The sequence below is a fragment of the Mesoplodon bidens genome (assembly GCF_964165515.1).
Source record: "Mesoplodon bidens genome assembly, chromosome: 14".
Taxonomy (NCBI): domain Eukaryota; kingdom Metazoa; phylum Chordata; class Mammalia; order Artiodactyla; family Ziphiidae; genus Mesoplodon; species Mesoplodon bidens.
The window spans coordinates 86784783-86912006 of NC_138170.1; the positions used below are offsets into that span (position 1 = coordinate 86784783).

General features: G+C 48.8%; 3 protein-coding genes across 4 annotated transcripts; 1 reads left to right on the forward strand and 2 right to left on the reverse strand.

The window, feature by feature from the left end:
• Nucleotides 1-51494: 51494 nt before the first annotated feature.
• COLEC11 (collectin subfamily member 11) lies at nt 51495-83066 on the reverse strand. The gene is made up of 7 exons (XM_081254020.1): nt 82984-83066; nt 78791-78933; nt 71677-71748; nt 57232-57303; nt 54497-54550; nt 52524-52619; nt 51495-52366 (listed from the first exon to the last, which is right to left on the reverse strand). Exons 2-7 carry the CDS (start codon nt 78906-78908, stop codon nt 51975-51977), a joined length of 804 nt encoding a protein of 267 aa, XP_081110146.1. The 5' UTR covers nt 78909-78933; nt 82984-83066; the 3' UTR covers nt 51495-51974.
• Nucleotides 83067-91590: 8524 nt separating this feature from the next.
• On the reverse strand, nt 91591-97656 carry RPS7 (ribosomal protein S7). Its single transcript, XM_081253671.1, has 7 exons — nt 97534-97656; nt 97243-97326; nt 97066-97137; nt 96739-96882; nt 95897-95961; nt 92597-92747; nt 91591-91702 (listed from the first exon to the last, which is right to left on the reverse strand). The coding sequence occupies exons 2-7, from the start codon at nt 97315-97317 to the stop codon at nt 91625-91627; spliced, it is 585 nt and encodes a 194-aa protein (XP_081109797.1). The 5' UTR covers nt 97318-97326; nt 97534-97656; the 3' UTR covers nt 91591-91624.
• A 12539-nt stretch (nt 97657-110195) lies between these two features.
• Nucleotides 110196-120281, forward strand: RNASEH1 (ribonuclease H1). 2 transcript variants are annotated; one of them, XR_014017522.1, is made up of 8 exons: nt 110196-110398; nt 111550-111665; nt 114811-114975; nt 116946-117045; nt 117875-117929; nt 118297-118377; nt 118871-118995; nt 120107-120281. XR_014017522.1 is itself a non-coding variant. In XM_081255095.1 (8 exons), exons 1-8 carry the CDS (start codon nt 110268-110270, stop codon nt 120191-120193), a joined length of 864 nt encoding a protein of 287 aa, XP_081111221.1. In that variant the 5' UTR covers nt 110196-110267; the 3' UTR covers nt 120194-120281. The 2 variants fall into 2 exon arrangements, 1 of the variants encoding a protein (XP_081111221.1); XM_081255095.1 differs by having other exon boundaries at nt 118293-118377.
• The last annotated feature ends 6943 nt before the right edge of the window (nt 120282-127224 follow it).

Below are 127224 nucleotides of genomic sequence, written 5' to 3' on the forward strand. Positions count from 1 at the left end.
TGGGAAAAAAAGCTCTTCAGTCTGTGACTGGAAGTATAGTAAAAGGCGGCAAAGACTAGTGTAGAAGCCATGAAAACTACTCCTGTAATTTCTGGCACACAAGAGACCTGATGTGAGGTAGAGCCTGCAGAAGAGGCACACTCTGGTCCAACCCTACGCTGATTCGTATCCTGGAATGACTTGGCTCTCTGACCCCTTCTCCATCAAACAAGAGCTCCACCCAACATGTTAAAAGGATAAAAAGGCGCCTTAGCCTACAGCCGTCAAGTACAAAATAAAAGTAGAATTAACTCACCTTGTTGCTTTCAAAATTAGGCATGTGACTATGTGTCTCTTCTTTCACTATCTCGGCTGGTTTCTGGGGAGAAAATACGCCATGTGTTAGATTTAGTCGCGGTCAACCTGTGTCAAAGTCCTTTAAAGAAGCAAAGAGCGCATGAAGCCATGTGACTTTCTGACCATTTCTACAGGTAAAGCTGAAAAGTCACCAGTTTTTCCATAGTGGTTACTTCAAGTCCAAGGCTGCGTCTGCTCTGCATTTTTACCTTTGGCTCCTCCAACCAAGGGCCAGCCTGAAACAGAGCGGGACCCTATAGTCTTTCCCCCCCTCCATGTCCTCCAGCTGCCTTCTGTCTGCAGGAAAACTCTAGCCAAAGAATAACTTTAATCAGAGAAGTGAGAAAATGCAAAGCAAAGGAACACAGTCAAACAGGACAAAATAATAGTTTAGTCATGAGCAGAGTCAAGGACCTTTAGTCCCTCCTCAAGGGCTATAGATAATAATCTGAGCCATGTCCTGGGAGCTGTCCTGTAGACACTGAAAACCTCACCATGTGGGAGAGGTGAACTCGATGATGACCAGACTGTAGCCATGACACAAGCTGCCACAATTCCGAGACTTGGCCTCAAAGATATGGGAACAAACCGACCCTGGAACTGAAGACTAACTGTACTTAAAACAGTCAAGATGATGCTGGTCAGAGCACCAATGACCAATTTCAAGATGACCATCAGAGCCGACTGTGCTGTTTCTGCATGAAGCTCCCTCCCTCCATCTATAAAAGTTCTTGCCCCCTGATTGTGAGCAGTGCGGGAATCAGCCTTTAGACACGAGTCCAGCCTCCCACCGCCCACCCCCAATTTCCAGCCTCCAGAATAAAGCAAACTTTCCTTACCACCAACTTTGCCCTCAAGTATTGGCTTTTGAGCAGCGAACAGCCAGACGCCACTTTTGGTAACAAACCCGTTTAATAAAATTGTTGGAGAAAACTTTGAGACACTATAAATCCCTTTTGTGTAAAACAGAGAGAGTGATCACTGCAGACACCTCTGTACTTCACAGCGCACTCTTGGGGACCCTGAGCAGCACCCTCTTCCTCTGGGCCCAAGGGGCACCACCACGGCCTGGCTGGTCCTGTTCCCCACCTGGCCGTGTGTGCACTCCCCTTGTGGATAATCTCCCGGTTGTCATAACTTGCTGGCAAAAGGCAACAAGCTATCATACTTGGTGTCCTGGAACCTCTCTCCACACCGGGGGAAAATCGTGTGGTTCTGGGACCAAAATAAAGGTGCCCATGGGGGCTCCTTCAATTATGTGTCTGTGTCAGTGGGAACAGATGGGCTGGTGAGGGCCTCCCGTTCATCAGTCACCCAGGAGACTCCGAGCCCTGCTGTTTCCTCGACCTCAGAAGCAAAGAAGGCACGTGGCCGAGTCCACGCTGGCTCTTGATGCCTCTGCCTGGAAGTGTCACCCGTCATCGGTGATGGCAGGTCACGTAGCTACACCTGAGCTAAAGTGGGTGGAGAATCCAGCTCTTACCAAGTGACCAGAATTGAGGTTAGTGACAAGCCCCAAGGACCCGACAGCTCCTGCCAGCTGACCCCTGAGTGTGCAGCGCTGAGCTCTGCGGCTGTGTAGACAAGTGTGTTCAATACAGTCGATCCCATTAGCCCAGACCTCAGTCACCCAAACCTTCTGAGAACTCAGACCCTGAGTGCATGAGCGCTCTCTCCCTATGGTCTACACAGAGAAGGAACCATGATGAAGAAAGCTCACTGGGGCTGCTCAAACTGCACTTAAAGAGAAGTTAAAATCACATTCTTTCACAGAATAATTGATGTGATGTGAATCACTGACTCGTTCACTGATTCAGCAATGTGTAGTAAAGACTTTTCTCACTATTTGCAAAAGTCTCAGGGAAGGAAACAGCCTCTCTCCTTCTTGTGGATGTTCACGTGTCTCCATGTACCACCCAGAGCCTAAATAACGTCTTAAGGAAACGAGCCCGAGGCCGAAAGTCAACGTGCTGAGGAAGGCAGTGGAGCCCTGGGAAGACGAGCCCTCAGTGACCTCACAAGCCGCTGGGCTGCAACTGTGGAACGTTTGCAGCTTTTGCCGGGAGCCTCTAGACCTCTAGTACATGCGTGGTGTCTCCTATTTTTAAGCCACTTCTCCTTAGGTTTTCTGTTCCTTACAGCTAAAGGCATCCTAGTAGTGCCAATTACACTTTTTAATTTATTCATTAATGTGGGAACCCCAAGGACAGGTATGAGCTTAGTCTGAGCCACTCTGCAGCTGAAAGTAACAAAGCTTTAAAGCTGCGTTATGTTTTTTCTAATTAAACAATTCAGAGATTACACAAATTTAGACGGACCTTCTCCTAATTAGTCCACATTATTTTGGTTTTACTTCAGTTAGTGTCCTATTCTTAGCTTGTCTCTGGAGTGAAGTGAATTACGGGAAGTGCAGTGGAGGGTGATCGCTCTGGTAGCTGCTGGAGAATCTAAGGAAAGGCCCTCTCTCTTCCTGCCGGACTCTGGGACTCTCTGAAAATAAGTGAATTTCAGCAGAGGTCAGACCTGGACTCAGTCTACTGTGATTTCAGTCAAGCCTTCTCATGCATCAACTGCAAACCTGGGGTTTATACACCTGCTTATTGCCTGCTGCAAAATGATATCGTAAAGCTACTCTGCTAAAATAGAGCTGAGCATGTGTGGAGAGATGCTGAACTATTTCCCCAAAAGGAATCAAAGGTAAGGGTCCCGGCTAAACAGAGACTGCAATTCTAGGCATTTTTCTCTTTTTAAAATACTTATAAAAATAAATATAGGGGGCTTCCCTGGTGGTGCAGTGGTTAAGAATCCGCCTCCCAATGCAGGGGACACGGGTTCGAGCCCTGGTCCAGGAAGATTCCATGTGCTGCGGAGCAACTAAGCCCACACGCCACAACTACTAAAGCCTGCGCGCCTAGAGCCCGTGCTCCGCAACAAGAGAAGCCACCGCAATGAGAAGCCCGCGCACCTCAACGAAGAGCAGCCCCCGCTCGCCGCAACTAGAGAAAGCCCGTGCGCAGCAACGAAGACCCAATGCAGCCAAAAATAAATAAATTAATTAATTAAAAAATATTAAATAAATAAATATAATCTTAAATCTGGCAGAAGACGTTACTTTGTGACAAATGTAGTGCTTAAATCAGACAGAACTTCAACATCAATGTCTTAATATCTGGATGTCACTTTTGTGCATATTACAAGTGCTAAAAATTGTTTCCTTAACATTGAGGTATAATAACCCAGGACTTTAAAATAGAAGCTGGTGTAAAAAGTCAACACTCTGGGAGAATCAAGGCTGATAAAGCAGACAGTTAGCTCAATCACCCTTGTCCTCCACTCAAGCTCGGATAAAGAAAGGTTGGAGGGGGCGGTGGATGGCAAGGGGATACATTAACCGCTACTAAAGCCAATGAGAAACAAGGCACTGAAAGTAAATCATAATTTCTTAAAAGTGAAAACTCAAAAGGAGACAGTGCAGCATAGAAGAGGAAAAAGGTGACTAAAGACCATGGACCACAGTCCCTGTCGCCATGGTTGACCATCAGTAAAACACTTTCTAATGTCATGCCACAGCCAGAGTCTTAATCCCTGGCATTCTCTCCCTTTCACTTTCATTATATTTTCTACAGCTTAGCCTTTTGTCCTGTTCAGGAACCACTTGGTTCAGGACAAACAGGGTTCAGTGGCTTGAGCTTCACCATTCATGATACAGGCACTGAAATCACTCCATTAACTCACAGCACAGCTTCTCTAACCTGGCACCTTGACTTTGATTCTCTCATGAGCCAAAGATGGGTGTCAACAGAAATCTACGAGGGTCTCAATGTCAAGTTTGTTCTCCAGAATAAGCTTTTACAACCAGAGGCCCTGGAATGTGAGCATGCACCTTCCAACATATGCAGGAAAATGAGCGGCTCTTTGAAATCAACTGCAAAGTTGTCAGGTGGTGGAAAATCAAGTGGCTGACGTCGGAGGACAGAAAAAGTGACGCGTCTGGTTGGAAGTATGTATCACTCTGTGGGTAAATTAAAGAGAAAACAATCAGGAGACAGAACCAGGAAAATGGGAGCATCTTAGGAATCAGAGCGCAGGTCAAAAGGCACCATTAACAGCCCTCCTGGCCTGTCAGGAAGACTAACGCTCTAAACAGCCGACGGCTTCTCTTTACCACTGAGCACCTGACACCCCTGCCCCGCGCTCCAACGCAGCTGCCCTGCCCTCTCTGTACAGCTCCAAGGAGTTCTTGACCGACTCTGAAGTCCTGGGAAGGGGGGAAGCTTCTAGGCACTGGAGTGAAGGAAAGGTTAAGGGGCCACAGTCAGCCTCGCTCACCATCACAAAAACAGCGGATGCTACATGGTGGCACCCAGCAGGAACAAGGGACAGCCCACCTTCCACACTCATCCAAACCTCAACTCCAACCTCCACTCAGCCGCGGGAGTGCAGGGTCGCAGGCCGATGCTGCTGCAGGACGGTCTGAGGGGCCTCAACCCTGACCTGTGACCCTGTTATTCACAGGCGTCATCAGCTACCAACAGACTGAATGAACCACACCTGCACCCTTGGGCCCGGAGGGGTCCTCATCCTTGAGGTTCCCTTCGTCCATCTCAGTTTGACTCCAAATTCATAAATTAACCAGTTGGGATGTTATATTTTGTAACATTTTATCTTTCCGGCAACACAAAAGTGGAGAAAGCGCAAGGCTGCAGCCACCAGCCATTCGGGGAATGATGAGACGCCCACAGCTTAAAGCCAGTCACTCAAAAGCATGAGAAAAGCGCTCCAGGTTATGATAAAAGGCGCCACCATAATCAAATAGTTTAATATAAAGGCCAAACCGTTCTTCATTATGAACCAGAAAGTCCTAAGGGCATGAAAACAAGTACCCTCCCCTCCTTCCACAAGGAAACCGGTGGCTCCAAGAGCTTAGCACCAAGAACACAAATGAAGGCCCACACCTCTCATGCAGTCCTCCAGGTGTGCAGCCCCTGTCGTGTGGTGTGGACACCGCTTCCCCCCATCAAACCTCTTCTTCCCTCCCACTACACACCAGTCTGGGGAAATCCATCTCACTCCACAGCCTCGAATACAATGGAACTCAAGTACGCTAGCAATGGAAATTTACGTTTACTGTTCCCAAACAGTTATGGAAACACTATTTGTCACACTAGGACTTTACCTCCATTTAAAACTGTGGCAGACACTCTCAGTGTACAACCCAGAAAACACACAATCATAGATCAATAACAATAATTCATGTTGGAGTTGGAAGTGTGGATGATAAATTCGGTATAGAAAAGTAACTGTCTAAAATGTCTTAATATTATTACTATAAAATTCTTAAGTATGCAATAAAAATATTTAAACTGTTAGTTTGGGTTTTAAGAGAAGACCAAATCTTTGGGTCATTTTTTGTCATGTCGAGGAAAAGAATAATATTACTAGTAATTTAGGAAATACAACAAGGTATCAGAGAAGAGTGCTCAAAATGTCAAGAGGGGGCTTCCCTGGTGGCGCAGTGGTTGAGAGTCTGCCTGCCGATGCAGGGGACATGGGTTCGTGCCCCAGTCTGGGAGGATCCCACATGCCGCGGAGTGGCTGGGCCTGTGAGCCATGGCCGCTGAGCCTGCGCGTCCGGAGCCTGTGCTCCGCAACGGGAGAGGCTGCAACAGTGAGAGGCCTGCGTACCGCAAAAAAAAACAGGAAAGAAACAGGGAGCAAAGAGAAGAAAACCTGAGTCACTCTGTATGTTACTGAGAGCCAAGGGAGAAGACAGCTTAAGAGAAATGACTTGCAAACTCGTCAGATGCTGCGGAGACGTCAAGGGGAAGCCCTCCTTCCTGCCATCTCCCTCTCTTCTCCACAACCAACCAGGGGACTTAAGTCTTGTAAGTAACCATCACACCTACCGATGACACAGTCACAGAAAGCACCCCCTTCAGAGCCTGGCCCCCAGTCAGAGCTAATCATAGTAGGAACAGTAGCACTAACTGTAGTAGTAACAGTAGTACTGATAATGGTAGTAACAGTAATACTACTGGTAGTAGCAATAGTAGTAAGAATAAGAGTAGGACTGAAAGGAGGGTATTTTAAATTATTTCATTTTAAAATCACTTCTGAAGTTTAATCTTTTAAATGTCTCTCATACTCAAAAAGTAAACCCAAACAGTGGGTTCGGATGGCTTTTATGTTCATGTTTCCCTCAAAAGGTTGATATGTTTGTTGGTTGTTTTCAGTGTCATTGGTTCTTAAGGGAAAATATACCCTCCCAGCGGTCCACAGCGATGACAGAATTACTTTTAAATCCTGCGTTTATCTTGGAGGGCTTCCTGCTAGGACAATCCCATTGCCCTCAGCCCTGAAATTTTACTTTTCTACTCCCCCTACCATGGCCCTACATGCTGAACAATTTATTAACAAGTCAGACAGTTACGAGTCGGGTTTTTAAATCAGATCGTTACAAGTCATATCTTTGCAGGATGAAATTGGTCTGGAAAAGCAGATTCCTGACCCGGCAGCATTTCGAATTGCCGACAGCGACACAGAATTTCACATTGCCTGCCCCGCTTTGGATTAAAGGTTCTGCCTTTGGTTTCTTCTTTCCTTCTTTGGTGTAAAAAATAGAATCCAGTGCTTTGGGTGGAATGTTGTCATATTTATGAGTTTGTTCCACCTTGGGATCCTCCTAAGGTACAAATGAAGAATAAAAAGCGTGTTGGGACGGAGGCGTACAGTGAGTCTAATCGGTTATTTTGAGAAAGCCCAGGGAAAGCACACGCTCCTCAAGTGCACGGTGGGATGGGACGCAGGTCGCCTCCATTTCTCTCCTGTAAAGTGGCAAAAATTCTCCCCTCCCTCCTCCCAGGGGGCAGCAGCTCACCAGGAAGGGAAGCTATTCTCTTCCCAAATGAAGGTGGCCGCGTGGTGCCTGGGAAAGGATGGTCTGCATTAGAAGGGGGACAGGCAGGTCTGCAGAGGTCGCTGGGGCTTTAGAGATACTCCTTACAGCCTAATAAAAATCGCTTCCATAACAACGACCAAACTACCACTGCTGGAACCACAGAGCAGGATGGAGCATCTCTGATAAAAAAAAAATTGATGCATGGCAGGTGTGTTTGGGTTACAATTGAGGGGAACTTAGATTTCTAAAGAAATCTATAAACAATAATAACAAAGCATAACTAGATCACAGTGTAAGATGAACTAATTCTTAGCACCATCCCAATTCTATTCCAATTCTGTCCCAGATATATCCCATCTTTATATACAAGCCATCTTTTTTAGTTCTCCTTTTTTCCATCTTTACTGAAGTATTTGGAAAGGAACACAGGCAAAACTATATAAATAGATAATTCTTGTGAGCTCTCTGTGTCACTTAAGAAAATGTCAAACTAAAAACACCTACCTTGTACTATTTATATACGGCATTATATGTGTATTATGCAAACTACTAGGGTTTTTTTCCTTGTGGAAATTAAAATGTGAAAATAGTCCTGCAACCACATATAGGAGCCAAGCAAAATCTTTCTACCTATTTTAGGAGGCTTTCCTACAAGTTGAAATTGTGTTCATGAATATAGGAAACAAGATCTTTGCAGGACTGGTTTTAGAAACAGAAGATGATATATGGTGCTTGTGCCTTAGAGGCAGCTGGGGGCTGGGATTCGGGAAACCTACTAGATTCTTCTCAGTGTTACTCACATCTCCTTGTCACAAGCATTTTCCGTATCTTTGGCCTCTAACATAAAGAGGCCATATATTTATTTTATTATCTCTGAAACAGCACTCAGAGGACAGTGACAAGGAAATATTACCCAGCCTCGTTACGAGGACACAAAAGCAGCGAGGATGCTGAGCAAAGAGCACAGAGCAAACCACACCCATCGCGGTTTGACCACCCGCTCCCATAACCCCAGGAGCTGTGGAAACAAGAACTCCCGGGGGAGCAGGACGGCAGGTGAAGGCGGGCATCACGTCATTAAACCAGTTTTATTGTTTAATCTCCTACTTTGCCTAACAAGTACATGAAGGGAATGCAAGATTCTAAAACACCTCATTCCTGTGAAATCAGGGAAATCAGAGCGGCATGGGTTTGGCCTCTTGTCAAGCGTTGGCTCAAACCTCTCCTTCTCGGCGAGAGCCACCCTGATGGCTCCCTCCCTATTTCTCCCCATTTTAAATTTCTCTGAATTAACAAAGAAGGTGCCATCCTTCAAGAGTTAGACCTGGCAGGATATACTAACTCACTGGTTCCCAGGGACACTTTGCAGCAGTTTTCTCTCCTGCCAGTCTGCTGTCCCCCTTTCACAACGGGGCACTTCCCTACCACTGACCTCAGCAATCCATCAGACAAGAGGAATCGTATGCCGACAGGACAACGGAAAAAATATGGAAGCATAAAATGCCTTGGACTCACCTTCTTAAAAAAAAAAAGTTCCCTTCCTTACCCTTCTCCGTATTTTCCCCAGCACTTAACTCAATCTACAGATAATTTATTTATGACGTTCATTGTTCACCTGTCTCCATGAGGCATTAGACTGTCCATGAGCGCAGGGGTTGTGTGTGTTTGTCTGTTTTTCTCATAACGGATCCCAGAGCCTGGGGCAGAGCCTGGCACATTTCCTTCATCTTTCTTCCTATTAAAAGTATTTTTGGAAAACATACCTGAGGCACACTGGGTCTATTTCTCTGTGGTGCTTTAAGAAATATTATTTTTCTCCAGAGCCCCCGTCAATCAATCTAGCTGTTTTAATGTCATTGTAACAGGTCATCTGGCTCCGGCACATGAAAGGCAGCCTCCCAAGGTAACCTGGGATGAATCAGACAGCGTCTAATTGATGAACATAACAAGCCAGTTCAGAGTCAATCCATCCTCAGGTAGAAAACGACAGGCCTGCTGGCAAAAGGCACTTCCCCGGCTCCCAAGGGAGCGGCCTGGCTCCAAAGCAGGTCAGAGTCTCCCACCAATGAACCAGTCCCTGCTTTGAGAATTATTAACATAGAAGACTTGTTAACACTTGAACCTGATGGTTGCATCTCCAGGCTGCTGGAAGATGACAGCAAACACTGCCTGACTGCTGTGAGATGTGGGGTGGACCTGACATCACCGGCCTGCAAACGTCAGCTCCAAAGTATTTACCTCACGCTGAACTTCACAGTCTCAACCCGGTCATTAAAGCGTGGGTGTGGGCTTCCCTGGTGGCGCAGTGATTGAGGGTCCGCCTGCGGATGCAGGGGACACAGGTTCGTGCCCCGGTCCGGGAAGATCCCACATGCCGCGGAGCGGCTGGGCCCGTGAGCCATGGCTGCTGAACCTGCGCGTCCGGAGCCTGTGCTCTGCAGCGGGAGAGGCCACACAGTGAGAGGCCCGTGTATGGCAAAAAAAAAAAAAAAAAAAAGCGTGGTTGTCAGACCCCACACGCACTCACACTTAAGGTGCCAATGCTTGATCTCAGTTCATTACTGTCTGCCACCAACACTTGGGCTTTATAGCCAATGAGAAGTAGGTAATATTAACATTCTGATTGTATGATATAAATACAATGCTTATTAACTATTTACTGATATTTTACAGAGGCTTGCACCCGAAAATATTCATTTTAATATATGAATGCAATTTTTTTTTTTTTTTTTTTTTTTTTTTTTTTTTTGCTGTATGTGGGCCTCTCACTGTTGTGGCCTCTCCCGTTGCAGAGCACAGGCTCCGGACGCGCAGGCTCAGCGGCCATGGCTCACAGGCCCAGCCGCTCCACGGCATGTGGGATCCTGCCGGACCGGGGCACAAACCCGTGTCCCCTGCATCGGCAGGCAGACTCTCAACCACTGCACCACCAGGGAAGCCCTACGAATGCAATTTTAAGCACTTATTAAATTAACCTTAACTTCTCTGGAAGGTAATAGATACCCTCTTTGGAAGGTAACTGAACCATAAACGCAGTCGCTATAAAACTGAATTTGATGTAACAAATAACAGTAGCTGTGTTCAGTTACTTTCACTGGACTAAAAGAGTCATGGCTCCTGTTAATTGGACCATTTAAGGCATTGGCAGCCTCCTAATGACGTGTTTTCCAACATTCAGATATTTGAATCAACCAATAAGTGAACTGAGCCAATCAAATAAGGCAGACTGCATCCCAAATATGGTTCAAGCATGCTAATCAGTTAAAATGCACCCATATGATTTCTTTGCCATTTTCTCGGAAATGGGCATTTTTAGCAGTGTGATTTAAAGTTCTGCTAAATCAAAATTAAATCTTTCATTCTGTACTCAATGGAAATCTAGATGTAAGAAGCAAACAGCTTCACTCTTCAATTTTTTTAAAACTCTGTTAGGGTGTCTATATTAGCTTAAATTAGACATTCATGCCCACTGAAGCAAGTCTGATGACAGAAATCTTGGGGGGGGGGGAATAGGAAGTAAAAGGGGGGAACCAGGTTTCACTGACAGAGACCCTGAGAGCTTCAGCAGAGGCAGGATTCCAACCGAGGAAGTCAGAGTCCAGAACGCTTACTCTTAAAGCCTGGGCTTTCCCTGGGTGGGATCCACTGGTTTACTAAGAAAAAAAAAATAATCTGTTATCATAATATGTAGATAAGATTCACCCACTTCCTAGGCATCCAGTCAGATCCAGAGAAGGTTCATCTTTTTCCTCATTAAAGAATCCACGGTGATAACCCCACACAAATACAGGAGCAGGTTTGTCTTCTACTACACATTATACGGGATTCTATTTGACATCAACAACACTTTTCTGGGAGTTCTGGGGGTTTTGAGTACAGGCCACCCGTTCTCCTTGCTTGGCCCTGCAGTGAACTTTTCTCTGCTCCAAAAAACCCCAAAAACCTTTCTGCATGAATATCATCTCGCACATCTCCCCTCCCCTCTCATTTGGTGAGTGTGCTAATCTAGCACAAAACACCTCCTCACACACACGGACCAACACCTAAATCCTCCTCCTCCTTCCCCGGGGCCCAGGTCTCTGCTCCTGACGCCACCATCCACCAGTGTTGCCCCGGGGAACCTGGAGTCCTCCCTGACTCTTCCACTTCCTCACACTCCACGGCCATCTAGACGCACCCTGCTCCTTCCCATTGTTTTCCTTCCCATTTCACCGAATCAAGATGCCAAGAATCGTAAGACATGTGGTCATTTCCTGTGTCGCTAATAAAGAAATCAACCTGCCATTCAAACCATGTCTGGGTGCTTCCTTATTACCTAGAAGTTCTTTCTTCTATCTACACTCCCTGAAAAAGGCCTTTTGGAACTACTTAGACATAGATATTTATCAATATCACACCTGTGCAAAAAGGAAGGGGAGACAGTTAATCAATAAATTACTTGCGTCCTCCCAAGATTTTACATCTTGAGTCTGGCTCTTCTGAACCATTTCTGCCTCAAAGCCGCCTGTGCTTTTCCACTGGACAGAAAGAGCACTCCTCCATTATCCCTGGAATTCTCTTCCGAGCTGCTCTGCACATTTTGAGGCTGGTGCTTTCTTGCCTGGAGCATGGGAGGAAACCCTCTGCACCAATCTCAGCAACAAAACGCAAACAAGTGTGGTAGGCTGCCCCTGGCCACAAAGCCCCTCCCCCGATGCACAGGCAGTATGAAAAGTGAATATCCGGCTGCACTTCTCCCCCAAGGGAGAGCCTATTTCTCCACCCCCTGGGACCCTGAGGCCACTTGGAGGAAAACAGAGGTGCCAACAACCAGCACCAGCTTCCAGATGTGGTGATATGGCCTTACACAACCCAGCCCAGTGGATCCTCCAGCTAAATGCAGCTGCATAAGTAACCCAGTGAACTGGCCCAAGCCACCCAGCCAACCCACAGAACCTACAGAAATAATAAATCATTGTTGTTTTACGCCCCTAGGTTTGAGGATGACTCTTTTTTTATTTTATTTTATTTATTTTTGGCTGCGTTTGGTCTTCATTGTTGCACGCAGGCTTTCTCTAGTTGCGGTGATCAGGGGCTTCTCTTGTTGCGGAGCACAGGCTATAGGCACGCAGGCTCAGTAGCTGTGGCTCCCAGGCTCTAGAGCACAGGCTCAGTAGTTGTGGCACACGGGCTTAGTTGCTCCCTGGCATGTGGGATCTTCCCAGACCAGGGCTCGAACCCGTGTCCCCTGCATTGGCAGATGGATTCTTAACCACTGCGCCACCAGGGAAGTCCCCAGGATGGCTCTTTGCACAGTAACAGGTTATTGAAGCTGATAGCTCTGGTACGTGTGGGTAGCTCCCTTTCCTGGGTCCATAAAAGAATTGGCTGTTCTGCAAAAACATATGGAATTGAAGGAGAATATACCCCACTAATAACAAATAACAGCACATCCTGCTGTTTCTATCTTTATGAATTTCCATACATATATAATAACTTTCATTTCAATTCCTAATCACAGCAAAATGCTTTCGAGGACATTTACACAGCAAGTAAACTCACCATGCGCAGTGTCAGCCACGCACCCCCTCAACTGGAGAGACAGTAAAGTGAGCAGCTGTGGCCAAGTTCACCGTGACAACAGACGAACCTGCAGCACGACGTCCAAGATGCCATCAGCCTAAGATGTGCCCCTATTTCAGAGCCTCAAAGATGGGGGAACGCTTGTCACAGAATCAGTGACACACAGCAGCTCTTGAACCCAATTGCGTCCCGCCTGCCACTTGCTGGGAGCATTACAGTGGCCTCAGGAGGGGCCTCTCCTCCGCTATTGCTATTCTTGCTCCATTTTCTGTCCGTACATTTTATTCCATCACTAGCAGTGATTCTCAAGTGCATATCTGTTCACTTCACTCCCTTGCTGAGGTCAGGATTCCTATGAACACACGTGTCTCACCTGCCCATCCAGCCCTCATGACGGGCCCAGCCTGCCTTCCCAGCCTGCCACCTGCATCCCACTTTCCCATCTCAGGTATTGTGGTTTTCCTGACTCTTTGCACAGTGCTGATGGAGAGACACAGGTGCGTCTGAAAGCTGGGCAGTTTAATAGCAGGGGGATAGCTGCCCTACCGGAATTATGCAGGCGGGAGGGGTTAATGCCGGTGGAATCCAGGATGACGTGTGGGCTTGGGCTGAGCCCGGGAACAGATTCCATTTTCCCGGTGAGGACCGTTACAGTCACTGTGTCCTGTTCACTGGCATGTCTGCCTTCGCCACTAGCAGAAACTCACACTCAGCTCATCTCTGTATCTCCAGCACGTGAAGGTTTCCTGGACCACCAGACACATCAACGGATGCCTCCATTCAAGTCTGACAGTCTGCAGGTCAAAAGCTCTGTGTGTATTTGTGTTCAGTTCACAGAAGAGTCAGGAAAGAGTCTCTGCTTTATACTGTCGGTACATTTAAGAAAACACTTGCAGATTTAGACCATATGGTCCTGCAGTCCCACTCCTGGGCATATATCCAGACAAAACTCTAATTCGAAAAGATACATGCGCCCCAATGTTCATAGCAGCACTATTCACAATAGCCAAGACAAGGAAGCAAACTAAGTGTTCATTGATTGACAGGTGAATGGATGAAGAAGATGTGGTACATATATACAATGGAATACTACTCAGCCATAGAAAAGAATGAAATACTGCCATTTGCAGCAACACGGTTGGACCTAGAGATTATCACACTAAGTGAAGTAAGTCAGAAAGAGAAAGACAAATATCGTATGATATTATTTATATGTGGAATCTAAAAAAATGATACAAATGAACGTATTTACAAAACAGAAATAGGCCCACAGACACAGAAAACAAACTTACGGTTACCAAAGTGGGTAGTGAGTGGGCAGCAGAGATAAATTAGGGGGTTGGGATTAACATATACACACTGCTATATACATGATAGGTAAACAACAAGGACCTGCTGTGCAGCACAGGGAATTACACTCAATATCTTGTAATAACCTATAACGGAAAATCATCTGAAAAAGAATATACATGTCTATATATATGTATAACTGAATCACTTTGCTATATACATGAAAGCAACACAACACTGTAAATCAACTATACTTCAATTTTTAAAATGTTTTTAAAAAATACTTATTTTTTAAAAGAAAACTCAGCACTCGATCTTACAGAGAGCTGCTACTCTGCCCACCTAACAGCCTTAGAATGGGAAGATGACCAAGGGTCCACGACAGCCCCTCACGGGATGCAGGGCAATGTCCCCCTCGAGGGGCAGTCCTGGGTTTCCAGGTTGATTTTTAAATTTCCTCCCCCAACTTTCCAAAAGGATATTGGGGTAGTTCACGCAGAAAACAGATGAAAGTCTAATAAGTTAGACATGGAAAACTGGGAACAAGTAAATAAAGGAATAAATATATTTGTCATAATATAGTTGCCATGACTAATCCTAAAACCCAGGCTTCTGCAGCCAAACAAAGGAGCCCGGCCTGTGGAGTAGTTTCCATTCTCAGCAAAGCAACCCACTCCTCAAATGGGGCAAGGATTCCTTCAGTGCTCAGTTCTGAGATCCACGTACCATACAGACCATGACATAAGGGATGGCGGATACCGTAAAGCCCTTGACAGGTATCTGTACACAAACCTTTGTTAAGTCAATGCCCTCTGTTTTCTTCTAGGGCTTTCCGTTTTCTAGAACAAAATGTGTTTGCTATGCCTGCTGTATGCTCTTGTCACACTGACTTCATAGAAGAATTTCAGTGATAGATCTCATCTTTCTAAAATAACACATTTTTACACTGCAGTTTATGCCATGTTTCTGATCATTCTGTTAAAGACTCCAAAGTATTAAATATCATCATCAAAACCCATTAATTTTCCAGTGATAGATTTCCAGAAGAGAAAAGGAAATGCAGACAATATCAGAACAAACATGCTCAAATTTTAGACCAATTTTAAACATATAATGAAAAGAAAATTACACCCCTACCTATAAGGAGCCAAAGTCAAAACAACACCACCATGAAATGAGGACATAACACAAGCGGGTAGTGATAAACCCACAGTACAGGTTCAGCAGACGGATTCAATTATCTGTGTGCTCAGAGGCCTCCAAAGCCATGAAAGTGTGGGATTTCAAGCTTGTACTCTTCACGCTAAATAACAGTCATCATTCAAAATTCAGTGCCCACACCATACGTGAAAACACTGGGGAAGGCAGAAAAGAATAACTCTGAGGGACTAGAATCCTGTGTGTTCATGCAGGTGTTTTCCCTTCCGGGATTGTCTGCCCCCTTCTCTGAATCACACTTCACGACTTGCACCTTTTTGCTGAGCTCCACGTGTGGATCACTCCCCATCCTACAAACCATCATCCTATGCACGTGACTCATTCATACAAAATCTGTGTCATGACGTAAGTCCACGTGTTTGTCCCCGCCAGATGGAGCGCACCCCAAGGGCAGAATCATGTCTATCAGTTTTGTGTTCTCAGTGATTCTCATTCATTCATCCAACAAATACTTAACACTAAATGCAATCCTTAGAGAAAATCGAAAATAAATAAATGATCATCGAGCTCAAGAAGCTACCAAAATAACGATAGAATCAATTCAGAAAAACCTTGACACCGAAAGCCAGACAACAAGAGAAAGAGGTATTCTAAGCTAGTCTCACTTATAAACAGATGTGCAAAAATCCCTAACCACATTTAGCAAAACTTATTCAGAAAAGTATTTTTTTTAGTAGTGAGGCTTTTTAGGTGCAGGCCGGCTGGGTAAGGATTGTGGCCGTGAATTCAGTGTGAAGGGGGTCAGGTCAGCTGTGTTATATCCCCTGCAGGGACTCTGAGCTCCTTCAGGGCAAGTGCACACAGAGCGAGGGGCTGGGCTCCAAGACTAGGCTTTCACCAGGCGAATGCAAGGTGGCCCCAGGGGTAAGGAAGCCAAAGCTCCCTGCAGCAGGGTGATAACTGGTGGGTAAGAAATCTGGGCTGCAACTGGAGGAAAGCAAACCCAAAGCCTGTTTGCCAGATATTGGAAAAGAACAGATCGATACCCTGGAGAGCCTCGAGGCCGGTGAGTTCTAGAAGGACGGGACTAGAAAGCCGGGAAGGAAATGGTAGGCGTTCAACAGCTTTGTTGAATGAGTATTCACGCAGTAGAGCCGCTAAAGTACTGATTCTATAAGCTGGTTTGGGACGCTTTCATCACGTAAACAGGTGATAAGGGCCCTTCGGAGCCGCCAAGGTCTGGTTCCTACCTGTCTTGCTCGGCCTGTGCTCGGTGCTGCAGTGTCGGACTGTGTGTGCAGGTGAGCACAGCACAGCCCTCTGCGCCTTCCTCCAGTTGCCAAATCGGCCTTACGTCTCCTCCCAGCTCCTGCCAGCCACTGCCAGAAGACCTGTGTGTCTTTTTATCCCTACACTCACTGTGTTGCATCACTAACACCTAGGTGTGCCTCCCAGCCCTAGACCCTGAGCTCCAAGGATACACCTGATGCCTTGTTCGGCTCGTCCACAGGAGTAAGCCTGTGCTGAGAAGCTTGTTCTACAACAGCAGGGCCGGTCTGTCCTGTGTCCTTTTTTTTTTTTAATTAATTTTTATTGGAGTATGGTTGCTTTACAATGCTGTGTTAGCCTCTACTGCCCAGCAAAATGAATCAGCCATACAAAAGACACCAGGGTCAACCAGGGCTGTCATCATCCCTTTTTAACAAGTACTCACTTTTTCTTTCTTCGCGAATACTTCTCAATGCCTGTGTACTTTCTGAAAAACAAAAGAGAGTCAAGCTTGAAATGTGTGAAGCCCAGCCAAAAACATCTGAACAAAAATGTCGACTGCTGCGTCCACCTCAGGAGGCACTGACCATGAGGAAGGCACTTTCTGTCCCCAGAGGACACAAGCCCACATCAACAGCAGCTCCCAGGCTCAGGAGAAAGGGCCCCAAGGAAATCTGTTCACTTTCCTTCCCTGAAATCTTTTTTTTTTTTTTTTTTTTTTAGTATTTTAAAGCTTTATTTAAATGATGATGCAGGGAAGGGGCTAAGAGAGGTAGGTGAGACACTTGCCTTGGGTGCAAAACTTAAGGGGACACCAAACAAGCCGGTCATCAAGATAAACACGACTTGAATGCAGCACTTGAAAAATCAAAATGCAAAAAGTAATGCACGATGAACAAAATATAAAAATTTTAAATGAAGGCAGGATGAGTATTATCAATTTTTCCTTTTGGCTCAGGCTCCAGTGTAGCTGACACGTGATTTTGCATTATGAAAACATTTCTCACAGATCAAAGCCACAATAAGGTTTAAAAAGTGCGTTTCTTAACAAAGAAAAGGAGAGGTAATCTGGTGTGTGTGACTGTGGTGTGCAAATGGCAAAGACTGTGACAATGGGAAGGGGTTCAAGTGTAGGTGCTGGAGGGCAGGTCTGGGGCTAGTAGGTGGGGGTGGGCGGTGAAGTGGACCCCAGCTGGCCCTTGAACACACCCCCGATGCCTGGGAAGCCATGCTTGTGCCATGAGCATCCGCCCATTTGGCCAGAGTGGACTGGTCCCCAAGGGCTCTCAACTGGAGCCTCCTGGGTCCTGGCTTTTCCCTGAAACGCTTGAAAATCCAATGGCTCCTCACTTACAGGGGGCGGGAGGCGGGCGGGCGTCTGACCTAAGGCTGTGCATTTACAGGCACCTCTGCCCCAAAGCTTCTATATGATCTTGGGGCGGCGAGGAGGGGAACCCTAACATTTTTAAGTTGTTGATGGTGGATTAATCACGTTTGCAAACATAGTTTCATCACACAACCCTCACGGTGACATGCAGAACAAGCGTTACTGCTCCCTCTGGGCTGCTAAAGAACCCGGGCTCCGGACATGACGGTTTACTCAATGCCCCGCAGCGGATCAGCCGAGGACCTGAGGCCAAAATCCAACCCAAAACCCAGTCCATCCTCTTTCTGCCCCACCGCAGAGCTCTCGGTCTCCTTCTGTGCCTGACGGCCGTGCGGATCCACGTGCTGTTTCTGATTCTTCACCGACTCCAACCTCTGCCGTGCGCGTTTGGAAAGGCCTCCCCAACGTGGGTCTCCAGCAGACCAGCACCTGCTTGGTCTACTTCCCGTGTGGTGGCTGGACCTCAGTCTCTTACCCACTCTGCTCACCCCAAACCCAACCTCTCTGGCGAGGGAGAAAGCTATTTAAGCAACCAGCAGATTCAGGTCAGGGTTCAACACGTGAACAGATGACAGGAAGAAACAAAACACACTGAAAGGCAGAGGGACACATGCGGGGAGCAGCGGACACAGAGTCGAGAGAATCGTTCAACTCAGCCCAGCAGCCCCACCATATCTCCACCCACTATGCCGTCAGGACCGTCAGCAACGGACTAAGATGTCGACAAGGTCAGGAAACATCCACGCTCACCAGGCACATGGGCAGGACCCTAACCTCAGCATCTGCCTGCATATCACACTGCTGGGGGGTCACCACCTGTCAACAGGATGAAAGGAGCCTTAAAGTAGAAAATCTAAGAGCACAGGAGCCAAAATAGGCATAAGGTCCCCCAGACACTGCTGCCCCAGTGGCATCTCAAGTCTCCCAAACGCACCCAGAGCTCCTGCAGGCCACCTCAGGGTGGGGCGAAGGCCTACCACCTGCGAGACTGAAGGCACCTGCCTGACCCACAGCGAGATGAAAACTGACACCACGTTCTCAGCACAGTGACCGTAAGAGCACGACAGAGAAGCCCGACAGGGAGGGTTCCTGCAAGCCCTCAAATAGTCCCGACATTAGTACGGGTCAGACGCACCCCCGGGGGCTAAGCAGCCAAGGGGCCGAAATCCCACAGACTGGCTTGTCTCAGCAAGACCTGGAGATGGGGAGCAGTGCTCGGTGCCCGCCTTAAAAACCGAACGGACCGTCGTGTGAAGGAACACTCGGGCTCGTGTGTACACGCCCCCGAGTGCCCGACACCCCAGCGCTGGAGAAGTGGGGATGGCAGGGTCCCGTGCAGCTCAAGGCCTGGCCCCTGGCAGAGTGCATCTGCTGACCACCGGCCTGTCCTCCCATGCCCCACGCCCGCCTTCTCGGCTGACCCAGAGTCAACAAGCCCAACCACAGTCCTAATCCCGGGGCCTTCATTTGGGACCAAAACTGAGGAGCTGGATCAGTGTGAACCACAGAACTTCAGTCTGGCAGGTCAGCCTTCTTCCCGACCCTCTGCTGAGCCTGGTCCAGCCCTGACACCTGGCATCAGGCACTCAGGAGCTCAGCTGGAGCTGTGGCCCCGAGAGCCCCAGACTCACAAAGAGGCGTCCGTGTCTGGCCAGCACATCAGGAAAGTGAGGAAGGGATTTAGACTCTACAGACCTACAGATATTTGGAGTTGGGAATACTGAGGTTTTTCATACAATTACACCGTGAAAAGCAAGGTGGGTGTGACACGGAAAACCAAGGAGGTGTCAAGTGTAAGTCTGCCCTGGGAATGGAACCAGACCACCCCATCTCGTGACCTCAAGGACCGGGAGCCATGAGAAGGGCTCTCTGCACATACAGAGCCTGCTCTGTCCCGTGAGCATCAGTGCAGGACACAGGACGCGACACAGAGCGCAAATGCTGGGCTCTTCTACCTCAGGGAAAAAACCCCGGGCGTCTCCCAGGCCTGAGCCTATAGGACAGCACTGTGCCTGCACTACTGGTGCTCGCCTGCCCTATCCTAGATGCAAGCCGGAGAGTGTGGGGACAATCGTCGCATTATCTCAGGGGACGGGACAGGAGTCCCCACCGTCTCATCTTCCTCCCAGCCATTCCTTCGCATCCACAGATGCACACACCGGAGTGTGCCCTGTTACACAGGTCCAGGATCTACTATAAAAATCACTGCTTTGTTCACCAAGAGTGACTGCCAGCCTGCACACACTCTGTTTTAGATAAGGAAAAGCAAGTCGAATTAAGAAAACGAAGCTGTGCCAGATGGAGCGTGTGCTACCATGACCATGGCCTGGGGCCAGCTCTATCCTGTACGTTTAGACTCTTGACCTCTGAGACCCCAGGAACCCCGGAGAAAGACTCAATACTGGATTTCACTGTCCTTGTGGCTCTATCCAACAGCAGTGGTTCCTACATGCCAAAGATTTTGAAAATTCAAAACTGCCTCATAGGGACTACCCTGGCGGTCCAGTGGTTAAGACTCCATGCTTCCAATGCAGGGGGCACAGGTTCGATCCCTGGTCGGGGAACTAAGATCCCACATGCCACACGGCGCAGCCAATAAAGTATTAAATAAAAAAACAAAAAAATGCATGATATATAAAATGATAATATCAAGTTTCACTACAGAAAAATAGCAGATACCTAAACTGACCATATTTGGGAGAGGAGCTGGGGGAAAGGCAAATTTTACTAAGCAGGAAGGGAAGAAATGAAACATGCTCACTGTTGGACTTCGATGGGGACCTTTGGGGACTTCCAATAAGGGAAATACTTGAAGGCCTCCAGTCCTGCCGCAACGTAAAAATGGTTGTCTTGCAAATCCTTTGAGTTGTCCAGAAGATGCCCATTCATTGTAAATAATCTGTGAGTAAACAAAGAAAAACTGAGCTGGAGACTTAAGAGCCATGACATCAGGCTGGGGGCACCCGGTACATAATGCGACTGGTTTGTGGACCACAGGAGAGCTGATGCTCTGAGAGCAAACGTAACCCAAACGGGCTAACGGAGCCCGCGGGAGCGGCTCTGCCAGGGTTAGCCTCGCTTTCCATTTTTAGATTTTTTAATTAAAGTATATCTTTAATTATGTACAAGTATTCAGAGGGCCCTGAGAACATTTTAAGCTGTTGGTTGGTATTCAATTAATTTTAACTAATAACAGTTAAAATTAATACAAATTGGCTTATATTGTTATAACAATACTTGGAAAACAAGCCGGCATTTATTAGCAAATAATATGCCTTTCTGTAAGCACAAAAAGACTAAGATTTGTCTACGTTTTATTCTGCACTCTTTTTTGGCATGTATTAATTCATAATTCATTTATTTAAGAAAATATTCAATTCATTCAATGCTGAGCATCTGTTAGGCACAATACAATGAGATAGGCGTGGCCTTGTGTAAAAAGTACGAAATAAGAAAGCCCCTGCTTCCCCAAAGTCAAGACGTGTATAAAAGCCTATAAAGGCAAGTATGGCCAGAGAAGGGCGAAATGCCGGCGTTCTAAGAGGAGGAAGATGAAAGGCACCTGTAGGCGTCGCTAAGGTGAAATGTACAAGGGTAGGTAGGAGTTCCTCGTGTGAAGATGGGATGAATGAAGCCTTTGGGGCAGCAGAAGGGGCCTCTGCAAGAAGCCAGAACACAGGGGATTGACTGTCACCGAAGGGTGAAATGCACCCTTGGGTGAAATGGAACTTGAACGTTGAATCCCGGAGCCTGGAATTCTAGGGGGAGGAGCTCATCATCGATTTAGTCAGAGTGAGTGGGGATTTGCATGGAAGTGTGGGGTCAGCACAGTGTTTTAGCAGCAGGCGCTGGCCATCGCGGGTGGGATGTGATGGAGGAAAAGCACCTCACCTGGGGGAGGAGATGCAGAGCTATCACAGGGCGTATGACGCGCTCACAAGTGACAGCAGTGAGCACAGGAGGGGAGAGGAGAGAAGGATGCAGGGCACCTGGAACAGGTGGGACCCATAGGACTCGAGCCTCCCTCCCCTGAGCACCCCCCAACCTCAGCGAGCAGGGAACCACCAGATGGCAAGGGAAATAAGAAATAAAGAAAGAAGCACAAATTATTGTTTGGAAGATAGAATAGAGGAACTCTCCCAGGAAGCAGCAGGGATGATAATAGAACATATAGAAGTTAGGAAATAAAAATGAGCAGAAGTGCCATCAACCAGATAATAAGAATCCCCAAAATAAGTTAAATTGGGAGTAGAAAGGAAGAAATACGGGTAGAAATAATGAAGATTCGTGTCACAGAAAGAAAGAAAGAGGGAAGACCTCCAACTGCAGGAGTCCACAGATGGTGAAAAAGCAGACAGAAGAGTTTAGGGTCACCACCACTGCCCAACCTGTGCCCGACCAATGCGGATTGAATCAAACATTGAGGGTGGAAATGGCTGTATCTCAGAGTCTCAGAACTTGTCAGGGACCACTCACCACCCTTCTCTTCCAGCAGGTAGAGAGCTCTGCCCGGTGGACAGAGCCCAGGGCTGAGGGACATGGGACATTCACCCTCTTTCCTCTTCAATTCCCACCCCCCTCGTGCTAAGGCCTCTCCTTTCCAGAACCGCGTCTGGCCAGCCTCATGGCCAGGCATCACCCATAACACTGCATTTCCCAGCCAGGGCTGGATGAGGGTGAGGCGAGAGAAGCCCCCAGGGTGCAGAGCTGGGGGGCGCCCGCCTTCAGGGGTGCCCCAACATCTCCTCCCAAGCCCAGCACACCCTGACCTCTACTTGCCCGCTGTTCTCAAGGCGAACCTCTTCTCCTGGGCTATCCCCAGACTGGGCTCCATGCCTGCGTGTGCTCCACTCCTACACACCCTGCCCTCCACTGTGATCCTTTTTGATTCTGCCTTCTCTGCGGGGCCACAAGCTCCACAGGGGTGAGCGGACCAGGCTGGGCCTCCCGCGTACAGCGTGGTGCCCACCGTGCAATCGGCACGCGACACACGTCTGTGAAAAGCACATTTTTCTAACACCAAGATCAGCAATAATCTCTCACACAGAGACCCACACACAATCTTAACGGCTTCTCTGGAATATATATATATCCCAGAAAGTTCAAAACTATCCAATAAATCAACTAATTTTAATACCACTGAGAACTTGGCTAAGTCTCTAACGGACACAAGAAAAAGGTATAGTAGAAACCTCCAGTGAACTATAGTAACATTATCTAAGGAATGATAAATACAGATAAATACAAATGACTTCTCAAACTTATGTTGACTATTAGCTGTCAGTTCCGTTCAAAGGTAACATGTACGTTGATAATAAAAAAAAACCCTGTAATGTGCCAATTACATCACCCTTTCAAGCTTACTATTGAATATTTGTACTTTCTAAGCATTTCTTTTATTTCCAAGCTCTGTACTTTTTCTAAACTCAGCCACAGAGAACTAATTTAAGCCCAGGGAAAAAAAGAAATAAGCTTATTGATCTAGTGTCCTATTTTCCCTCTAGATATCCTATTTCCTTGCTTGCTTCTCCCTTACAAAGATTTTATCTCTTCCTTTCATCACTATGTGATACTTGTGATTTTATACGTGATACTTATGATTAATCCCACTACTGTTTCTGGCTTCTTCCAAAAATATGCACAAGTCTATCTGCTCCAGAAAACTGTCCCTATTTCTTTAAGGACAAAACACGAATACTTATAACTGCATCCTGACGTCACTTGGGCACTTACAGGACTTTTTATGATGTAAACAGCTGTCTTCCTGGAACACTGGTGTTCACGGTTATTCACCACCCTCCCTAGGCTAGCGAGTATCCCATTTTTGCTCTAAACGTCCCAGCAGTTACGTCCTGCTCACTTGTAGACACGTCAGTTGTCATCATTGGTATCACAACTCTTGACTGTCAATAGATCTTCTATGTTTTAATTCACCCCCGAGAAAGAGTTAATTGACACAGAAGTGAAAAGGGACTGAAGGTTTTTGCTCTTCCTCTCCAATGCCAGCCACCTGGGACCATCACTGTCCACGAGGACGACGCTTCTAATGGTCCTTCGGCCTCACTCCACATCACCCGACTTCTCAGCTTTAAAGGTCTGTGTCCTCCTGTGCTTTCCCACCCACTCCCGTGGCGAGACCCGGGCCTTCTCATCACCCCGTGTGTTCACAAGCCCAGGTCTTCTTCACCTCCTGCTACAGCCTGTAGCCTCACCACTCTCCACTCCCTCCCTCCCGCCCTCCTCCAACCGCCAGGCCGGGGTCTGAGACCACCGGGCCATCCCTAGAGTCACTTGCACACCGAACCCCTCCTCTGCTGGTCCTTCCCACCCTCGGCCATGGACGACTCTATCTATCTTCCCCTCCCTCGTCCCAGGCTGCCGAGCGTCTGAGGAAACCACAGCCCTGCAGCGTGTCCCACTGCAAATTCGGGGTCCAGGCCAGTGGGGCCTCCAACACTGCTCGGCCAGCACAGCACACCACCTCCTCCAACCAAGGGCTCCATCCCCCTGTGACGGGCCCCGTCACCACTCGGACACCAGCTCCCCTGCATGGCTCCCCGAATTCTCCTGCCCAAGAGGCCTCATTACATCACCTGAGCATCTAACTGAATGTTAACCACTGGCCACCCGGCAGGGGCACAGGGGACCCGGGGGATTGGGGCGACCACATCTCAGCCTTGTTAGCTGTATTCACCACGCCGAGGGTGAGGCAGATGCTCGCTAAACTTTGTTGAATAAATGAATGAAACTGTTAAAAATAAGTATGGCCCAAAGGCTGCAGAGCTATTGTCTGCCTGAAGATTAAAATCAGAGTTCACGCTGAATCATTTCAGACCTTGCTGGCCGGGCAGGAAATTCTCACTGAAAAGCACAGAACGAGCCCCTCCTTCCGGGTCCCCAGAGCTGGGCCAGAGCCTTACTTTCGAACGCCTCCCAGAGGAAAGACCTTCTCTCCGATCGTGGCCAGCGCGCAGTTCCACTCCGTCAGGCTGAATCTGGGTATAATAATCTTTACAGGTGGAATAAATAATCTTCCATTTGTGAAAACACTGCAGGAACCGGAGGAAAAGCCTTCGTTAGGGCCTCACACTTTGGGGGAAAACGCTGGGAACTCACGAAAGATACCTAATTACAGAAGCATGGAAACCACACGGAGCCCTGAGCAGCCCCTGGTGGCCCACACGCCACCGTGTGGAGGACAGTCCCCGAGCCCCATAGTGCTCAGAGCCAGGGAGGGGCCAGAAACGCTGGCGACATGGCCTCATGGGATAGAAGACACCCCACTGAACAGGACTGAACTCAGCTCTTTAAAAATCAGGCCTCCGTGACAACAGGGAACATGGAAGAAAACTGTGTCCAATTGGAAAACAAACGGGGAAATTTGGCGTCAGAAATGCAGCTGCTGTCCCCTCCGTGCAGCCAAGAGAGTGTCCCGGAGGAAATAACGTGCAGTCTTCTGGAAAGACAATAGAAACCGCTGGTTTCACTCTCGCAGTTTAAGGCAGCTTCCCTGTGGTCCTGGTGGGTTTGTTTTCTTATTTCTATGGGCTGGGGCTGGGGACACGGCTGGGGTCCGCACAAAACCCAGTGCAAAGCTACTAGTTCTCTGGTGTTATAGTCAAAGCCACTTAGCAACAGTTTCAAACTCTTATTAAAATATCGTAAAATATGAGGCTATTTCTTTAAGTCTAAAAGTTATGGATAGCATTTAACAATACAGGAGCTCAACTTTACGGTGTTGACTTTCAATCTGTTACTTTGCTATTTATGATTACTGTTGTTGTTTTTCCTTAAATGTAAATAACATTGGAGAAATACATCTCTTGTTTCAGAGTAAATATAAATTTTAAGTTAACACATTTGTGCACAACAAAAAGAATCAGGTTTCTCAGCTAAGGCTCTGTGGAAAGCGGCTTGCCATCACCCCAGAGGCCACCTTTTTCCATACTTAAAGCCTCTGCCCCAAAACAAACCTCGAGAGGGGCATCTGTGAAAGTCGCAGCACAGCTCATCTGTGATGTCACCGCTACCCTGAAGATTTGCTGCAAGTTTCCCACCTCTCCGTGTTCCTAAATGGCGCACGCCACAGGTCTCTCCAAACACAGAAGGCTAATAATACAAGAAATAAATGTTGACACAAGGCCATGTTGTGTTTCTGTCTACATTTTTAAGATATTTAACACAGATTCTCACGCTGAGTGCGGGGAAATAAGCACACTGCTATGGACTGAATCGTGTCCCCCGCAGATTTTGGCAGCCCTCGCAGGCTGATACACACACACATATACACTGTGGACGTGGGTAAAAGTGAGCACGAACTTCCTGAAGGGTGACTTGGGGACACAGACACGGAGACACGTGGGACCAGGAACCACTGACACAGGCTGTCCACTCCCTGAAATCCAGCCCACGGAAATGTGGGCACGTATACGTGAACCTGTAAAAACGTCTCTCGCGGGTTCCCAGGCAAACCTCAGAGACATCGCGGGTTTGGCCCCTGACCACAGCAACAAAGCGAGTCACGTGAAGTTTTTGGTTTCTCAGTGCATAGAGAAGTTACGTTTACACTATACTGTAGTCTATAAAAACAATGTACGTACGTTAATTTAGAATACTTTATTGCTAAAAAAAAATGTTTACTATCATCTGACAACAGAGGGTGGCCACAAACCTTCAATTTGTAAAAGAAAAAAAGCATTATCTGCAAAACACAAGAAAGCAGAGCGCGATAAAACAAAGTAGAAAGTTTGCCTGTATTTACAAAAACCAAAATATAAAAACAACCTAAATGTCCAAGTGCAGAGGAATGGTTAAATAAATCATAGCACAGCCATACAATAATAACTAACGCAATCATTTAAAATTGTTTATGCAGAATTTGTTTAGGGGGAAAATGATCAAATACAATTAATGCTGTAAAAAAACACAACAGCAAGTACAGAGAGAACTAAAAGTAAGCGGTTCTCAAAGTTAACAGTGGCTGTCTCTGAGGAGAAGGATAACGAGTGATTTTTATTTTATTCTTAACACATTTCTAGATGTCCACTTTTTTATACTAAGCATGTAAATATGGAGAAAAGGATTTTTTAAATTGTTAACGATAAAGAAAGAAATGTTAACAATAAAGAAATTAGGAAATTTCAAGTTTAGAGGGAGTGACGGACTTAACACATCCCCAGAAGTGTTCCGGTTGAGCTGGAGAATGAACTAGACCCTTCTTGCTCTGCCAGATTTTAGGTCTGTGCTGTTTGAGCATCAGACAGCCCGTCTTCCACCTGTCGATCCAGGTAGATGGATAACCAACCCCAAGAAATACACCCGAAGATTTTTTCCCTAGAAAGTCTGTGACAGAGAAGTAATGGACAGGCACAGCCCCTGGACACACAGTGAAAGCCCATCATTGTTAATTATGTACAGACCACTTTTGTAATACTAAGTAGCCATTTTTAAAAGCACAATGTATCTATATGTGCTAATAAGAAACCGTATTAAATTCTGTGGTGAAAGAAAAGGGAAGATACACAGGAACGCTTGCAGCATACATACGTCTCTAAATCCTTGAATACGCAAAGCCTGTCTTACAAGGACACTCCAGAAACTTTTAACAGTTGCCTCCTGGGATATAAAGTAGGCAGAAGATTTACTTTTAACATATACCTTTTAAAACGATATATTTACCATGGGTGTAAGTTACTCTGGCCATAAAAAAATAGCTAATTTTTAAAAATTACTTTGAAATAAGAGAGGTTAAAGGCATAAAACAACTTTGCCAATACACCTCCCAATGTGCTCATTAATTTTTAATAGGTAATATTTTAAATATTTTAAGTAAGACATACTTTAAATTTTTTAAATAGGAAATGTTTTGAATTTTTCAAAGTAGGAAACAGCACTTGGATCTAGGAATGGATTTTGCCAGGTGACGCGGTGACGGTGGTGGTGGTGGCAGTGGATGCCACTTACCGTAGCACACAGCTTAGTTAATGACAGACCAGGACACAGACCTGAGCCTCCACCTCCAGGCTGGCGGCTTCTCCTGCACATGGTCTCAACCAGCTGAATTCTGAGGACATGCAGACAGTCAGGGGGAACAGCTTCTCTCTGCACCATCCAGCTGCTACAGAACTCACACTCAGCAGCTCCCCACTCCCTCTACCCCAGCTCCCGGCTTACCGGGAAGGGTCAAAACACCTTTCACCTCGAACATCAAAAACTCTGAAAGCCATCGTAACTATTTTCTGTTTGTTTTTAAGTTACAAGGTCTCCAAGCAAACATGATCAGGTCTTCCCCTGGGAGAAAAGGCCTTGCATTTGGACGGATATTTGGGTCCATCTAGTGGAGTTTCTAGCACACCATATAAAGAATAGAGCACATGCCTTAAGAATAACTGGTTTATAACAGAAAAAAAAAAGTCTGTCAAAATAAGTGAGAACCATTGACAGCGTGGGTCAGGCTCCCCCCAAAAAATATATGTCTAGTGATACGTGTCTTTGCCAGAAAGGACCCATAAGCCAATAATATTCCCTGAGATTTGTATCCATTCTTCAGAAAGAGATGTCCTTCATAAAATTTAGAAATACTGTGTCTCTCATTATTTCAGAACAGCTCTCGGATGTATAAAAGGCACAGTGGAAGGGTCTCAGATGTGTGAGTGGCTCCCTTGCAGAGGCCTAAGGAAAAGTATTTTAAAGAAATGATGGCTGGGTTTTGGAAGGTAAGTGAAAGGAACAGCTTAGCTAATAAGCAGGTCATGCTTGCTCCATCCCTGGGCTTCCCAGCTGGGGGGCTCCACTGTGTCTGGCAGGGGGTTCCCAGCCTCCTGGGCCCCCAGCCCTTTGCTGGTCAGCAGGGGCGTGAAGGGTGACTCGTCGGAACGTGGGCTCTCTGCTACCCAAGGCTGGGACTGGCCTGCTGCTGCCGCCCGTCAGGCATCGAGCCAGGACCCTGGAAACTCACTGAAATCCCTTCCGCTGGGAACAGACCCGGTAAGAGGGAAGGTGCCCTCTGGAACTTCAAGTCAGGCATTTTCATCCCTATAATATCAAAATGGCACAATATATGAAGGATTGGGAGGAAATGGCTGCCATTTGGAGAATTCCTGCCCCTTAACGAGCACTGGGCGGGGTTTTCTGGGACTTTGCAGGTGCATGTCACCATCCTGTTTACAAATGAGGATGCCAGTTCAGAGAGAGGAAGCGTGTGCAGGTCACAAAGCCGACAAGGTGAAAAGCGGGATTTGAACCAACGTTGGACCTGAGTCAAGTGTGTTCTCTTTCTACAACCCCAAGCATAACGCAGGCCGGCCCACAGAGGGGTCCCGATTAACCAGGATAGAGTCCCCTGGCACCTCTACACCTGCCCCACCAGCCGCTTCCCGGGGCAGCCAGCCCTCAGGCACCCTTGACCAGGGCACGCTGAGCATCAGACAGCCCGTCTCCCCAGCCAAGGGGCTTTGGTGGGAACATAACTTCTGCATTTCCTTTCACCATCCAGCAGCTGCAATGGCTAGGTTACCAAAACTAAATAAAAAGCTAAGACTAAGCTGTGCATTTCCACCCCACGGGAACTGGCAGCCGCGGCAGGGCAACGGCCTCGCTTCTCCAAAATCAAGGTTCACAAGAGAAGAACATGCAGCATCTGAAAGGCTGAGCCATACAGAAGGCTCCCGGGGGGAAGGGTGAGCGTCAGAGAGAGAAGGGAGAGGACGAGCAGAAGCGGGGCGAACGGGGCGCCTCGTCTTTAAGGAGCTCGGCAAGCGGCCGTTTCCCACCCCCCACCCCACTGTACTCACTTGATTTGTCCGGATAAACGATGGAATGTCTGCCACCTGGGAGGCACGTTTCTGTCACAATGCACCACCGGCTTGATCTGAAAAAAAAAAAAAAGAAGCCTCAGAATTCAGTTCAAGCTAACAAACGCTTGTTAAATACCAACAGTAGGCACAGCATTCGACCCCAAACCCAGGTAAAGGTGGGGCAGCCTCGCTAAGAGACCGCAGGGCAGGACCCGGGAGGGGCCCGGGCAGCGCTGGGCTCCGCGCCGGGCAGTGGTCAGGAGTCCAGCCGGGGCGATGCGGGCAGCTGCACTGAAGGGCTGTGCGGTCCAGGGGGCGGCAAGGTCCCCGCTGGAGGTGTCCAGCAAGGGGCTGTGTGGTTCACGCTGAGGATGCTCCCACAGCCTGGGTGAGCTCCGCTGGGGCCCCGACACGGGACGGGGGCTACTAATTCAGGCCATGGGGTTCAAGCCAGGATGTCCTGGCAGGTGAGAACGCCTTCCCAGTGTGTCCTGACCCTTCTCTTCTCTTTTCTGTGAATCCAACCTGAGGGGCTGAGCCAGCTCTGGGGCCCCATTCAACTACGGCCTCACGCCCACCAGGGCCCAGACACCCAGGCAGGAAAGAGGCCCCGAGACCTGCCCCCCGCCAGCCCCGGGCCCCCTCCTCACGTCAGGGCTGGCCTGCCCCCTGGCCCCTGGACTAGAACGGAGGGCCCCGCGGTAGAGGGTTTCCGCCCAGGCCTCCCACCGGTCCGTCTCCCTGCACCTCCCTGACCCGCCAGGCCGCCCGGTCACGTACACACAGGCCAGCCAACCTCTAATGTTGGCGCAGTTCCACTGAATTATCCCAAGTTGAGTAAAAGTCACCTACAGCAGTTCCTTTCCCGAGAATAACACCCAAGCAGCATCCTCGGGGTTCACCCCGAGAGCAGGGGCAAGCTGCGCAGCCCCCCATCAGAGCAGGCAGACGTGGGCAGCTCACACTTTCCCAGCGCTGTGTTTTAAATGAGGAGCTGGGAGCGGTGTTACCTTGTCTTCTGAAGGGGCCGCCGTGGGTGAGCGGGGAAGACGGAGGTGCTGTGGAGAAGCCTGCCCCGGCATCTCGCTGCAAGCGTGGAGCGCCTCAGTCACGGAGGGAGCAGAACAAACCTGGGGGGCAGCCTGGGAGAGGAGGAACCACAGCCTCTGGGACCGGACAGACAAGGGTTCAAACTCCAGCCCAACCCCTTACTACCTGTGTGACTTTGGAGAAGCATTTCACCTTTGAGCTACAATTTATTAATTTGGGAATGGTGATGATATACCTTGCAGGGTTTTTGTGAGATAACATTTTATAAAAGGCACAATGCCATACCTATCATCACATACGATAAATACACGGTCTAGTAAGTATGAGAGTCTCCCAACACACACAGACATGCAGAATCCGGGCCGGTGGGGAGGGAAGAGAGAGAGAGACCATTTCGGCATCTCCGTTGGATTACAGCCCAAAGAGAATTGCTGATTTTACCCACAGACAACTGCTCGTCCCCAGACGCCCCATCTCGGAACATGGCACTACCCCAGACCCACTTGTTCAACTACCAAGCCTGGGAGACACCGGTGGGTCCTCTCTTCCCCGACACCCACAACTAAGCCATCAGCCCATCTCTCAGTTCTACCTCAAAACTGCATCCTGGGCCACCCTGCTCCTGCCACCCCGCTGGCCAAGCCTTCCCATCCCTCCCCTAACTCATCTCCCCACCCCCATAGTCCTTTCTTCACAGCAAGTGGAGGAGCTTTGGAAACACAAATCAGGATGCCCTCACTTTCTGACTTAAAGCCCCAGTGGAGGAAAGACCCACACTTCCAGCAGGTCCCCACTCCTCAGCTAGCCCACACGGCCATGTGGCTGTGACACCGCGGCCTCTCTGCCCTCTTCCCTCCTACACCACCTCCCATGCCTGCCTTCTTCCAGCTCTTTAAGCACCAAGCTTGCTCCCACAAGCACAAGACCTTGACCCCGGAAGGTTCTCCCAGATCTTTGCACGGCTTGCTCCCTCTTGCACTAAGAAGTCAACTTGGATGCCAGCTCCTCAGAGAGGACTTCCCTGATGATCACACACCTTGATGTATGTTCACCACGGCACTTGATATTGCCTACTATTTTTGTGTTTATTTACTTGCTTATTATTGATTCCTCCTTGTACAGTTTAAGCCTCCTGAAAGCAGGGACCTTGTCTGTCATGTTCAACAAAGTATTCCCAGTGCCTGAACAATGAGCAGCCCATGGTAGGAGTTTGGTAAGTATTTCGTGAATATGAATGAAGAATGAACAAATGAATGACAAGTGAGAAACAGCTCTGACACTCTGGAAAGAATCCCAGAAAAAGTGATTTCATTGAGGATTGTGGCAATGCACACCTACATCCATTGTTACCCTACTGTCATACTATATATAAAATTATATATACTTGCATACTAATAGTGACGAAATCAATGCCATGAATATCAACGACTGCCGTGAATTTGCAGACCTAGTTTGAAAACAAAACAACAGAAATTATCCTCTGCAAAATTCTATTAAGGCACAGCTACCCTAAGAAGCAGTTTTCTCCTTGATTGCATAAAATTATGGAAACAATGAACTAATTGCTTTTTTACATGTTAATGATTCATTAACCCTGATATCACCTGCCTAATTAAATGACTCCAGCAATTAAATGCATGCTGCTGGACTTTTTCCCCTGTACTCCACATAATAATCTTCCAAGAAATACCAAGCAAACGTGCTTTTCTGTTACTGTCTGATGGTGATGACAGTTTCAAGACTCGTGTCGTTCACCTGCCCTGAGAGGCAGGACGTCATGGTCTTTAGAGCTCTTTAACAAGGGTCCAGGGTAATTGAACCAAATCTGCCTCAGTGATGGAAGACACTCAAGGCTGCCAAAGGTGTGTTTCCCCAAGTAGCACCTATGGTTTACTGAATGCCTACTATGTGTCAGGCACTGCATTCAGACCTTTATATGCATTCATACCTAATCCTCAAAATCACCAGGCAAAATATCCAGGTAACAAAGAATCAGAGACGTTATATAATCTTCCCAGGAACACACAGCTGTCAAGCGTCCTGGCCATGATAAGCCATCAAAAGATATTTTATTACAGTTTTTAGCAAAATGGAGACTTGAACCTACACCAGTATACCATTTAGGAGCCTATTTTGAGTCATCCACGATTCCAGGACTGGCTCCGTCACTTTCTCTCTGTGTGACCTTGGTCAAGTTGTCTCGCTTCCCTAAACCTGTTTCTCCGTGCATGCAATGCAGATCCAAGCGGTGTATATGTAGTAAGTCAGACAGAGAAAGACAAATACTACATGATGTTACTTATCTGTGGAATCTAAAAAAGAAATATACAAATGAATCTATACACAGAACAGAAACAGACTCACAGACATAGAAAACAAACTATGGTTACCAAAGGGGAAAGCAGGGGGAGGATAAATTAGGAGTTTGGGATTAACAGATACAAACTACCATACGTAGAACAGATAAGCAACAAGGATTTAGTGTATAATACAGGGAACAATATTCAATATCTCGTAATAACTTATCATGGAAAAAAATCTGAAGGAAGTATGGATAACTGAATCACTTTTCTGTACACCTGAAACTAACACAATATTGTAAATCAACTATACTTCAATAAAAAATACAAATATAAAATTTGGCTAAAGGAAAAAGGTAAAAAAAACAACAAAAAAAAGTAGTGCCTCTGCTATAGGTTTGCTCGCGATACGAGTAACACGAAGTGAGAGAGCTCGCTCTCTGGTGCTCAGCAGGTGCCTGCGGTGCGTCGCGAGCTCAGCTGACAGCAGTGCTTGTTATCTGCGCTGTTGCTCCTTCTGCCCGGTCATCCTGCTCCAACAGCCCTCCGTGAACATCCTCACAGCCTTTTCCATGCAAAACGTCAAATAAAAAAGGCCCCGAGCTGATCCATGTGCCCCGCTCCATGGAGAATGGATGTCAGCTCCCCGCTGACGATGGATTTATAGGTTGGAACTGATGCTCTGAATGACTCCAAATTTGCTGACCCCCCAGAGGAACCGTCCCACAGCAACAGACAGCCACGCGATTTATGGAGCCTACTGGCCATCCCAGGAAGTCCCTACTCGGAAGCAGGGTCACAAATAAAACCAACCCAAGGAGAGGAGAGTACCTGCCCCAAATTCTGCCCGGCTGCAGACTCCCGGAAGGCACTCGGTCATCGTTCCATTCATTTATTTAAGCCCTATTTGCGGAGGACACCCCTCCACGGGAGGAACTGTGCTAAGTATTAGAGACGCAAAGGTGAGCAAGACCGTCATCACACCTGGCCTCGGAGGGCTGGGAGGCATGGGGACACAGACCACTGGACGAGCGATCCGTAAACAAGGAGACAAGCCACGCAGCTCTGTGATGAGGGCTCTCTGGCAGCCAGCATGGGGCGCACTCCATCCTCACAGCGACACAAAGCAGACTTCCTGGTGGAAGCGGCCTCTAGGTTGAGACCTGATTTATAAGCAGGAGTCAGTCCGTTGAGGATGGGAAGAAATGTTAAATGAGGCAGGGGGAACAGCATACACAAAATCCTGTTAGAGGACTTTGGATACATCCTCGTGGATACAAGGTCTTTAGGAAATGGAAAAGTCTAGACTAGACACTGGACACAGAGGGGGGAGTGGTGAGAGGCGGGGCTGGAGAAGAAAGCCAGGGCCAGATCAAGGAGGGCCTTCACATCCGCCCTTAGCAGTGTAGACTCCATCCCCTCGGAGAAAAGAGGCACGCCTTGAAGTGTCTGAACCGGGGAACTGATGAGATCCAACTGCAAAGGGATGGGCTGGATGCAGGAAGACCAGGTGGAAGGCACACGACTCTTTCTAGGAGCAGCTCTGGGCGCCCTCAGCAAGAACGGGGGTCCATAACTGAATGGGCTTGAGAGGAGGCACAGGAGGGACAGGGCGGGAGGGGGTCTGGGAGAAGTAAAAGCTAAGATGATTATCTAGGTTTTTGGTTTTAGGAGTTGAGTATACAGCTCCATTCTCTGAATAAAAGGAACACAAAATAACAACTGGGTTTGCGGGAAGAGGCCAGTGAGTTCAAACGTGGACATGCTGAATCTGAGGTATCCTTGGGACATCCAAGTGACAGTGCCCTGTAGACAGAGAAGTGGATCCTACACTGGAGAGAGGCCTGGGTGCCTCGGGCACAAGGATGATGGTGGATGATGAGGCAGGTGCACTGCCCAAATGAGAAGAGGGAAGGAACCAGGGTAGCACCTGGAGGGAAGTGGGGACTCCAAGGACAGACAATGACGCTAACGCCACAAGAAAAATTGAGGAGAAGCAACCGGAGGGAATAAGAAGAGAGCAGGGTTTCAGATGACAAGGAAAGAAATCACTTCAAGAATGAGAAAGAGGACCAGTTCCCACCCACCAGTGCAGCTGTAAACAAAACAGCCCAAATGTCCGCCAGATGTGGGATAGATAAATAAAATGTGGTCTATTCATACAATGGAATACTCTTCCACCATAGAAAGGAATAAAAAATCAATACACACTACAACATAGATAAACCTTAAAAACATTATGCTAAGTCTAAGAAGTCACATGCAAAAGACCATATATTGTATGATTATATTTATATGAAATGTCCAGAATAGGCAAATCCTGAGGCAGCTATTATTACTCTTCTTATCTTTTCTCATCCACTTAAGATCGTTCTAAGCAATTCTCCCTATTCTCTCCCCCATTATCAACTTACCCACAAAAGATCCTGAATAGCCAAAGTTATCTTTAAAACGAAGAACAAAGATGGAGGCATTTATAATCCATAAATATAAATCTATAAATATAATCTGTAAATATACTTTTATATAATCAAAATAGTATGGTGTTGGCGTAAAAACAAACCAATAGACCAATGGACAGAATAGAAAGCCCAGAAATAAACCCATGTGTATACAGTCAATTAACATTCCACAAAGGATCCAAGAATATACAATGAGGAGAGAATAGTCTCTTCAATAAATGATGCTGGGGGGCTTCCCTGGTGGCGCAGTGGTTGGGAGTCCGCCTGCTGATGCAGGGGACACGGGTTCGTGCCCCGGTCTGGGAGGATCCCACATGCCATGGAGCAGCTGGGCCCGTGAGCCATGGCCGCTGAGCCTGCGTGTCCGGAGCCTGTGCTCTGCAACGGGAGAGGCCACAACAGTGAGAGGCCCACGTAACGCAAAAAAATAAATAAATAAATATAAATAAATGATGCTGGAAAAACCAACAGCCACATGCAAAAGAAAGAAACTGGACCCCTGTCTTACACTAAACACCAAAATCAACTCAAAATGGATTAAAGACTTACACATAAGACTTGAAACCATAAAACTCCTAGAAAATATAGGGAGTAAGTAAGCTTCTTGACATTGATCTTTGCAATGATTTTTTGGATTTGACACCAAAAGCAGATGTAACAAAAGCAAAAATAAGCAAGTGGGGGCCTCCCTGGTGGCGCAGTGGTTGAGAGTCCGCCTGCCGATGCAGGGGACACGGGTTCGTGCCCTGGTCTGGGAGGATCCCATATGCCGCGGAGCGGCTGGGCCCGTGAGCCGTGGCCGCTGAGCCTGCGCATCCGGAGCCTGTGCTCCGCAACGGGAGAGGCCACAACAGTGAGAGGCCCGCATACCGAAAAAAAAAAAAAAAAAAAAAAAAAAAGCAAGTGGGACCACATCAAACCTAAAACATGCAAAGCTTCCACTCAGCAAAGGAAACCAGCAACAAAATGAAAAGGCAACCTACTGAAAGAAAATATTTGCAAACCTTGGATCTGATAAGGGGTTAATATCTGAAATATACAAGGAATTCATCAACTCAATGGCAAAAAACAAAAACAACCTAGTTTAAAAATGGACAAAGGACCTGAATAGACATTTTTCCAAAGAAGACATACAACTTGCCAAAAGGTACAAGAAAAGGTGCTCAGGGGCTTCCCTGGTGGCGCAGTGGTTGAGAATCTGCCTGCTAATGCAGGAGACACGGGTTCGAGCCCTGGTCTGGGAGAATCCCACATGCCGCGGAGCAACAGGCCGTGAGCCACAACTACTGAGCCTGTGCGTCTGGAGGCTGTGCTCCGCAAAAAGAGAGGCCGTGATAGTGAGAGGCCCGGGCACCGCGATGAAGAGTGGCCCCCGCTTGCCACAACTAGAGAAAGCCCTCGCACAGAAACGAAGATCCAACACAGCAAAAATAAATTAATAAAACTCCTACCCCCAACATCTAAAAAAAATTAAATTAAATTAAAAAAAAGAAAAAAAGAAAAGGTGCTCAGCATCACTCGTCATCAGAGAAATGCAAATCAAAACCACTGTGAGATATCACCTCACACCTGTCAGAATGGCTATCACCAAAAAGACAACAAATAACAAGTGTTGGTGAGGACGTGGAGAAAAGGGAGCCCTCCTGCACTGTTGGTGGGAATGTAGACTGGTGCCGCCACTGTGGAGAACAGTATGGAGATTCCTCAAAAACTTAAAACTGGAACTACCATATGACCCAGCAATCCCACTTATGGGTATATATCAGAAGGAAATGAAACCATTTTCTTGAAGAGATATATGTCCTCCAGTTAGTATTCATTGATGCATTATTCACAATGGTTAAGGTATGGAAACAACCTAAGTGTCTACCAATGGATTGATGGATAAAGAAAATATGTTATATCCATACAGTGGAATATTATTCAGCCATAGAAAAGAAGAAAAGTCTGCCATTTGCAACACATAGGTGAAACTGGAGGACATTATACTAAGTAAAATAAACCAAAGAAAGACAAAAGAAAGACACTGCATGGTGTCACTTATATGTGGAACCTGGGGGGCAGGTGGCAGAAAGTGGAAACAGAAAGTAGAAAAATGACTGCCAGGGCTGGGGGTGGGGGAAATAGGAAGAGATTGGTACACAGGTACAAACTTTCAGTTACAAGGTGAATAAGGTCTGAGGATCTAATGGATAACATGGTGACTATAATTGATAACATCACATTGCGTAATTGAAATTTGCTAAGAGAGTAGAACTTAAGTGTTCTCACAAAAGAGAGAGAAAGAGAGAGAGATAAATATGTGAGGTGATGTGTCAATTAACTTGGTGGGTGGAGGGAATCCTTTCACAATGTATACATACATCAAATCATCACACTGTGCACTTTAAATATCTTACACTTTTGTCAATTACACCTCAATAAAGCTTAAAAATATGGTATATATCACTTAATAGAATACTCTGAATCCACTACAAATTATTATAGGAGCATATTTGTTGACATATTAAGATTTCATGATTCATTGTTAAGTAAAAGGGGATTTGTTAAAAATACATAGAATATGCTCTCATTTGTGCTTAAATTAATATATTTGTAAAGTAAGAAGTATATACATGTGGCCATTGAACAACACAGGTTTGAAATGCATGGGTCCATTTATATGCAAATTTTTTAATAAATATATTGGAGAATTTTTTGGACATTTGTGACATTTTGAAAAAACTCATAAACTTCATAGCCTAGAAATATCAAAACAATAAAAAGGTATGTCACGAATGCATAAAATATATGTAGACACTAGTCTATCCTTATATAGGCATAAGGTGTGTGATATTTAATATAAAATTAATAATGTGTTAGCTTTCTTTCTGTTTTTATTGATACAACTTTACTTTCAAAAAATTACATTACCCTACATAGGCCTTTCTCGCTCATAATTGGAGAAATTGCATATCAGCCTATCATCACAGGGAAGTGGGTTTTTTTAGTGCAACAATATTTCCAATACTGTATCATGAATATGACTGTCATAATGTGTGCCATAAAATTTTTATAACAATTTATTCATTAGTGTATAAGCCAGGCTACCATAAAGCAATCATATTGCTGCTTCTTCATTATCAATGCATGAATCGTTACACATGTAAATAATATGAATTTCCTTTTCATGTTATCTTTTCATTTTGATGTCTGGTGTTAGTAACATGTATAACATCTACAGTGTTCTGCATCATAGAATATTGACTGTACTGACAGACGATTCATGTAAACAGGTGACAAAAGCATACAGTATTAATAAATACAGTACAGTACTCTAAATGTATTTTCTCTTCCTTATGATTTTCTTAACAGCATTTCCTTTTCTCTATCTTACTTTACTGCAAGAATACAGTATGTAATACAAATAACACACAAAGTATGTTATCAACTGTTATCTGTAAGGTTTCCAGTCAACAGTAGGCTATTAGTAGTTGAGTTTTAAAAGAGTGAAAACTTATACATGGATTTTCAACTGTGCAGGGTGTCAGTGCTCCTAACCTCTGCATTGTTCAAGGGTCAACTGTATATATATGCATATATGTCCACATAGGTTAGAAGCATATACAAAAACATGGTGGCTAATCTCTGGCTGATAGGATTATGTGTGTGTTTCCTTTTAAATTACATATATTTTCTCATTTCTCTACAACGAACATGAATTATAAAGGGTTTTTTTTAACAGAAACAGAAGCTTCCAAAAATGTGTTCAGGATCGTTCAAAAGGAGAGCCAACAGCAAGGCCACTGAGAGAATACGATGCACTTGGGTATCAGCTCAGTCAGTGCAAAGGACCTCAGCCAAATTTTGAGTCAAAACACAGTTAAATTTCATTCCCCTTGCTTTTCAATTAGATAGGGAATCATAAAACACGTTATAGACATTTATATTAAAAGTTAATTTTAAAATTCTTTTTTGTTAGAATCATCAATAACTGCCGTTATTTGGAAAATTCACCTCAGGGACTCACTTCCTTCTCTTCCATGACAACTTGAGATAAATAAGGTCTAAATTAGTGGTTTAATTGTTTTACCATTAGTATGCTATTTACCAGGATGAATGCACTAAAAGGATAGAATCAGGAAACAGTCCTCATGGGCAAGAAAAAATATTGAACTGGGGCTCATTTGTTCTTAGAACTGTAAGAAAAGGACGGGGGTGTCTTCTAAATTCTGCCTAAATTTATACAATTTGACATTACACACCCAAACTCTAGGATGTAGCAACAGAACTCCTTGAATTAAACTGAGACCAAGGACATTTTTCTCATTAAATCCACGTGACACAGTCATGGAAACTCAAGATCCCAAGAGCACTGTTTTCGAGTCTAATTCTCCCTGCCCCTCTGTGTAATGAAACGTAATTCCAAATTCATTATATTGAAGCATTTTATAAGTCATTTTTATGGTTATATGAAGTATATTATTATGGTATTCTAATTAATTTTAAGTAAATTTCTTTACTGAATCAAGGTCTCTTGAGAAGTGTCTTCAATTTTCCCACTAATATATTTTGACCAAAACGGAAATTCTGTGAAAGAATACAAAAAGCTAGGTACTTCTACTCTCTGTGGTACTATCACAAAATAAGGTGTAATAACTTAGTAAAACACTTAAACATTGAATATTTGGACTTGGCCAAAGCTTACAGTATAGTATATTTAGTGTTTCTAAGAGTTTGCACTGGTATTCAAATCGGTAGCATTCATGGATCTCAAATTCTAATAGGGGGAGCTACCCAGACTTAAAGGCATTATGAGCATTAATTTCAAGTATTTACTGAGCTCTTGCAATATGCCCAGCACCATCTCATTTAATCCCAGCAACATTCCCAGAGGTATTATTTCAGATCAATACCTAGAGATCTAATCACAGTATGACAAGTCATGAATCATTCAACCATTCCTCTACTGATGGACATTCGCGTGGTTCCCAGGTTTTTGTAATTACTAAAAAAAAGAACATGCTGCTGTAAACATCCTTAAGGCCCAGTGTGTGAACTGAACCAGCCGGCTGGAGCAGATGCATCAGGGGCTGCCCGTGGCCTTGACATCCCACAAGGCCTGGGGAGATTTTAGTCCTTGCAAAGCTGTTCTCCACTGTACTGGAATGAGGTGGCGCTGCGGAGGGCCAGGTCCCCTTCTGCAGTGCATCCTACGGGGCATCGGTTCCCACAGCCCTCTGCACAGATCCTGGAGATCCGTGGCGCTGACCTTCTGCTTCCAGTCCCCCAGCAGAGCCTGCGCTGTGCCGACGCGGCATGGCACCATCCGGTCTGTCCCACCCCAGTGCACAAAGTGCGGCTCTTTCTGTAAGGTGAGCGCTCAAGTATTCACCAGAAATAATTCACGGAATTTAATTCTGTGAATTAAACAGAAGAAACCCATTTAATATGCACAGGTTGCACAGTGCAGTAATGAGGCTTTCCCCAAGGAAGGGGGTGGTGGGACCCCGGATTCATCTCTAGTTTCACACCAAGTTCTGTTACTAACTAGCTGCCTAACTCTGTACACGTCACTTAACCTGTCTTGAACTCGTGATTCATCTTTTAAGTAGCAGATATTAAGACCTCCTCCCCCGGACTTCCCTAGGGGTGCAGTGGTTAAGAATCCACCTGCCAATGCAGGGAACACGGGTTCAAGCCCTGGTCCGGGAAGATCCCACATTGCCGCGGAGCAGCTAAGCCCGTGTGCCACAACTACTGAGCTTGCGCTCTAGAGCCCGCGAGCCACAACTACTGAGCCCGTGAACCACAACTACTGAAGCCTGCGCACCTAGAGCCCGTGCTCCGCGACAAGAGAAGCCACCACAATGAGAAGCCCGCGCACCACAACAAAGAGTAGCCCCCGCTCGCCGCAACTAGAGAAAAGCCTGTGCGCAGCAACGAAGACCCAATGCAGCCAAAAATAAATAAATAAATAAATTTATTTAGAAAATGACAAGTCTTTTAGCTCATTAAGTATTATATTATCTCCCGAATCATGGGTACGTCTCCACAAACCACAAAGCAGCTAAAACGTGGTTTAGTAAGTGGTAGTGAGCAGTGAGAGGTGGCAAAGAGAGTTTAAGTTATAGTTACGTGAGCAGTAGGGAGGACGAAAGAGAGGTGCCCACTAAGTGCCTGACGAACTTCAGCCCCGTGACTGGCAGCTCTACATCCTCATACGGGACAGCAGGACACAGATGTAACCTGCAGGCTGCCCTAATGGGCTCCTCACGGGACCAGCAGAGCTCTTGGCTACGTCACAGAGGAATGTCCACGAAGATACTACATAGCAAGCAGCAATAATCACAAGCCACTTTTAGGGAGTCACTTCTGCCACCAAAGGAGAGGGGGCCGGGGTGGTGACCACCAAGCACCTCACAGGCCTCCACACTGGGCAGTTCCCCACAGCACCCGAGGGCAGTGATGGCATTCCCAGGCACCACTGGAAGCAGTACATGTTCTTAGAAACTTTCTGGAAGTAAATATTAAAGAGGTAAAAATTGTGCATGTAACTCCTCTTCTTTATAAACAGTCATGACGGCTCTATCAGGGTCCATCCCGATGCCTAGTTACAATAATGAAAAAGAAGAAGGATGTAAGGTCTGTTGACAGGGAATGGGTTAAATAATTATGATAGAGTCACGTGATGGAATATTTTGCAGCCACTAAAAATCATGTGGCAGAAGATTCTTTACTATGTTAAACTGTCATGATATATAGTTAATAAAAAGCAGAAAAGGGGCTTCCCTGGTGGCGCAGTGGTTGAGAGTCCACCTGCCGATGCAGGGGACGCGGGTACGTGCCCCGGTCCGGGAAGATCCCACATGCCGCGGAGTGGCTAGGCCCCTGAGCCATGGCCGCTGAGCCTGTGCATCCGGAGCCTGTGTTCCGCAACGGGAGAGGCCGCAACAGTGAGAGGCCCGCGTACCGCAAAAAAAAAAAAAAAAAAAAAGAACGAGATTTAATGTGTGCAGGAAACTTCAAGGACCAATCCCACAAAGCAGGGCTCCCACCCGATACTTTTCAGACCCTCCCTCAACTCCTAAGCTCTGTACACACTGGGTTGAACATGTGAAGTTGCTATTTCAGTTATCAAAAATTGCCAAATAGAAATTTCCCAGGGCTCTACTAAGTGCTTTTGTTGTGACACTTATCACTATTTTTGCGGGATTTTTCTTGTGCATCTCCCACCTGGGTTGTTCACTTTGTAAGGGCAAGGACCCTGTCAATTCAGTCTTAACAACAAATGGCTACTGAGCATCTACTCTGTCCCCCCAGCCTGTGCTAGGAAGTGGGCGTGAGCAAAGGACAACCCAGACACGTGACCCCTGTCTTCAGGAAGCTTGCGTTCTGTTGCCTCTGCCCTACTCATCATCTGGGAAGTGATTATACGGCCGGTGCTTATCCCCTAGCTCAACACAGCTATACCATAAGTGTTTGTTGAATTAGCAAATGTGAAAAGTCCTAAATCTCTCCTGTTGGCTTTGCTCTTTCAGTTGCTTCCATTGATTTTAGAACAGATGGTTTCCATGAGCAATCAATATCACTAAACGTGTTCAAGTCTCTACATGTTGGTGTCTTACTTTAAAGCATGATAACCAGAAACACGTTGCATCTAAAGTGAGGGTTAAGAGATCCACTTCTAGCATGATGGCACATGGATCTCTGCGGACCCATTCCCCAGGGAAGCTCGTGAAAATTAGGAAAAAGCAACCACTTAAAGTCTCTGGGAATAGTCCTAAGGGCACACAGAAAATGAAGCCACATTTATTCCAAAAATCTACTAAAACTCAGCAAGACCAGGGAGAGTCTGTGGTATGTGAACCAGGCCAGCACCTTCACTCCCTCCTCCCACTACAATGAAGCGGAGCCTCCCCTCCACACAGGTGCAGCCACGAACGCAGGGCTGGTCCCCACATCTCAGTTGGGGGCTTTCTTCCCAGGAGGGTTCTCATTCTGCCTCATCTGCCTGTTGTGAGGCTAAGTTCCAGGTGAGTGTGGCTCAGAAGAGGGGGGCACCTTCCTTCCACCCAGCCCTGACTCGGGAGACGGGGCTCTACCCTGCACACAGCCCCACTGAGATACTGGGGCCATGATCGCCTGTGTCTCAGTTCACAAGGCAGGGGGTCCACACTGAGAGAGACAAGTCAAGAAGACCTGAGGCTACTGTCCCCCTCCACTGAGCACCCAGTTCCTAAAGCAGGGCTGTCAGTCAGAGAGAAGTGCACCATTGTCGCCATCCCCCAACTCCAGAGCCAGGGCTCAGAGATCAGGGAGAAGCGGGTCCTAGAACAGAGAGCTCCAAATCTCTTCCCAGTAAATGGGCTTCACGTGGAACAGAGTATGGAGAAGTTCAAGCCTCAGGGTGCTCTCAAAAACAATGGCGGCGATGGTGAAAAGCTATAAGAGGAGACTGAGACTAATACATTCATCAGATATTTTTATACACACACACACACACACACACACACATACACATATAACTATAAAACTGCAGTACAAACTGTAAGCGAGACAGTTGGCTAGAAAGAACAGGGAAAGAGCTCAAAGAAGCCTTTCTGGGATCAGAACAAATCTCAAACACTGACCTCGGGCTTCCCTGGTGGCACAGTGGTTAAGAGTCCGCCTGCTGATGCAGGGGACATGGGTTCATGCCCTGGTCCGGGAAGATCCCACATGCTGCAGAGCGGCTGGGCCCGTGAGCCATGGCCGCTGAGCCTGCGCATCCGGATCCTGTGCTCCACAATAGGAGAGGCCACAACAGTGAGAGGCCCGCGTACCGCAAAAATAAAATAAAATAAAATAATAAAAGTACATAATCTATTAGAAGAATATTCCAGTCTTATCAGTGTTAATTCTACAAAGGGAAGGAACCACTTGGCATTGAATTGGTGGTGAAAAGGGGCTTTAGCTTTATCTGTATTATCCTTTTTTTTTTTCAAATAAGAGAATGTGTGTATGTGTGTATATATATACACACATACACATCTTAAGTGGTCTGTAAGTGTGAACATATGTAAGTGTGTATATATATAGAGAATATATATATATATATATATATATATACACACTAGAGTGGAGTGTAGGAAATAAGGCCCATTCTCTCTCTCGCCAACTTCCCCCAGCCCGGCTCCCCACAGACACCCCGCCTCACGGTGGGCGTGAACCCTTTCCAGCATGTCTCCTGCACACATGGCCTGCCTGGACCACTGTCCCAGCGCGTGGGCAGCCAGCTCAGGTTCTGATGGCCACATCATTCCGTATCTGAAAGACCCCCATGGTTCTTTAACTAGTTCCCCACTAGGGGACATTGAGGTTGGCTTTTTCCCCTTCAAGCAACACCGGAATGAATATTTTCTACATATCTTTGTGTACTTGTGCAAATAAGGTAAGTCTGTGGAATAGCAAAGTCAAGGTGTGGATGCATTTCAATTTTTTCAAAGATAGACGTATGGTAAATCGTAAGAGCTCTGACAATGACGGCTATGTGACCTAGAGCAAGCTAATCAACATGTCTGTGCCTCATTTTATGATCATTTTCTCCAACGGGTAAGTTAGCATATGTGAGGTGTCCTCAGAGGGTCAGGCTTCAGCGTGCTCTGGACCCGGCTGGGTCCTGCCCAGAAGGAGCAGCTGTGCCACCAGAGTGGCCAGACGGCCAGAAAGCACATCACCAGGCCAGAGCCCACACCCCACCCGACGGCAGTCACACCCGCTGCCGGGCCTCTGCGTCCATCGTCCCTCACGAGAGAACTCTGGCTGCTCTCACTGGGGGGACAGGGTGGCAGTATTCTAGCAGAGTTCCAGTTCTTCCCCATATTTATCAGTATTTTCTCTTTTTAATAAACATGTCCTACATTTTTATAATCAGGCAGGTAAAACATTTTCCAAAAAATTCAAGATCTGCCCCACTTTTCTTCCCATCACGGATTATGAACACCATGTGGGGCAGAGAGAAATACAGGAGGATCTCAGTGATTTCCCCCGTAGAGCAAAGTGGTCCCAAATTCCTGTGTCAGGTCCCCGTCTGTCTCTGCCACGTCTTAGCATGAGTGGAGGCTGATTTCTACACTCTTCTGCTGTTCTAATATGCTAATTCACTGATTCGCATCAGGTGACTCCCAGCCCAAGTACACAGGGAGATTTTAATTAATAGGGCTTCGTGGATCACCCCACCCCAGCACTTTGCAGAGGCCAATTTACAGTACCTTTATAAGGTTTTCTGCAGGAGCAAAAAAGTCATCTGTTGCAAATAAAATCTAAAGAAAGAAAGAAAGAAGTAAGGATAAAATGACCATAAATTACAAACCATTTTATTTCATTCCCTAGTGAAACATTAGGAGCTGCAGTAAAAAGAAAACGTGAAATTGCCTAGGGGAAGAGAAACTATGAAATTAAGCCGCAATGCTTTTTAAATGTTTTGATTTCATTGCCTGCTTCCCCCTTAATCTTTCCTTCCCACACTTTTTTTCTTAATCCCCTTTACCATCTGGATGCAAAAGTGCTAACTTCTTACACTTGGAAAGAAAATAAACCAACTTATTTTCAAGAACAAAGCACACTGGGCTTTGTGAATCTTTCACAGAGCAAGGGCAAAAAAAAAAAAAAAACCTGGCACAAGGTCACCCCTGTGGCTTAGCCAGCTCATCAGAGGATGCCCTGCAGGTAGTTTGGCCTGGTGATTTGTTAACCAAAGCAGAACTTTTTAATTCTTTTGGCCACGCTGCTAGGCTAGCAGGATCTTAGTTCCCGGACCAGGAATTGAACCCAGGCCATGGCAGTGAAAGGACCAAGTCCGAACCACTGGACCGCCAGGAAACTCCCAAAGCAGACCAGTTTTGAGAGTAAGGTGTAAACTGGCTGCTGGCCACCCTACTGAACCTGGGGCCCAGGGACACCTGTGGTCTGGAAAGGACTCAGTGTCCTGGCCTCTGACCCCAGCCAGAACCTAAAAGGCAGGGGAGGACCTGGCTGTTTTGGAGCTGCCAGCTGTTTGGGTGACCTAGCTTGTGGGGCTGTTGCTATGTGTGACCCGCAGCAACGAAAAAACTGCTGCTGCCGTACCAGTAAACAAAGGATATTGCGGCCATCGAGCCATCACATTACAGCCGCCCAGATGGTGAGCCCTGAGGGAGCTCAGGATGGAAACAGGATGCCCGCCACCAAGCCCTCAGCCCCTGCAGCCACCCCCTGAAGACGGAGCCCCCTGCGGGCACTCAGGATGAGAAGGCACAGGACACCGGCCCCAGGTAGCTGAGGTGCGGATCAAAGGAACGAGTCCAGTGAGCCTGGACTCTTGCCTCTTCCCGTGCATAGAAAAGGGCTGAATTCATTAACCTGAGACGTCTGGTTTTCTTTAATGAACAGTCATCCTTGATGTTCCAACTGCCTGGTCTTTGTGGCAAAAACCCCTGTAGATCCTGGCTCCTCCCCGACCTCCTTCACAGAGGTCCCTCAGCACTACTGACAGGCTGCGTCCTGGGCTTAAGTCCTCAGTTTTGTCCGCCAAATAAAACATAACTCTCAACTTTTAGGTTGTGCAGGGGTTGTTTTGGGACACCTGCCCCTGAGAATGTAGCAGAGCGAGCGAAGCACAGGGGAGCCGACCTGGGAGTCCCTCCCCTGCTCCAGGGCCCAAACCCTGGGACACAGGGGCCCTCACCTACCCTCCAGTCTCCTGCCCCTCGGGCCCCCCGTCAACTCCCTTTGCTGCATCCTCTGTCTGGCCAGCTCCCCCCAACCTTGAGGAGTCCTTTGAGCATCACTTACCTACATGGTCCTCCCCCCTTCCCCACCCCACACGGCGCCCTGGCCTGTCTCGATGCCAGCCCTGGTCTGGACGTCTCCGGGCAGAGTGTAAGCTCTGGAGGGCAGGCCTGGGTCTTTCCCTCTGTGCCTTACCTGGTGCCTCGCACGCCATGTTAAGCTTTCCACGTGATTCTCCTACTAAAGTCTGAGGACCACTCATCTCTACTGTAAGAAAACACAGAGGGACGGGGAATTCTTTTCACGGGTGCAAAATGTCTATTTGTTTAAACCTCAGGCAATGCTGCCTTTGCTCATAATTGTCTCCAATTTAAGAGAAGTTCTCGGAAGCCTTTTGCAATAATGGGCTTTCTCAAGGAGGCCGTCCTTTGGTCTGATTCGTGATCTTCTAGTCGTGGCCCCTGCAGTGGTAAATGAGCTGAAACCTCGGCCTGGGTGCTTTAAGTGCTTGTTCTCGCCCTGAGAGACCCACTGACCTTTCCTCCTACGAACTCAGGTGCCATGTCAATCAGCTGGGTGAAGTCCGCAGGCCTGGCCACTTTACCTTCTCTGGGAGAGTCAGCCATGCTTCCTGCAAGGAGAAAGTCCTAGGGAGCGAGCAAGGCCCCCATCAGGCCCCCCAAACCGAGGCTTCAGCCGTTGAAACGACACACGTGCCTCCAACTGGATGAGGCCCGCCAGCTCCAGGGTCCCTTCTGGGCGACTTTGCACAAACGCTGAAATGGGAGGGAATTAGCACACGGCCTCCCTCTGAAGTAGCTAAGAATAAAATATTCAGATTCTATAGCCACAAATTGCAAAGGTTTATTATTCAAAGAGGAAAAAATATTTTAATTTAGAAAAGAACAATTTGCTTTTCGTAGTTTTTGGATACCTTCAGAAAACATGGATTGAGCCACTGGGTGGCAGGTCCTTGCTGGAAGTGGGCCCAGAGGACAGAGCACGCCTGCCCTGGGAGCCCCCCGCAGTGGGAACAGACATCCACAGGTGCCTGGGCCTCTCAAGCAGAGACTGAGTCACAGAGGTTCCTCCACCTGGGAGCACTCAGCAACGGGAGATCATATCAGCAGCCCCCAGCATTGGGAACAGACATCCACAGGTGCCTGGGCCTCTCAAGCAGAGACTGAGTCACAGAGGATCCTCCACCTGGGAGGACTCAGCAACGGGAGATCATATCAGCAGCCCCCCGCAGTGGGAACAGACATCCACAGGTGCCTGGGCCTCTCAAGCAGAGACTGAGCCACAGAGGTTCCTCCACCTGGGAGGACTCAGCAACGGGAGATCATATCAGCAACTCCCAGCACCCTAATTTCTGAGTTGAGAAAGCAGATTCAGAGAAATGGAGCAAGGCCTCGAGGGAGGGCCGGCCGACGTCACCCCACTCATGAGCCAAGGGTGACCCCTCCTTCCCACCGTTTCTTCCTAGTCCTCATGGTGGAAAAGAAAACTACAGAAGAAGGAATTTACTAGCATTTCTTTGAGTTTACAATACTGTCATGCACAGTTCATTTATTTTATCTCATTTGAATCCTCAGAACAACCCTGCAAGTTCGGTATTATTCACATCTTACAAATGAAGAGAATGCCTCTTTGAGAGGCCAAGTAAACTGTCCAAACCACACAGCTGGGAAGTGAACACTATTTCCACCCAGGTATGTGCTCACGTGACTGATATTTGAAAGCTCTCAACGCAGTGCCGGCACACGTCAGTGCAGCCTAAGGGGTGTTCATTCCGTTAGCGCTTGTTCATCCAGCAGCCGTGGCTGGAGCTCCCCAGCATGCAGGCCCGGGGCCACGCGTGGGGGTCACACCTGCTCTCCAGAGGCTCACAGCAGAGGGCAGGGCACAGACACAGCAGGAGATGCAGGGACAGAGGTGCACTCCCAGGGCACAGAGGACACACACCTCGTGAGTCCCCTTTAGGAGGGGACACCCGAGCTGGGACGCCAGCAGAAGGAGTAACAGACTGCACGTGGGCGGGTGGGCTCCGGGGCCCCAGGAGCTGGAGGGCGACACTGGTCCAGACGTTTGAGTTCCAACCTGGAAGCTACTGGCCACGTGCGGCTACTTAGTAAATTTTAAATTAATTACAAGTAAATAAATCACGATTCCAGTTCCTCGTATTGGAGGCATTTCAGCTGCTCAGGAGCTACACGTGGCTCCCGTGTCAGATGGCACAGAGAAGTTTTCCATCCTCCAGGACGTTTACTAGCTGGAGAAGACCATGGCGGGGAGCACCACCCCACTGCCCCCCCGCACACACACACCACACACACCACACACACACACCACACACACCACACACACACACACACATACCACACACACCACACACACACACACAGGAACCCCCAGAGCCTCAGTGCAGCGGGCAGCCTAGGGGGCCCGGGACCCCTGCAGCATCGTCTTGCGGGTGCATGTCCCCCCGCGGCCGCTGGGTGGCAGTGTGGACGCGCGGGTGCGCCGCCGCCGCCCATCCTCTCCGCCCACGCTGCACCCGGGGCTCAAGAGAGGTGCCCGCGCACCAGCTTTTCGGTCACGCCTCGATGCAGCACCTAATAAATCCCGGTTCTCCCCTCAACCAGACCGCCTCCCTCCTGCGCTGCAAATCAGGGGCCGCGGCCCACCCCGCGGGCCCTTTCTGCCGAGCTGGGGGATTCAATTAGCGGCTGTGCTTCTGGCTTCCTGCCGGCTGCGCCTGTCCTGTCAAATTGTCTTTGAAACCGTCACAGCCCCGTAGAGGTGTGTGACCCGGGCACAGACAAAGGCCGGTGTGCTTTCCTGCGCTTCGTGCTGGCACAGAGCCTCGGAGGCGGGCTCAGCGGAGGCGGCGACAAGAGGGGACGTGGATCGGCTCCCTCTGGTTTCACCTGAGAGCCGAGGCACAGAAGTGGCCCCATCCCAACTCCTCCCCTACGAGCGAGGAATCCAGACCCAGGGAGGCGCCGGCTTGCCCTGGGCTGCGCTTGACCCCCGTGAAGAGCCCGGAGGGGTGGGGCACACCTGACCCACCCTAGAACCGGGGCAGCTCTGTCCGGGTGACCGAGGGCAGTCGTATGGGCCGAGGCCGTCGTGGGGATGCTGGGGAAGCTCCGGCTTCAGGACGCCCTGCCCAACCGCAGTCACCACCTGGTCAGTTCCCTTGCACAGGCCCCCAGGACTGGATCTGCCTGTCCTGTGAGGGGCAGGCACCGGGGCCAGCTCAAGGTCATGGGCCCTGGGCTGTGGGCAGGGGTGCCTGGCTGCCCCGCAGGCCCATGGGTGCAGCGGGGGTCCAGCAGATACCCAGATCAAAGCCGCTGCCTTGGCCCCTGTGGCACCTACAGCAGTAGCACCAGGGCCTGAGCTCCAGCCCGCAGGGCACAAAGCGGACCATCCCCTGGGGAGGAAGGCGGCACCCTTACTGCGCTGGGCTCTCACCGCGCCTGCCGGCCGGTCACCCCCACAGCTCTAGGCAGACGCTCCCCTTCCTCCAAAACAGTCGCTGCACAAACATCCTGCAGGCACGGTCCACAGCACCGGGCAGCCAGGGCCTCGCTCCCAAGACACGCAGACACACAAGAGGCCCTGGAGAGCTGTTTCCCCGGAGCCCCCTTCTGGTTCCCAGCCCCAGCTGTTTTCCTTTGCGTGTGCATGTCTGCCTGTTTTCTTTGAAAAATGAAGATGTTTATTATTTTTTACTGGGGATTCTGATGTACAAAAGGAAGAACCATGGGTGACTGGCAGGCAGCTTCTGGGATGGCCTCCAGCGGTCCCGTCTCCAGGAGTCCCCTCCCCAAGTTCAGGCTGGACCTGGGGACAGGTTTCTGAGACCAGAACGCAGACAGTGACGGGGGGGGGGGTCATTTTCCAGGATGGGCGCACGCTCGCACTGCTCTGAGGCTGCCAGCGGTCCTTGGGGAGGTGCCCAGGGCAGAGGTGCCCAGGGCAGAGGTGCCGGCAAGGAACCCAGGCCTCGATCCAGCCACCCGTGTGGCACTGAATCCCACCAGCAACCTCACGGTCAAGTGTGGCTGGTGAGACAGAGCCCCCCCCCCGAGCTCTGGGTGAAATCCCGCCCCACAGGACCTACGGGGACACGGATGCTTTGTCGTGAGTCACTGTTTGGGGGTGACCATGATACAGGAATAGATAACGAATACCGCTAGAGAAGACATTGAAAGAACAGGATGACACCACACATTCAGTTGTGAAATTCGGAGCATTTACTTTTCTTTTTCCTGAAATCCGCAGCAAAGCAAAATTGTTTCTGCTTTTACAGAAGCATTGATCTAAGCTAAGAGGATTCCTTTCCATATAGAAATTTAAAGGAAGGTAGTCATTTAAGACCTCACTACCAGTGTTTGTACGTAACTGTTACAACATTTAAAGAGCTCGTTTCATACTTTGCACAAAGCCAAGAGCAATTCTGAGTAATAATTACATAACGGACATTTTGTCTACACTACAAATAATAAAACTCTAGTTCTTCAGATATAATACCCAGAAGCACTTTTTTTTTTTTTCTGTTTCGCCTAAGCATGCACCATTCTCTAAGATTCAGAAAAGGAGCCTTTACCAGGGACCCCGCACTCCTGCTTGGGGACCACGTGGCGGGCAGAGCCTCCCACCCGCGGCGGCAGCCGGCAGCCACCCGGTGGCGGAGGGGCCGCCGACGCTGGAGCAGCAGGGCCCCCGCTACACGTGCTCCTTGTCAAACTCGCAGAGGAAGTGCATGGTGAGGTGGCAGGCCACGTCGTTCCAGCCCCCGGAGGCCACCAGCTCCACGCAGTCCTCCTCGTCGTAGGCGTTGTTGGGCTCTCCGCTGCGCCACTGGCTGAAGGTCTGCATGGGCGAGCGGTCCGCGTAGACGAAGGTGCCCTCCCGCTCCAGGTCGTTGATGCCGATGAAGACGCGGGCCAGGCCGGCCTGCGCGATGTAGGCGGCCAGCAGCCCGTTGGCGGCCGCGTCCTTGGGCATGCCCAGCGCGCCGCCCCGGCCCTGGCAGGCCAGCTGTGCGTCCACGTACTGCTTCTCCTCCTTCACCAGCAGGTAGAGCTTCTGCTCCGTCTCACGCACGCCGGCGACGGCTGCGGGGACAGGGCTGGAGGGCGAGCGCTCGCGGGTCCCCAGCAAACCCGGGGCGCCAACCCAGCACACGCGCGCGGGGAGCAGACCCAGGGCCGCTCTGCCTCCGGGCAGGGGTCGGGGGGACACGGGAGCAGGGAAGCCCCGAGAAGCACGTACCGTGTTTGATGAACTTCAGCTCCGCTGTGATCTGCGCGACCTGGTTGTCTGTCTCCCCGACGGCCTTCCTCAGCTGGCCGCACTCACACGGGATGCCTGCGGAGACCGCGCCGGCGTGTGATGGGACTGACCCAGAGGCGGGCTCAGAGAGGGGGGGCACCCCCTCCCCAGCATGCTAAGGGGTTCAACAGACACGAAGGCCTTTGAGGCTGCAATGGAGATTTCACACTTGATCCTAAAGGCCAGGAGCAGTGGAAGGGTTTTCACAGGGGCGCCAAGGTCGGATTCACGTTTCACAATCTCGCTCTGGTCGCTTAGAAGGAAATCAGTGGAGGTATGGCGGCGAGACAGGTGGGCGAGAGCAGGGGGTTAGGACAGTCACCTCGGGAAGACTGCGGGCAGTGACAGCGTGGCAGGAGAGACGACAAGACGTTGGAGGAAAGTGGTAGAGCTGGAACCGTGGGGTGATGTTCAGTCATCCCAGCATGGCCAACCTTGCCTCAGCGTAGGCGTTTCCTCCTGGCCCGCTCAGGAGGACCCTCACCTTCCAGCTGTGAAGAGCTGCACGTGGTCAGGGACCTTCTCAGAATGTCACTCAGCTGTCACAGCGCTTGGGGGGCCCGTCGCCCATGGTGGCACTGCTGACTCCAGCTTCTCCACCAGACCAGGAGGGGCCGCCAGCTCCCGCCTGCCCTCTGCTCTGACTCTGTGAGCACAGCGGCAGGACTTCTCCCCTTTTCCTGAGAAATTCCGTCGTGCGAAGCTCTCAGCCTGCCTTTCCAGTCTGAACACGCTCTTTGGCGTTTGGCCCCGTCTTCCAGACTCGCAGACCCCCTCTACCACTTGGAACCCAAACACTCCCCAACACATGAGCACCTGGACTGATGCTGGTGTGATTGGGGTTTTTTTTTTTTCTTTAATGGAACTTTTTCTGAGATACACGTTGTCCTTGAGTTTGATGAGGTCTGAGGCGCTGATGTTTTCTGGAGAGATGGAACCGGTATCAACCTGACAGCTCCCCTCAGCTCGCAGGAAGGGCCTACCCAAGGGACTCGGACACTGTATCTTCCCCCTCAATCTAGTATCTGTGAAGTGTCTCCTGTGGTCACACATGGTGGGGACGTGGACCAGGAGCTGCAGACCTGTTAGGATGGCGTTTCAGTAACGGGGCTGAGAGGCCACAAGAGCCTGAGTGATGGTGGCGGGAACAGTCCGGCAGGGGTTGGGGGACACTGCGTGTAGACGGCCTGAACCTGGCGGGGACAGGGGTTGAGTGACATCGGGGTGGAGGTGTGTGCTGGGCAGGTGGGCGGGGGGCGGGTGCAGCCGAAGCCCAGGGAACAGGGGTGGGGTTGGAGCGGGCAGCAGGCTGTGCCACATGGAGAAAGAAGAAAGGGCAGCGGGCACAGCTCCTCCGAGAAGAGAGGAAGCAGCAGGAGCAACAGGGCAGCAGGCAGAGAGGACGGGGGCTGCCCGCGGCCCGGTCTCCTGGCGCCAGGGAGGGACGGCCGGCAGGGAAGTCGGCTAAGTCCACTGAGCGGGGCCGGGGTCCGCGGTGACAGGAGGGTCGTGGGGAGTCGGCTGCAAGGACACCCAGAATGAGGAAGATGAGCCAGAAAGTGCGGGCGCGCTTCTCAGAGAAGCTGGTGGTCAGAAGGGGGTCCCGATGCCCCCAGAGACGCGGTAGGAAAGGGGGCAAGGGCACTTTAGGATGCGCATGTCTAAGCCGGATGGTGATGAGGTGTCATAACACACAGCTGGCGTGCGGACCGCAGCCCTGAGCGGGAATGGACACATTCAGGTGGCAGGAAAGCAAATACTGAAATAGTCCACAGGAGGGTGTGATGCACGAGGAAGGCGTGCCAGTTACACGCGCTTTTTCCAGCCTATTAAGTTTTATGTCATGATTTATACTTCTTAAAAGTGCAATTTTAATACATTTCTAAAAAATCCTTGGACCCTTTATGCCATACCTGGTTCTCCATTAGGGCCAGGGGGTCCTATGTCACCAGAATCTCCTTTTTCACCTGGAAAAGAGAAGCAAGACCAAAGTCACAAAGCAGGGGTGGAATGTGTCCCCTGAGTTCAAAATGTCCAGGTAACAATGTTCTTTCTTCCATGTGCAGTGCCCTGCGGCTTCTCCCAGACCCTCCTTCTGTGGTGAACTGTAGGGAGGAATGGTCTGTAGATGACTGATCCTTCAGGCTCTGTTCGTGTGACATGGAACATCCACATATCACGGGACTTCAGAGATTATCAGATGAGCGTTCTTTAAGTCAATTCTGGAAAACCCAGCACGTTTCCTAGAACACGCTATCATCTCGGAAATCCTTAACACCCAGTGCCAGTTCTCTCCATGTGCCACATCACAGCAAGAAAATTCAGGTAGAACAGGTAACGTCAGAGACGGATGGACCTTAGAGGTTACCTCATCCAAACAGAGTCAAGATGAGATCGGTCCTCCCTGTCCCTCTCTGAGAGGCAGCAAGGTGTCCCAGGGGCACAGCCACCAGGACACCTGGGCGCCAGCCTTCTGTAGACAGGACGACTCAGCCACTCTGCCCCTCCGTGTCTTCCAACTTATGAAACAAAGGGATAGGAGAAAATCATGGCAACAAAGCTTCCTAGCTGCTCTAAAATTAGACAATGGATATTCATTTTAAAATCATAGGAATAGGGCTTCCCTGGTGGCACCGTGGTTGAGAGTCTGCCTGCCGATGCAGGGGATGCGGGTTCGTGCCCCGGTCCGGGAGGATCCCACATGCCCCGGGGTGGCTGGGCCCGTGAGCCATGGCTGCTGAGCCTGCGCGTCCGGAGCCTGTGCTCCGCAATGGGAGAGGCCACAGCAGTGAGAGCCCCGCGTACCACAAAAAAAAAAAAAAAAAAAAAATCACAGGAATATTCCTAAAGCACTACCTTTCTTCCCCCTGAGAGGACTTAAGCTTCTCAGCCGACCTGGGACAGTGAAGGAGTGACTTCTACATCCTTGGAGAGTCTTGTTCCGTGTGATGGGGGTGGAGAGAGCTCGGCAGTCTCCATCCAAGTGATTCCCCTTTTTTTTCTTTTATCAACATCAGGAGCTTGAAAATGACTCAAGGATCAGCTTGACAAGGACCCAGGATGGCAGTCTCAGAGATGGAGCAGATCAGGTAAGCTAAGCCCAGTAAGGGCCTTCTTGGCAAGTTGTCCCCTGATGAGACTCTGACATTTACCCAGAGCACATGCTGTATGTTAAAAGCATACACGTCCCTACTTGTAGCCAGTATCCAGTGCGTTCTTCACAGCAGCTAAAAGGTGGAAATGACCCCAGTGGCCATCAGCAGATGAAGGGATAAATAAAATGTGGTCCATCCATGCAACAGAATATTATCCAGCCTTATAAAGGAAGGAAATTCTGACGCCTGCTACAACATAGATGAGCCTGGGGAACATTATACCAAGTGAAATAAGACACAAAAGGACGAATACTGTGTGATTCCATTTATATGAAATATCTAAACAGGCAAGTTCATAGAGACAGAAAGCAGATTAGAGGCTGCTAGGGGCTGCAGGGGCATGGGGCGTTATTACCTCCTGAGGACAGTCTCTCTCTGGGAGAATGAAAGCATTGTGGAAATGTACGCGGTGCTGGTTCTACAACACTGCAGTCGTGCTTAGTGTCACTGAATTGTACACTGAAAATAGTTAAAGTGACGAATTTGATGTTACAAATATTTTACCACAGTTTTTTTAAGCTTTTTCAAAGCATCCGCATCCCTCTCTGTATCATGCATAGCGATCTGTGTGCTCTGTAATGAATCCACGGGGCAGGTGTTTCCCACAGATTTGCCGGGAGGAGAGACGCAGCTCGCCGAGCTGGCCACACTCCTCGTCTCGGTCCTGGCTGAGGGACCCTTCCCGCCAGGGCCGGGCTGGGCCGGGGGAGGTCCGTGCCACCGATCAGAACTGACCACCTGGACCCACTCACAGCTCAAAGCCCCAGGCAGGGTGGTGGGGCACAGGACTGCGGGCACCGCGCTGGGCAGAGCAGACCACAGCCAAAGTCCCTCCCAGCCCCAAGCCCCCCAGCCTCTGTCTCCTGCTGCCAGCACCCACGACAGGACCTGGGGGAGCCCTTCACGGGGCTGGGGGGCCTTGCCTCCTTCACCCTGAGCCCTCTGGGGTCCAGCACAGGCGCAGGACAAGCCAGGGGCTCAGAAAGCGTTTGCTGACTGAGTGCGGAATGGGGGGTGGGGTGCGCGGAAGAGCCGGGCGATGCTGAGAGACCCCTTAACTGCCCTGGGGACAGTCTCCCGAGCTGCCCACCCTCCAGGGTCGTGCAGGTCAAATGGGGTCGCGTGGGCACTGGCGCTGCTTCCGCGCTGCTGTTACCTTCCTGCCCCCCGTGCTCATGGGGAGCCACCCCCCAGTCTCAGAGAGTCTGAGTCGCCCGAGCTGCAGGTGGACGGACAGTGTGTCGGGAACGCGGTCCTTCCGCTGCTTAAATGGGGCTCCTGATTCTCCCCCAGGCAGCATGTGAACCCTGAGGGGCAGGGAGCACTCCCCACCTCGTGGCACCCAGTCAAGTCTGATCGATCCCCAAACGCAAACGCTGGAACAGAGCTTATCGTGTATAAAGTGCACAAAATAAACACGACCACCAGCTACTCTTTAAGCGCCCGGGCGGTAAGCCTGCGAGGGAAAGCAAGCAGAGGTGTGTCCGAAGTACCTTTAGAACCAATGGGACCGATTTTTCCATGGCGCCCCACGCCGCCTTTCTGTCCTTTGTCACCCACGTCTCCTGCGGAAAACAATGAGATCACAGTTGGTCGAGGCACAGGTCATGCAGTACACATCCTGTGTGTCAGCCACGTGAACACGTGTGTCAGCCACGCGAACACTCACGCACACATGCACACGAGGAGACCGAACACGGCACAACTCTTGTTTAACCTCCCCAAGGTCATGTATCCGACTGACCCCAGAAGGCTCTACGTGTCACCTGCTGATGTATTTCCCAAAGGAGGACACATACCCCCGAAAGTCACACACACTACGGAACAGAGGAGGCCACGCTGTACATCCCCACGACCTCAACTCAACCAAGCGCCTTAGACTGAGCACTTCCGGCCAGCAAGCAAGTCCTAGTTCTGTGATGTTCCCACGACTCAGGCCAGGCCGAGGTCAGAGGACAGAGCCCAGGCTAAGGGGTGAACCACAGCGGAAGTGCAGACGCCCCACCCAAAGCCGGCTTGCGTCTGCACAGGGCGAAGTGTCTGGCACAGAGCACGCGCACACATGTTCTCTTATTTGGTTACAGGAGGGGCTCATCGCCCAGATGGGGTTCTTGGGGATTAAGCGCTTGCGCGGGTCAAGTATCTGGTCCCGCCACGAGGTGACTCCTGCCCCGGACACTGTGTACCATGCGTGATGCTGGGGACACCCGAGTGACGGGGCTCAGGGTCTGTGGGGGGGTTGGGGAGACAAGCGGCCGGTGGTAACTCACACAACTAGTATTGTAACAGGAGATGCCCAGGGCTCCGAGGAGGCATCCGGGAGCTGGGGAGAAGACAGCCACCAGCCAGGACCATGTCACCATGCCTCTGGTCACACGTGGACGAGGCCTGGACAGGGACGAGGCAGGCACCGCAGGAGGCGGCCCAGGGGAGTGGTGTCGGGAGGGTAGGGAGAAATTCCCAGACTGAGAAGCATCTGGGAGGCAGAGACGACCACATCTGAATGACCAGCATGAGGGAGGGTCAGGGTGAAGGGGACGGTGGTGCCCAAGCCTCTGGCCTGGTCGTTGGGGGGTAGGGGTGCCCGTCCCTGGACAGCAGGAGGGGCAAGAAGATGACACCCTGAGGTCGCGATGCCCAGGACGAGCGAGGAGAGGTGTCCGGCAGGCCCGCGGGGACTGGGTCTGGGATGGTGATGGAGCCCGGGGGCCCCGCATGCACAGACCTGCACCAGGGGGCCCAGCGAGAAGGCCCCCCATGGGAAGAGCAGGCCGGGGACCCTGGAGCGCCGCCACTGGTCTGAGGGGGGAGGCGAGAGAGGGAGGTGCCCCCCAGAGAAGCCGTAGGATGAGGACGGGCCGACCGGAGGGTCTCAGAGGGTGGGGCGGGAGGTAAGGAAGCAGGACCCGGGGTGCAGAGAGTTCCTGCAGGGCTGGGTGGGACGGGGCTCACTGGGGCAGCCGCAGTCGGGCACCCGGCTCCGTCTGGGCTCCGTCAGCTGGGCCAGCCCTGCCCTCCCCACTCAGCCACCCTGACGGCCCGGCCCTGCTTCAGTCTCCTGACTGGTCCTTCCAGGGTCGAGGAATATATAGCCTTTCTGTGTCGCATTATGACAGCATTTCAACCTGGTTAATTCTCTAACAGGAAAACGGCAGAGCAGTGAGAGGGAAAAGATAACAGGAAAAAAGTTTTCAATCAGTCAGTCAATCAACTACACTCACCCTACTGGTAATCCAGAAAAAGGAGTAGCACTGAAATCATTGATAAGCACTGCCTTGTAGGGATACGTGCCAAAATATTTACTAAATAAGTATTTATTTAGTAAATATTCCACTCTGAGGATATGGTGAGGGGCTTTACTTTATCGCTGGAGGAGGAACAGGATACTCAGCTCTTGGGCCAGACGGGGCCACAGAGGCCTCGACAGCCACGCCCCTGGGGCTCTAAGTGAACCCCCCAGCGCAGCCGTCCTGAGGCAGCTCCAGCCACAGAAAAGTGTCCCTTCGCTGACCTGCAGGAGCTCGAAAGCTGCCACCTGCACCTTCCACCCAGCAGTCCTGGTTTTGCAGCCAGAGAGATGCACGGCTAGTCTAACCCACCGTCCACAGACAGTCCTTCAAACGTCTAAACTGTTTTCTCCCTGCATTCTTCCCCTTAGCTTCCCCACCCTGTCTGTGCTCCCATAAATACAGGAGCATTGTGCCCCCAAGCAGGCCTGACCACTGTCCCCTCCTGTTGTGGGCTGAAGTGCCCCCCAGATTCATATGCTGAAGCCCTGACCCCCATGTGATGCATCTGGAGGGGGTCAGGGTTAGAGGAGGTCATGGGGGTGGGATGCGTCCCCTGATGAGAGGATGAACAGCCTGGAATCCTCTCTCTCCACCATCTGTGGACACGACCAGAAGTCGGCCATCTGCAGGCCAGGAAGAGGGTCCTCCCCGGACCCCAACCATGCAGACAGCCTGCTCTGGGATCCCTGCCTCCAGAACCGTGAGAGATCAGCATCAGGGGTTTAAGCCCCTGTGTCTGTGGTGTTTGGCTATGGCCCCCGAGCCACTTGTCTGGACCCCCTGGTCCCTTGTCTGGACCCTCTAGTCCATTAGTGTGGTCTGAGCTCAAAGATGACCACAGACGCTCTGCTCAGCCTCCTGCAAAGTGTCCCAGAGAAAAGCCCCTGTCCCTGGAGTGCACACTTGGCTCTTGCTGTTGTTCCAGGGCCTCAGCAGCCACCCTCCTTCCAGACACCTTTTCTTCAAAAGGCCAATGTTCCCTCTTCCCTAACTCTCAGTTGTGCCCCTCCTGAGGTCCTGGGGTCAACGTGAGCCCTGGGGAAGCTGGGCTGAGCAGGATGAGTGTCGAGATGACCTCCGTGCTCATGCTTTTCTCACTTTCACATCTCGCCAAATCACGGGGTGGTTTGGCTTGTTTTCACGCTGTCTCAGCAGGGTCTGCTGGGACACTTGCTGCGGCGTCCTTACGCGCAGGCCTAATAAACTGGATTAAGCTCGGGCTCCATCGGGCAGTCCCACGGAGAGAGCGCCCAGGGCAGGAGGAGGTCTCGGAGACCCCCAACCCAACCATATCTTCAGACAGGAAGGCAGAGACACAGAGTCTGAGGGATTTGCACCTACAGTAATGAGTTGGGCGGATGGTCCCCAGCATGTGGATCCCACTGAACTCCCACTGGAGAGGGGCAGGGTCACCAGAGTCTGGAGAGTGGCTTCCTGCCCGGGGAACACGCCTCCTCATTCAGAAGACCCAACACTGCAGAGGAGTCTGGTCCACGTTTTAATGGGCAGATTGGGGCAGACTGGGTGTGAGTGCAAACCCATCACCTGAATAGTCTGCTGTTTGCCAAGATTCCACCTAGAAAATGTGAGAACAGAGTGTGGGCCTCCTGCCAACCTTGGGGTCACTTCTCCCCGAGACACCTCCCTGCAGAGGGGAACTCAAAACAACACCTGCCCCCCCCCGCCCCGCTCCCCCCCAGACGGCTCCTGCTGCCCCAAGCACACAGCGGGAGGGTAAGGAGGCTTGGACGAGCACACTGGAGGGGGAAACACCTGCGATCAAAAACAGTGGGGAAAGGGCTGCCCCCTCACCCCCCAACCCCGCATAAAACCTCTCGGCTTAGCAGACGATTAACTCATGATTCACTGCATCTGCTGAAGGATGCAGTCAGGGTCTAGCACACATCCTACTGTGGTAAATAAGTCATAACCTGAGGATGACTGGAGAGCCTTTGGCTTTCAGCCCGTCTCTCAATTGCATAGCCAAACTTTACCACTAATTCAAGGTTGCTGCTGACACGTGGCACCTGCCCCCAGCAGGTACTGAGCCCAGCTCCTGCCCTTGGAGGGGTGTGGGACCCGGCCCCTGCCGTGGGGGCTCTGAGGGACCAGGCACACATGTAGAAAACCAATCGGGTGCCAGCAGCTCACGGGGCAGGCGGCGAGCCCAAGCCCGAGGCGGGGAACGAAGGCGCTGCAGGTCTGCAAAGCTCAGGGTGGGAGTCCCCCAGGGGACAGCCGGGCCCGCCCCAGGGGGGATTCCACAGGTCCAGGGGTGCATCCCCGTCGAGCTCCCAAGCGCTGCGGATGCCGCTGCTTCCAGAACCGGGCTTGGAGATCCCCGCGGTTTGGGATGTGAGAAGGCTAGAGCTGCAGGAGGCCACCCGTGCAGGCCAAGGCTGGGGGCCAGGCAGCCCCAGCTCTATCTTCGAGGCTGAGTCTCTCTGCGCCTCAGTTTTCTCTCTGCAAAGTGGTGTCCTGTAATAACAGCTCCTCTCGCGTGTCTGAGACTCCAGGCCTGCAGCGCCGTGTGCACAAGGCTTAGAGCTCGGGCCCTGGGGCCCAGCTGATCCTCCCCCTGTCATTCGGCTGTGCTATCTCTGTGCATTTCTGACCTACATAATGGGGCTAATAATAGCCATAATAGAGCCATCTCACTGGGCGTTGAGGGAAACGCGAGCACCGTCGGGAACGGCATCTGGCACGTAGCAGGTGGACGTAAGTGTTGGCCACTGTAACTGTCACTTGGAGGCAGAACCTCCGAGCTGGGATGCTGCTTCCCCAGGGGCGATCCATGTCCCCCATGAGCCCCCTGGATCTGCACAAGCACGCAGAGCCTCAGGCCCCACCAGCTCAAGCACCAAAATCCACGTTTTAACACATCCCTGGGTGATTCCAGGGGCCCCAAAGCTGGAGCAGGACTGGACCAGACCCCGCGGGCAGCCCTCTTTGGAGGTTGGTTGAGATTCCATGGTAACCCACTGCTTGCTGCTGCCAGGAGCAAACTGGAGCTAGCAATAGAGGTGCTTGCAATCTGGGGCAGTCCTGCTCGTTTTTCCAGCTTTCAGAGATAAATTAGAATACTTCCAGGTACACTGTGTGCCAGGAAAGCGTGTCCACATGTACCGATGGATTTCAACCTCACAGTGTTATTGCCATGACCACAGGGTATGGGCTGAATTGTGTGTCCTCCAAAATTCATATGTTGAAGCCCTAACCCCCAATGTGGCCATATTTGGAGATGGCCTTTCAAGAGGTAATTAAGGTTAAATGGGGTCAGAAAGGTGAGGGCCTAATCCGATAAGACTGGTGTCCCTGTAAGAAGAGGAAGACACACCCAGCAAGCCACACACAGAGGAAAGGCCTGTGAGGACACAGGGAGAAGGCGGCCATCTGCGCCCCATGGAGAGAGGCCTCAGGGAAACCAGCCCTGCAGACACCATGGTCTCTGACTTCCAGCCTCCAGGGCTGAGAGAATAAACATCTGCCATGTTTGTTACGGCAGCCCCAGCTGACTGGTACACTTCCCCTCTGCCCCAGAAGAGAAACTGGAATCAGAGGGGTGGTGCCACCCACCACCGGTCATGCCGCTAGTACAACTGGTGTCCAATGATCCAGGGCACAGCCTGCAATCGGGCAGACCAGGCCCGGGTCCCAGCCCTCCACCCGCGCAGCCTTGGGTGAGACACAGTCCTCGGAGCCTCGGCTTCCTCACCTGCAAAGTGGCATTACCCTTCAGGTCACTGACCATAGGACATCGGCCCAGGTCTCCTGGCCACATCCAGGGCCCCGAGCCCCCACCTTGGCTGTGGGGCAGTGGCCTGGTCTCCACAGACCCAGCCACAAGCCAAGGCTGCACTTCCAGGGACTGGGCCTGAGGGCATGCTGCAGGCTCGTGGGAGACAAACGACCCTCCCCGGGGGCCCAGAAGGTGGGAAATAGGAAACCAGAGAGAGCAGAGCCAACACCCAGCCTCCCGTGGTGCCGGCTCACCTGTGAGGAGCCGCTCAGGGGCCAGGCCTCCCCGGTCCCTGCTCAGCCCTGCATCCTCGGGGCCCACGGCCCGGGCCCTCGGACCGGAGGAGACCTGGTTCGCAACGCCCCCGATGACCTCACAAGAGGGCCTCTGTGCAGCAGGCTAGGCGCTGGGGGCAGCTGGGCCTGATGCGACGGTCACCCCAGCCAGCACGACCAGCGCCCTTACGTGCACAGCTCCCAGCCATCAGTGCTGCCCCAAGAGGGGGGTCAGAGTAACAACAGCCACCACCTGTGGGTGCCTGCTGGGCAACACATGCACACACACGTGTACACACACATATACACACATACATATATACACACACATGCATGCATGCACGTATATGCACATTCACATACAAATACACGTGTGCACATACACGTATTCACATACACATGCACATACATATACACACATGCACATATACACACATTCACGTACATACACACATACATACATATCTACACACATGCACATACACATGCATTCACACACATATACACACATATACACACATTCACATACATACACAATGCACATACACACATTCACATACATACACACACATATACACACATACGTACTTACACATACATACATGCACATATATGCACATTCACATGCACATGCACGCACACTCACATACATGTGCATGCATTCACACATATACACGTGTGCATATATACACATGCACATGCATTCACATACATATACACACATACATATATGCACAATGCACATACACATATTCATACACATACACGTGCACATATACACGCATTCACATACACATAACGCATTCACATACATATACGCACATACATACATGCCCACGTGCATGCATTCACATACATACACACACATACACACGCATTCACATACATATACACGTGCATACACGTATGTACACATACACACATGTGCACCCATACATACGCACGCCCATACATATGCACACATGCATTCCAAATATTCACATACATATGCATATATACATACACATGCATGTGCGTATACATACATATACACATGCACACATATCTACATGCACACATACATGCACACATACACATAAACTGCATGTTCAAACATACAAACACACACCAAGCAAACCTTTCCTCCTCACAGCACTCGGGCTGAAAGCTGGAAGCAGGAGTCTACAGCAGGCCCCTGCACCAAGGTCACCTGCACACAAGGTCAAGGGTGTGGGCTGCCGTTCCTAGTAGGAATATTCTCTCTTTGGGGTGTGTTGGAGAAGAAGAAAAAGCAAGAACCATTGAGTTCCCCGAAATGTCCACACACTCTCTACTTGAGGGCACCAAGGTCGTCTGCGATGCTGACTTGCTTTAACTCGCAGACACTCCTTGGAAAGCAGCAGAAAAGCAGCGTGGTTGCCAGCCTAGAGGAGACGGGATCTGAACAGGAACCCTGCTGGCTTCATCCCGCCTCCTCTTGCTTCTCCGAATGACAAGAAGCTTTCTGCAAAAACCAAACAAATCCCCCTACCCTGGTGGTGTGGGATGATTGGAAATGCACCAGACACACTCAGATCTGGTCCCTTTAAGTCTCCAGAGCTGGCGGTGGCGGCTCCCCAGGGAGCTGTGACTGCGGTGCCAGCCCTTCCCATCCCATCCCGCTTGTGAGAAGTGTGCTAGCGCACATCTGTCCTCTGGACATGCACGAGGAACGGGGGGCAGCTCGCAGCGGGCTGCTAATTCGTATTAATTTTAACGAAGATCTCACACCGTCCTCTGAAGAGGAGACAGGGCGGAAAGAGCGCTCGGCATCCAGCTTCCTCTGCGATTTTCAGCGGAGATAAGGTGCACGTTACAGAACCCAGAAAGCCCGTCGCTGACGTAGGGTCGCCCTCCCCCATCGCGGGCCAGGTGGGTCTCCAGCTTCTGCGCCCAGGGGCCCGGCGGCCTCTTAGCTGCGTGTCTGGGGGTAGGAGCTTTGACAGCTGGGACGACACGTTTTTAGCAGGTCGTGTGGCAAAGCCAGCTCCGTGCTGTGTGCACACAGCGTGCACTCTGGCAGTGTGGGGACAGCTCTCGTTTCAATAAAGGACAGTGGACAGCAACAGTGGGAGTGGGGGTGGGGGTGGGGTGGGGGTGGGGTGGGGCTCTGCCCGCCCTTGGGCTTGTCTTTGTTATTCCAGAAAAGGCAGCCGTCAGCTTTCTGGTGCTTTCTCCTACAGCTGTTTTGAGTTCTCAACAGGGGGGCTGCTCAGTGTGTGACCAGAGGCCACCCCCCAACACAAGGCAAATCAGCAGAAGAGGAAGCCCCCCTGCAGCAGCCCCATGTGATGCAGCTTGCATTTTGTGGAAGCTGACGTGAGAAGGGCGCCAGGTGGAGGGTGTCCAGATCCTCGTGATCGACCTGCAATCCCACCCCACGCAGCACCGGGTGATCGGCAGCCCCGGCGCTGGCCAACGGACCTGCCCCATCTCAGGCCGCCCTCCCAAACCAAAGCTGAAGCTGCATTTTAACTCCAGGCCCAGCTGGTCCCCATGGCTTGGGAAGCATCCTCAGAGCAGAGCTGTCTGCTCAGTAGGCAGCAGGGAATGAACCCAGCTCGGCGTGTTCAGAATCCTCAGCCCGCAGACTTCTCTAGCACCTGGGGACGAGCAGGTGCACGCACACCTGAGGCCCCTCAGCCACAGACAGGTCACCCGCAGATTTCAAAGATATTCGAAGACATTGAATGTCAAGATAGTTTACAAACAATTGATTGAGAGCCTTCCAAGGGCCAGGTCCTTGATGGGACGATAACACGTCCAGTCAGGACGATAACACTCCAGTGGTAAGTGAAGGAAAGGGTCCCGCGGGGGAAACGGAAATGTGCAAAAACCCAGGGAGCTGGGACACCAGTGAGGAATTCTGGACTATCCACAGGGAATTACTCACGCTTTTTCATAAACTAGCAAGAAAGTAAATAAGAGCTTTTAGTCTTCTGACAATTTCATAGGGAATGTTACTGATAGAAATAACCATCACCAAATAAAACTGACGCTGGCTAAAACTACACAGGGAAAAATGGTCATTAACTAAAGATTGATGGGAGAGTCCTCTCTATACAATTTAGAGCTGAAATTTTCAACCAGGTGCAAATAACACTCTCAGAAGAGCTCAGGATGGCAGAGGCGAGAGTTGGGAAGATGTGAGGAAGGTACAAAATAAAACGCTAAAACTGTTCAAGAAGGACTTCCCTGGTGGCACAGTGGTTAAGAACCCGCCTGCCAATGCAGGGGACACGGGTTCGAGCCCTGGTCCGGGTAGATCCCACGTGCCGCAGAGCAACTAAGCCTGTGCGCCCCAACTACTGAGCCTACGTTCTAGAGCCCGCGAGCCACAACTACTGAGCCCGTGTGCTGCAACTATGGAAGCCCGCGTGCCTAGAGCCCATGGTCCACAACAAGAGAAGCCACCACAATGAGAAGCCCACGCACCACAACGAAGAGCAGCCCCTGCTCGTCGCAACTAGAGAAAAGTCCACGCGCAGCAGCAAAGACCCAACGCAGCCAATAAATAAATAAATAAATAAAATTGATTCTTAAAAAGAAAAACTGTTCAAGGAGTCTGTGAAAATTCACAGGGGAAAAATAATTCCGGCGAAAATAATTTCTAAACAATGAAAATCAAGTGTGAATGATGTAAGTGCACTGCATAAACACAACTGAGGAATTAAGTTGGCTTAATGTGGTGCCTGGGGAAATATCAACACAGCCTCAAGTGGAAATAACCGTTTTCGAAAGGTCCCAGCTGACTCTGAAGGGGCCCCTGTGAAAGGGTCGCTGTCTGGGATGAGCGAGTCCCCCTCCGGTTCAGTGCCGGTGGGCGTGGGGCTGGAACAGCTCGGAAGTGGGAACAAGGCAGCTGCCCGAGGGCCCACCGTGCACCAGGCTTGCTGCTCCCAAGTTCCCAGCTTTCATCCTTTAATAAACAATAGGGACTGATAGCGACTACGTCATTATTTTGCCTTCACGGGTTGGAAGCGAGGGTGTGAAGCCGGCACAGCTGGTAAGCAGCCCGGCTGGCATTGAGCGGGTCTGCCCCGCCCACACCCTGCCCGTCCTGCCCCGGAGCCCTCATCCCAGGGACCCCTTTCAGAAGCCTCTGGACAGGTACCCAGATCCAGCCCACTGCCATTCTTCGTAGAAACCAAGCTGGTGCAGAAACCAGGCAAGTCTCCCCAGTCCCCCGCCCTGCAGCGGTCACTGCTCTCCGTAGGGGACAGGGCCCCCCGGGCAGTAGCTGCAATCCGCTAAGAGCAGGGCACTGGTGGGAACGCCTTCACGAAAGCAGGATGCAGGAGGATGGGAAGGTGGCCGGGAGAATCCCGCATCCCGGCGGGGAGCGGTTCCAGTGAGGAGCCTTGGGGCGTCCTGGAGCTGAGGTCGCCTCCCAGCACACCTGAGTCCCCGGGCACCGGCCGCCTCGAGCTTCGTCACACTGAACCTGCACTAGCGCTTCTGAGGTTGGCCGCAGCTCTCAGTTTCCAGGCTCCGACGAGCCCAAGTGCAGCCATGCTGACCCCGTGAGCATGGCCGTCAGCGTGTGGGAGACCGCCAGAGCTCACGAACCCTCACCTGGGCCTCCAGGTGAGCCTACATCGCCAACAGGCCAGGGCCACGGCCACTGCAACCTTTCAAAATACCTGTTAACATCAAAAGTATAGTTCATGCACATGGTTGGGAACACCAAAGACAGAGACAGGAGAAAATGTAAAGAGGAATTTAAAGAAGAAAATTTAAAGGTCCATAATCCTATAACCCAGAAATGTCTACTACTAATATTTTGATTAATTTCTTTTCCATCCTTTTTCTTCATCTTTTTGTAAATATCTTAGTCGATCACATGTCTGTTCTTGTATCCTATTTTATTCTCTTATATTCTAACATGCCGCAGCCAGTCCTCTTTTTAAAGGTCATCCAAAAACGGATGTTTCCTAGATTTCTACGTAACTATCCCACTATTCAATAATCCAAATATATCCCACTTGGGTTGACTTGTTCTCTGTACTCTACAAAGTAGCAAAGACCCCAGACCAAACCTGCTCATTTTGTCAGTGGCAAAGCCAGACCCCTGGCAAGCCTGGTGATCACTGCCCCATCGCCTCCTAGCCTGGCAGGTTCCTTGTCAGACAGGTCAGTGGGCCTGGAAAGGGCAGGTCCAGGCTCCCCTCTCCTGCCCTAATCATACACAGGACTCTGCTCTGGAACATACCGCTCCCGGTGGAGTTCTAAGTTACCCACGGATAGGAGACATTCATCAAAATGATTTCATAGCATGAGAAATACTTACACTAAAATTTGGCATTAAATTTAAGAAATAGGTTCAAACTCATATACACAACATAATTGCAACAAAGCAAGAAAAGTCACCCCGAAAAAGGAAATATACCAAAATAAATGGTTATCTCTGGATGATTTTATTATGCCTGATTTTCCTCACCACTTTTATATATATATATATATATATATATATATATATATATATATATATAAATTTTCTATCATGAGCATACCTTACTGTTACATGTCACAAAAACTTGAAACAAGATAGATTCTCGATCCAACCCAAATTCCCCTCCACACTGCCCCACAGCTTTCTGCCTCAATTTACTCTCCAGGGTCCACATATCTGTTCTCCCCCTCTGACTCTGGGGCTCAGGTGGCCTCCCCGAGATCTCAGCACGTAACCGCACTCAACTTAGTGGTTAATGACAGGAAAACGCAATGAATTAGGCTGTTGCCTTCCCAGCAACGTTCATCCTCATCAGGAGATTCAGACACTATAATAACAGCATTTATAGTTTCTGCATGCTTGTCCTGCCTGTTCAAGAGTGAGAATAAGAGAGAATGATGATGATGACAGAGCGATGACAGAGCTACATGTTGGTGACACTAGTGACAGAGATGAGAGAGCAGCCAAGGGTCCACGTTGGCATGAAATGAGGCATTTCCTGCTGCATGTGCGTTGAGCTCAAACATCCTTACTTTGAAAAAGCATCAATGCAAAAACCCTGTGCTTGGGCCTCCCTGGTGGCGCAGTGGTTGGGAGTCCGCCTGCCGATGCAGGGGATACGGGTTCGTGCCCCGGTCTGGGAGGATCCCATATGCCGCGGAGGGGCTGGGCCCGTGAGCCATGGCCGCTGGGCCTGCGCGTCCGGAGCCTGTGCTCCGCAACGGGAGAGGCCACAAGAGTGAGAGGCCCGCATACCGCAAAAAGAAAAAAACAAAACAAAACAAAACAAAACAAAAAAACCCTGTGCTTCCACTGCAGGGGGCGTGGGTTCAATCCCTGGTCAGGGAACTAAGATTCCATATGCTGCACAGCTCGGCCAAAGGAAAAAAAAAAAAAAAATCAGTGAAATGGCGTCATGAAAATGAATTTGTGACCATCCAGAATAGGGGGATATTCACTTCCTAACTGTGAAATATGACATTTTCCTCACAAGACAATAGAGGGGGACTTCCCTGGTGGCACAGTGGTTAAGAATCCACCTGCCTATACAGGGAACATGGGTTTGATCCCTGGTCTGGGAAGATCCCATATGCCGTGGAGCAACTAAGCCCGTGCACCACAACTGCTGAGCCCACACGCCACAACTACTGAAGCCCGCGCGCCTAGAGCCCATGCTCCGTTACAAGAGAAGCCACCGCAATGAGAAGCCCGCGCACTGCAACGAAGACCCAATGCAGCCGAAAAATAAATAAAAATTTAAAAAAAAGGAAGAACCCAAGAAGGGTTTTTTAAAAGACAGGAAAAGACAACGCTCAAAAAGGAAAAAAAAAAGAAAAGAAATACAAATGACTTTTAAACACCTGAAAAATAAGCTGACTTCATTTATGATAAGAGAGGCTAAGTTAAAGCCACACTGATGTGGCCTTCCACGGCTACCAGACTGGCAGCTTTCTGAGGCAGGGAGGGTGAAGGGGTCGGCTGTCTTGTGCTTCAATAAACAGAGGGTAAATGGATTCGATCCTTTTGGAAGGCCATATCCACCAACATTTCAGATGCACGTGCATTTTGATCAACAATTACTCTGTCAGGAATTTATCTTCAGGCTGTACTTGTGCGCATTAAAAATGACGTTTACAAGATTACTCACTCACTGCAGCAAGGCCCTAGGGAACTGTAAGTCTGCAGTAACAGGAGACCAGTTAAAGAACGGACACAATGTCTCCAGATGAGAGCAAGCAAAACCTGCATGTCCTCCTGTAGAATGAATATCTCCAAGTACACGGATAAGTGAAAAGAACAAAATGCAGAACATTACATACATTTTGCAGTTGTTTGTACAGAAGCAGGAAAGAATAGAGTTCACTCGGCCATTACAAAATATCTCTGCGAAGATAAAGAAACCTAACAGTGGTTGCCAGTGGGTCGGGCTGCTGGGGGGGATGGGAAGGAGACTAGTCGCTGTGAATAATTTCTGTATGTTTTGAACTTTGAACCAGGAGCACAGCTCTTTTATTTTTTAATTAAGTTGTTATGAGTCAAGGGAAAGTAAGAAATAAAAATCAGCACCTGGGCTTGATGGAGGGATGGTGGTGCCAGAAGTGTTCTGGGTCTTGACTGGGACCAGGGTTTCACAGGCATTTGCAGCTGCCAAACTCACTGATGGTATGTAAATCACACCTCAAAAGACGAAAAAACTGGGACTTCCCTGCTGGTCCAGTGGTTAAGACTCAGTGCTCCCAACGCAGGGGGCACAGGTTCGACCCCTGGTCTGGGAACTAAGATCTCATATGCCTCACAGCGTGGCCAAAATAAATTAATTAATTAATTCAAAAAAAAACATTAAATAAAAATTTAAAAATGAAAAAACTGTGCATGGACTTAAAAACATAACAACTTTTATCTGTGTTGTTACAAGAACCACCTAACTCCGATGCTATGAGGCTGGGTGGGGACCAGCTGGATTATCTCAGCACGTGTTCTCATAGAATAGTGTGCAGGCGTTGACAAAGCACTTCCAAACACAGCTTTTAAGGATTTCACAAACTTTAAAGCAGCAAAAGTAAGTATATCCTAATGATGACATTTATTGACATCACCATGTACCACGTAGCTACTTTTTTAGGTAGGATCTATTTTCCGCAAGCCTCAGCACAACCCCAGCAGGCAGGCTGAACGACACTATTTTTTTTCCTGATGAGGAAACAGATTCAAGGTGACTAGGGTCCATTAGCCAAAAACGGGAGGCCACGGTGTAACCCCCCATGCCCCACCCGAATCTGTGCTCTCTCTCCTTTGCACACCTACATGGCTGTTTCCATCAGTGTTCACACGCCTCCATCACTGTTTGCACACCTCATAATTGCACTTACACGTGTAACAATCACAAAGGATCCCCATTTTGCACGTGAGGCCAAGCGAGCGCTGAGTTTCCATACACGTAACCACCCGATGAGGCACACCTCCCAGGAGGCACTTTGTTTCTTGGTGCCGGGCAGGCCAGAGCCAGGGAGCACCGTCTAAAGAGCCCTCTCTGTGCCCTGCTTCAGTCCTGAGACCTACACAGTTGTCGGGCTCCTCTCGGACGCCCCCCCATCTCCCCACCAACAGCTCTCTCAGGAGCCGGCGCCCCAGCTGTGCCCTCGGGGCCCAGGGGCAGCAGGTACCTTTCTCTCCCGCGGGGCCGACTCTTCCAGGCCGTCCTGGTGCGCCTTTGTCTCCCTTCTCTCCAGCGTCCCCTGTGGAAGAAGTCACATGCCTTTAGGACCTTGCCCTGCGCACCGGGCTCCGGTGTCTGTGCCGCCTGCCAGGCCCCTTGGCCTCCCTCTTCACACCCCACCCCCAGGGGGTTTCACCCCTTCCTCCCAACCTGCTCCCAGCCTTGGCTCTAGGTCTCCCTCCCCAAGTCTCTTCTCAGGATTCTGCTGCCTTGCCTCCCCGCGCCCTCTGGGAATGCATCTGTCCCTCTCTCCATCCACCCTCTGGGCTGGCCGCAGCCTGCCCTCTGGTGCGCAGGGCTCCCCAGCACCCACCATGGCTGCTCTGCTGCCCCTTGCCACCCGCGCTGGGCTCTCTCTTCCCTCGTCTGGCCGGTACTCTCGGGAAGAATAAACTTGGGCACACGAGTTGGCGTCCCCTTGTCCCTACAGTGTGAGCACCCCCCAGAGGGTACACTGCTGCTCAGGGGCAGGGTCCTCCCACACGGGGACACCTGTGACCAGGTGAGCACATCACCCGGTTCAGGTTCGTTGGCCATGTGCGTCCTGCACTCAGCCTAAGCTACACACTCCCCCAGCCTTCCTCATAGATCCTGACCATGTTTTGGCACATTTTGCTTTATTTCCTGTTTTGTTCAGAACCGAAACAGGGAAACGGGCTGTTTGTGGAGTCTCCCCGGTACCCCGCACTTAGCACGTCCCAAGTCGACCTGATGGTTTTCCCCAGAAGTGAGTCTCTTCTGTGGACTTTCCTGCTTCTGCTGTTGAGACACCGAGTCTCCCAGACTCCAAGCTCCAAGCCCCACGGTCATCTCTGCTTTTGCGTCTCCCTCATTGGATAAGTGCAAGCATCCGCCCAGCTCTGCCAAGTCCAACCGGCCACGCCCTCCCGATCCCCACGGGGGCTCCACGCTCAGCCACGTCTCTGCAGTTCTGGAGGTGAGTGGACCACCAGCCCGCCCTCATGTGGCTCAGGGCAGGAGACGGGTCGTAAACAACCGTGGAGGCACCCTGTCCGAGCAGGACAGGGCACGGTGGAAGCAGAGGATGGAGTGCGGACGGGACATCAAGGCCCCTCCCGGTCCCCCCCCCGCCGCCCCCCACTCCAATCCACCCCAGAACCATCTTCCTAAATCACAGAGTCCGTTATGATACTTCCCTCCTCAAAGGAGATTCAAAACCACCAAGAGCCAAATGTAGTTATAAATAATGTCCCATTTTTCAGCTCCTGCCCACAGGCCTGCACCTGGAGCCCGGGGTCCGGTTACACTGCTGCCTCTGCCTAGTCGGCCGTGACCATCAACCCACCTGTGCGGGTTTCACCTGCTCACCTGACTGTCCAGGAAGCTGCTCCTCATCCCCTCACTGGATCTCTTTTCTCCCGTGATGAGGCCCCTGCTCTATACCACAGTCACTGTCTCGTGGCCTCACCTACTTCCCTGATGTATCTGCCTCCCACGAGCGGGGGTGGGTGCTGACGTGCACCTGCCTAGCTGTGCACAAAGCAGCCCAACATTCAAGTGAAGTTTCATTCTCCGTAAATTCTCTACACGCGCCTTCATTTGGTAAAGAGGCTTCCCTGAGATAACAGATTCCCCAGTGAGATCCCCCAAACTGATAATCTGGCCTTAAGGGGAGGGGGCATTCCATTTAAACGTAAGGAAACAAAGAGACAAGCAAAGCAAGTGCCATTAGAACGTGGAATGCAGGGCTGGCAGGTTACTGCCGCCCCCGTCACAACTGTGACAGCCCCATGAAGCCCTGCTGAAGGGCGGTTGGCACACTTGGCACACACGGGCCCCTGAATCTCTGGGCAGTTCTCGGGGTCTTTTCTTATCTTTTAAAAAGACAGGAAATCGTTACAGTAGTAATATTTGGAGAAAAACTGATAGTCTACCAAGAAATACCGACTAACAGACTGATCTCACCATCAAGAATCAGCAGACATTGGAGGAGCACCAACATCGTGAAAAAAGAAATAACGACCCAGGAAACAGGACTCAACAGGGCAGCCAGAATCTGACTGTGAAAGACACTGAATATCCTCATAAGGACGAGAGAGAAGAGGCACCTATGAACAAGAGCAAGCGGCAATGAAAGGGGACCAACTAGGGAGTCTCGTGCGTGAAATACATTTCTGAAACAAGTTACTCTATGGGCAGGCTGAGTAGCAGAATGGCCAAGGATAAAAGCTAATTCATGAGACAAATAATTAGGATGGAGAACTTGTCTACACGGCAACACTGAGAGAGAAGGAGATGGAGAGTTTTGTTTCGGTTTTGAAGTTATCAGGTTGAGCGTTGAAGAAAAAACCCACAAATCCCAACATCCATCATACAGGAATTCCAGAAAAGGAGAATAGACGTTTGAAGCCTTAATAGCTGTGAAGATTTAATAGCTACGATCTCCCGGCACGAAGGAAATTCACCAAAGAGCACAATGCACGTGCCGGCGGGAAAAAAAAAACGAGGGAAAATAACTCAGATGTGTCAAAGTGACACGCAGAACATCAAGAATAAAGAGAACATTCTATAAGCGCCATGAGGAAAAGGAATTTTTAAAGACTGCACGCATGTGAATGAGAATTAGATTGACATAGAATTGTCATTAGCAACACAGGGTACGAGAATAAAACGAAGCAGTAACTTCAACAAAAGGGCTGTGATTTAGACTGAGATCAGAAGAGGCCTCTCTGATGAAGTGGCTTTTAACAGAGACATGCTGAACCAGGAAGATGCAGCCAGGCAGAGATTGAGGAGAGAAAGGGACACCTGCACAGGTGAGGTGGGACAAGCCGAGAGGGCCGGGCACAGACAGTGCTCAGACCTCACACGTACGGCCCACCGGACGCCCCCGCCAGGCTTTAAGGAGGAAAATACCGTGGTCCCATGCCTGCATCAGGGGAGGACAGTAAGAATAATGTTTCCAGGGTCCAGGCCAGAGGCAGGCATCATCAGTGCCCACTGCCCCCCGTGGACAGAGGGTCCACATCGTGCCCGCCCACGTCTCCTGGAGCAGCCAGGAGAGCCCTGGACCGCACAGCAGCTCTGTCAATAATCGTGGAAAATTAACACCAAGCAAACCCACGAGCTTCTTCTATAGATTAAGATGAACTCCTAGGGGTCACACACGGCCATTCACTTAGTTACATAATTTAACCTGGCCCCCCCCCCGCCACCCGCCCCATGAGGCAGGCGTCACGTCCACTTTACGATGAAGAGCCAGGCCAGAGACAGGCGACAAGCCAGCTCCCCAGCTCCGGGCAGCAAAACCCTAATCAGAGAACAAGCAGGCCACGTCCCCTACTGGACCGTCCTCTGGGAGAGAAAGCAGTCAGGACAGGAAAGAGGCAGGGAGACCAGAGCTGAGGAGGGAACGGGCCCAGAGCAGCATTCCAGAAACGTGAAATCCCCACGTGCGTGTGTTAGTCACATTATTGGCTTTATCGACCTTCTTTCAATTAATTTGATAAAACCTATAAGAATAGCGATGCCCTTTTAAAATCTCTGAGCAGCAGGCTTGCTAATACACACCAACGTTTTCCTACCCACAACCCATTTTTCCAGCCATAAAGGAAAGACCGCTCTTCCATCAGAATGAGTTGTTAATCTCTCCAGATACAAAGATAATGTGTTACATTTAGGTCTGTAATAGCAGATGACTTTCTTCTCAAGGAGAAGGCTTCCTGGAGTCAGGTTGAGAAGGATTCTGAAGCCCAGTGTGGATTTGCAGGAAGAAGCACCAGGACAAGCTGGAAGCAGCCGGGCGCCAAGTCCCCACAGACCGCCTGCCACCTCCAGGCTCCGTCTCCAAGGAAACGGACACTGGCTCCACCCTCGCAGGCTGAGCCTGGCCTGGTGGGGCCTGTAACACAGACGCGTCTGATGAACAAATGGAGACCACTCACCTGCCTCTTTCATCTTAAGGGCGGGGCCTGTATTGTGTTTATCTCCACTGACCAAGGCAGGCCCTGGCACGTGTGCCGTAATCAGACCTTTCACAGACTGCCCCGGCTCTCGGGCGCATCCGGGCGAGTGTGGCCGGCGAAGCCCACATCCCCTGCCTGGCTCCCTGTGTGGCCAGCGCGCTTAGTGGTTGGCAAGCCACTCGGAGAAGGCAGGAGGCAGCACGCCCTCCCCTGTGCCCTGAGGCTGGGTGTGATGCTGAAGCTCCACCCATCGAGCGATGGAAAGTCCTAAGTCCCCCGAGACCCTGACTGAGTGGACACGAAAGAGCCTGGGATGGAGCAGCCCCCCTGTGTCTGCACTGTGCCCGTCCCCCTCTGCCCCCGTGCGCATCCTGCTCTCTGTGCCCTGAGAGCAGCACAGAATGTCCTCGAGGTCGGAGCTTGGTCTGAGGAAGAGCTGGGCGGGACCAGGCGCCGGGCGGAGGGCAGCCGGCCCGCCGCTGCCCCACACTGCACGAGACGCGGATCCAGGGAAGGAGCTCTGCCATGATGCCAATCTTCACTCTGCAGGGGACACACATCTACACGGGCCTGAACGTTCGCTGCTCAGAAGCCCCAAACTTGCTTTGCTGCCGTAGATTTCTCTCCTCCACTTTCCCCTGCTGCCCAGCATAAAAATCAGAGCAGTGACACCCCTCCTCTGTTTCGGGTCAGCACCCTCTCATCACAAAGAAGGAACTCTGGCTGACCCACGCTTCTGCGTCAGAACAAGACACGCACAGAGGGTAACGAGGTGAGGTGGGTGTGGTCATCAACGTGACTGCCATCCGTCCACAAGGTACCTGCCTATTCGAGCATCACGATGTACACCTTGAATAGACAGAGCTTCTATTGGTCAGTTACGTCCCCAACAAAGCTGGAAATTTAAAAAAGAACAAGATATCCAGTTTCTAGGGGCTTTCATAAATATACTAAGTTTCTCCACTAAAATCGCTGCTTTAGTGCTGACAGACTAGCGTGAAACCGGACGTGTGAAACGATGCTGCCCCTGAAATGCTGGATCCAGAACCCACACTGTGGGTAGCACGTGGTCTGCGTGCTGCCCACGGCCCCAAACATCCCACACAGCTTCAGCACCACTTGGGAGCCTGTCTGACCACCTGCCAGGAGATGAGCCTTGGAGAGCAGGGGCCCCGCGGATTCCCTGGCAGAACCCTCGGCTGGAGGGCCCACCGCAGACATTCAGTCTGCGAGCGGGGTAGGAGCAGGACAGTGACAGCAGGTCGGCTCTCTGTGGACCATATGCCTCCACCTGGCAATACAGTGGCTCATCACCGACCACAGCACAGTGTTGGGTGGTGAGAAATCATTGCTTACAGGAGGTGAGGTGTCCCTGGAGCGGGCCACCCTCGGAGAAGGAAGCACTGCAGGGGACCCGCCGAGCATGCAGGTTGGAACGCCCTTAATATGGATGCAGCAGAAATAGTCACCAATGCAGATGTCAAAAAGCATCTGTCTCAGAGGACCCTCAAGATGTGCTTGAAAACCCAGAGACATCTGAATCTTGATAGTGTCCCGGTTTAATATTTAAATTGTGAATGTGGCTAAACAGTAGAATATCTGGACCGAGCTTTCCCAGACACCCACAACTCCGTGCTCAGAGAGCAGCACTGCTGCCAGCATGCCAGTGGATCTCCGTCTAGATTTTTTCCTATTTCTGTGTATTTGTATATTTTTAATGGGGTTAGGAAGAGCCTGTTTAAAGTTCCTGACTCTGGGACTCCCCTGGCGGTCCAGTGGTTAAGACTCCACACTCCCAATGCAGGGGGCCCGGGTTCAATCCCTGGTCAGGGAACTAAGATCCCACAAGCTGCGGTGCAGCCAGAAGAGTAACAATAATAATAAATAAATAAATAAAAATGACTGGCTCTTTCTATAACAATAAATATACACTTAAACCATTCTTTAGGGCCTCCTCCTGGTGTGTGTTTCCCAGGTTATCTGAGATTCGCTCCAGAGTCAGGAGCTGTGTGCTTCAGAGGCCCCGAGTAATTTTAGGGCAGAAAACAAACGGCCGTGTCACTTCATTACTAAGAGCACACGCAGCCCTAGAGGGCCAGGAGGGGCAGACTGGAATCTGGGGCTGCGGGACCCTGCCCGCTGCTCCTAGGAGCACAAGGCCCAAGGGGCAGCTCGCCCCACCTGGTGGAGGCGCCCTGTCCCTGTCTTGAAATTCTTTCTAACTTTTGAACAAGAGATCCCACATTTTCATCTGCATTGGGCCCCTCGAATTACGGAGCTGGTCCTGCTTGGGAGCCACAAGGTTTGGGATCTCCTGCCCGTGCGTGGTAGAACCCGGTGACTTTTTGAGGGAAAGTCCTCCCCCTGTGCTGGCGCCCACCCATCCTTGGTCTGCAGAGGCAGCTGCCCCTGGAGGTGAATTACAGAAAAAGCTCAGGAGAAGGTTTTTTTGATTTTTCGAAGAAGGAATAAAGAGCTCCAGGGCTTCCCTGGTGGCACAGTGGTTGAGAGTCCGCCTGCCGATGCAGGGGACGCCGGTTCATGCCCCGATCCGGGAAGATCCCACATACCACGGAGTGGCTGGGCCCATAAGCCATGGCCGCTGAGCCTGCTAGTCCGGAGCCTGTGCTCCGCAACGGGAGAGGCCACAACAGTGAGAGGCCCACGTACCGCAAAAAAAAAAAAAAAAAAAAAAAAAAAAAGACCTCTCAGTAACCGTAACAGGAGCCCAGGCTTCAGAGCTACGCAACCCACTTAGACAAATTGCTAAGTTTCCCTGAGCCTGGACGGGCCTCATCTGCACAATGAGAGCATCTCACCCTCAGGGGCGCTGGAGGTGACGTGTGCAGTGCCTGGAACACACCTCGGACGCCTCACAGGGTCCCTCCGGAGAGGACCGAGCTGCACACGAACGTCTGGTTTCAGAATTACAGAATCCCTCACCTGAAGACAGTGTGGACGCCACGTACAGTCTGACCTTGGACTTTACAGAAGGGGGGACCAGGGCCATCGACGGGGCAGATTTGCCCGCGGCCGGGCCCCGAGCCGGCCCTGGGATGCGGGATGAGTGCTGCGTCCGCCGCTCACGCTGCTGCCCGGGAGGCCCTGACCTCCAGGAGGCCCGGCGGAAGTTACCTTTGAGGCCGGGGACGAGAATCTGCACGGAGCAGGTGTCGTCCACCGTCTGCTGGGCGCCCCCGGCCCGCAGCACCGACAGGAAGGCCAGGCAGATCAGAGCCAGGGCCCGCTTCATGATGAGCCTCGCAGCACGCTGACTCCTGAAGGGAGGGAGAAGCAGTAAACAGTGACGGGAATTCCGGGAACCGGGACAGCGAGTGACAGTGTGCAGGCGCGCCGGCCACCACACCCGCCCGCTCGGGGCCACGGTGGCAGCTGTCCTGGAGTGGCTCTCTGTGCTCTGGGGCCTTTCTCTCCCTGTCGCTCTGTCTGTCTGTCTCCCTCTCTGTCGCTCTGTCTCTCTCACTCGGGTGCCGACTTAAACCTCCACCGAGACGTCCCCTTCGCCCAGCAGTGGCAACAGTCACCACTCCGGATGCTTCTTCTGATTCCTTATAACTGACACTTGATACACACAGAGGCGTGTTTACCGTTACGGGAAAACTCGGACACTCAGCCATAAAACAAACATTGGTGAACATCGGCTTCACACATCCGGCCCCCTGTGACCCGAGTCCCTGGTGCCCATCCCGCCCCCGGCCTCCCCTCGGAGGAGCCGCTCTCCTCACCCGCGAGCCCACCTTCTCCTGCTGTTTCCAAAACAGGCTCAGTGCACAGCAGTGGATGCGTTCTTAGACAACGCGGTGTCTAGTGTGCCGGGTTCTGAGTTTTATGAGATACTGGTCACTCTGTGTGTCGTCTTACCTACTTTACTCAACATCGCGCTCCAGGATTCATCAATGTCATGCTGCCACACACACCTGTAGCTTATTCTGTCCTTACGTCAATGAGGAAGCCCCCATCACCAAAGGGTGTGGGACAGGGACAGAGGTTGGAAGGACACAGCTGGCCCCCCCGTCCCTGTGCCGGTCCCCCCACCATGGACCAGTGAGGAAGCACGCAGACTTTAAGGTCTGCCCCATGGGACCTTGGTGTCTGGATGCCGCAGTGCTGGGAGACAGCTGTGCATCTGGCTGCACCCGGACCAGCGCCCTGGCTAGACTGCATCTCCTGTCAGCTTGTTCCCTCACCTCACAGCGAGGCAAGCCCCCTGGGGTCGCCCTGAGGAAGACCAGGCAGCGGTGCACACAGCTCAGCACCGGGCCGGCCCCACTGGACAGCAGTTTTTGACATCCTGGCCACCACACCCTGGGAAGGAGTCCCACAGCCGGCCCTGGCTTCCAGACAAATGAAGGGCTGGAAGCAGAGCTGCTGAGTGAGAGCGTTCTGTGCCCCCCGTGAAGAGCCTGAGCTTTAGCCAGATCTTCCACGAAGGGGACAGAGGTGAGAGTCATCTGTGCCGTGCTGCAGTGAGGCCCCGGCTCCCCACGTGTGGTCACAGATCTGATCCTGTAGGGACAAGGCAGGGGGAGGACTGCTCACCAGATCGGGGACAACATGGTGCTCCTGTAACGCTGCGCAGGGATGGGCACGTCATTCCAGCCTCACAGGCCAGGAGGCCAGAGGCAGGGACCTCAGTGACAACTAAGAAGTGATGATGATGGGCTGGAACCTGGGGCTTCCTAAGGCTGTCCTGTCAGCACCACTGCTCACTCTGCCTAACTGTCAGCTTCCCCGAATCAAAGTAAGGGCCCACCCTCCCCCCTCAGTCACAGCAGCAGTGGGCTTTTATTTTATTTAATTTTCTAATATTCATGTTTGGTGGAGAGAAAAGGAGCTAACGTTTACTGCGCACCAAACATGGACACACACGTCTTATTTAGTCCCCGGACCACCTGGTGACGTAGATGGTCCCTGGTTTTAAAGACGATGAACAGGAGGCAGTGAGAGGCTGCGGGGCCCTTCACGCGTGGCCGCCTGTCACCCCCGCCCACTCCCTGCGCTCACACCGACGCTGGAACCACGGGGAAGAGTGACGAGAGGTGCCCACGGCCCCGGTGAGCTGGCTCCCTCCGTCTCCTTTGTCAGCTGAGCCTTGACCCCCGAGCGAGCAGCTCGTCCTGGACATCGGCTGCCGTGAGCACCTGGGGCCGTAACTGGAAGAGCCTGGAGCACTCAGGCCTGGGGTTTGCAGGCGCTGAGTGAGTGAACGGAAGGATGGGCGAATGAATGAATGAACGCGCAGAGGTTCCCAGCTGCAACGCACATAGAACGTGATGCTCTCCTCCTGCTGATGGTTTTCCATGTTCCCATGGTGTTAATCACGCCCAAGGTCCACACGGTGTTCCCAGGGCCAGCTCCTCGGACATGCGCCCTGTGCAGACCCAAGTAAGGGCCGCGTAATGGGATTGTGGCCTGGAATTCCTAATGGTTTTTGAACAAAGCAGCACCGCCAAGTGTGCAGCCAGCCCGGATGATCACATCGTGCTCTTAACCATAAAGAGCGTAGCTGCTGCTTTAGCAGCAAAGTCGTTTGCTTCTTTCAAGGAAGCACTTCTTGAAGGCGATGATAATAGAATGTTACCTGCCAACTACCTGGCAATTTTTAAAAAGCCACGATAAACACTTGCTCCCCTGACTTTTGTGCTCAGGCCAATGGATACTTGCCTCTTGGTATGTGTGGGAGGCCAGCTGTGTTTAGATTGTTTTAAATGTCTTGGAAACTGACATGGGAATTTCCTCTCTAGCTAGAGACCACTGGGTCAGAAGGCAGCCACCTCTGTTCAGCAAGCCTCACTGCTCTCACACTGCAGAAGCCTCAGGAGCGGCCTCAAGGAGATCAGATGCCACCTCCCAAGAAGGGAGAGCAAGGGGCAGAGAGCCCGGAGTGCCGGGAAGCCGGGGCTGCCCTCCCACTGGCCCTCTGGGCCCACCACGGGTCCTGCCAGCAGGAATCAGTGCGGGCGGGCCCTGGGTGGGAGCCTCTTTCCCAGACTTCGGGCTCCTTCCTGCCCTCTTAGAAGAGGAATTTTGTTTTATAAACGGGGAGGCTGCAGCTCCTCCTGGGTCTCTTCAAGAGAAACATCCTTATCTCCCAGCCGGGGCCGCCCCTCCGTGAAGGAGGCCAGCTTGGCCGAGAAGAAAGGAAATTCAGTTTGGAATTCTTGGTAGAAACACGATATAAGAATGAAATAGGGGAAAAAATGAGGCTTAATGGGCCAAACGTGCAACTGTACATTTTCATTAAATGTCTACAGCAGGGCCCACCGTCTTACGGGCACCGTGAATGCCTGCAGAGAAGCACGTCCCTAGAAGCATCGGGGGTCTCACTGGCAGGCAGACACCCCACCCCCACCCCTACAGTGCCAGCGACTATGGCCCTGACAGACTTTCTCCCCAAGGGCACACATTTTTCCTACCTTTTTACCAAGACCGTGAAGCAAGCAGAGGCCTTTTCGCTATTACCTCCCCCTAGCCTTATGCAAATCATCTGTCTGTTCTTTTATCTGGCATATAGATTTTTCAAATTCGTAAACAGAACTGAGCAGCTGCGAACATTTGGGGCGCTGCTCTGCTTGCCACCCGCGCAACGTGCTTCCCATCAAACGGAAAATCCAGTTATGCACACTCAGTGGCCTCCAAACTTTACCTCTTAGCTTCAGAAGCACTGCCTAACTTCAGCCGACAGCCAGGGTCAAGGCAGGAGGGCCCCTGGGACGCTGTGGAATCCAATTCTGGAGGCAGGATGACCCCACCCCATACAGGGTGACCCTATGTGCCCTTGAAAGTTGCCTTCTCCAGCCCCGCCTTTCGCCCCACATCTGGGACTCCCACCACTGAGCCCGAAACAGAGAGGCTGGCCACTGAGCAGAGAGGAGCTGGTCGCCCCGTCGCCCCCGCTGCAGGGTCCACCAGGCCCCAGGAGCCTGAACTGGCTGCTCAGGAAGGTGTGTGTGCCAGGGGCTGGGATGGGGGTTCTGCGGCCGCTTGTATCCCGGCTGGGATGCAGGAAAAACTGCGTCACCCCTTTGAATCTATGGAAACCTGATCATCTCCTAGTAACTGGTAGCTCTGGTGCTCAGCGCTCGGCTCCAGGAAGTTTCCACCGTGAGCTACCAAATCAATCAAGCCTCAGAATTCTGGCCTGATCCCTGCGACACACCCGATCTGAGAGCAAATGCCTCGGCCCTGCACCCAGTTCCTACCTGTGCCCCGTCAGGAGCCTCGCCTTCCCGCCTGAGCATCTCCCGCGGGTTCCCCACCCCTGTCCCGCTCCCAAGGCTGCAGAGTGGCCAGCAGAGCGTCCCTACCTGAGGCGTGCGCCAGGCCAGGCTGCTGTTTTTGGTCCGCGGTCCCACACGTCGGGCAAGCGGCCTGGCTGTCAGACTGCCCGGCAAATCAGGCTGGGGCTGCGGTATTATCTGCAAACAGCTTCCTGTTTGAAATGCATCAGGCGGAGAAGGGAGTGTGGGAACTTGGAAACACGTGAGATGTCGGGGTCTTGGGGCCCCTCCTGGAGACGCCCCCTAACTCTGCACCCCAAACTCCCCAGTCAGTCCCTTTTTATCCACCTTTTCTGTTCCTCTCTTTCATTTTTTGAAAAAATAAGCATGTGTATTGTGGAAGTTTAGGAAAGTAGAAAGAAGAGCAATAACTATCACCTGGTTTCACACAGACAGGACTAAATACAGGCTGACATATTGCGGTTTTTCCATATGGGTTTCACTCCAAAAGCATAAAGTACTCGTCTGCTGCGTGTCGAGACCTAACCGGTGGTGAGGCCCCGAACTCCCTCGGCTCGCTGGAGTGTCATTTAAGGCAACAAACACATGCCAAATCCACGTCTTTGTAGGGGGCTGGGCAGATCCAGCTTCTGTGTGGCCTGACTTATACAAGGGGCAGATGGGGGTCCTTTAAGAAAAAGACACAGATCAAATTATGATCATAAAACGTGAGGTCCAAAAGTGAATGTTAAGACTGACAAGAGAAGTCATAGCAAATTACAAATGTCGGAACTGACAAATTCCACACACACCACAAAATCCATGAAAAAGAATGGATTTTTATTAAAACCACCTGATAGCATAAGAAAATTTGACAACTTAGATGAAAACAGACCACTTCCTGGAAAACACAAACAACCACAGTGGACCCAATAGGAAACAGAGAATTTAACAGCCCTATAGCAATTAAGGGGATTGCATTTGCAATTTTAAAACTCCCTAAAAGGAAACCTCTAGGCCAGATGGTTTCACAGGAGGATTCTACCAAACGTTTAAAGAAAAATTAACACCAATTCTACACACTTCTTCCAGAAAGTAGAAGAGGAGGGAACACTTACCAATTCATTTTATGAAGTTAGTGTTACCCTGATACCGAAACCAGACAAAGAGTACCGAAGAAGAAAACTACAGACCAATAACCCGCAAGGATATAGATGCAAAAATCTTTAACAAAATATCAGCAAACAGAATTGAGCAACATATAAAAAGATTTGCAAACTATTTATAAACAAGTGGGGTATTCTGGGGATGCAAGGCTGGGTCAATATTCAAAAATCAACCAGTCATTAAGAATGCAGTGTTTGGAGATGCAAGAGGGGAGAGATATGGGACATATGTATATGTATAACTGATTCACTTTGTTATAAAGCAGAAACTAACACACCATTGTAAAGCAATTATACTCCAATAAAGATGTAAAAAAAAAAAAAGAATGCAGTGTTTGAAGAATTTTAATGACCGGGAGAAATGTTCACAATGGAATGATAAAGAATTAAACAAAAGAAGGAGGATATAAAAAAAAAGTCAACCAGAGTAATCCACCATACTAACAAGCCAACAGAGGGAAATCACATGATCATATCAATCGAGGCAGTAAAAGCATCTGACAAAATCCAACACCCTTTCATGATAAAAACTCTCAGAAAAATAAGAATAGACAGGGAACTTCCTCACCTTGACAAAGAGCATCCATTTTTTTGGATAAAAGATATATTTTTTTACTGAAATATATTTGACATAAAATGTGCAAGTCCAAGGTATATAACATGTTGATTTGATACACCTGTACCTGGTAATATGGCTGCCTACAATTGTAAAATTAGTTACACTCCATTACACCATATAGTTGTCATTGCTTCTTTTGTAGTGGGAATAATTAAGATCTAGTCTCTCAGGAATTTTGATGATTTAAGTGAAATACTGTTGTCTATATTCACTATATTGTGCACCAGATCTCCAGGACTTATTTATCTATTAGTTGCACATTTGTACCCTGAAACATCTCTCCTATCCCCCAACCCCAACCCTGGCAACCAACACTCCACTCTGTTTCTACGAGTTTGGCTTCCTCTGACCCACATGTAAGTTATATCACACAATATTTGTCTTTCTCTGTCCGGATTATCTCACTTAGCATAATGACCTCAAGGGCCAACCACGCCATTACAAATGGAAAGACATTCCTCCTTCTCACGGCTGAATAATATTCGATTGTGTGTGTGTGTATATATATATATATCTCACACATTTATCATTCATCCTTTGACAGGCACTTAGGTTTCTGTACCTTGGCTATTGTGAATAATGCTGCAATAAATGTGGGAGGGTTTGATAATGTTTTCATTTGATTTCATCCTTTGATAATGTTTTCATTACCTTTGCATAAATACCCAGAAGTGGAATTGCACAACCATATGGTAATTCCATTTTTACTTTTTTGAGGACCTCCATGCTGTTTTCCATAGTGGCTGCACCAATGCACATTCCCACCAACAGTGTTTTCTCCACACTCTCGGCAACACTCATTTCCTTTCATCTTCTTGATGACCGGCATTCTGGCAGGTGTGAGGCAATAGCTCGCGGTTTTGATGTGCATTTCCCTGATGATTAGCGATGTCGAACATTGCTTCATGTGTCTGTCGGCCATTTGGATGTCCTTTGGAAAAACGTCTTTCTATTTCGTCAAAGAGCATCTATTTTTAAAAACCAGCACTAACATCATCCTCAGGTGAAGGCTGAGTATCCCTTCCTGAGATCAGGAAAATCAGGACAGCAATCTTACTTCTTATTTAGCATCATGCTGGAAGTTCCAGCCCATGCAGAAGGCATGGAAAGGAAACAAAAGCCACAGGGATCAGAAACGGAAAAGTAAAACAGTCCCTTGTTGCAGATGACATGACTCTCTGCCAAGAAAATCCCAAGGAGTCTACAAAAAACTTCTAGAACTATTAAGTGAGTTCAGCAAGGTCTCAGAATACAAGATAAACATACAAAAATCAGTTGTATTTCTATAAGCTAGCAGTGAACGTATGGACACTGAAATTAAAAGCAATATAATTTACAATTGCTCAGTAAAATGAAATCTGTAGGTATAAATCTAACAAAACATGCATAGGACCTATACGCTGAAACACAACATGCTGGTGAGAAAATCACTGACGATCTAAACAAACGGAGAGACATGTCGTGTTCATGACCAGAAGGCTCCGCGTAGGAAGGATGTCATTTCCCCCAAAACTGATTTACAAGCTTAACACAATTCTTACTGAAATCTCAGCAAGAGTTTTTACAGATACAGACAATACTATTCTAAAATATATATGAAAGACAAAGGAACCAGAATAGCTAAAATAATTTTGAAAAAGAAGAATAAAGTAAGAGGAATCAGTCTACCTAGTTTCAAGACTTATTATACAATGGAACAGAACAGAGAACCCACACAAATGTACCCAACTGATTTTGTTTTTTAAAATAAAATGCACATAAAATTTATCCTCTTAATCGTTTTAACTGTAGAGTTCAATGGTATTAAATACATTCATAATGTCATGCAACCATCACTACCATCCAGCTCCATATTTCTTTCCACCTTGTAAAACTGAACCTCTGTCCCCATTAAGCATAACTCCCCATTGTCCCCCCATCTCAGCCCCTGGCCACCACCATTTGACTTTTCATGTCTATGAACTGACTATTCTAAGCATCTCATGTAAGTGGAATCACAGAGTATTTGTGTAACTGGCTTATTTCACTTAACCTAACGTCCTCAAGGTTCATCCATGTGATAGCAGTGGTCAGAATCCCCTTCCTTTTTTTTTTTTTAAATTTATTTTGTTTTGTTTTAATTTTAATTTTGGCTGCATTGGGTCCTCATTGCTGTGTGTGGGCTTTCTCCAGTTGGCGGACAGCGGGGGCTACTCTTCATTGCAGTGCGCAAGCTTCTCACTACGGTGGCTTCTCTTGTTGTGGAGCACGGGCTCTAGGCGCGTGGGCTTCAGTAGTTGCAGCATGCGGGTTTAGTTGCTCCGCGACTTGTGGGATCTTCCCGGACCAGGGATCGAACCCATGTCCCCTGCGTTGGCAGGTGGATTCTTAACCACTGCACCACCAGGGAAGTCCAATTTTTTTTTATATTTATTTATTTACTTTGGCTGCACTGGGTCTTAGTTGCAGCACACGGGATCTTTAGCTGTGGCACACATGCAGGATCTAGTTCCCCAACCAGGGATCGCACCCGGGCCCTCTACACTGGGAGCGTGGACTCTTACCCACTGGACACCAAGGAAGTCCCTCCCCTGCTTTTTAAGGCTGAGTAATGTCCCACTGTATGTATAGACCACGTTTTGTTTATCCTTTTAACCCCTGGTGGACACTGGGGTTGCTTTTACATTTTAGCTACTGTGAATAATGCTATGAACATGGGTGTACAAATATCTCTTCCAGACCTTGCTTTTAATTCTTTTGGTTACACCCAGAAGTGAAGCTGCTGGATCACATGGTAGTTCTATTTTTACTTTTTTGAGGAACTGCCGTACTGTTTTCCAAAGTGGCTGCACCATTTTACATTCCCACCAACAAGGGTTCCAATTTCTCCACATCCTCACCAGCACTTGCTATTTTCTGTTTTTTGTTTTGTTTTGTTTTGATAGCAGCCATCCCAAAAGGTGTGATGTCGCTCTCTTTGTAGTTTTGACTTTCATTTCCCTCCTGACCAGTGCATCTTTTCATGTGCTAACTGGCCTACATCCCAATTGATTTTTATTTTGGTGGGGGGGGGGGCACTCAGCGTGGCTTGAGGGATCTTAGTTCCCCGACCAAGGATTGAACCTGGGCCACACAGTGAAAGCACCAGGTCCTAACCACTGGTCCACCAGGGAATTCCCTAGACCCAACTGATTTTTGACAAAGGAGCAAAAGCAACTCAGTGGAAGGAGGATGGTCTTTTTAATAAATGGTGCTGGAGCAGCTCAACATCCAGAGGCAACAGGTGAACCTTATACAAATATTAACTCAAAATAGATCACGAACTTAAGTGTAAAATTATAAAACTTTTAGAAAAAACATAGGAGAAAAATCTTCAGGATCTAGGGATAGGCAAATAGCTCTTAGACAAAACACCAAAAGTACAATCCCCAGAAGCAAAAATTGATAAATTGTACTTCATCAAAATGAAAACGCTATTAAAATGCAAATCAAGCTACAGGAGGGGAAAAAATATTCACAAACTATATATCTACCAAAGGTCTTTTATCTAGAATATATAAAGTACTCTCAAAACTCAACAGGAAAATAACAAACAATCCAGTTAGAAAATGGGCCACAACATGAAAAGCTATTGCAACCAAGAGTCTGTGCGGATGGCAAAGAGGCACATGAAAAGATGTCCAACATCACTGGCCACCAGGGAAACGCCCCTCACACCCACAGTGAGGTACATCACACACCTGTCACAATGGCTGCTACTGAAAGGAGCGAGGACCCCAAATGCTGTTGAGGATGACAAGCTGGGGGGGATGTATTGGTGCAGCCGCTCTGGGAACAGTTTGGCACTTTCTTAAGACACTGAACATGCAACTACCCTATAACCCGGTGATTGCACTCCTGGGCGTTTACCCCAGGAGCCAAGACTTACCTTCACATGAAAACCTGAACATCCACAGCGGTTTATAGCAGCTGAATCCCTAACAGCCCCAGACTGAGAACAACTCAGATGTCCTTCAATGGGCGGCTGGTTAAAGCAACTCTGGTCCTCAACACCAGGGAGCACCGCTCGGCAGTAAAGATACCAACTACAGACACAGCACCAACTGGGAGGGTCTCCAGAGAATTTTGAATGAAAAGAGCCAGTCCTACAAAGGTTCTGCACTGCCTGCTTCCGTTTATAGAACCGTGTTGAAATGATGAAACTACAAAATGAACAGACCAGTGGTGGCTAGGGGCTGAGGAGGTGGGCGTGGTGTAAGAGAGGAACAGAGGGACGTCCGTGACCCGTGCTGTGGGCCCTGCTCCCGCAGGACCTGTTACCACTGGGGAGACAGGGTACACGGAGTCCTCTGGTTTACTTCTTACAGCTGCATGTGAAGCTACAATTGTCTCAAAATTAAAACTTGCACTTAAAAAAAGCTGCCCGACACTCCCTTTCTTTTGTTCTATATTATTAGGCTGCATATGCTGTCCTTGCCTCCTGCCATGACAATGCTTTTCTACTGAAAGAATAGACCTTATAACTCAGTATTTTCCCTAGCATGGTTATCTGAATTTATTATTGGTAGCTTTTAAAACATTTATTTCAACTTCCTAAGCCATTATTGGTATGTCATGTACTTCTTTAGGTTGGTAGTGAAATTTGGAAGAAACTCATTTCTTTCATGTGAGGTGTTTGATCTCAGGTATGTTGAGTTTGTTCTGTGCAGAGAATAATCTGTTTTTGAACTGACCACACCATTGTCCAGGCTGTAACTGATGAGCTCTTTGTACGTGGAAATCACTGTGAACCACTCAACCAACTTAAATCCACAATAATGCAACCCTAGCCCAGCTTCAGCCTTGCCCCAACTCCCCGCCAGGGGACATCTAGCAATGTTCTGAGGACATTCTTAGTGGTCACACCGTGGAGGGGGCGAGGGGCACTGGCTTCCAGGACGCTGCTAAACGTCCGACAACGCCCAGGAGTTTCCACCACAAAGAATAACTAAGCCCCAAATGCCAAGAGTGCAGAGGTGAGAACCCCTTGGCCAGATCCCAAAGATGCCCACGGCCACTGGGACACCCCCGACAGGACGACTGGGATGGTGGCTGCGCCTGCACACCCATGTCACTGAGCCGCGGTCGCTGGGCTGTTTGATGCACATGGGGTGAAGGCTCAGCTCCCGGGGGCCTGGCTCGGATCAGCATCATTACTAACTTAGTCCTCACAACCAGCCCCCGAGCAAGGCATCATCACTCCATTTTACAGCTCAGGAGACAGGGCAGAGAACTAGAGCACTGGCCCATGATCACACAGGCAGGGGACATGCCGACCAGACCTCAAGGACAGCAGATAGCACACAGCCATCCCAAGGCCACCCTCCCTCCTCCCAGCCCCCTTTCTTGTCTCACAGCTGACAGACGGGGGTACTTACCTTCTGCTTCTGTGTCCTGAAATGTTGAGCACTTTTTATAAAAAGCGCCAACAACCTGAGAATTACTCTCAGTTACAAAAATAAGTGATAATTTTATACTAACTTGCCTATTTCCAGTAGATTACAAATTATAACCATTTTTAGATCATAAATCATGTTTACACCTGCTTTGCAAACAAGTACCAAAAAGCCATCAGAATCACTAGGTGCTTCTCCTCTGGGGCCTTCCCTGTCTCCCTCTTCCCTTTTTCCTCCTTCCCCTTGGCTTGTTCTGGAACGCGCTTAAGTCACGGCCACCAGGAACAGGCTTTTCCCTCAGGAACTCTGACCTCCAAAGAGATGGGCCACTTCCAGGGGATTGGGACAAGAATCTGGCTCATGTCCCAGTTATTATTTACATTTCTCAGACATAACTGAGAAATCTGGACACAAGAGCCAGATCAAACCCATGTGTCTCTGGCTGGGAACGTTCCCCCGAGGTCACAGCACCGTGCAGCCCTATCTCTTCGACACTTCGTCCACGAGGACGTTAACCGCGGCCTGCTTCCGCCTGAAGGCTTCATTTCTCCAGAGCCCACGACAGCCCAGAGAAACACCAGGCCCCCCTCCCCAAGTGTGAGGACCCACCCATCCACTGAGCCTGCTCGCTGGTGGACACAGAGCGGACGTGGCCCAGAATCCCAGCCAGCACAGCCAAGGGCCCAAATCTGGAGCGCACGGCACCCCGTCGTGACAAGAGGTAGGTTCTGGCTTCACCCCTCAGAGATACAACATATTACAACGTCCAATGACGTTACATCACCACAGATCATCAGGGAACGCAGTACTGGAGGACCCCTGAAAACCCCGATGGTGGGCGCCCCTGGAGCTTCAGATTCAGGAGGCAGGGCGGGCCCAGGTGTCTTCATTCCACCAAGCCCCGAGCTGCTGGCTGCCGCTGGTGCAGGGACCCTGCTCCCAGGGCCCAGTGAGCGCAGCCGTGGAGGGCGAGCTGACCTGCCTCCCGCCCCGCTTGCTGCCCGCCCGGCCCCTGCCCACTAGGCCGCACATCCTGTGACTCCAGGTCAACAACTGTCCCCGGCCTGAAGGGACAGGCCTGCAGGGTGTGGAAAGGTGACAGCGGAAGGCAGGATGGGGAGGGGCAGCAAGGACGGCTGTGTGAAGGCGGCAGACGCCGGGGCTGGGGCGGCCCTTGGCCTCTCACGGCCCCCAAGACAGGCCGTGCAATTTAAAAACTGGCTCTAATACAGAAGACATAACCGACAAGGACCTGCTGTAGAGCACACGGAACTGTACTCAGTATTTTATAATAACCTAAGGGAAGAGAATCTGAAAAAAGAACATATATATGTATAACTGAATCACTGCTGTACACCTGAAACCAGCACACGGACACAAACTACAGGCACCCTCTCTGTTCAAAATCTTCCAGCCTGTGTAGGAAGCTACTTGATAATGCACACAGCTGTGCACCCACAGCTCTCTAATTGTGAAAAACATACCCAAAACAGAATATTGTGAATAATATTTTATTTAGTCATTTTTGTTTACAACTGAAACTCTGGGAACTCAAAATTAACATCTTTGCCCGTGAGCTTCTTATACACACCAGAAAACGTTTCAACCTAAGAGAAAAGAAATAACTCATCACAAAACATTTCAATACACATTCGTCTTAAAGCCTAAAGACTGTGAAATTGTGCCCTGTATGGTTTTTCTCCTCAGCAACCAGGCAGAGAAGGAATATACTGGACATGCCTCTACAGTCCCAACCTGGGGCCAAGCTCCTCTCCAGTGTCGTGGCACAGGCCTCCACAGCACTGCACCCGAAGGCTGGCTCCTCTAGGCCACTCGGCAGACCCTGGGGGACCCCAGAGGTTAATGCTCTACCAGGAATGAAGCAAAGTGACAGTTCTCCCCAGATTCTAACACAACCACCACCCCGCCCATAAAAACAGCTTTACTAAAAGTCACACCATGGAACTACTTTACTTCAATTTCTCTAATAACTTAAAAGGTAGAGAATTCCATCTTTTAAAACATCCCCCAGGACTTCCCTAGTGGCACAGTGGTTAAGAATCCACCTGCCAATGCAGGGGACACGGGTTCGAGCCCTGGTCGGGGAAGATCCCACATGCCGCGGAGCAGCTAAGCCCGTGCGCCACAACTACTGAGCCTGCGCTCTAGAGCCCGCGAGCCACAGCTACTGAGACCGTGAGCCTAGAGCCCGTGCTCCGCAACGAGAAGCCACCCCTATGAGAAGCCTGCGTATCACAACAAAGGAGCCCCGGCTCTCCACAACTAGAGAAATCCCACACGCAGCAACATAGACACAACACAGCTCAAAAAAAAAAAAAAAAAAAAAAAAAAACCACCCCAATTTAAAACCTGACATATAATCCAAGAGGAAGTGGGCCCTCAGTTCACAAAGACTGGTTCTGGTGCCACATGGGGATGGGTTAGGCTGCATTCTACCCTTATCTGTTCTGGATCTTTCCATAATAAACAAGGCCTATTACCTTGTGTTCCACATTGTTCTGCTGTGCTTTATCCAAATGAACCTTTATGAGTCGGCTGCCATCCAGCTTCACGCGGATCCTCTTGCCCACAATCTCACTTGGGAAAACCAAGTCCTCCAGGATGGCGTCGTGCACGGCTGTCAGAGTGCGGCTTGAAGAATAGAATACAGTGACAAAAGTGAGAAATCTAGCAAGGTCTGCCCTCCTGGGAGCCCCAAGGGCACCCCTTGAAGTCAGAAACATAAATGGCAAACTCTAGATTCCTGAAACCAGATTAACACTAGCTTTCAAGTAATCTACTTTCATTTAATGTATCACACCAAGAGCCATTACCAAACTAGAATAGGTTAACAAACACCCTATTTTTTTTTAGCTACATGGCACGACGTGGGGGATTTTAGTTCCCTGACCAGGAACTGAAGCCAGGCCTAACCACTGGGCTACCAGAGAATTCCCGACACCCTATTATTTTATTACAAAAGCTTAGCGTATTTTAAACGTGGTATCTTGTAAACTACACATACACCAGCTATTATGAGTGATTTTCTCCAAGGGATGGAGATTAACGATGACTTTTATTTTTATACATTATCTTTAGGTTTATTGTCAGTCGTATTTCTCGACTAAATCACTGCAGTAACCTTTCCTCTCTCCAGAACTATCCCATCCATTGCTATCAAAATAATTACTGATGTCATTACACACTTCCCCTACTAAAGACCCTTGGCCTCCAAAATGCACCAACCCCCCCTTGTTCCCTGCGATGGAATGAGGTGACATCCCATCCCAAAGACACTGCTCTATCATCAGCTCTAGGCTGTGGCCCCTCCTACGAGGGTCCCCAGTTTCCAACCCTTCCCGTCACACAAACTGCCAAGGGAACCTCGCTCCTCTCCTGAGTATCATTTCAAGTTCACAACCCATCTGGCTGCCTGACGAGAAGGTTCAATTAATTCCAAACTTTTAAAGTATCAGCTTTGTACCACAGGATATCAGGAATGAGCGAACGAAAAGACAGCTCTCGTTCTCAATGTTTATGCAGCTACCTTCTAATATGGAATGTGTCTCGGTCTTGTTCACCCCTCAGTGGATCAGACGCTGTGTTCTACTCATTTCTATTTCCTGTCTGGCAGCTCCCACGCACGCAGAAGGGGCTCCTAAATAACTGCAAAGGCCTCACTGCCCCATGGTGGACCCACTTTCCAAAGCCTTTATCACCTCTCCAAAAGCAAATGAGACAGATGGCCCAATCGATCAATGGCTGCTAACCACCGACTAAGCACTTCTTACTCTTACAGGACTAGGTAGGCACACATATGGAAACTTGCTAATTACTTCCTTCAAAACATAAATTAGGACAGAATCAAAGCTAGCCTCAGACTCAAATTCCAACCCAGTCTAAAGACTTTTTAAGGGGGAGCAGTGGCAACGCAACTTTAATAATCACAAAGCATAGGAACTAATCTGCTTCAGAAGAAAAATAACTGAAACCCTGCTATAGATCAGAAGCCAAAGAAAACATAAATCTCAGCATTTAATCTGTTGTAAGAGAGAGATAACGACTGCGAAGGAAAATGAATCTGAAGGCAAGAAACCAGATTGGAAAGGGGTGGATTCACTCTGGCCTCCCAACCAGACCTCAGTGTAGGAGAACAAAGACTCCAAGTCTAGACCAGGTCACTAGGAACGGGTTGAAGTCATTACCTGAGAAAATGTGGGAACAGGTTTGGGATGAGGGATAATTAAGGCTGTAGATTTTGGAGTCAGTGCCTTAGTTGGGTGCAAAGCAAAGGATCTGTATTTATACTCAAGTACTAACTGGGGTTGCCAGAACTGAGATAATAAAACCACTTTTTAAGTATCATGATTAACAAACTAAACGTTCTTGGTTATTGATCTCTTGCAAACTATCCAGAAGGAAAAAAAAAAAAAAAAAAAAGCTAAATTCTTATGGTACTCCAGCTACTCCAACTGCCCTTAAAACAACCTTAGGGGCTTCGCTGGTGGTGCAGTGGTTAAGAATCCACCTGCCAATGCAGGGGACACAGGTTCGAACCCGGGTCTGGGGAAGATCCCACATGCTGTGGAGCAACTAAGCCCGTGCACCACAACTACTGAGCCTGCGCTCTAGAGCCCGCGAGCCACAACTACTGAGCCTGTGCTCTAGAGCCCGCGAGCCACAACTACTGAGCCCGTGCTCTGCAACAAGAGAAGCCACCGCAATGAGAAGCCTGTGCACCGACACGAAGAGCAGCCCCTGCTCGCCGCAACTAGAGAAAGCCCATGCGCAGCAACGAAGACCCAACGCAGCCAAAAATAAATAAAATAAATTTATATTAAAAAAAAAACAAAAAACAAGCTCAAGGTACTGACCAACACTCTGAGTTCCAGAAAACCTGGAACCGGCCTTTCCAGCGTCACCACTACTCCCTCTCCCCCCTCCACCACAGCATGGTACAACACATCTGCCCACAAACTGGACACCCATCACTTCCTATTCTGTAGGAATTTTAGAAACAAGACCGACTTTAAATTCCAGCGTCACTAATACCAGCTGTGATGAGCACACGATGGGTGAGTTTCCTCGTCCCTTAAGTAGCGATGCTAACGCTACAGAGTGCTTCACAAGGCTGGCCTCTAGGGCAATTAGAGGGATGCTTGAGTATTTTTTTCTCAAACTGGTCCAAGGGCAGGATCTGCAGCGATCCAATAATCCAAGTCTATGAAACCAGAGACTTCAACAAAATACCAGAAGGCCCAGATCAAAGAGCCAACTTCCAATATCTAAGTTTATGTCAGATAACCTGCAGTTCAATCACATTTACAAAGCATCGTCCATCAGCAACTACAACTGTACTGACACCTTTAACCTGTGATGTGAGCAACAGAAAAATCTAATCTTTCAGCCGTAATCCACAGCAAAATTAAAAAATGAGGATGACAGGTCGCAGCCCACCTGCACATCTGGTGTGCTTTACCCCACGGCACTCAAGATTGCTCCCCACTGTTCCTACCCTTTGCAAAATGAACTGGAGGAAACAATCTCATCTTTTGTAACAGTAACCTATCATACCACCTGTGTGAATATACGTAATTCTTACCTCCAGAGTTACTTTTAAAACATTTCTGCATATAATTACAGAAAAAACTAAGTCACTTGATAAAAATTCCCGTGTGAATGGACTTCTACGTTAACAATATTTAATTTTAGAAGCCTACTGCAACTCTGACTATAAACAACACACGCCAGTCAAGAATTGTTGACAAGAGTGGTACGTTTTTCACGCTGCTGAAACTTACCTCCTGGGACGTTTTTGCTTATTTTTTGTACGGCTTTTTCGAGTTGGCTTAGGCAGAATTCTCCTCTGTAAGGTAAAAATTATCACTCAACAACAACAAAAAAGACCGTAAGTAAGTCGGCAGAAAACTAAGCACTGTCAACCTGCTTTAAAAACCAAAGGACTCAGTGGCTGAATAAATTCAAAGCTCCAGAAAGCCAAACAACCTAGACCCAACAAATTACTGAGAAATCCTCTTAAGTACTCCCCGATTTCTCATTCTTTCAGAACCCATGACTTACATTAAAATGCAACTGGAAAGAGTCGGTTGCTCCACGATATGGCTGCTCTCCCAAAGATCACACCCCTTTTCACGTCCCATCCGGCCCACCACCCACTTAAGGTACTAAGCCAGGACACCACTCCGTAATTCCTCATAAGCCAGGCACTTAATTTCTATAGATTTCTGTTTGCAGGAAGGCCAGATCTAACTTTAAAAACAAAACAAAACCTCTCGACCGTGCTCCGCTTTCCCTACATACCATTTCTTTTCATCTCTTTTCCTCCCCAAACCTACGTCTGACGCACCAGGCAGGAAAATCTCGCTGAGCCTCAGACAGGCAATTCCATCAGGCTGAAAACTCAGGCTCACTGCAAGCGCACGTCTCACCGCGATCACCTGTGTGCACCCCCGGTGCACCGACGGCGCTGCACACACAGAGCCGCCTTCCCGTTAACAGTGGCCGTGCGCCGCCTCCCTTTAGCCCAGCGCGAGCACCCTAACCTCCGGGAACAGCTTCTTCACACTCGCGAGGGATGTTTACGGGACTCGCAAGGCGGCGCATTCAGCAGCAGGACAGCTACCTGCGCGATAAAGACAACGTGCTTCCCGCTGAACTTCTTCTCCAGCTCCCGCACGAGCCGGACCTGGATTTTCTGGAAAGACTTCAGTTGAGGAACGGGAACGAAGATTATGATAGCTTTCCGACCGCCACCAACTTCAATTTCCTGGGGAAGAGAGAGCAGAGAGACGCACGCTCTCTTAGGCCCCCAGCGCCGCCCCTCCCGGTCTGGCCCAGCTGAAGCGGTAACGCGCCGCGCCGACACCGTCACACCCTCGACACCCGACTCGCTGGGATGTCCCGCCAACAGCACGTGCCCCGACAACCCCCGGGAGGGACCCCACTGTACCTTGGCGGCCGTGATGTTCAGCTCCCGCAGCTGGGCCTTGAGGTCCGAGTTCATCTCCAGCTCCAGGAGGGCCTGCGGGAGAGAAGGCAGGAGAGCACCGTCAGCGCCCGGACCCCGGACCCCGGACCCCAGACCCCGGACCCCGGCGCGGCCTCTGCGCTCCGCCCGCCCCCTCACCTGGGAGATGCCCGACTCGAACTCGTCCGGCTTCTCGCCATTGGGCTTCACGATCTTCGCGCTGGAACTGAACATGGCCGGCACCTGGAAGCACGGAGCGCTCAAGCAGAGCGGCCCGCGACCCCGCCCGCCCACCCGCCCGTGCGGCCCGGCCCCGGTCCCAGCCCCAGCTCTCCCCGCACACGCCATCGGGGCCCGCAGGCCGGGTAATCGGCCGCATCCCCACACGGGGACCCCAGACGTGTGCCCCTCAAAGCCGTGGGACCAGCACGGCGGCGGCGGACAACATACCTTGACCAAGCGGCCGAAGCTCCCTGCCGCCGCCGACTCCAGTAGGCTTAGGAAGAGGCTTAGATCTCGCGAGAGTTCATTAAATCCCGGCGGCAGAGGGGAAGAGGCGGGAATAGTGCGAGTCTCCAAACCGGAAGAACCACTGAGAAACGGTGGAAACCTAGAGAGTCCCAGGAAGAGGCTCCGGAGGACCAGTGCGTTGGCTACGCTTTTCGCCCGCGAGAGCCTCCTCTTCTGGGCGGTTTGCGGGAGTTTTTCTGCGTTCTCTGGAGGTTCGAGGCGGTAGCCGGGTGGCCGGGCTGGAGTCTGGGCGGGAGACCCGGGCCCGAGAAAAGCAACCTGGGCTACCCCTGAGGTTAGAACGTTTAAAAAAGGCTAACTTCACACGAGGAAGGGGCTTCCCTGGTGGCGCAGTGGTTAAGAATCCACCTGCCAATGCAGGGGACATGGGTTCTAGCCCTGATCAGGGAATATCCCACACGCCGCGGAGCAGCTAAGCCCGTGCGCCACAACTACTGAGCCTACGCTCTAGAGCCCGCGAGCCACAACTACTGAAGCCCGCGTGCCTAGAGCCCGTGCGCCACACAAGAGAAGCCACGACAATGAGAAGCCCGCACACCACAACTAGACAAAGCCCATGCGCAGCAACGAAGACCCAATGCAGCCAAAAATAAATAAATAAAACAAATAAATTAAAAAACAAAAAACACGAGGAAGCTAAAGTCCCTGCTGAAGCAATCGGAAGGAGTCACAGACTTGGATGTGTGTAGAGAACCCAAATGATGACATTTGTGAAAGCTCTTTGGAAACGAAATGCTTTACGAATAAATGTGATTTTCAGGCCACAAGTGGCTCTCGTATTGACTGCTTGGTGCGGCCGACAATTCTGAGACATCTGCGAACGGCGGTGGTGGGGCGGCCTGAAGCTGGAGGAGAACCACGCCAAGGGGAGAAGACCTGGGGGCCAGATGCAGGACACGCGATTCCAGGAGGAGGGCCAGAGCAGGGGAAAGATGATTGGGAAGATTCGGGGCTCGAGCTGGAGAAATGGATGTGGTCAAGGTGTGGTGAGACATGGCGAATTGCTTTAGAATGTACCAAGAAGTCAACACAGAAGAATGTTTTGTTGGAAAAGTGCCTACCGTCCTGTCACTTGAAACTCATGTGTAAAGCACTCCCTGCCCTAGACAGGAGCCAAAATTACAATTCACAAATAATTGTTAATGTGAATGTTCCGTGCTAATACTGCCCTAGGTGCTAGTTATAAGGGAAACCCACTGGATCCTTGCCCTCGCGAGACTGCAGTTTAGTGAACATAATATCCCATAAATTGTATGGCTAAATATATAATGATGAATTGTAATAACACATAACAGTAAAATGAGTAAAGGTGGCCAGGAGGATTCATGCTTTAAGAAGTCAGGGAATTCTTTGGAAGAGATGGAATTAACCTGCAATGTGGAAGAGTAGTCACCAGGGAGAAGGGCATTTCCGACGCAGGGAACTACTTGTGCCACCTTATCTGGCAAAGGGGAGATAACTTAGTCTACATGAGCTTCAGTTTCCTCACTTGTCAAATTTAACAGCAATTATCTACATGGGCCAGGCGCTGTGGAAAATGTGGAAAACAATACACTAGGTGATCTCTAAGATTTCCAACAACTTTAAATAAGCTAAGATTGTGTTCATCTCAGATTTTTAAAGCTATATATGCTTCTCTAATAATGTTTCAAAAAAAAGGGCAACTATCTCACTGGAAAATTAAAGAGTCAGCTTGGGACTTGTTCAAGAAAGTATAGCTGCATCTGCAGTCTTATCTGGGCAGCCATTCTGAACCCTCTTGATGAACCATTTCCATCTCAATGCTCTACATGCCTTTTCAGTCTGGCTTCTGTGTCAGCCACTCCACCAAAGCAGCACTCCAAAAGTGCCTTCAGTAAAGTACTTTCTGGTTTCCAGTACTTTGATGAGAGGAGTGGTGAGAGAAGACATCCTTGCCTTGTTCCCCATCCCTGGGGAATCCCTGGGGAATTCTGTCTTTCATCAGTAAGTATATGATGTTAACCTTAGGCTTCCATAGATATTCTTTATCTTTATTTATTGAGGAACTTCCCTCCTATCCCTATTTTCTAAGAGTTTTTATCATAAGTGGGATTATGCATTTTATGCATCAATTAATCACGTGAGTTTCTCTTTTTAGCCAGTTAATATTGTAGACTACATTAATTGTTATTCACATATTGAACCCACCTTGAATGTCTGGAATAAACCCCAGTTGGAAATAGGATATAATTCTTTTTCATATTACTGGGTTCCATTTACTAACATTTTTGATGAGGATTTTTTTTTTTTTTGCGGCACGCGGGCCTCCCACTCTTGTGGCCTCTCCCGTTGCGGAGCACAGGCTCTGGACACGTAGGCTCAGCGGCCATGGCTCATGGGCCCAGCCGCTCCACGGCACGTGGGATCTTCCCGGACCGGAGCACGAACCCATGTCCCCCGCATCGGCAGGCGGACTCTCAACCACTGCGCCACCAGGGAAGCCCTATGAGGATATTTTATGTCTATGTTCACAAGGGACATTGGTCTGTAGTTTTCTTTTTTGTACTGTTTTTGTCAGGTTTTGGTATTAGGTTAATACGAGCATCATAAAATAAGTTGGAAAGTGCTCCCTCGTCTTTTATTTTCAGAAAAAAATTGTGTAGAATCAGTGTTAATTCTTCAAGCATTTGGTTGAATTCTGCCATGAAATCATGAGGGCCTGGAGATTTCTTTTTCCAGGGTTTTTTACTATTATGAATTCAATTTCCTTAATAGTTACAAGGTTATTCAAATTATCTCTTTCATATTGGATGAGATTTGGCAGTTTGTGCTTTTAGAGGAATTGGTTCATTTCATTTAAATTGTTGAATTTATGCGAGTAGAATTGTTCGTAATATCCCCTTATTATCCTTTTAATGTTCATGACAGTAAAAGATACCTTTTTAAGTAGGTTTCATGGGGAACCTTCAAGTCAATACATTATTTCCAGTTCCTGTAAGAATGAAAATACTACCTGGAAACACAGCACGTACCCCCAGGGTTAGTTTAGCAGAAGAGCAGGGACATGATAAAAGAGGTATAAGAGAACATTTGGGCAGTGATTGGGGAGTGGAGTCTGTTAGGGAGGACAGCAAAGCACCCCTTCTTTAGGAAGATTTGACCTTCCAGAGGTCAGAGGAAGGTCACTCCATACCTAGAAAGGAGAGGTTTTACAACAGGAGAAAAGAAATATAGAAAAAGTATAGATTGGAGGCATTGGAGTCAAATTTTACTTAGGCCTCTGCCTAACTGAAATACAGTTCTGAGTTGTTTATTCAGGAGAGGTGCTGTTACGAACACAGAGTCCTTGCCATACTGGAATACAGCAACACCTTCGTTAGCTAATGGAGCATAAATAGCCCACATCTACCTTACAGTTGGTTATTCAATTGGCATCACTGTCAATATATCAACTTCTAACAAGTACCTCAATCCATTGTCTTGTAAGCCCTTTGCAAATGGGAATAACCAAAGGGTGACCAAGGGAGATGAGGTCATCCCCGCTTGCTACATCAGTATTAGATGTAATTGTACTGCATTGCTCATCCAGGCATGAAGTTAACTCCATGTCCGCTCTGAAAGGCACAGCATGTGTAGAGGCTTAATGACAGCCATTTTCCTGCACACTCAGGGCCCTGCTCAATTGCTGGCATCAGTCACAGGTGCAACATAATGATGCCTTTCTTCCCTCCTAGCCTCAGGCTGCATTAGTTTTCCTGCAGGGGAAAGCCTTGGCTGTGGGAAGAATAGGCACATTACAACTAAAACATGCCTGCTGACCGGGAAGGTCAGGAAAGCCTTAAAGTGGTGCAAGTAGGTGAAGCAAGCAATGAAAAATGGCTGTATTAGGAAATCCAGCTGCAAACCCAAATGTTAAAATGGCATTTTGTCCTTTCTCCCTCCCCCCAAGAATGCTACTGAGTGAGCATCTGGACAAGGGCATGAGGGAGAATTAAGGGGCCCCAGGACACCAACCCAGGCTGACCTGGACGCTGTGAGCAGAGGTCGAGGTGGCCTCTGTCCAGTGACCTGTGTACAGCTGATGAGGAATAGAGTCAAGTGCCCATATTGCAGGTTGTTCCTCCTTTTTCCGAGGGAAGAGATGCAGCATCTTCGTAACTTCAAGCATTTCTTTTAGTATTTCAAGAAACAATTGTGTAAGAAAACTTTCTTAAAAACTAACAACTTCTTTTAAATCCAATTAACATATATTAAAGAACCTAAAGCTTTCTTTAGATATACCAATACTAAAACTAGGTTTCACCTAAAAATCATTAGTCTAAACCTATTACTCAGATATATATTTCAAATAACTGCCACTGGGCTGTCACTCTAAACAGACGAAACTATCCCTTACATATGGTTATGAGAGATAGACCAAGTTTGTACTCTTTCTCCTTTGACTGAAAGTTATTTGTACAATGGGTCTAATTCTCATAGACATTTCTATACAAAATTCTAGATCTTCCCGGACTGAAAACTACTTCCCAACCTGAAGACCAGTTGATTGATTTATCTACTAACAGATTTAGGACAGAGGCTGCCTAGACTCTAATTCATAACCGTCATGGCATGTGCTGAACTTTTAAAACTTGGAACCTGAGAGAATGTTGCATGTGTACATTTAATAGGTGTTTTTAATGTGAAAAACACAAACACATGGAGGCTAAACAATACGTTACTGAATAACCAAGAGATCACTGAAGAAGTCAAAAAATACCTAGAGACAAATGACAATGAAAACACGACGATTCAAAACCTATGGGATGCAGCAAAAACAGTTTTAAGGGGGAAGTTTATAGGTATACAAGCCTACCTCAATAAACAAGAAAAATCTCAAATAAACAATCTAACTTTACACCTAAAGGAACGAGAGAAAGAAGAACAAACAAAACCCAAAGTTAGTAGGAGGAAAGAAATCATAAAGATCTGAGCAGAAATAAGTGAAATAGAAACAAAGGAAACAATAGCAAAGACCAATAAAACTAAAAGCTCGTTCTTTGAGAACATAAACAAAATTGATAAAACTTTAGCCAGACTCATCAAAAAAAGAGGGAGAGGACTCAAATCAATAAAATTAGAAACGAAAAAGGAGAAGTTACAATGGACACCACAGAAATACAAAGCATCCTAAGAGACTACTACAAGCAACTCTATGCCAATAAAATGGACAAACTCTTAGAAAGGTATAACCTTCCAAAACTGAACCAGGAAGAAATAGAAAATATGAACAGACCAATCACAAATAATGAAATTGAAACTGTGATTAAAAATCTTCCAACAAACAAAAGTCCAGGACTAAATGGCTTCGCAGGTGAATTCTGTCAAACATTTAGAGAAGAGCTAACACCTATCCTTCTCAAACTCTTCCAAAAAATTGCAGAGGGAGGAAAACTCCCAAACTCATTCTACAAGGCCACCATCACCCTGATACCCAAACCAGACAAAGATGCTACAAAAAAAGAAAATTACAGACCAATATCACTGATGAATATAGATGCAAAAATCCTCAGCAACATACTAGCAAACAGAATCCAACAACACATTAAAAGGATCATACACCATGATCAAGTGGGATTTATCCCAGGGAGGCAAGGATTCTTCAATATACGCAAGTCAATCAATGTAATACACCATATTAACAACTTGAAGAATAAGACAAAATTCAACACCCATTTTGATAAAAACTCTCCAGAAAGTGGGCATAGAGGGAACCTACCTCAACATAATAAAGGCCATACATGACAAACCCACAGCAAACATCATTCTCAATGGTGAGAAACTGAAAGCATTTCCTCTAAGATCAGGAACAAGACAAGGATGTCCACTCTCGCCACTATTATTCAACATAGTTTTGGAAGCCCTAGCCATGGCAATCACAGAAGAAAAAGAAATAGAAGCAATACAAATTGGAAAAGAAGAAGTAAAACTGTCACTGTTTGCTGATGACATGATACTATACATAGATAATCCTAAAGATGCCACCAGAAAACTACTAGAGCTAATCAATGAATTTGGTAAAGTTGCAGGATACAAAATTAATGCACAGAAATCACTTGCATTCCTATACACTAATGATGAAAAATCAGAAAGAGAAATTAAGACAACAATCCCATTCACCATTGCAACAAGAAGAATAAAATACCTAGAAATAAACCTAGGTAAAGATGTAAAATACCTGTACTCAGAAAACGATAAAACACTGATGAAAGAAATCAAAGATGACACAAACAGATGGAGAGATATGCCATGTTCTTGGATTGGAAGAATCAATATTGTGAAAATGGCTATTCTACCCAAAGCAATCTACCAATTCAATGTAATCCCTATCAATTTACCAATGGCATTTTTTACAGAACTAGAACAAAAAAAATCTTAAAATTTGTATGGAGACACAAAAGACCCTGAATAGCCAAAGCAATCTTGAAGGGGAAAAAACGGAGCTGGAGGAAGTAGACTCCCTGACGTCAGACTATACTACAAAACTACAGTAATCAAGACAATATGGTACTGGCACAAAAACAGAAATACAGATAAATGGAACAGGATAGAAAGCCCAGAGATAAACCCACACACCTATGGTCAACTAATCTATGACAAAGGAAGCAAGGATATACAATGGAGAAAAGACAGTCTCTTCAATAAGTGGTTCTGGGAAAACTGGAGAGCTATATGTAAAAGAATGAAATTAGAACCCTCCCTAACACCATACACAAAAATAAACTCCAAATTGATTAAAGACCTAAATGTAAGACCAGACACTATAAAACTTTTAAAGGAAAACATAGGAAGAACATTATTTGACATAAACCGCAGCAAGATCTTTTTTGACCCACCTCCTAAAGTAATGGAAATAAAAACAAAAATAAACAGCTGGGACCTAATGAAACTTAAAAGCTTTTGCACAGCAAAGGAAACTATAAACAAGATGAAGACAACCCTCAGAATGGGAAAAAATATTTGCAAATGAATCAATGGACAAAGGATTAATCTCCCAAAATATATAAACAGCTCATTCAGCTCAATATTGAAAAAACAAACAACCAAATCCAGAAATGGACAGAAGACCTAAATAGACATTTCTCCAAAGAAGACATACAGATGGCCAAGAGGCACATGAAAAGCTGCTCAACATCACTAATTATGAGAGAAATGCAAATAAAAACTACAATGAGGTATCACCTCACACTGGTTAGAATGGGCATCATCAGAAAATCTACAAGCAACAAATGCTGGAGAGGGTGTGGAGAAAAGGGAACCCTCTTGTACTGTTAGTGGGAATGTAAATTGATACAGCCACTATGGAGAACAGTATGGAGGTTCCTTAAAAAACTAAAAATACGGCTTCCCTGGTGGCACAGTCGTTGAGAATACACCTGCCAATGCAGGGGACACGGGTTCGAGCCTTGGTCTAGGAAGATCCCACATGCCACGGAACAACAAAGCCCATGCGCCACAACTACTGAGCCTGTGCTCTAGAGCCCGTGAGCCACAACTACTGAGCCCGTGCACCACAACTACTGAGCCCATGCCCCACAACTACTGAAGCCTGCGCTTCTAGAGCCCGTGCTCCACAACAAGAGAAGCCACCACAATGAGGAGCCCGCACACCACAACAAAGACCCAACGCAGCCAAAAGTAAATAAATAAAATAAAAAATTTTTTTGAAAACAACTAAGAATTACCATATGACCCAGCAATCCCACTACTGGGCATATACCCAGAGAAAACCATAATTCAAAAAGACGCATGCACCCCAATGTTCATTGCAGCACTATTTGCAGCCAGGTCATGGAAGCAACATAAGTGCCCATCAACAGACGAATGAACAAAGAAGATGTGGTACATATTATAATGGAATATTACTCAGCCATAAGAAGGAACGAAATTGGGTCATTTGTAGAGACGTGGATGGACTTAGAGACTGTCATACATTGTGGAGTAAGTCAGAAAGAGAAAACAAATATTGTATATTAATGCATATACGTGGAATCTAGAGAAATGGTACAGATGAGTCGGTTTGCAAGGCAGAAATAGAGACACAGATGTAGAGAACAAACGTATGGACACCAAGGGAGGAAAACCATGGTGGGGGGGGTGATGAATTGGGAGATTGGGATTGACATATATACACTAATATGTATAAAATAGAGAACTTGGGCTTCCCTGGTGGTGCAGTGGTTGAGAGTCCGCCTGCCGATTCAGGGGACACGGGTTCGTGCCCCAGTCCGGGAAGATCCCACATGCCGCCGAGCAGCTGGGCCCGTGAGCCATGGCCGCTGAGCCTGTGTGTCCGGAGCCTGTGCTCCGCAACGGGAGAGGCCGCAACAGTGAGAGGCCCGCGTACCGCAGAAAATAAATAAGTAAGTAAATAAATAAACAAACAAACAGAATTTTCATGCCCTCTCTGGGCACACCACCCTCCCAGCACCTCCACGTGTTCAACAACCTGACAGCTCTCTGAACTCCATCATTCAAGTATTTGACGGAGGCTTCCTTATGTGGGCATGACTGATTATTACCTCAGTCTCCAGCCCCCTCCCCTCCCCAGAGGACAGAGGATGGAATTGAAAGTTCCAACCCTCTGACCACGGCTTGGTCTTTCTGGTGATTTGAAGCCATCAGGGAACCCACCAAGAGTCGTCTGCTTAGAACAAAAGACGTCCCTATCACGCAGGAAATTCCAAGTGTGGTGAGATAACAAGGTATAAAAATGTTTAACTTTCAGAGGTAATGTCAAAGACATAAAGGTCAAAAACAAAACTTTAAAACTTTTAGTGAAACATACAGGGGAATCTTTTTTATGGGCAGTGGTTCTCAAAGCATGGTCCCTGGGGCTTCCCTGGTGGCGCAGGGTTGAGAATCTTCCTGCCAATGCAGGGGACACGAGTTTGAGCCCTGGTCTGGGAAGATCCCACATGCCGCGGAGCAACTAACCCTGTGCACCACAACTACTGAGCCTGTGCTCTAGAGCCCGTGAGCCACAACTACTGAGCCGGAGTGCCGCAACTAATGAAGCCCGCACATCTAGAGCCCGTGCTCTGCAACAAGAGAAGCCACCGCAGTGAGAAGCCCGAGCACTGCAACAGAGTAGCCCCCACTTGCCGCAACTAGAGAAAGGCCACACGCAGCAAGGAAGACCCAACGCAGCCAAAAAAAAAAAAAAAAAGTGTGGTTCCTGGCCAGCAGTGGCAGCAGCAGCTGGGATTTATTGAGCAGGCACGTCACAAAAAGAACCCAGGTGAGGAAACGCTTTTGATGAAATGTCCATTGTCACTGGTGATCGGAGAAATGTACATGAAGACCACAGTGAGACACCGTTGACACCCACTTTCATAAATTAAAAGTCTGAAAAACTCAGTTATGGGGAGAGTAGGGTTCTGCAGGCTCTCTGAGAATTTCCTGCTGAAAGTAAAAATTGGTGCAACTACTTTGCAAAAGTGTGTCACAACTTCTTAAGTCCCTTCTGATTACATCGAGAATTGATACCTTTTAAAAGCTTGTTCCTGATTGACCACTTGAGGAAGAGGGCTCCCTACCACATTACGACTGATGTCAACAAAGCAAAACGACGTCCTGTGATGACTGGTAGACAAAACCCCATGACTGTTACAACGCACTTTCTTCCACATCTCTTATCTGCATACTCCTCTTTCCTGTTGCCCAGGTTATTTCTTTTTATCCCTTACAACAATGGTCAAGTACCCGTCTCATGTGTCTAGTAATTCATTCCCCTCTCTGGAGCAGAAGCTCCATGTCATCTCACTCGTGTCTACAACAGTGCCCTTCACGAACTCGAGTCACAAGAGCAATTTAAACTTTCCTAGCTGTCGCATTTAAAAAGTAAAACAAAAAATAAATAAATAAAAAGTAAAATGAAACAAAACATAATTTTAAATGTTTGTTTAACCCAAGATAGTCAAAATATTATCAGCTCAACATGCAATCAATGTGAATCAATATGAAAAATTAATGACTTTTACCTTCTTTTTATTTTTCACAGTCTTCAAAATCCACTGGAATTTGGATTAGTCCCCTTTCACATTCTCAGTAGCCACATGTGGCCAGGTCTAGAAGAGTGCCTGGTATATTGTTGGCACTCAGTAAATGCCTATGGAATTTTTCAGTGGACCCTGAGAAACAGCAGATGGTTCCGTTACCCCTCATGTACAGATTACAGTGGAAAATGACAATAGCCCTTTCTATATGAGTATGTTATATGCCAGGCAGTAAACTATCCACTCTGCAAAATTTATGATTTCACCTAATATCTCAATTTAAAGAAAACCCTTTGGCAGTGGGAATTTTCATTCCCATCATTCCCATCTTTCAGTTGATGGAATAAAGTCTCCAAGGGCTAAGGATTTGACTGAGGGCACATATCCCCTGGTAGGTATCTTCTGACTCTGGTCCAGAGCTCAGTACCTTATTGAGAGTGGGCCAGTTTTTGCCCAAGATAAGTAAAATCACACACTTCGAGCCACAGATTAAGACAGAAAACATTTTCAGATGAGTAATCAATCAGTCAATGAAATGCCAGAAGAAACAGTTTTGTAATTGTAGAAAGCCACATGGATGATTGTCTGAACATACTCAGATAATTCCAAACTACAACTTTGTAGGGACCGTGAGTATTCTGTGATAAGGGACCACAGGGACTTCCCTGGCGGTCCAGTGGTTAACACTCTGTGCTGCCCCTGCAGGGGGCACAGGTTCAATTCCTGGTCGGGGAACTAAGATCCTGCAGGCTGTGCAGTGGGGCCAAAAGAGAAAATAAAATTAATTAAATAAAGGACCACAGCCAGCTAATTTACATGAAAAAGCAAGTCTTAAGTAGGTCTGACCCCAAGGTCAGGGGGATAGGGTCAGGCAGCACTTTTCCATGGGCCCAGCCTCTCTCCTCCCCCAGGGAATACTGCGGTCGACAGCTGTGTCTATACCCTACACAACTGTCATTGTTTCATATCTGACTGAGGATCCCGGTTCTTTCAGAGCTTTGAAGGGAAGACGCTTGCTTTTGGCCACTACCCTGACTTCCTTCCTAATCAGAAATCAGTGCTTCCAGGTGCCATCTGTGTCCATAACTTAAGCTGTGTCACCAGGAGGACATGAGCTAGAGATGCTTCTAAAGAAAAGTAGGTCCAGAAAGAAAATTTCCAAGGCCTGGCCTGTGCTCATCCAGGGGCTACAGGAGCTCCAGAGGCCCTGGGCGGAGGGGGAATGAATGACCGTAAAAAGAGGGGCTGCGGTCATCCTGAGAGCAGTCACTGGGGCATCCCTAGCTTTCATCATATATCTACAGGAGAAGAGATGGGATGATCTATCATTAATTGATTTTTAAGGACAACTTTTTTGAAAGAAGCTACCTTGAAGTGCAATAAAGATAGGGATGAGGAATGGACTAGAGCCAGTTTAAATTTAAATTAGGAAAGTTGAAATCTTTAAAATGGATGTTCCTTGAGTTCACAGGCAAGAACACACTGACCACACCTTTGCTGTTCCTTCTTCCTGGAATATCCTACTTCCTTCTCTCTGCCTAACTCACCTGAATGAACTCTCCTTTTTTCCTTCAAAGACTTACTCAGGCACTATTGTGTTCCCTGGCCCTCCAGGCAAGGGTGCTCACTCTCCCCTGCCTGGCACACACTTTGCTGACGTCCTCTATTTGTTCACGGGTCTATCTCGGGATTCCTTGGTGCTCAGACTGCCCTAGTCAATTCTGCATCCCCCGGGGCTTGGGTAGCACACAGTGCGTGTTTGATAACGTTTGTTGAACTGAAGACTTCAAGAAAATTAAGTAAAGTTAATTTGAAAAGCAAGACTTGTCAATGGAGAGGACTTGGAAGTCGGTTTGCTTACAGAGCAAAATGGGAAATACTGGGCAGAATTCTAAGACATTGCCTTTCCAACTAAATTTTCCCCTTGGGTCGTAGTGCGTTAAGTATTGGACATCCTACTGGTTACACACCGGCCTGGGTGGGGTGGGGAAAAGGGCCACCCCCTTGAGCGGAGCACCGAGGCGGCGGGATGCAGCGCTCACACCCCCTTACCCCTCTCCCTCAGAGGCACCCACCCTTCTTTTCCCTTTGTGAAACCCAATGTCTTTCCGGCCACGACAACAGTGAGCCAGTAAGCCAGCCCATCCACGTGCTTGGCTAGTCCTGAGTGCACCCCGCACCGCGGGAGCGCCCCAGAACCACGGGAGGCCGACGTCGGGGCCCGTGGCCGGGCGCCCGATGCCCACCGCGCAAAGCCTGCAGCGCCCACCAAGCGTGGGGAACCGCCCGAGCTGCTGCAGGTGGCGGGGACTGGGCGAGACCAGGGCCGCTTTCCCACTCAGCCCGACCAGTCCCGCCCCCACCGCCCAGACCCCGCCCCCACCGCCCAGACCCCGCCCCACCCTGGGCCCCGCCCAGGCGCCCATATCCCCGCCTCTGCCCCTCCTTAGGCCCCGCCCCCGGGACCTCCGCCCAGGCCCCACAGTCTCACTGACGTCCAGGAAATTGACGAGTCAGAAAAGCGCGAGTCTGGGCTCCGCCCCAGGTCCCGCCCCCAGTTGCGTCATTTCCCTGCGCCGCCGCCGGAAGTCTGGCATGTGTGATGAGGGCTTGTGGCCGGGAGAATGGTTGCTCCCCGGTGACCGGCAGTGAGCGATGACCAGGCTTCTGGGTGTGGCGCACAGAGTGGCTTTGGCTGCCGTGCGTTGCTGTGGCCGCAGCTGCCGCGGGCTCGCCATGTTTTATGCCGTGAGGAGGGGCCGCAAGGCCGGGGTCTTCCTGACCTGGTGAGGGAGCCGCGCCTTCCCGGGAGCGGGTTTAGGGCGGCGGTGGGCGGCTCCGCGGCGGGGAGGCGGCTGCCACCCCCGGAGCTCACGGCCCTCGGCCTAGAGTCGGCGCGCGGGGGCCGCGACATGGGAGGCCTCGACTCCAATTCGTTTTTGCTGGGAGTGTCAGAAACGCCACTGACAGTCTGGGCTGGCCAGAGGCCTCTACTTAATCCTTTTTCTCATCTGTTACAATGAAAGAGTTTCCACAGGGTTACACGTGGTGGAACTCAATGCCTAATCTAATCTTACGGGTGTTTTTAAAAAGGGAAATTTTTAAAAATTAATTTATTTTGGCTGCTTTGGACCTTCGTTGCTGCACGCAGGCTTCTCATTGCGGTGGCTTCTCTTGTTGCGGAGCACGGGCTCTAGGTGCACGGGCTTCAGTAGTTGTGGCTCACGGGCTCAGTAGTTGTGGCTCGAGGGCTCAGTTGTTGTGGTGCACATGCTTAGTTGCCCCACGACATGTGGGATCTTCCCGGACCAGGGCTTGAACTTGTGCCCCCTGCATTGGCAGGCGGATTCTTAACCATTGCACCACCAGGGAAGTCCTAAAAAGAGAAATTCTTGTAAACTAATGTTTGTATCCCTATAACAGTCCTTTGAGGTAGGTGGGGTTATTCTCATTTTTGGGTGTAGTTACCGTGGTCAAGAAATTCTTGGGGCCAGTAAGTGACAGATGTAGGACTTGAACCCAGGTGTTATGACTCCATAACCAGGACTCTTCCCACTGTATGATATCAAGGTTTATTATCAGTCTTTGTGTGTGTACGTGAGTGCATAGTGTTCCCCTGTGCAGCTAGGCTACTGAGGAAGAAGCATCTCAGAAGCTGGCCTTTCTGTTGTAATGAAATGATTGAAGACCCCCAAACTCTAGTATGCTTTGAGGAAAGCCTTATGGTGCAGGTGTATTGTCTGGCTGGCACCTAGCATGACACAGGGTGAAGGGTTGGACGTGCAAGATAAGACTACAAACTGTAAGGCGTGACCCTTTGCCCCCAGGGGGCTGACAGCCCCAGCCCTTGTCACACTGTTCCCAGCCTAAGACAAGGATCCGTGAAAAAATAGGGTGACAGAGGGAGGGAGGAGCTTAACACTGCACTTTGTTTCAGGGATGAGTGCAGAGCCCAGGTGGACCGGTTTCCTGCAGCCAGATTTAAGAAGTTTGCCACAGAAGAGGAAGCCTGGGCCTTTGTCAGAAGCTCCGCAAACTCTGATGGTTCAGAAGGTAGTCACGACTCACGTCATTGTAACCTTTTAACCTATTCAAAACCTTTCATATCCCAAGTGTCACTTGATCTATATAGCTACTCTCTAAGCAGATAGAGAAGAATATGATTGTTTCCATTTTTCCATTTTACAGCTTAGGAAATAGGCTGAAAGCAATTTAGCGTAGTGACTCCTGTTGGTAACAGTATTGGAGACAAGCCTGGATGCGGACCTCCTGTTCCATTCAGTGTCCTCACTATACTCAATTCCACCTTTTAAAAATACTTATTCTTGTTATTGGATTGAATGGGCTCTAGTTGTAAAATGATGAGTGTAGTTCTCTTCACAGCATGCCCCTGTATGGTGTTTCATTTTTACCTAGGATAGAGTCACACAATCGGAATTTCCTCCAGTTTCACGTTACCGGAAGTAGACTTCATTGAAGTTTAGGGCCCAATATAAGAGACATCAGGTAGGCGAGACTAAGGGTGGCTGCCTTAGAGCCCAAAGGTTTAAAATGTAGCCTACCTTGAAGAAGTGTTTTTCATTAACTTTACTCACGGACATTTTTTACTACAGTGGATGAAAACTGAGAGGAGGAGATATATATATATATATATATATTTTTTTTTTTTTTTTTTTGCGGTACGCGGGCCTCTCACTGTTGTGGCCTCTCCCGTTTCAGAGCACAGGCTCCGGACGCGCAGGCTCAGCGGCCATGGCCCACAGGCCCAGCCGCTCCGCGGCATGTGGGATCTTCCCGGCCCGGGGCACGAACCCGTGTCCCCTGCATCGGCAGGCGGACTCTCAACCCCTGCGCCACCAGGGAAGCCCAAATCAGCTTTTGAACAGTCTCTCGAGCCCACTGAGATGCTTAAGCATTGAACAGGTGCTCCTCTGTGGTGTCATGACACTATTCCGGGAGAGGCAGATCACGCTGGGAATCGGCCCTGCAAGGCAGCTTTCCGGGGCAGAGGAGACACTGCTTGCGTGGCTGCTTCACCCTCTGTTTCCCAGCAGCTTTTAAAGGGGGTGTGATGTGACGGCTCCGTTTTCTACGCAGGCGAGAAATGGGCTCGGGAGAGAAAGCTAGTGTGCAAGTCCGACTCTTGCCGTGGTTGGGTTCTTAATACTCCTTTTCACGGGTTTTTCGTTTTAACCGATTAGTAATTTACTCGTATCTCAGTTCTTCCAGTATCAGTATGTTTCTGTTTATTAAGTTCTCCAAGTCTTAAGGCAAGGTAGTTTTTATATCTGTGAGTTTGCTTTTGTTAAAACTTTACAGAGGGCTTCCCCGGTGGCGCAGTGGTTGAGAGTCCGCCTGCCGATGCAGGGCGCACGGGTTCGTGCCCCGGTCTGGGAAGATCCCACATGCCGTGGGGTGGCTGGGCCCGTGAGCCATGGACGCTGAGCCTGCGCGTCCGGAGCCTGTGCTCCGCAACGGGAGAGGCCACAACAGTGAGAGGCCCGCGTACTGCAAAAAAAAAAAAAAAAAAAAAAACTTTACAGAGACCTCCAGTTAGTGACTTACATAATGTATATAAATGGGACTTAGCATCATGAATGTTAGAGAGCCGTACCAGAGCAAACCTGTTAGCCTCTTTCCCAGTTTTTCTCTTAATATTACATTTATCCTTATTTGGGGATTCCTGAGCTATTTGCTAGTTATTGTGGTTTATATAAGTTGATTTTAGGTTAATTTAGTTAAAGAAAAACCACAATTTTGTGACGGAAAAATTATCTGACAACCATAGTATCCTTTTCCTTCAAAGTCATATCTGTTCTTCAACAACTTTCATTTCAATTTAACTTTCTCTGTTATAGTAAGTAAAACCGATTATTTATATCCATATGAAAATTCTGCAAAATTGCACTTCAGCCTGTACCTCTGGGGGTCTGCAGGAGTATTTTCAAGGTCAGTATGAGGTAGCACCAGGACAGCAGAGCGGACATGTCATCCTTGCTCTGGACGTGGTGGCGATCCCCTCGAGCTCTGCCTGGCTGACCTTAGCACTCTTTGGAGAGGTGTGGGCTGAGAAGCTATGCCAGGCGAGAAGTTCCAGCTTATGCCTGTCTAGTCGGTGCTCAGTAAATGCTGGAGCATCATCTCTCCACCCCTGGTTTAGGGGTTTAGAGCAAAAAGTGCACTCTGCAGTGTTGAGTTAAGGTTGTTATTTTGGAGATACAATGAGTTGCTCCTTCTGTGTTTCTAGTTCCACTCCATAAAAGGGTAGTGTAGGAAAAGCTGTTTCAGATCACCTAGTGCTGGGCCTCATTTTATAGCAGCTGAGGGGTGTTAAGTCCGTTGACTGAGTTCACAACTGATAAAAGGTGAAGCTCAAATTGAAGCTAGTTTTTTGAATCCTGGTCTAATTCATCTGCTGCGTCAGCTGCCATAATTATATGAAAGAGTGAGTGAGACACAACCTGAGTGGGTGTGAGAATGCCTTGAGGATTACCCTCAGGTCCACCCCGGCTGGGCCACTGGAGGGAAGCTCTCCAACAGTGCTGTCCCTGCAGGGACCCAATCCCGTTACCTTTTGGTTTCTATATCCCTTTTTTTTTTTTTTTGGGCGGTACACGGGCCTCTCACTGTTGTGGCCTCTCCCGCTGCGGAGCACAGGCTCCGGATGCGCAGGCTCAGCGGCCATGGCTCACGGGCCTAGCCGCTCTACGGCATGTGGGATCTTCCCGGACTGGGGCACGAACCCGTGTTCACTGCATCAGCAGGCGGACTCTCAACCACTGCGCCACCAGGGAAGCCCCTATATCCCTTTTTTAATATGTCCCATTATCTGTTCTCACCTTAGATATGAAATTTGGACCCTTGTTTTCTCTGAGGAAAGAGCCCCTCAGATTTTCAAACTGTCTGTGAGCGCTAAAGGGTTCAGCACCCTTGGTATCTGTTCTGTCTCCATCGAAACCAGATTTCTTTTTTAACAGCAGCTTTGCTCTAGTCTTCGTATTGCCCTCCCTGAACTTATTATGGAAAATTTAATTTCCCAGGACGTCAGTGTGTGAGGTGGTGTGGCCTGTTTTAAGTCTTTCCTTCTCTAGAGCCACATACGGTGGGTATTTAAGCCTGACTTAGTGAAGTTCTGGATTCTCAGTCATTTCATGGTGTGTCCATTGTTCCTGGCTTTTGAGTAGACTCTGCCTTTCAGGGCAGAAAAATAAACATGTACAGGAATCACAAGTGAAGGCAAACAAGCGACTTCATGAGCCCTTGGATGAAGGTGAAGGTGAAACCACAGAGCCGTGTGCAAAGCACATGAAACAGAATGCAGAACCGCTGCCTTCAGTGAGCAAAGACACGTTTTCTTATATGGGTATGTCTTTCTTGGATTTTAAAATTTTTAATACAGTAATCATATAAATATATTCATGTGTAAAAACTTTTCCCACTTTCTTAATGAGGGAAATTTGAACTGATGTATAACATTCTTTTTTTTCCCCCTTTCTTTTTACATGTTTATTTATTTGGTTGTGTCGGTTCTTCGTTGCGGCATGTGGGATCTTTCGTTGCGGCACGTGGGCTTCTCTCTAGTTGTGGCATGCAGGTTTTCCCTTCTCTAGTTGTGGTGTGCAGGCTCCAGAGTGCGTGGGCTCTCTAGTTGAAGCGCGCGAGCTCAGTTGTGGCGTGGGCTCAGTTGCCCCAAGGCATGTGGGATCCCAGTTCCGCGACCAGGGATCAAACCCACGTCCCCTGCATTGGAAGGCGGATTACTTACCACTGGTCCACCAAGGGAGTCCTGAGGTCACTATTTTATAATTGATCTAATGGTGTAGAATTATTAGAATTTTGGACATACATAGGAAAATCGTTATATAGGCTATGCATGAAAAACTCTTTGATCTTTGTAAACACCAGTGTTCCCTGTGCACACAGTAATTCTGGTCACTAAGAAAATGCAAAAACTTCAGCTCTTCAAATAAGAAAGGCCCTGGACAGAGCTCCTTTATATAATTGGTTGGCACCAGCATCTTAACGTTTTACATGTAATCTTTGCAAAGCAGAAGTGATCCTACCTTACCCTGAGAAACAAGATAGTTGTGAATTTCTGCTCTGCCTTTAGCTCCAGGAATACAGTGTTTATATTAAGTAACAATGGTACGTGAGTCTCCTTTTTGTCTTCTACATGTATGAATAGAAGATAAGAATAAATAGCATTTTTTATATAAGTCAGTGTATTTGTAGGTTCTAAGTTTTTCAAGGGAAACCAGTAGAAAATGTTTGGTCAAACTGTATGAAAACTGTATAAATCAATTTTTGCAGTTATGTGAAAAGCAAAACCAAACGTTCTTGATCTGATTATTTACTGATAGTAATTGAAGCAGATGTTGGTGGGGCGACTGGGAGATGAGCCGTTTCCAGTGTACTAAGAGTTGCCTGAAGCACCGGGGCACCTGACACAGTGCCTGACAGGCAGTGGCAGCCACACGGCGTCAGGGACCAGGAAGGGGTCGTGTTGGGCGTCACGTTGAGTTGCATGGAGGAGCCCTGCCCGGCGCCCGCGTTCTCTGACCCCCAGCCCCACTCCGGCTGGGAATGTGGTCCGCTGACATCTCACCTCCTCCCCGCTTTGCCTCTGCCTGTTCAGTCTGCCCTCCGTTTAACACGTACCTCACGGCGCACGGCCTCCGTTTGCTCCACAGCCCAGCTCGCTGACGCCCGGCACCCGAGCTCTCCTTCGCCCTGCCGAGCGCTCTGCTCGTCAGCGGCCCAAGGATGGCCTCGTGTCATTCCTTCTCTGCCTTGCTCTTTACCGCGTTGGTGTGTTGATCAAACTCTGTCTTGATGGAAAGAAGCAGAGGCGGGACCACAGTTCACTAGTTGCAAAAGGACCAAGAAACAAAATTAGGCCACCATTTGTCGGAGGACTTGACCTTCTGGCAGGCAGGTCATCATCAAGGCACTGTTGTCTGCAAGGGCAGCTCCTGGGGGTGAACGTGGCCTCCCCGCACTGCCCCCCACACACATGTGAAGAGAGGGGCAGTGGCTTTGTTCATTGGCCTCTGTAACAGGGAATGTAAACAGCAGCGGTGTCTGGGTTTACAGAGCGATTGCCTCCACCTTTAATTGCCCCCGGCAAGCAGAACCAAAATAGGAGTGGATTTCAAGCAAAAAGCGTCAAGTGCCCCCATGTAAGGCATTGGTAATGTTTTCCTGCACGGAAAGCTTCCAAAGCATAAATACTCTCTCAGTTTAAAGTGCTAATTCAATCATAGTAAGTTTTTAGGTGAATTTCAGCTTTTAGTGACGGTGATCCATGGCGCTCACTAAGTTTCCCACTTACAGGGCACTCTGTCGTCGTCTACACGGACGGCTGCTGCTCCAGTAATGGGCGGAGGAGGGCTCGAGCAGGAATCGGTGTTTACTGGGGGCCAGGCCATCCTTTGTAAGTAAACCAGAAAAGCTGGCTTTTATTAAGCTTCACAGTTAACTGAATCATATTCCAAAACTTGAGAAAGACTGAGGCAGGATCCGCTTACTGTTTGATTATTTGGTAGCATTGGCAAGGGTAGTGGAAGAGTCCCACATCCCTGGGAGATGGCTTTGGCAAGGATGCACGCGGGGCAGGTCACCATCCTGGGAGCCCTGCGTGCCCCTACGAGTCTTGAAGATGAGTGAGCTTAGAGGTGACCCGTGTTTTTCAAAAGGCACAAAGTCAAGGTGATACGACGTGAGATCATTCAAATACACCTGCCCCCAAATATGCAAGAACTTGAGTAGTAACTGACAGCCCCAGAATTCAGTGTGAAAGAGGGGTTGGACCCCTGTGAAGTAGCCACTCACCAGTGTCCAGGTGCCTGAGCAGCCCTGGGCGTGAGCAAGGTCAGCTGCGCACCAGTGATGCTGCTCTCGAGCCTCCTGGCCTGTAAGTCCTTCTGCCTTCACTTCGATGTTTCACTTAGCCTGGAACCCTCTAAGGGGTGGCAAGCTCGGGTGGCATGAGTGTCCGCGGGTTTAGTGCCTGCCCAAGACCACATGCTAGTGTATTTCAGGTCCAGAAATTAAACCTGGCTTTTGCCTTCTGGTCCAGAGTTCTCCTATAAGACCACACCATGGCACTTTTCAATAAACTGTTAGTATCGTTGGTTTGATTTTTGTACAATTTCATATTTCAAATAAAAAAGTATACAAGCCTGTTATCAATTAAGAGACTTAAGGAATCACTTCAGAATTAGCTTATAATTTTATTTTCTTTTGTACTGTTTTGAAACCAGAAATGTAGGAATTAGACTTCCTGGGCGACAAACAAACCAAAGAGCAGAGATTCATGTAAGTTATCACAGGTATTTTTCCACTAAAAATGTAAGTTTATCAATTCTTTACCATTGACTAGAACGGTATCAATGTACTTTCTACTCTCTGTGTGTATAAGATACTCAGAGTCCAGAAGAAACTTAGTTTGGGGCTAGTAACAGTTCTGAAGAACAGGAGTTTTCTAGAAAAATTATAAAACTTGTTTCAAATAGATGTCTAAACAGGAGAATTGTAGGTGTAGCGTTATTTCACATAGACAGTATTATCACGGTTAGCACAGGAAAAGGAATTTAGATTTTAAATTTTTTGGTAATTTTGAACATCAGTGTTGAAAGTTGAACAATTTCTGCAGCATGACAACTGATTTGTATCTTCAAGGCAGCCTGCAAAGCCATCGAACAGGCGAAGGCTCAGAACATCAATAAATTGGTTCTCTACACAGACAGCATGTTTACTATCAATGGTAAGCATTTACATTTGACTTCTTCTAGGGTTTTTCGAGTACATATGAAGGGAAATAGCTATTTCCTTCCCCTGGAAGAGGTGCGGCATCAGGGCAGGACCCAGACGGTGAAGGGGCTGGCGTTGGGTGTGTCTGGTGCCAGGGAAGCCCGTGCTGCTCCAGTATGTGCCGCGGAGGCATGCTTTGCCAGGCGCTGAGGGCGTGGCCGCGAGGTAGATGTGTGCTCCCTCTGGGGCTACCGTGTGTAGGGCCCGTGGGGTGGGGGCCTGGGGGGCGCTGATGAGGCTGGAGGGGGTGGTGCCTCAGCCCGACGGCCTCAGGGCAGACACGGGTGAGAGTAAAGGGACGGGGCGAGCCAGAGCACGGCCCCAGTAAGGAAAGGAGAATTCCAGAAAGCCACTCAGGTACACAAGGAGCAATGGTCAGAGGGGAGTCTAGGGAGGAAAAAATACCAGAACGTTCGAGAATAATGATCTGTGAGTGTTCCTTCTAGGCATCACGAATTGGGTGCAAGGCTGGAAGAAGAGTGGATGGAGGAGAAGCACAGGGAAGGAGGTGATCAACAAAGAGGACTTCATGGCGCTGGACAGGCTCGTCCAGGGTATGGACATTCAGTGGGTGAGTGTTGTCTTAGGTGGTCACGGCTTGTGGCCGTTATGACCAAATGAAATAAACTAGCTAGACAGTTCAATGGTTTCTGTGAGTAATTTGATGACTTCAGTTAAAACAGCAGTGTCCATGGAATTGCTGTCGTAGCGTGTGTTAGAGCACAGTGGAGTCTTTTGACCATCATCTGAGTAATGCTGCTCTAACAGGCGGGTCCTGCGTGCAGAGTGCTGGGTCCCGGCGCTGAGGCTGAGGGCCTCCGGGCTCTCCACATCGTCCTCACCCAGCCATACCTCGCACTGTTAGAGTGACCTGTGATCGTCAGCCTCCTGGTTTCTTTGGAAGCAGCCATAATGTCAGTTCAGGCTAATTTATGATGTATCCTCTTAAAAATAGTGTTGTGTGATTAGACCTTAGTAACATGATTTTTTTCCCCAAAATGGAAGTATTTTTCTTACACTAGGTCACTTTTATTAAAATTACCTTTTCGAAAAATACAGAGTGAGTTAAACGGCAACCATTTTCTTAACACTACCGTGCTCTCCCAGCCCAGGACCCCTGATGACCGTTTGACAACCTGACATTTAAACATGCCTTTCCGGGAATTCCCTGGTTGTTCAGTGGTTAGGACTCTGCCCTTTCACTGCCAAGGGCATGAGTTCGATCCCTGGTCTGGGGACTAATATCCCACAGGCCGTGCTGTGTAGCAAAAAAAAGCAAGCAAACAAAAAACCAAAACTTGCCTTTCAGCAACATAAGTGCAAACAGTGGTTAAATCACATGAGCGCATCCCCAGCACTGAGGAAGAATCAGGTGTGTGTGTATGTATACATATCCATCCGCACATCTGCTCTGTCGAGAAAGCTTGCCAGGTCCCACTGTTAAGTGGGAAAAAGGCAATACAACAGTAAAATCCAACTTGTGGAGAAACAAAACGGGATTTCTGTCAGTGTATCCAGCACACAAGTGCATTGTGCTGTCAGAATTGTGTGAGAAGGAGCTGTGAAGGGAGCCTTCACACTTGTCTCCTCTGAACGGTTGACGTGCTTTACAGGGAGGATGTAGTCGTGTGTTGCTTGTGTAAAAAATTAGTAAAAATAAAAGGAAATGTTTTATTTAACAGATGCATGTTCCTGGCCATTCGGGATTTATAGGCAACGAAGAAGCTGACAGATTAGCAAGACAAGGCGCGAAGCAACCTGAAGACTGACCAGGTCCTTTAATTCTTGGAACAACTTGAGCCAGTGGCTGTTTGTCACCTTTACTGACTGGTGTGAAAAATAAAACTGTAGGCTGGACCACTGCAGTCGATGGGCAGACACAGCTTTCAGACTAAATCGGAAAAGCAGGGTAGTGGTCCATGGCATGTGCCTTAAAGGTGGTTAGATGTGTCATAAACTGAACATCCTTTGAGATTTGAGCATTATTTGAGGTTCTGTTAGAAGTATGCTTTATTGGACTTGATACTGTTCTCATTAGTTTTATTGCAGTCTAGACAAAAGTGTTAAGGCTTTGATTTAATAAGGATGAGTAAAACATCGGTTTAAAAATGCAGGCAAGAAGCCTAGAAGTATTCTAAGAGTTCATTTACCCTACAGTTGGCAACACTGAGTCATGATTTTTAGGTAGGCTTGTGCCTACGGGCGGATTGGAGGAAGGCATGGCTCCCTTGCTGGGTGCAGTCCTGCCAGAGCCCACGCCTCGGCAGAGGGAAGGTGGGCTGGTCTTACCTGGCGGGGCACTGTGATAGGGCCGCCTACACACGGGCAGCCCTGGCTGCCCGACTGGTAGATAGCAACAGTCATAACTTCTAAAGACCAAGATTGTAAATAAATGTTTTAAAATTGGAGGGGTGGGCTATTTTTGTTAAAAGCACTATGCAAGTTAAAAAAAAATGACATGATTATTTTTATCTTTTATTACCTTTTTGTCATAAAAACATGCAGAGGGCTTCCCTGGTGGCACAGTGGTTGAGAGTCCACCTGCCGATGCAGGGGACACGGGTTCGTGCCCCGGTTCAGGAAGATCCCACATGCCGCGGAGCGGCTAGGCCCGTGAGCCATGACCGCTGAGCCTGTGCGTCCGGAGCCTGTGCTCCGCAACGGGAGAGGCCACAGCAGTGAGAGGCCTGCGTACCGCAAAAAAAAAAAAAAAAAAAAAAAAATGCAGAAAACGATACAAAACAAATGTATAGCTTATTGAATTATTATTGTTATTATAAGGTGAGTACCCTTGTAACTACTACCGAGGCCAAGAAGTAGAACTTTGCCAGATGCCCAGAAGGCTCTTCACGTGCTCCTCCAGTCACAGCCCTTCCCTCCCTCCAGAACTAATCCCGACTTTTACAGAAATGACTTCCTTGCTTTTCTTTGTGGCAGTTTTTAATCTAGTCTACTCTTTTTTTAACTTGATATTTCTTTTTTTTTTTTTAACTTGATATTTCTTAAGTCTCTTTAATTTACAGGTTCCCCCTCAATCACTGTTCTTACAGTTTATCTGTTGAAGAGCCTGAGCCATTTGTCCCACTGTTTCCCACTGTCAGTTTTGTTGCTCGCGATCTCGAGGTGCTGTCCAGTGTTTTACTCTGTCCTCGGTATTTCCTGCAAATTGGCGGCTGGGTCCAGAGGCTTGATCACAGTCAGGCTCCACCCCTTGGGCACGTGTGTTATGTGCTTTCATCAGAAGGCAGAGTGGTTTTCAATCTTTTGCTGTTGGCAGCTGCCAGTGCTCAGGGCCTAAATCCATTAGTTAGGTTGCAGAATGCTGATATGCTGTCATTTTGCTTACATTTATTGGCTGGAACAGTTTTAGAAGGTACTTCCCCTCACCTAATGCTGGTGCTCAGTGTAGAATTCACGTACAAAAGGAGGGATAAATGCTAAGATTGGCTCCCGGTCATCCTAAAAAGGTAGCCCAATTAGGGGTTTTTATTTATATATTTTTATAACATGTAAACATATGTATATGTCATGAACTCATGTACTTAAGCCTGTTTTATGGGTTTCAGTCCATCGCAATTTTCCTCTTTATTGAACCCAAATTGCAGCGGCTTTGGCCTGTAGGAGGGAGCCTCTTCAAGTTGGCTCTTGATTTCTTTTGATATTCATATATGTACACATGCGTGCACAGACACACACTGACCACACACAGACACACTCATGCACAGACTGTGCACACGGTCAGAGAGAGCTTTCTTGCAGTCTGATGTGTCAGGGTGTTCTAAACCCATCTTGTACCTTTCCTGCTCTAGACCTGGAATTGGCTTTTTCTCTAAGGATCTGTAGTTTCTTTCAATGGCAAAAAGAGGTATTTCAGATCCTTGGTGCTCATTGCTACAGGGTTGGTTGTTGTTTCTAGGCCTAAAAAATACACATGTGTGCGCACACACATTTAAAGAGAAAGTGTTTTCTGAGCTCATGTTGACAGTCCTAAAACAAACTCAGGATTCCAGGGCATTCGACCTCTTCCATGTTACAGCTGTGTCTCCTACACTGAGATCCTGGTTCTCAGGCTGTGGGACTACGGAGCAGAATATTCCTTTATTACACGCTTGCTTGTTCTACTTTAACATGTACTACGTGGATACTAACCCTAATACACCATTAATTACAATGAAAACAGCACTGGAGCCACATCGTCAACTGTTACATAGTAAAATCTCTCCCTGCTACCCTCATTTAGTCTTATTTCCATGTTGTTAATGCTCATAACCAGTGTTTAGGTCAGTGTCAGCTTGGGAACCATACTCCCTGGGCTTCTGTATGTTGAATTCAGCTTGTGTCCTTTATACTTGAAGTTTTGCAGAATATGAAATCCTTGCCTACGTTTTCTTTCCTTGAGTGTCTTAAATATTCTGTTTTCTTCCAGCATAAAGTGATGCATGAAGAGCCTGATGAATCTTATTTTCTTTCCAAGTCATGTACTCTTTTTGCTTAGATGTCCAAAGGGTTTTTTCCTCTTTCTCAAGTCAGCAGTTTTATTAGAATGTGTCACATGTTGGTGGCCCGGGGTCAGTGTTGGCAGGTATATGGTGTGCTTTTTCTGTATGTATTTTCAAATCTCTTTCAAGAAAGTTTCCTTGAATTGTGTCCTAGTGCCCTGTTTGATTCTTTGCTTTGGTTTTCTTTTTGGGGGGACCCCTGTTATCTGTATGTTGAAATCTGATTTACCCATCTTCAGCATTTACCACTTTATCTTGAATCTTTTATCTGTCTTAGATTGCTTCCATGTCTTGGCTGCTGTAAATAATGCTGCTATGAACATAGGGGTGCACGTATCTTTAGAGGTCTGTTTTCAAAGAGGGCAGTTAAAGGGAAGGGGTTTGCTGACCTACGGATTCCCCCTGGCAGAATCCCTGGGTCCAGGAGGGTCTTTGCTCAGCTGAGGCTTTTGAATCCCACCCTCTGTCCTCTCAGCCCACGTCCTCTATAGCCAAACATGGATCTTCTCCAACACCACGGTGTTCTCTGTACCGGGGGTCTATATGATGAGCAGGGTGCCCCATTCAGGTATGCGACATGCTTCAACCTAACACTTTAGAACCCAGGGGCCAACTGAATGTTAGTGTCCCCAGATTCCTGTGTTGAAGCCCTGACCCCCAGTATGGCTCTATTTGGAGATGGGGGTGTTTGTCTCTTTCTGTTATGAGTGCTTGTCTTATGTTTTGTTCTTGTGTGTTTATTAAAGTCTGATGGGCACATCCTGTATTGAGATTATTGGGTAGCAAGAGGATAAAATGTAAAAAGAAGTTGGATTCAAACCAAGAAAGGAGAGAAAGGTGGTCTGGTTCTTCTCCCCATCATACCCCAGAGAAGCTGCACCCCTTATGGTGTTTTTTAAAAGGCTCTGGAAATCTTGGATCATTCAGTTACAGCCCCTTGGCCACCACGTTATCGTGACACAATGTGACGGGTCTTTTCATAAGGCCACGTAGCTTCGCCCTCCAAAGGGCCTGTGTTCAGGGTTCGTTGTCAGTAGCAGTGAATCTGCTTGGCCTCCCCCAGGACTTCTCTGTGAACAAAGTCACGAATTAGCTTGAGTTTGGGAGCACGATGCTTTTCCTCTTCCTGCTAACCCCCCTTGGCATTCACCCCTGAACCCACTCAGACACATGCAAGACAAAGGGTGAGGGCAAGAGAACATTTCTTCTACAAAAACAGAGACTGCCAGCTATGATGCAACCCATCCTAAGGTTTGACCAAGATGCAGGGTGAGGCTGTACATCTTTTTATAAATGTATCAGCCGTTTGCATATATGAGTTCCTATCTAAAGAAGGTGATATCACACTTTATTCAGGGCCTCCTACTGGGTACTTCAGAAGAAGCAGATGCATAGCATGGTGACTCTAGTTAACAATACTGTATGGTATACTTGGATTTGCTAAGACAGTAAATCTCTCATACACACACACATTTAAAAAGGTAACTGAGGTGATGGATGTGTTGATTAACTTGATTGTGGTAATCATTTTACAGTGTATACATATATCAAATCATCACATTGGCCCCAAAATAGAACCCCATAAATATAGTCAAGTGAGCTTTGACAAAGGAGCAAAGGAAATACAATGGGAGCAAAGATAGTCTCTTCAACAAATGGTGTTGGAACCATTGGACGTCCTCACGCAGAAAGTGGATCTACACTTCTCACAAAAATTAACTCAAAAATTTCCACACTCCCTAAATGTAAACTATGCAGAACTATGAAACTCCTAGAAGATAACATAGGAGGAAACCTAGATGACCTTAGGTATGGTGATGACTTTTTAGATAAAAAATCAAGGCATGGGACTCCCCTGGTGGCGCAGTGGTTAAGAATCTGCCTGCCAATGCAGGGGATATGGGTTCAAGCCCTGGTCCAGGAAGATCCCACATGCTGCAGAGCAACTAAGCCCGTGCGCCACAACTACTGAGCCTGCGCTCTAGAACCCGTGAGCCACAACTACTGACCCTGCATGCCACAGCTACTTCAGCTTCAGCCCATGTGCCTAGAGCCTGTGCTCTGCAACGAGAGAAGCCACTGCAATGAGAAGCTGGCGCACCGCAACGAAGAGTAGTCCCTGCTCGCCACAACTAGAGAAAGCCCGCACACAGGACGAAGCCCCAACACAGCCAAAAATCAATCAATCAATAAATTTATTTTTTTTAAAAATCAAGGCACGATCCATGAAAGAGATAATTGATAAACAGGCTTCACTAAGATTTAAAAGTTCTCTGCAGAAGACAACGTCAAGAGAATGAGAAGATAAGCCACAGACTGTAAGAAAATATTTGCAAAATACACATCTGAGAAAGGACTGTTAACCAAAATAGAGAACTCTTAAAATTCCACAGTAAGAAAACATACAACCCAATTGAAAAATGGGCCAAGGTCTTCACAGACACCTCACTAAAGGAGATATGTAGACGGCAACTGAGGACATGAAAAGATGCTCCACATCATACGTCATGAAGGAAATTAAGACAACAGTGAGAGACCACCACACAGCTGTTAGAGTGGCTGGAATCCAGACACCGATAGCACCAGACGCTGGTGAGGTTGTGGAGCAACAGGAACTCTCATTCGTTGTCAGTGGGGATGCAAAATGGTGCAGCCAATTTGGGAGGAAGACTCTTAGAAAGCTAAACGTACTCCTAGCATATGATCCAGCAATTGTGCTCCTTGGTATTTACCCAAAGGAGTTGGAAACTTCTGTCCATACAAAACCTGCACATGGATGTTTATAGTAGTTTTATTCATAGTTGCCAAAACTTGGAAGCAACCAAGATGTCCTTTTGTACGTGAATGAATAAACAAACTGTGGTCCATCCAGGCAATGGGATATTATGTAGAGCTAAAAAGAAACGACCAATCGAGCCATGAAAAGCCATGGACAAGCCTTAAATGCATGTGACTCAGTGAAAGAAGCCAGTCTGAAAAGGCTACAGACTGTGATTCCAACTATGACATTCTGGAAAAGGCAAAGCTATGGAGACAGTAAAAAGATCAGTGGTTATGGGGGTGGAGTTGGGGGATCGTGGGATAGGCAGAGCTCAGAGGATTTTAGGGCCGTGAAAATACTCTGTGAAACCATAATGATGATACATGTCATGATCCATGTGTCCAGACCCACAGACTGTACACCACCAAAGTGTAGCCTAGGGAGAACTGTGGACTTCGGGCGATGGTGCTGGGTCAGTGCAGGTGCATCGACTGTAACAAACGTCCTGCTCTGGGAGGGGGGATGGATAGTGGGCCGGTCTGTGTGTGTGGGGGAACATGAGAATTCTCTGTACCTTCCTCTTTGCTGCCAACCCACAGCTGCTCTGAAAGCAGGCTTGTACACTTTAAAAGTATACAGTTTTATTTGTCCATTATACCTGTGGAGGGGGAGCTGCAAAAAATGTAAACAATGTGTTAGATGAATGAAGAAAAACGGAAAAGAAAGAGTATTCCCACAGCATCTTCAGAATTGCTAGTAAGTTTATTCCAGGTCAATCTCCTTTTCAATGCAGTTATTAAGACTGATTATCATTTATGTATAGAAAAGCCACTGTCCTTTGAAACATTAGTAATTCCAGCTTACTAGGCTCTACTGTGTTTAAAACTGCTCCCATTAACTTCCTCGAGTTGTCCAGGTATACAGTCCCGTCATCTAACAATCATCTCGTTTCTTCTTTCCTGTACGTTATGTCGCTTATTACAGTCTCGTGTCTGATTGCCTCTCCTGGCCCTTCCTGACTGTTACCCGTTCAGGTGAGAAGCGGCGGGGAAGGAGGGCATCAGAGCAAACGTGTTCAGTTACGTGTGCTTTCAACCTTGTCAAGTGTGTGGTGCCGTCTCACGCTTATCTTTGGCGTATCCCACCATCCAAAAGCACACTGTCGAGTTTATTTCCTGTAGTCGATTTTACAAAGGATCGTCCCACGGACGCCATGGCCCCCAGCCTGTGTCCCCTGCCCCGCCTCCACCTCCGCCTTTCACGCCCCCTTGGTGCCCAGATTCTGCGCACAGCCAGCCCCCCTTCTCTGCTCTCTGCCTTTTCAGGTGCTGCGGCGGCTCCTGCTTTCTCCTTTCTCACTGTTGCTCATCCAAGAGGGCTCCTTTACCTCAGCCCCCCGGCCCGGAGGTGTGCACCATGGTGGCCCTGGCTGAATGGCTGAGCTTCCCAGTCTGTGTGCTGAGGCACCCCACTGGGCCGCAGGAACTCTCCGGGGAGCTTCAGGTTCGGAGGGAAACACAGCCAGACTCCAGGCTGGGGA

What these genes read in the sequence shown, in the direction of transcription:
- RNASEH1 (XM_081255095.1), top strand. Translation starts at nt 110,268, where the DNA reads ATGACCAGGCTTCTGGGTGTGGCGCACAGAGTGGCTTTGGCTGCCGTG. An exon ending in GCCGGGGTCTTCCTGACCTG is followed by an intron (nt 110,399 to 111,549) that starts GTGAGGGAGCCG and finishes ACTTTGTTTCAG; the next exon opens with GGATGAGTGCAGAGCCCAGG. An exon ending in AGGGTATGGACATTCAGTGG is followed by an intron (nt 118,996 to 120,106) that starts GTGAGTGTTGTC and finishes TTTATTTAACAG; the next exon opens with ATGCATGTTCCTGGCCATTC.
- RPS7 (XM_081253671.1), bottom strand. Translation starts at nt 97,317, where the DNA reads ATGTTCAGTTCCAGCGCGAAGATCGTGAAGCCCAATGGCGAGAAGCCG. An exon ending in ACGTTGTCTTTATCGCGCAG is followed by an intron (nt 95,962 to 96,738) that starts GTAGCTGTCCTG and finishes TTTACCTTACAG; the next exon opens with AGGAGAATTCTGCCTAAGCC. An exon ending in AAGCAAAAACGTCCCAGGAG is followed by an intron (nt 92,748 to 95,896) that starts GTAAGTTTCAGC and finishes CTATTCTTCAAG; the next exon opens with CCGCACTCTGACAGCCGTGC.
- COLEC11 (XM_081254020.1), bottom strand. Translation starts at nt 78,908, where the DNA reads ATGAAGCGGGCCCTGGCTCTGATCTGCCTGGCCTTCCTGTCGGTGCTG. An exon ending in CGGTCCCATTGGTTCTAAAG is followed by an intron (nt 54,551 to 57,231) that starts GTACTTCGGACA and finishes TCTCTTTTCCAG; the next exon opens with GTGAAAAAGGAGATTCTGGT. An exon ending in TGGCCCTAATGGAGAACCAG is followed by an intron (nt 52,620 to 54,496) that starts GTATGGCATAAA and finishes CGGTCTCCGCAG; the next exon opens with GCATCCCGTGTGAGTGCGGC.